This window comes from Musa acuminata, chromosome BXJ2-4, assembly GCF_036884655.1.
Source record: "Musa acuminata AAA Group cultivar baxijiao chromosome BXJ2-4, Cavendish_Baxijiao_AAA, whole genome shotgun sequence".
Lineage (NCBI taxonomy): Eukaryota > Viridiplantae > Streptophyta > Magnoliopsida > Zingiberales > Musaceae > Musa > Musa acuminata.
In genome coordinates, this window is record NC_088341.1 from 25,636,536 (window position 1) to 25,780,714 (window position 144,179).

A 144,179-nucleotide genomic window follows, 5' to 3' on the forward strand; every position below is an offset into this window, starting at 1 on the left:
ACATATTTTAAATTTCAAATTAATGAATATCATAAAAGATTTTAGATAATATATTTTAATCTAATAAGATTAAAGATAAACAGTAATATTAGGAAATATTAGATAAAACATATAATTTTTTAACATCTTTAAATCTACAATAAAAACTTAATCATGGGTCAACATTATACAAGTGATTACTTTAATGTAATAATAAAAAAATTAACATTTAAAGAATTGATAAACATTTTTCAAACAACAAGCTTTCAACATTCAAAGAATCAAAATAATAACTAAGACTTTTAAATTTAAGAAAGACAGGGAAACCTACTTCTTGCAACAGGGTGTAACTCCTCGTTCTCTTGTCAACAGGGTGTAACTCCTCGTTCCTCTCGCTGCCAGGCTCGACTAGGTGAGGAACGAAGGAGAGAGATCCCTCCCCTTTAAATAGGAGGAGGTGAGCCTCTATTAAGGGAAATAAATTTTAATTTTCGTATTTATTTAATATAAATTATTTCCATTTAATATACTACCAAATATGATATCATCATATTTGGAATACTTACTTGTTATTTCCTTAATTTATATCAACAAACAAGGAAGTAGATTAGGATTTCCTTAAATTATAATAACAAGTAAGGAAAGAAAATCAATTCCTAACTTAAATATTTGATGTGATTACAGACAACCTCACTAATCACTATGCTGCATCATGCTACTGTGCCCATGTGCAATTGTTCTCATTATGCATGGGTTCCTCACGGGTGGAACACCTCCACGGCCTTGCGCTACCAACCAAGCGCCACTGACTATCGTCCCATCATGTAGCTGTGCTCACACACCGACCACCATAGTCACCATAATATACAATTTTACCCATGCGTCCATATGATCATGGCTATTCTTGTCCACCATGTAGTTGTCAGGAATCATGGCCTTCGACTTCTAGTTGATATCTATTGTAGCTAGCAAACGTTGTCATAGTGGCATTACTGTAACTGTTGGTTAGAGGCAACACTATAGCTGCCATAAGTAGTGGCACTACTACAACCTCTTGCAACCAAGGCTGGTCAACCACCGCAAGGCTATTGCACACAAGTAGCTATGTATGCGATCGTCGCCGACTATCACACTCGACAAGGCTTCTGTTGCAAACAATAGCACCTATATGCAGTTGCTACCCACGACTATACTAGCAACCACCAGAGGCTATTGCTCTCAATAATATTATCACTGACAACAAGCTATTGGCAATGGTCTATCGATCAAACATAAGGAAACTTACATCGTAAGTAGACGATAAGACAAATTAGATAAAAAAAAGTAGATCGACAACACCGACAGATTATTTAAGCATTATAAATCAAAACTGAATAACACTTTTTCATAAGCGAAGAGGGCTAATAAGCAAATTTAAAGTATTTGATTTTAAAACATAGCTTTGGTACTAATTGTAAGCATAAAAACTATAATTATACTATTGTTATGCAAAAAGCTTTAATATCATATACTAGAAATCAAATAATGATAGATTAAATATACGATGTGTACCTTTTAATATTATTAAGAAAACTCTTATTTAATCTGCAAATGCACTATCACCCAATCTAAAGGTTACAACGATACCGATCTAGAAAGAGAACTAGACTCACTTTCATCTCTTCCTCTTCTTCATAGGGTCGCTATGAGCGATGAATTATCGATTAAGAGAAAATAAGAGAAGATTTATAATCTCTCAATAATGTCACATGACTAATGGAAGATGAGAGAAGATCTGTACTCTCTCAATAATATCACACTCACACCACGCATCATATTATATTGAGACCTTAAAAGTTCTTCTTTATTTATTGGTGAGAGTAAAGAGTCTAGGATAATTAATTAGGAGAGTCCCTCCAATCAAGGTCATATCTAAAACGTCTTATCATAATTAGATTTTCTTTCTATTGATCGATAACTATAATTAAAATCCAATCATATATATAATATATATTACCTAATTGATAGAACTACATAGTCTAATACATAAAATTTCTATTTCTAGTTTTTCATTTGAGCTAAAATCTTACCAACATCATGGATCATGGATCTAGTTTTTCATCCACAAGTCACCACTCTTTTCCTGAGATCATGGATCAAAATAATAATCTCCCAATAAGATTCTAATGCCATTAAGTAGAATCTTCCTCTCTTTTTCTATTTTTGTAAGGTTGATTTTTGCAACTTCCACCTCTTAAGCACCATGAAGAACCATCTCCTTGGCTTCTTCCTCAAGAAATTCATTATCATTAGATGGATAAGAAAGTCTACATTTATGGGCCTTGGCATGGAACAAGAGAATGATCAATAGTTTGTTATTAATCATCATCATTTTGAGTTATTGAATGAGACACCTTGATGCTAGAAGATAAAATAGTGAACAAGATTAAGATAGAAATTAATGACAACCAAGATTGTGACTATTGTAATAAGGCCATCCTCATATTGCTCGAGACAAATAATCTTTTGACAAAAAATTAGTTTGATCAATTTTTCACCAAAAGAAACCTTGTCCACTATATTTTAGTTGAATCATACTGATACTTAACACATGTTGCCCAATCCAAAGTGTCATGAACTACAACCAAAATCATGATTTATAATATTCTATCTAGCACAGAGCTTATGAGGAAATAGGTACAAAACAGAGCTTATGAGGAAATAGGTACGAGGGGCAAAGAAACTATATAGTTGTGTAATGGGTGTATGAGGCTGATAGTATAACACAGAGCAGTTTCTGTGACACAATTATTGCAATGCCACTGGATATCATTTGGAAGGGTTGGCAAGTTCATAGGTTAGTCTATTCTACATGATCTAGCATGCATGTGGATAACCACAAAGAAATTGTAATCAAACGTTGTTACATCCTTTTAGACAATATTAGGTTTTAATTTCATAGAAAATCATAAAAGAAGGAGAGTTCCAATTTGCCTCCAAAGTAATCTATATGAAGAGACCAAATCCATATATGCAAGTGGGTTCTCTTAGGTTTCTTGAGATAATCTGGTAACAAAATAATATAAAATTAACCTACCAAATGAGATTCATACGTCTGATGTGTCATTGTCTCAAAGGTTTATATTTATGTCCTTAACAAAAAAAAAAAAAAATCAACATACCTTAAACAAAGTAGGAACCATTTGCATAAAATTTCTATAGAATCACAGCTAGTGTTCAAGATCTAAGTAGATCATAAAATGACAACACTTGCAAGTCAAGTTAAATTGATGACTAACTTGCGCTATAATAAATGACTCTTGTCTTGCCTAATCTATCACAAAGGATAAATTATAAGTTAAAGCAAGCAACTAAAATTTTGTTCATCTTAAGTTTCTCGGAGGTTTGTAAAAGCAAGTGCAATCTTCCATATGTAAAATGTTGTGACTGCACTTTCATATACGAGGGCATGATGCATGATTTAAGCACATTAAAGTAAGAGATAACATCTCTATATGACCCCCCATCACCCTCTCTTCTCAGCTCTTGAGCAATTTGGACACAAAGTTCTGCACCATAACATCATCCTTCCTAGGAGTTCTAGTGATATACTTTGATACTGTCAAGTCCTACTAGAAAAACTGTATCCTTGACAGCTCTGAATCACTATGCTTAGAGAGGAGTCATAAAGAATTAGTAAGATCCATACAAGAGACACAAGCAAGTATATGAACTAACTCGATCCAAAATAATCGACTTCATAAACTAATAACAGAGAAAATATCAATGCTTAAAAGCATTGTGTGAATACAGTAACAATTCAAGTTTAAAACATTAACCACGGCAAAACGCATGATTCAAGTATCACAAAAATTACATAATATAGGGAAGGAACACAAATTGATATATATATATATATATATATATATATATATATATATATATATATATATATATATATATATATATGTATGTATGTATGTATGTATGTATCGTACATATTAAAATTCACAGTAATATATAATAAAAAATAGTTAATTACCGCTCTAACCGCCAAACTACATGCGGATCAACCAATTTCAGGTTTTCATATTGGATGCAGATGGCAACAGTACCCAAAATAAAAACATATGGGAAACCACACAAATCAAACAACTTCATATAAAAAAGCATACAAACAATGTATTTGTAAAAGTCTAACTTGTAAGTTAATTATACAGTGCATAACTGATAACAGAAGTAACTAGTTGCGGCAGAATACTGACATATACTATGAGATGTAATTTTAAAATGTGGCGAATGGGATCATGAGAGAGCCATTAGTCTCTAGTTGTAATAAGTTTGAAAGAGGACAAATAATTGATATAAAAAAAATCAGAAATTATTATGAGAATACTGATGTCAAATAGTGAAGCAAGAGAGGGTTTAAATCTCTTACCAGAGGCTGATGTATGATGGACAGACATGTATAACAAAGATAAGATTAATTCAATCACTCTTAGGCCAGCTCAAATCCTAAGATCAAGAAAAATAAGAGGCATCAATGCTAAACCTTTTCAACCCCCTCCCTCTCTCTTGATTAAAAACCTAATATATTTATAAAAATATCTTTTGCATGACCCACAACTAATTTCCATGGCCATGGTTGTGCTTTGCAGATAATCTAATCCTAAAAATTTTATGAATTCTCACCGACTTGGTGTGTGGACTCCACCATTAATTAGCTAAGTGTGCACACATGCACTAGTTTGGCACGTCTTGATTCATTCAGTCAAAAGTAGTCGATCATACAAATATTCCAAAAAAATTTAGGGGGGGGGGGGTAAATTAGTGCAACGAAAAACTTTCGATGATTAAAACTATGTTCGTACGATAAGAGCGATTTCGGTAGAAAATCCAATTCGTAAATCACTTTAACTTGTGATCAGACAAAATGCAGTTAAAGCAAGTCTATGAAGGCAGTTTGCAGTTGTGATGTAGATTAGAATGTAAGCGTAATCTGAAATATGATGTTCGTACGATAAAATTGATTTACGTCTAAACGCTGATTCGGAAAATACTGAACTTTGAAACACGATCGTAAAAGCGCAGAAGGCAGTAAACTATTGAGGAGGTTTGCAGTAAAGATAATATGCTCAAAGTAAATGCAAACCAAGATTTAGAGTGGTTCGGTCAATCTTGACCTACATCCACTTCTGGCTTCCTCCACCGATGAGGTCACCGACGTCCACTAGAGGCCTTCCTTCAATAGGCGAAGGCCAACCACCCTTTTACAGTTTCACTCCTTTTGACGGGCTTAGGAGACAACCCTTATAGAATTTTTCTTTCCTCTCTCGACAGATCAAAACTTGGAAGAAAAGAGGAAGGAGAACTTTTAACTCATACAACACTTTTTGAGCTCTAAAAAACACAGAGTAAGATCAGGATTTCAGTGGTTTTTGGTTACTCTATCATTGCTGAAAGGGTGGGGTATTTATAGGACCCAACCCAGTTTGAATTCCGAGCTCAAAACTGTCAATTCCTGGAATTCCGGGGTCTGACGGTTGCACCGCCTGACTGGGGCAGTTGCACTGCCTGGCAAAGCTCAAAGACTGAGCCTCTGGGCGGTGCCACCTCCTGTCAGGGGCTCGGAGACCGAGCTCAGGCGGTGCCACCGCCTGACTGGAGCGGTTGCACCGCCTAGCCAGAGCTTGGAGACTGAGCTCAGGCGGTTGCACCGTCCAGCCAGAGCTCGGAGACTGAGCCTTGGGCGGTGCCACCGTCGACCCAGGCAGTGCCACCTCTGGCCAAGTAATCTGGGTCCGAATGGGCTGATCCATTCGGCCCAATTTGGGTCTATCAATGGCCTAATTGCCCCAAGATTAAGTTAATGGGATCACCTCCCATTTCTAACTTAATCATCGTGCTAACTACGAATTTCTTAAGGCATTTACTACAACTTGCTCCGTTGCGTCAATCGCTTCTTCCGGTGAGCTTCCGGCGAACATCCGACGAACCTTCGACGATGCTCCGGCAAACTCCTGGACTTGCGACGATCTACTTGGCGAGTTCCGATGAGCTTCTTTGGCAAGCTCTTGGACTTCTTGAATTTGTTCTCGTAGAACCTCCGACGACCATCCGGACTTCCGTCGAACTCTCGAACCCCCAACGTGATCATAGTCTTGACTCCGGAGCAACTCCTGCTGCATGTCTTACTTTCATCGTAGTTAATCCTGCACACTTATCTCAACAGATGGATTAGATAACAAATGACAATTGACGTCATCATCAAAATTCGAGATTCAACACCTATTTGGCTGATCCGACCTCATTATGATCACAAATATAGTGACTATCCAGTTTTTGACTAAAAACAATAAACCTTTGTCTGGATTAATATTTTTTCACTAAATAAACATCAAATAATCTACATAAATCATCATCATAATATTTGTACAATTTTTGAGATATCATTCCTTGCCATTGATTGCCACTCAGCAAGCACAGCACTTGCTAGAGATAAGCCCAAGCTCCATTCTCAACGAAACTAGCTAATAAGCCTGGTTTTATTCCATGATGGACACTACAATAAACATGCTAGGGTATACAACCGGCATGCTAAGAGCAGCACGCAGATTCAAGCACTTGACAAAAAAATATCAGTTAATAAATATGATGGCTCAATGTACAAAGAATGTGATGTCCAATGTGAAGTAGAAGTAATAACATACTGCAAAAACCATAAGGATAAGAAAGAAAAAAAAGTAGTTATGAAACACCAGAAAATAAAGCCAGAAAAATCAAAGAAAGAACTACATCCATATTGTTGTCTGCACACTGCCAAATATTCATGAATAAATAAAAACACATCATCTAAGAAGGTTCACATTATAAAATATGAGTTATGAGTTCACATGAAAATTTATAATTTGTTTCAAGAATAAAAATACGGAATGAATAAAGTCTAGTAAAACAAGTTATGAATTAAAAGAATCCCTCATTGTTTTCATAAGTTATGAAAAATAATGATTATGAAAAATGATACAATATAATAAAAGAAGAATTAAAATCAATGAAATAAAATGGGTGTGTAAAAACTTATTTAATTACCTAATAACAATAAAAAAAAATCATTAAGATAAGGTGTGACTCAAAAGATAATATCAAATGATATAAAAGTAAGAATTACGACCAAAAGTTTTACTCATAATGAATGCATCGACCATAGTGAAATAATTTTTCTAGTTTATTAAATGAACTCATTAAGAATTATCATGATATTAATAGCTCACTATGATTTTAGATTATATTAGATGGAAGTGAACATAACCTTTTTGAATGAATTAACTTAAATGATTCATAGAGAAAAGAAAAGAAATATAAATTTTAGTATGAAAATTTAGGAAATCCATTTATAGCTTTAAACACACTTCTAGTTAATGGTATATAAAGTTTCATAATATCATTATATTTTTCAGATTTAAGAAAAATACTATTGATCAATATTTATATCTAAAGGTTAGTGGAAGCTAGTTTATTATATTGGTCTATATGTGAATAATATTTTGCTTGCTAATAGCGATATTGGTTTATTATACCTAGTTAAAAGATTTCTCAGTAAGAATTTTAAGATAGTTGATATGAATAAGGTAACTTATATTATTAGTATTAAGATATTCAGGGGCATATCTCAAAGATTGCTAAGACTATCTCAAAAAAGAAATATTAATTATGTGTCATAATTCATAACTATGAACTAAAATAAAAAAAATTAGAATCTTTTACTCTACTTAAGCTTTCGTGAGTGACTTCAAGTATATGTCATACATCATATGTTAAGTCAAAAGTAGAAACTCAATTAAACTCATTTTTATTTAAAGTACAAAACTAAACATTCATAGCTTTAGCATTGAAAGAAAATATATTTTTTTTTAATCATTCCATTCTTCTATTGGATTAGAAGATTTTTGAAAACCAAACTCAATAACATTCTATAAATCAAAATGCATAGAAAGCATGAAAATTCTCATTCATGTTTTCCAATAGATGTAATATGTTTCATTGAATACGAGAGGATATGTAATAGAGTGTCTCTCTTAATTACTTAAAAATATCATTTATTCTCTCTTGGGTGTTAATCCATAGGAGAGAATATCATTTTGATACTAATTGTTATGATCTTAATGACACTAAGAGGGAGGATTAATTAGTGTAATAATATTTTTAACTAATTTTAAAACTTGATCGATAAATCAACATGTTTTGAAAACTTGATTGAACAAGTTAAAGTTGCAAGCAAAGAGAATAAAACTAAGTCACAAGTAAAGGGCAAGTAAAAAGAGGCAAACCAATTTATAGTAGTTTGGAATTCCCGAACTATGTCCACTCCCGATTCCTCTTCCTTTGAGGCTATCAGCTTTCACTATCAATATTCTTTCTAATGGGTGAAGATCAACTATCCTTGTTATAATTTTCTCTTTTTTTAAACTGAGGAGATAACATTCACACTCTCTTTTTATACAAGATCTTCCACTTTTTATAACTTAGAATTATAACCAAAATCAAGAGGAGGGGACTTAAACTATGCTCAAAATGAGAGTTTACAATACTTTTTAGCTCAAGAATAAATACTTCGTCAACTAAATCTAAATGAGATATTTATAGGCCCCAAAAGATTTCAAGAATTTAAATCCTCAAAATTTCAATATATGGATAGTACTATTGCTGACACTAGGTTGTATTACTACCATAATGGGGCTGCAAATATTTGCTCAAGTAATAAGAGGTTTGATACTGATAACCCAATCTTTTTTTAGAAAATACATTGTATTACCTTCATTGATAATAACTAAAAATATTGGACATATGTTATTATTCCAATTTCCCAAGTGATATGAGGATTTGAAGGAATGAAATAGAGAAATACATATTAAATTGGTGTTCAAATAGAATTTCTCAAAGATTGGTTAACATATGGTATTCAAATAAAGATTCTATTTCCTTTTCATTTAAAACCTTGGTGAAGATCTAAAACATAATCTCATCATGGAGATTTAATTAAAATAAAAGGAAAAAAAGAAAGTTTTGTTTTTTAATAGTTTGTGGAATGGAAATGGAACTCCCTTTTGGTTCTCCCCGAAACCAACCTTCCTTTTTTGAACCCATATATAAGGAACCCAAACAAAAGAAAAATAAAAAAGAACTATTTTCTAGCTCTAAAAGTTTCAATAGGAAAAGCAAGATGGGTCATAAAAAATGCTCTAGTTCTAAAACAAATAATTCTAGTTCTAAAAGGTATAATGAAAAAACTTGAAAAAGTGAACCAAATTTCTTTATTTGAATCGAGGAAGGAAAAAGTACATGAACCAAATGAAAATGCAAAAGATTAAAAAAATCATTTTATTCACGAATCAAACAGTCAAATTTGATTTATGAATTGGATAAATTATTTACTCAATAGAAAAAAAAAGAATAATCATGTATATAAGACAATCACAATAAGGAATCAAATTTAAAGAATCACAAAAGATGAGAAGAAAATAGTTCTAGCTTATCATGATAAAAGACCAGAATTACAATTAATATGCAAATCACATTATTTTATGAAATCTTTTATTGAAAAAATATACATAGATATCTTGCTTTGTATGGTTACAATTTTTAAGGTTAATGCACAACTTAAAAAAAATAATTATCAATGAATCCATTTACAATGATGAAAGAAGGAATTGATGACATAGATCAAAATATAATGAACTTTATTTCGGCTATAAAAAAGTTTCATACTAATCCTAATATTGGAAATGATTTAAACACTTATCATGACTTATCTTCCTTATCCCAAGAATATGTATTTTATAAATTGTCACAAACCCAATTATTTAACAACCATCACTTAAGATCTATGCTTCAATATCATGATCATGGGATCTGTCCTTTTATTAAAGACAGAATAAAGTATTATCTTATAACACAAGAAATATTTAATTCCAAATCAAGGCATAAGAAAATTAATAAGTCATAAGTGAATGAATGAAAAAATTGGTTAAAGGGTCATTATCAATATAATTTATCTTAGAGCAAATGGTCTTGATTTGTACTAAAAAATGGTGAAATAGAGTAAAGACTGATTAATTCATTATATGAAAAAAATATTTATGCAATGGATTTATCGATGAGCCAAAATTAAAAAAAAAAAATACTACAGATATAATCATTTATCACATGAATATATAAATTATGGGGATAGCAAGGACTCATATATTTATGGACCAAAACTACCTAAACAGGAATAAAGAAATTTCATATAATTTCAACACATTGAAACCCTAATCGTTTCATGTATTGCATAGAAAAAGGATATTTTATTGATACCCATAAAAATCTAGATAGAAAATATTTTGATTATAAAATTCTTTATTTTTGTCTTAGAAATAATATTGATATTGAGAACAATAGTGATATTGAGGATTGGATCGATATACATATCGATATCAAAATTGATAAAACATACTAAGACTCATCAAAAATTTTGTTTTGATTGGATGGGAATAAATTGAAATTATTCTACATTTGAACCTTGGTTCTTCCTAGAATTTGTGTTACTTTTTGATGTATATAACATTAAACTATTGATTATATCAATCAAATTACTTCTTTCTAATATTTATTATGAAAAGTATTAGTCAAAATAAAAAAAAAAAATATTAGTCAAAATAAAAAAATCAAAGATTCCACTAAAATAAAATTTTAAATTTTCAACAAAAAAAAAAGATAGTCAATCAAATCTTGTATCAAATCTATGAAAACAAAACCATAAGAAATATCTTGAAGAGGATTATATGAAATAAAACATTAAAAAGGTAAAAAAAATAATCCAAGAAAAATAAGAAAAGAGAACTAGATTTTTCTTGAAACAAATTTTCTTTTTCAATTAAGATGGGTTGACCCCTTGAATAAAAAAATAATTAATAATATTATGATATATTGTTAGGATCTTAGGGAGGGGGAGTGAATTAGTGCAATAACATTTTTAATCAATTTTAAAACTCAATTGATAAATCAATATGTTTCAAAAATTTGATTGAGTAAGTTAAAGTTACAAATAAGGAGAATAAAATTAAGTTATAAATAAAAAATAGTTAAAAAAGGTAAATCAATTTATAGTAATTCAGTCTTCTCGACTTATGCCCACTCCCGATTCCTCATCCCTTAAGGTCATTAGCTTACGAAGATCAACTATCCTTATTATAATTTTCTTCTTTTTCAAGCTGAGGAGATAATCTTCATATGCTTTTTTTACATGGTCTCCCACCTTCTATAATTTAAAATTATAACTAAATTTAAGAAGAGGAGACTCAAACTATGTTCAAAATGAGAGTTTACAATACTTTTTAACTCAAGAATAGATGCTCCATCACCTAAGCCTAAATGGAATATTTATAATCCCCAAAAGGTCTTAGGAATAGAGACAAAAATTTAAATCCTTGAAATGTGATACTATCGTTGACACTAGGCAATACTATTACCTCAATGGGGCTGCAAATATTGCCTCTAGCAATATTATTGTTTGCCTAGGCGGTACCTACTACCGGCATAGGTGATACTATCATTATAAAGCCTAACAAACATAAAATAGTGCTTATCGATCGACTTAGGTGATACTATCACTTAGTCCTAGCAGTACCACCACCCAAGTTGTTTTAGGCCATATGTTTAACCTTATAACACGCCCAATTTAACCTAGTTTTAAGACCACTAGCTTTCTTGATAAGTTGGAATTGTTTCAACTTAATACCAACTCAAATTGATCCAAAATGACCTCAATCAAGACTTTAACAAATCAACCACATATTTGACATATTTACAAAGCTTTCAACACATTATACGCTCTTCTAATATGTTGTCTGATTTTCCGACACTATGTTTGAACCTCTGGTATATCATTTTTTCCTTCGGCATATCGTCAATTCTACTAGTATGTTGACTTTATAATCTTTTGATGTAATATCTAATCCTTTATACCTTAATATATAGTACGATGTCCGATCTTCGACACGTTAGCCAATTCTTTGGCACTACATCTATTTTTTGGCATAATAACTTTTTAATACAACGTTTGACCCTCTTGCTGGATGGTTGGCCCTTCAGTAATCTAAATCTATAATCAAAATATTTCTTACATTACTTATCTCAAAAATATATTTAATTTAATAAATTTATCAATTAATTTTATCATCGAAATATGAGACTTAATATTTCATCAGTTTAAGACGTAACTCCCTCTTGTAGTTTTTGAGTTCCTTCGATAGTTGCAATACGTAAGGAAGACAAAGCTAAAAAAAAAAAGAGCAAGGACGGACCCGCATTAATTATAATACGGTCACAATACCCTACAATCGATACTATATATAATCAACTAAACATTTAACATAATTCTTTTACTTTTATCTTTATTCATTAGCGTCAATCCAAGCAATTTACAGTTTAGTCACATAAATGTGATGAAAAAAATTGAGAAATAAGATATCTTTTTCACTTTTTTGTGTAGTTATTACAAAAAATGTTAATGTTTCATAATGAATATTTCATAGTTGTCTACACAAATACATCATAACAAAGACCTTGAAGCATTAATTTCTTGACTTATGTTATAGCTAAATTTTCAGTTGTGGATGATTGACATTTAATATTAAATTTACTTACGAACCAGACTTGCTACGAAAGTGCTTCAGCCCAAATATTTAAATACAGACTATAATATAAGTTCATTTAGAACAGGTTATTTAGTTGAATCTCAAAATATAAGCTCACGGAGAAGATCAAATTTTATAGTATATGAGGTCAATTACAAGACTTTTGAATGATCCTCACTCAAGTATAATTTGCCTTGTATACCACTCACATAAGCTTGAAATTACTATAGTGTTCAAGTTTGTCATATGTTATTAATTAATCACTGAAACTAAAGCATTGATAAGTTTGAAACCTTTTCTAGTATTATCATTATTGGGAGGGACAGAAGAAAGATCAAAAATAAAAAATCAAAAGAGAAATTTATTCGAGATAAATAAATAAAGGGAAACCAATATAAGATTAATGTGCTTTGATAAATCCCATCCTATGTTTACGAAGAAAATTAAAATTTTCACTATGTAAGATTATTTATAAGATGCTTGAGTTATCCCTGTTCAATTATGATTCCCTCTGTACACCTTTTACACTTTTCTCTCAACCCTAATATCACTCCTATGAGTATTGAAATTGTTAGTACTCTTTCTCACTCGAAGAATATTTATAGGAATAAATCTTGAATCACCAAAGGGGTTAAATTTAATTAAAATTTTCTCAACTAATTTAAATATAATCATGACTCCTAAGATACTTACTAGCCTTAACAATCATATCAATTTTATATATCATAAAAAAATAATTTTATTACCTCCTATCCTTAAAAAAAATAATAATATAATTAAATTTGAGGATAAACATATTTGGTTGCAAGTAATCAAACATTATGTTATGAGGCCTGCTTAGGACGATCACCTTCACTCATGAATTTCTTTCCACCAAAATCTGATCATAAAATTTTCAACTCTTGTCAAAATATCATATTGTTACACTACCTCAAATCATAAAATTATTTCAATTCTTTTGTTCTTGCTTATCTATTTCAAAATACGGTTCTTTGAAATAATTAACAAATAACGAACTAAATTATTCTGGATAGATATTTCTTCAATTAATAAATATAGCATACTCTAGATGAGAATTGTAGGGGTGCTAGTAATTTTTATCGATTTAATGGATATGCAACGAACACACCTTACATTTAAATAGTATTTGGCTCAACTACAATTTAAAGTTATTCAGGTAGATATCATGTGACCACTTTTTTTCCCATGTACCATTTTGCACGTAATTATGTCAACAAAAGTTGTCGTACTAATTTTGATACTTATTTTTATGTGCTTATTAAGGTCGATAAGATTTTGCCTCATGCAATGAGATTCCGATAATTTTAAGTAATTATGGTTCTCGAACTTTAGACGTACCATAATCCTTTACAAGAATTACTGGGGGGGGAACCAACAAGATATAGTCAATCACAAAATACATGTTTTCTCTATCACGGTATCATGTATCCATTATTCGATGCCACCATATGTGGTTCATTATGCAGCTACTCAAATAAAATAATTCAATTTTTTATATTCATTTATGCCATATATGTATTTTGATTATGTAGAATATTATTTCCTCATCTGAAATATTCATCGGATATATTAGTTACAATAAAATTCAGTTAGGAAAGTATTTTAGCTATAAACATATATCCTACATTAGATGGTATCTCAACGCATACTTGCAACTTCATCTTTTCCGTCCTACATTAGATGGTATCAAAGTAGGAGATTGCATAATCTGATGTTGGTATGGGTGCGACCCAACTCGGGTGGAAATATAATTGAGGTCTACCTTACGGAGTCAAAAGTGGATGATGAAGTCTATGTGAGATATACTTGCAATGTTTTCCTTAGAAGGGCATTCCCAGTATCTGTGGAAACTAAATAGAGAACATTTCAAGGTTATTCTCAGAATATGATAGATTTTTATGATTATATGAACATATGAAAGTGGATGTTTTACTTGGGACATTTTGCCAAAGCATAGAAGAAGAGAAGAGAAAGGTCATGTTAGGGGGATAAATTCTTCCATCTTAAATACGATCAACACAAACTAAAGGAGCATCCATTGAAATTGAAATTGAAATTTGTTGAATAATGATCATGGTGAGATTCAAGTTGAGGCCCTAACAAATTGAGGATCTTCATGAAAATTTAGGGTGTAATTGGAAGTAAAAAAAAAAAAGATTTTGTTGATACTGAAGATATCAGTAAATATTGTGGCAAGTTTAGATATTCAGAAAAAAAGTTCATGTTATAAAATTTGCGAAGAAGTGCTTTAAAAGACTTTTTTTTAGAATAATTATCTTATTTAAACTTTTTTATGGGGCAGCAAATTCCATAAACATTTGCTAAAAGAGGCATACTCGCAGCAATAGATCATTCTAATATTCAATTAGCCTTTGGAGTATACGAGAAAAATGTAATCTCAACCTCTTTTTCAGAAGCCTAAGAATATCACTATAAAAAGGGAGGACATTTAGATGTAATCAATCACCCAAGCAACCAATAAAAGATAAAAGGAGTTGTCCTCCATCTTTATAATGGATGGTTTGACCTTTGAGATTAAAATATGTATACTTATGATGGGAAGTAGTCTCTCTTACCAAGCTGATAAGATTTTGCTTTCCTATCATTTTTCTTTGAGGGAGAAAATATTCTCAAAAAGAGGATTAGAAGAAAAAGAAAAGAGAATAAAGAGAAAATAAGAGAAAACAAATAGACGGGAACAATAGAAGCCATAGTTACAATAGATCTTTATTTATATTTGCTATAAACCCCTTATTATTGTGTTTGAAATGGAGTAGACTTTAATTAGATCTTGAAATCTTATAAGTTGAGGTATGAAAGTGTTTGAATATCGGATTTTGACGACGAAATAATTGATAATGTTTATGATTTGATATGCGTTTTTAGTGATGTAGGATGCTTCGATCAGGGAGGGACAATTAAAGCAGGAAGAATCATGTTGGGCCGGAGCAAACATGTCAGAAGATTGGACGTTGGGTCGGAGGATCGATCGACGTATCGGTAGAAGGCTTCGAGCCGTGAATTCGGGTATCGGGCCAAGAAGAGCGGATATTACATCAAGGATATCAGAGTTGCGGAGGTCAACTGACCGATTGGGCAATAGGCTTCAAGAGACGATGATGCACAGAAGAATCGGACGAAGCATCGATGACCCAATGACATGCTGGACAACATGATTCAAAGCTTTATAATAATTGTCTAGATCGAAGTTGTTTTTATATGTGCAGGATTAACTATGATAGTAAGACATAAAGCAAAATGAAGTCTTAGAGTCAAGAATGCGATTTTGTTGGGAGTTCGAGAGTTCGTCGGAAGTCCGGATGTTCGTAGGCAATTATACCGAAACCAATCAAGAAGTCCAGGAGCTTGCCAAAGAAGCTCGTCGGAACTCACTAAGAAGATTGTCATGAAGTCTAGGAGCTTACCGGGAGTACGTCGGAACATTGTTAGGAGTTCATCGAAAGTTCGCCGGAAGCTCGTCGGAAGAGCAATTGACGTATCAGAACTAAAATGCCTTGTCAATTGTCTTAAATATTATAGTTAGTCTGTAAATTAAGTTAGGATTGGAAGATAATCTCACTAACTTAATTAGGGGCCAACTAGGCCCTTAACAAGGCTGAATTGGACCGTATTGAACAGCCTATTCAGCACCTAAAAGCCCAGCCGACGGTGACACCACCTGGGAGAACCAGTCGCCCAAGTGGTATGGGCGGTGGTACTGCTGGCAATAAATGCTGCCAGTGGTGGTACCACCCTTGTCAGGTGGTGGTACCATTAGAGCTCGGTCTCCGAGCTCTACCAGGCGATGGTACCGCCCGTACCCAGGAAACCCGAGATGAGACTTTTTTTGGCTCCAAGTTTAAATCAACTTGAAGCCTATAAATATCCCTCTCATCCCTAGTTAAGTTACACAAGTATTGAGAGTAAAAAGGAAAGAAACGCTGTTATAATCTTATGTGAAACTCCTCTCAAAGTTCTAAGTATTAGAATAGTTTGAGAGAGGAGTAAGTGGGGGTGTAAGGGTTATCTCCTAAACCTGGTAAAAGAAAAATCGAGTTATAAAAGATGGTTGGTCTTCGCCTATTGAGGGAAGACCGATAGTGGATGCTGGTGGCCTCGACGGAGGAGGAATCGGGAGTGGATGCAGGTCACGATGATCGAACCACTATAAACTCGGTTTGCATTTACTTTGAGCAATTTACTTTATAGCAAACTGCCTCTCTTCTTACTGTGTTTTTACTATGCCTACACTCGCATACACTTTCAAGTTAATCTAAGCATCTTCACGAATCGATTTTAATCATGCGAAACGAAGAGTTTTTCAGAACCGACATAGTTTTTACTGCTGCACTAATTCAGCCCCCCTCTTAGTGCCGCCTCGTTCCTAACAGTTAGTATCAGAGCCACGTTCATTTCTCATTTGGTTTAACACCCAAGAGAAATGACTCTTTTCAGCTTTCAAGAGGGTCACTCTCTCATTCGTCCTCCCTTGTTCAATGGGACAGACTATACATATTGGAAAACTCGAATGAGAGTTTTCTTACTTTCTTTGGAATTGAATTTATGGAATATTATCGAAAGTGGTTTTCAAAAGTCTTTTACTCCAATGAAAGAATGGAATGATTTGGATAAGAAAATTTTTTCCTTAAATGCTAGAGCTACGAACGCTCTATTTTATGCTTTGGATAAAACTGAGTTTAATTGGGGTTTCTACTTGCGAAATGGCTTTCGATATATGACACACTCTCAAAATCACACACGAAGGCACTAGTAGAGTAAAAGTTTCAAAGATTAATTTTTTTATGTATGATTTCGAGCTGTTTAAAATGAAGCCGAGCGAAACTATTGTTGATATGTACACCCGCTTTACGGATGTCATCAATAGTTTAAAAGCTCTTGACAAATGTTTTTCAAATCTTAAACTTGTGAATAAAGTCTTACGGTCACTTTCTAAAACTTGGGATTCAAAAGTAATGACTATTCAAGAATCAAAAAACTTGAACCAATTTCCAATTGAAGAACTTATAGGGTCTTTGATGACCTATGAAATAACGTGCAATGCACGTGAAGAACTTGAGAACCACCTTCCAAAGAATAGGAAAGATTTCGGACTTAGAACAATTGAAGACCACTCGAGTATAAGCTCAAGTGATGGTGAACTTGAACTTCTCACAAGAATCAAAAATTAAAAATGAACTTAAAAAGAAGAAGAAGGCGACTTGGGACAAATCGAGCTCCTCCGAAGACGAGGAGAAAAACAACAAAGGCGAGGTGGCAAACTACGCCTTAACGACTTTCGACGATGAGATAATCAAAATGCGCTTAGTTTACTTTGAAATTACATAATGCTTTTTATGAGTTATTTTTAATTTAGTTTAGAATAATTATTTTTTTAATTATATATTTAATAATGTAATGAAAATGTAAAAAAAATAGGAATCATGCTTATCATTCTAGTAATTTTAAAAATAATCATAAAAATTATATATGTTATGATAAAGGAATAAAATATTAGACTTAAATCATGCTAGATGTTTTAATGATAATATGTATCTTAATGATTTCTTGATTGAAAATACTTTATGAAATCATGTTTGATGAAATAATGTAATGATGCATAATGATCTTGCTTAATGAATTTATCTTTTGAAATTATGTATGATGATTTGAAGTAATGATGATTTTTGGGTGATTTATGTCTTATTAATCTTTGTCGTAATAAATCTTACACTTTCGGTTTTAAACATGATACATGTGATGAATGTTACTTGGATTTGGGATAATCCAAGTGTTCTATCAATGACATATTGATAGGGGGAGTTTGGTTAAACTCCGGGGAGTTAAGGTTAACTCTGTTAGTCATCAATTAGTTGTCATCACCAAAAAGGAGGAGATTGTTGAATCTCGGATTTTGATGATGAAACTAATTGATTGTGTTTATATGTTTAACTGCATTTTGAGTGATGCAGGTCTACTCGATCAGGATTAGACAGTTAACGTAGGAGGAATTAACGTTGCGTCGGAGGAGATCACGTTAGAATATTGGATGGCAGAAGGCTTCGGACGTCAGGCATCGGGCCAAGAGCGGAATTGCGCCAAGGATATCGAGGTTGCGGAGGTCAACCGCCGATTGGGCAACAAGCCGCAAGAGAGGACGATGCGCTGAAGAATCGGACGAAGTGCCAACCAATGATGTGCCGGGCAACAGAATGTCAATTCGCGTTGTAATAATTGTCTAGATCGGAGTAGAGTTTCGGCTTGTGTGTACAGGATTAACTACGATAACGACGAAGACATAAAGCGAAACAAAGTGTCGAAGTCAAGCACGAAGGATTTGTTGTGAGTTCGAGAGTTCAACGAAAGTCCGAAGGTTCGTCGGGAATGCTACCAGAACTAGCCGAGAATGAGTAGGGAGCTTGCCGAAGGGTTTTTCGGAAGCTCGCCGGAAGGTTCGTTGGAAGTTCACGGAGCTCGCCGAGAAAGATCGGAGCTTACCGAAGAAGCTCATTGGAACTCGCCAAGATCAAATCGTGAAGTCTAGGAGCTTGCCGGGAGTCCGTAGAATGGTTTCCGAGAGTTTGTCGGAAGACAGTCGGAAGTTCGCCGGAAGCTCGCCGGAAAAAGTCTTGACTTGTGGACTTTGTAATAGCTTAGAAAATGTCTTTAAATTCGTAGTTAGCATGTTGATTAGGATTAGGATTAGGTGTTAATCCTATAACTCAAGTAGGGGCCAATTGGGCCCGAGTTCAGACTGGTTTGGGCCAAGTTTGGAGCCCAACCAGTGAGCTGAAATAGTGTAGGCGGTGGCACCGCCTAGAACCCGAGAACCAAGCGGTGGCACCGCTTGGCTGAGCGGTGGCACCGCCCAGCACCTGAGAGCCAGGAGGTGGCACCGCTTGACTGGGCGGTGGCACCGCTAGTACACTATCAGTGTCAGACACTAACAGGCGGTGGCACCGCTAGCATCGGGAACCAAAGAGAATTCAAATTTTGGAGCCCAAATTTGAATCCTCTTGAGGCCTATAAATACCCCTCAATTCTCAGCTGAGATTAACAACTTTTTTAGAAGCAATTGATTGAGAGAAAGGTCTTAGAAAAGTCTTAGCAAGTCTTGTTTTCAATTTGCTAGAGTGTTCACCTCCTTCTTTCTTGCTGAAAATTTGTAAGTGTGAACCGCTTGTAAAAAGTTGTAAGAGGGGTATTTGCCCTTCCCCTTCAAGAGATTTGCTAGTGGAAGGTGGGAGCCTCATCGAAGAGGGCCTCGCAAGTGGATGTAGGTCATTTGACCGAACCACTTTAAAATCGGTGTGATCTCTGGTTTGCATTTCATTATTGCTATTTACATTACTACAAACCTTCTTATGTGCTTTATTTCCTCATTACCTTTGCTACACAACTTTACGAATACGCTTTCAAGTTAAGCACTTCCGAGTTCGATTTTTATCGTACGAAAGATTTGTCAAAACCGACGTTTTAATCCGTTGCACTAATTCACCTCCCCTTCTTAGTGCCGCTCTAATCCTAATAGTTGCAGCTCCTACTCTTCACCGGTGCTCCTCGTGCGAAAGAAGGATGGAACATGGCGATTGTATGTTGATTACCAATCTCTCAATGGCATAACCATCAAGGACAAATACCCTATTCCAATAGTAGATGAATTGCTAGATGAAAGGGAGCACAAATCTTCACAAAGCTAGACCTTTGATCTGGGTATCATCAAATACAAGTGTGCGAAGAAGATATACCGAAAACTACCTTTTGAACACACAACGACCACTACGAATTTTTGCTTTCTTCAACAAAAGGTGGAATATCTTGGGCATATCATATTAAAGGAAGGTATGGTGGTGGACCCCTCTAAAATTGGAGTAATACAGAACTGGCTGACATCGAGGAACATAAAATTGCTACATGGCTTTTCTCGGTTTAATAGGCTATTACCGCAAGTTCTTAAAAAATGATGGAAAGATCAGTGTACTACTTACTTCCTTGCTGAAAAAAGATGCTTTCCAATGGTTGGACAAAGCCACCACCGCCTTCGATAAACTTAAAGCCACAATGATGACAACGCCCGTACTAGCACTACTCGACTTCGATAAGACTTTTTTTATTAAAGCCGATGCCTCCGGAGTCGGAATTGGTGATGTACTAATGCAAGATGGCCGCCCCCTTACTTATACTAGTAAGGCATTATCTCCTTCCCATCTCAAAATGACTATTTATGACAAGGAGATGCTCGCGATTGTACATGCGGTGGCCAAATGGAGATCGTACTTAATCAGACGATGCTTTCAAATCAAGATCGACCATAAAAACCTAAAATATTTCTTGGAGCAGAAAATATCTTCCCCCGAGTAGTAAAAATGGGTAACACAACTTATTGGATATAATTATGGAATAATTTATAAAAAATGGAAAGAAAATATTATTGCAAATACTCTTTCACGGCTACCCAAGCAAGCTGAATTTTCAGCCATTTCACTTTCGAGTAGCAACATCCCTGAGGATATTAAGAGGGAATGGTAGGAAGATCCAGATATAAGTAAGATCATGGAGGAAGCACCAAGCTCCGAGGCTCATTACAATTGGGACTCAAAAGAATTACGCTATAAGGGCACTAAATGGAAAAGTAGTATGGTGTATCACCCGCAAATCGATGGCCAGACAGAAGTGGTGAATAGGTGCTTGGAGACAACCCAAAGCCATCCACCAAATATGACTACCCAAGGATAACTCCAAACATAGTCGAGTGCCATTATTGATCAACGGATCGTGACTCGACGACGACGACCCACTACTGAAGTGCTAATATAGTGCGTGAACTTACCAACAGAAGGTGCCACGTGGGAGAACTATGATGACTTGACGATCAAATTCCTAGAGTTCATGGAATCTCAGCCTCGAAGATAAGTCTAATTTGAAGAGGGCGGGTCTGTTAGGACTCTAGCTAGGAGAGTCCTAATAGAGAGGGACATTTATATAAAACCTACCTAAGTTGACCCTTGTTAAAGAGGAGAAGAGGCCGGCTAGGGTTAGGAGGTTGTTTCTTAGAGAAGAATTAGGAGTTGTAAAGGATTAGGAGTCTTGAATAGGAGTCCTATTAGGAGTTGGTTAGAAGTAGGAGTCTTGAGTAGAAGTCCTATTAGGAGTTAGGGTTTAGAAGCTCTATAAATAACCATATATTCCTCCTCTTTTGATAAGTGATAGATGAATATTTTCTGTAGCCTTTGAGCAGCAAATCCAAGGGAGGAACTCCTATAGAGTTCCAAGGAGGTCGATCCCCTAAAGAGATTAACCCCAAGATTAGAATCTGCAAGGGTTCTAACACAGACATAGATAGGATACCCTATGCCTCAGCGATAGGCCTTATCAAATATGCAATGCTATGTAATAGGCCTAATATAGCACATGATTTGAGTGTTACGAGCAGGTATAAAGCAGATCTAGGCTTGGAGCATTGGAAAGTAGTAAAGTATATCCTTAAGTACTTTGAGAAGGACTAAGGATCTTTTACTGGTATATGGAGGTAGACGCCTCAAGGTTGAGGGCTATAGGACTCGTGTTTCCAATCTGATGTTGATGATAGTAAGTCTAATTCAGGGTATGTGTTCACCCTAAATGGAGGAGCAATATGCTAAAAGAGTTCCAAGCAAGATACTACTACTGACTCGACCATAGAGGAAGAGTATATTGCTGTAGAAGATGCACCAAAGGAGGGAGTCTGAATGAAGAAGTTAATCACAGATCTAGGATTCATGTTGGGCAGTGAGGAGTCAATTCCCTTATATTGCGACAACAATAGGGCGATTGCTCAAGCTACAGGAGTCGTGTTTCCAATTTAATGTTGATGATAGTAAGTTTAATTCAGTGTATGTATTCACCCTAAATAGAGGAGAAGTATGCTAAAAGAGTTCCAAGCAAGACACTACTGCTGACTCGACCATAGAGGCAAAGTATATTGCTGCAGAAGATGCACCAAAGGAGAGAGTACGAATGAAGAAGTTCATCACAGATCTAGGAGTCATACCGGGTAGTGAGGAGTCAATTCCCTTATATTACGACAACAATAGGGTGATCACTCAAGCGAAAGACCCCAGGTCTTATCAGAAGTCTAAGAACATTCTAAGGAGGTTCCACTTGATCAAAGAGATCATGGCTCGAGAAGATGTAGTAGTAGAAAGAGTTTCGTCCAAAGATGATATCATAGATCCACTAACAAAGTCATTATCTCATATTATCTTTGAGTGTCATAAGGGTCTGATGGGGATCAGACACGTAGGTGATTGACTTTAGGTCAATTGGGAGATTGCTAGTCATAGGTACCCTATAAGCCAATCACGTGAGTGATGACACGTGTGACATGATACACACTCTTTTTGCTTATTATTTATTTGGTGTTTTCCTCACTTTATATTGCCTATTGTATATATTGTAATATTCATGGATCTGAGCAATGGGAATCAGATTATGATGAGACTACGATAATGAGATCGATTCACTTTTAAACACAAACCCTAAATAATCCCGGTCATAGGTCACTCGAAAGGGATATCGAGATGAGTATACTAGTGTGTTGTATACCTATCTATATAATAGAGGTGACTGATCTCATAGCTACTCATGTGGGGACACTAAAAATACCACACAAGTGCTCATTGGAGAATAAGTTCACTGATTGATCCGCTCACAGAATGCTAGATGGTTAATGATACCTCATAGTTAGACAACGATTTTGTCATCCTAGTGGTGCATCTGGTTCTTGGATATGAGACATCAAGGATGTCCTATATGAGTACTCCATTCCTTGATACCGGATTTATAAGCTTGGAAGTTCCAGATCTAGCATAGTTGATCATCGGGAGTAGCAACCAACCTTACGAGGGCTATTGAGTGTCGATAGAGAATCATTCACTCTCGGTGTCATGAGAGGAATATTCATGTGTTTTTGCTCAAGCAAATCTCTAACTAGGGTCATTCGGATTGAGGGAGAAAGAGTTCTCCGGAAGAATCCGATTAGGGCGAGACTTGAGTAGAAATCATATGGGCTTGACAGCACCATGCTCGGAATATAATATCTTGAATATTAAATAGATGAGAGACTATAGATATATGATAACTAAGGACAGACAGGTCCAATGGATTGGATTCCTCGGTATCATTTGGGAACTATGGCGTAGTAGCCTAGTACGCTTGCAATCAATGAATACAATCGATGAATCGAGTGAATTATTATGAAAATAATAATTCACTAAGCCAGAAGGAGTTCTGATAGGTATGACTTATGGCTAGCTTGCTATTCATAGGTGCCCAGCAAACCAGTCACGTGAGTGATGACATGTATGACTTGACACGAAGTCGTTTTGCTAATTATATTTTAGCGTTTTATCACTTTATATTGACTATTGCATACACACACACACACACACACACACACACACACACACACACACACACACACACACACACACACATATATATATATATATATATATATATATATATATATATATATATATATATATATATATATATATATATATATATATATATTGTGATATCCTTGGATCTGTGTAATGGGAATCAGATCGTGATGAGATCAAGAGAATGAGACTGATTCGCCTTTAAACATAGATCTTAAATAATTCTAGTCATAGGTTACTCGAGTGGGACATCGAGATAACCAAACGGACTGGTGTATTGTATACCCTTCTATATGATAGATGCAGCTGGTCTCATAACTGCTCATGTGAAGACAATAGAGGTACGATACAAGTGTTCATTAGGGAATGAGTTTACTGATTGATCTGTTTATTGAATATTGGATGGTTAATGATGTCTTATTGTCAGATAGTGATTCTGTAGTCCTAGTGGTGTATCTAGTCTTTAGACTTGAGACATCAAGAATGTCCTGTATGAGTGCTTCACTCTTTGATACCGGACTTATAGGTTTAGATGTCCAAGATCTAGCACAACCGATCTTCGGGAGTGGTAGTCAACTTTACGAGGGCTATTGAGTGTCGATAGAGGATCATCCACTCTCGATATCATGAGAGGAATGTCCTAAGTGTTTTTGCTAAGACAAATCCCTAGCCAAGGTTATTCGGATTGAGAGAGAAAGAGTTCTCTAGGAGAATCCGATTAGAATAAGACTCGAGTAGAAATTGTATGGGTCTGATAGCACCATGCCCGGTATATGGTCTTTAGGATATTAGATGGATGAGGGACTATAAGTACATGGTAACTGAGGACAGACAGGTCCAATGGATTTGATTCTCTTGTATCGTCTGGGGACTGTGGCATAGTGGCCTAGTATGTTTGTAGTCGATGAGTCAAGTGAATTATTATGGAGATAATAATTCACTGAGCCAGAAGGAGTTCTGACAAGTATGACTTACGGCCAGCTCGATATTGGGCCTAAAGCGTCACATACATATGATAGGCATTGCGATGAGTAGAGGTTCGGATATGAGATATCCGCCGAACCCCCTATCTTATTGGATATCCAATAAGCTTCTGAATGATTAGATCCCATGAACGGGATCCCATGAACGAGATTCAATAAGAGCCCATGAGAGATTATTGGATAGAGATCCACTAATCTAAGAGGCTTGGGTAGTTGGATGAAGATCCAATACAAAATAGGGAAGGATCCATTAGGGTTAAGTTGATAGAGGACCTCTACAAATAGGAGGGATCAGTGGTTCATGGGCTAGAGCCTTTGCTTGCCTCTCCTATTCTCCTCCCCTTCTCCACCTTAAAACCAGGTTGTTCGTGCGAAAGATTAGTTTTGAACTACGTGTGTTGTGTTTTGGAGAAGCTTTTAGCGTCAAATTCGTTGACGCAAAAGAGAGAAAGGGCAACAACTGTTGCTGCCCTCGTAGATGGCAGTGTTGCCATCTGCTTGCAGCAGGATTGCTGCTTGCAGCCGCTGGCACTGCCACTGACAGCCAGCATGCAGAGGCGCTGCGGGGCAGCGATGCTTGTGACCACTACGCCCGCATGCAGCGGTACCTACGGCCGCTGCGCAAAATGCCAGAGGCATCGTGGGGCAGCGACGCTTGTGGCCGCTACGCCGACGTGCAGCGATGCCATGGGGCAACAGTGCCTACCATCGTTGCGCCCGCAAGCAAAGGCGCTGTGGGGCAACGGCTCCTGCGGGTGTTGCGCCTACGGTGGCGCCCACCTATAGGGGCAGCGTCGCCCGCGGGTGAGCCGCCCCTCGACCCCTACAGTGGTCACCGCCGGTAGGGTGGTGACGACTGCAACACAGCAGGGGAGCTGGTTAGGGTTTTCGGGCAAAAGGATAGTTTTACCCCTTAGAATTTTAGAAATTTCAATTCTATCCTTTTGTCCAAATTATAAAATACCCCTCATAATTTAAAAAATTCTCTACATGTCCTTGATTTCAGAAAATATTAATTAATTAAAAAGTTTAATTGATTATTATTATTTATTATTATCTAGTAGTCTTAAATAATGATGATTTATACATGTGATGTATGATGAATGGACGGATGATCATAGACCGTATGATGTGTGTACTTATGATTATTATTATTGGGGCCTGCGAGCCTCTATTATATTTCTCGTTTATTCTCAGGCTTGTGTGCCTATGATTAAGTTGTAATCATACAAGGAGGCACAGCGGGAGCATGGAAGCGATAGCGGGACCCATGAGACGGACGATCGCGATGTATGGAGATACGTCGAGATGTCGACGGAATCGACGAGGACAAGATGGACGATCACTGGGCATGGAGATGTATCGCTGCACACATAGATCTTGATGTAAGTGATTAGGCCCACTAGCTCGGGCCTGATCACATTATGCTGTGGTCCATGATCATCTGGTGTGATTGCTTATACACCTACTAGATATGTATATATATTTGCATGCGATGTAGATATATATTAAATATGTATATGCGTGACATGTCATATTAGGAGACCAAATCATATAAACCCCTCTCTCGATAAATATTAAGTAGGTAAATATGAGGTAATTAGATTGACCCATGTGGCCTTCCATCGTTATAGGTAGGAACCGATTCCCGATGTAGGTTGAGTTGGTCGAGTCCCTCGAGGCTCACCTATATTGCAATTCGCTATCTTGCCTACGACATAGAGATGTCACCGGTGACCTGAGGACATAGTATGCTTGGTCGAGTCCCTCGAGGGTATATCATCGAATGAGACTCATCTTGTAACGATGGTGTTGACTTAACTGAATATCATAGTTGGTCGAGTCCTTCGAAACTATGGTAATTCGGAGGCTGAATAGGGTGGGAATCATAAGGAGTTGTGATCGGCAAGAGTTGTCTATCTTTTGGGCTTAGTGTGATTGGTCGAGTCCCTCGAGGTTACACTAAGACACTGATTGGATTCTAATCCCCACTAGAAGTCTGTCGGAGACTTTTGTTTCATGTGTTGAGGGTGTCGCGTGACTTGCTAATAAAATAGTGGGAGCATAATAAGATAAAAGTCCGTATCTTGATTATTTATTTTTACAAAATTTGCATGTTATTTATTTCTGCTGCATCTTTATTTTCATAAAATATCGCTTTCAAATCCCTTAGGTGGTATACTTGATGCCAATTGCCTCACTGGTCCAAATTATACGGATTGGCTTCACAACTTAAGAATTATTCTCATGGCAGAAAAAATCGCGTATGTCCTTGATATAGTGATGCCTACACCCGAGGAAAGGGTAAGCGAGGATGAGATCACTCGCTACGTGAAGTACATTGATGACTTCACTCTTGCTCAGTGTTACATGTTGGGCTCTATGACTCCTGAGTTACAAAGATAACATGAAAATATGGATGCCAGATCCATTCTCCTACATGTCCGCAAACTGTTTGAGGAATAGGGAAGGACTTAGCGATATGAGATATCCAAGAGCTTCTTCCGCACTAGGATGATTGAGGGGACATGTTAGGACTCAAGCTAGGAGAGTCCTAATTGAGAGGGGCATTCATATAAAATCTACCTAAGCCGACCCCTATTAAAGAGGTGAAGAGGTTGGCTAGGGTTTGGAGGATATTTCTTAGAGAAGAATTAGGAGTTGTAAAGGAATAGGAGCCTTGAGTAGGAGTCTTAATTGAGTACGAGTCCTATTAGGAGTTAGGGTTTAGAAACCCTATAAATAGCCATGTATTCATCCTCTTTTGATAAGCAATAGATGAATCTTTTCTACAATCGTTGAGCAGTAACTTGGAGGAAGGAACCCCTATATAGTTCCAAGGCGACCGATCCCCTAAAGAGATCAATCTCAAGCTTAGAATCTGCTAGGGTTCTATCACCTGGTATCAGAGCAGCATTCTTGGTGTCTCGCTGCCTTTCCACAGCCATCCATCAGGCCTCAACATCCGCCCAAAGTAATTCCCACAATTGCTTAAAATATTATCACCAAATTCCGTCGTCATCTCCATCACCGCGGATCATCCTTTGATCTCTCCATGAATTACAATAGGTTATGGTTTCCTACCTTACTGTTGTTGCAATTTAGTTATCTTTATTTGAAAATCTAAAAAAAAAATTGTTCTTATATTGCTGCATAATCTTTTCGTCGCAAAGTTTTCATCTCTACGACGAAAGATACATTGCAGAATTCCAGCCACATAGCACAGTCTGTTTGATCTTGCTACTACATCTTTTCTATCCAAATCTCTACAAAATTATTATGAAAGCTTTGACACTTCCTAATAGCAGATTTTCCTTTGGTTTCATTAAAAAATTCTTAATATAAACCACTGATCTTTTACGTCCAATCTGCTGCACTTGAAAACCTATGCTGTAGAAAATTACAGCTGCATATTGTTGCCTGAACTGATCTATTTGCAATCTTTTTTGAACAAAATTTCTTATACACTTCATAGAACATCTTGGCTTTCATCTAAAATTGATTTATTGAGGAATTCATTTCCAAAAATGATTTTGTGTTGCTGTAAATTTTTGTCGCAAACTGTTGAAATTTTTCAACGAGAATACTGCAATCACAACTTGCACCAATTTTCTTGTTATTATACTGCCAAAATTTTCTTAATTAAATTAGACATCCTTGCTTTCATATAAACTAAGATTTTTCTATCAATTCCCTCCTCAAATCTCTCAAGTTTTTGATGGAAATTTCATCGAGAAACCGTTGTTTCTTCAACGACAATTATGCTCTTACAAGACAACACATACCTGCAGCAACTTCCACTGATTTCTATCAAACCTTTGCTACCATCTACCACAGATCTAAAACTTTCATCCATAGCCCTAAAACTCTACTAAACCACACCCTCAAACTGCACCCAAAACAGCCACAAAACAAGCCTAAACCGCAGCCTACATCCACCAATCCACTAACCCTTTCGACCATCACTTCTCTCAACCTATACATGCCTTTAAACCGACAACAAAAGAGAGATCTTAACATCATAGATTTGAAGGCATATACTATGGCATCTAAGGAGGCAATCAATGTTAAATTCAAAGCCTTCGAGGCATGAATGGAGGATAAGATTGGGCTGACCCCCAAGCCCAAAGAAATCACATCAAGGAGAGATTTCTGCCCAATCGCACCAAGCCTAAAGAGATAACTTTCAAGAGAGGGGAGGCTCTATGATCGACCCCAACTATCCATGCATGAGGGTGGACTTCCCTAGATAGGAAGAAGGAGAACCGATTGGTTGGATCTCGTGCACAGAGCAATATTTTCGATATCACAAAACCACGGACGCATCTATGATAGAAATTACGGCTATACATCTTGAAGGGGATGCTATATAGTGGTTTGACTAATTTGACCACACTCATGGAGTCCTCTCATGGCAACATTTCAAGAAGGACCGCTGATCCGCTTTGAACCAACCAATTACGAGAACGTTGACGGACAACTAGCAAAGATCTAACAAACCTCTACCATTCAGGAGTACCAAACCATATTTGAAAGGTTATATAATCAAACTCATGATTGGTCTGAAAAATAGCTACTAGGGACCTTCATTGAGGGCTTGAGACCGGAGATCCGGGGAGAAGTTAAAGCACGACAATCATACACGCTTATGGCAGCCAACTCTTTCGCACGATTTCAAGAGGAGCGATTTAACCATGAAGCTTGGAGGACTATGGTCACTCCTCGACCAGCAATACTGAAGCCCTCAGCCCCCCCTACTATAAACCGAGTCCTTGCACCAAAAAGATTAACAAGAGAAGAGCTTCGGGAGCAATCTGCGAAGGGGTTATGTTTGCACTGCGATGGGGTTATGTTTGCACTGCGATGAGCCGTGGAGCCGCGAGCATCGCTGTAGAAAAGGGAGACTTCTTATGATTGAACCAGTAGAAGAAGAGGTCATTGAATATTCAGAAGAAAGCCTTAAACATAAAGAAGAAGATGCGAAAGAAGAGCCACAACTGACCGACGTTACAGTACATGCACTAGCCGGCTACTCAAACCCGCAAATGATGAAAGTTGGAGGCCTTCTCAAACAACAACCGATTATTGTTCTCATCGACACGGGCAGCACTAATGGCTTTCTAAACAGTAAGGTTGCTGTCCGGATGGCCTTATCTATCAAGAATTATAGCAGGTTTGGCTTTAAGGTCACCGACAGATGGAATTTGAAGTGTGATCGCAGGTGCCCGCAGGTGAAACTATTGCTGCAGGACCAAGAGATAATTGTATATTTCTTTCTTCTCCCTCTTGATGATCATGAGGCCATGCTTATAATTGAATGGTTGATGACATTAGGTGATATTTTCTAAAATTTTATGAAACTAATTATGAAATTTTACAGTAAGGGGAAATGGGTGATACTGCACGGGAAACGTGGAGGCGACATAATGATGATTTACGCACAACAAATAGAGAAGGTTTTGCATAAAGCATGCAGTGACTTTTTGGTATAACTTGAGCAGCAAACTAAGGGAGAGCTAACAGAATTTAAAGATCCAAACCTACTTTCTTTGCTTGCTAAATTTTCAGATATATTTGATGAACTGCACAACCTACCTCCTACCCGTCGGCATGATCATTGTATACCGATTCTTCTAGGCAAACCTCCTGCAAATACTCGGCCATATCAACATTCATATCTGCAGAAGGATGAAATAGAAAGGATTGTAAAAGAGATGCTTAAAATAGGAGTTATTCGGCCAAGTTGCAGCCCCTACTCTTCACCGGTGCTCTTCGTACGAAAGAAGGACGAAACATAGCGATTGTGCATTGATTACCGAGCTCTCAACGGCATAACCATCAAGGACAAATATCCTATTCCAAAAGTAGATGAATTGTTAGATGAAAAGGAGCATAAATCTTCACAAAGCTGGACTTTTGATCCAGGTATCATCAAATATGAGTATGCGAAGATGACATACCGAAAATCACCTTTTAAACACACAACGATCACTATGAATTTTTGCTTTCTTCAACAGAAAGTGGAATATCTTGGACATATCATATCAGAGGAAGGTGTGGTAGTGGACCCCTCCAAAATTGAAACAATACAGAACTAGCTGACCCCAAGGAACATAAAATTGCTACATGGCTTTCTCAGTTTAATAGGCTACTACCTTAAGTTCTTGAAAAACTATGGAAAGATCAATGCACCCTTTACTACCTTGCTGAGAAAAGATACTTTTCAATAGTCAGACAAAGCCACCACCACCTTCGACAAACTTAAGGCTGTAATGATGACAACGCCCGTACTAGCGCTACCCGATTTCGACAAGACTTTTGTTATTAAAGTTGATGCCTCCGGAGTTGGAATTGGTGTCGTACTAATGTAAGATGGCTGCCCCCTCACTTATATCAATAAGACATTATCTCCTTCCCATCTTAAGATGACTATTTACGACAAGGAGATGCTCGTGATTGTGTATGCGGTGGCCAAATGGAGATCGTACTTGATCGGGCGACGCTTTCAAATCAAGATCGACCATAAAAGCCTAAAATATTTCTTGGAGTAGAAGATATCTTCCCCCGAGCAGCAAAAATGGGTAACAAAGCTTCTTGGATATGATTATGAAATAACTTACAAAAAGGGGAAAGGGAATGTTGTTGCAGATGTGCTTTCACGGCTACCCAAGCAAGTTGAATTTTTGGCCATTTCACTTTCGACTAGCAACTTCCCTGAGGATATTAATAGGGAATGGCAGGAAGATCCGGAGACTAGTAAGATCATAAAAAAATGGAGGAAGCACCAAGCTCCGTGGCTCATTACAATTAGGACTCAAAAGAATTACACTATAAGGGCACTAAATTGAAAATGAGTATGGCGTATCGCCCGCAAGCCGACGGCCAAACGGAAGTGGTAAATAGGTGTTTGGAGATAGCCTAAAGCCATCTACCAAATATGACTGCCGAAGGAGAACTCCATACCCAATCGAGTGCTATTATTGATCGGTGGATCGTGACTCAACGACAATGACCTACTACTGAAGTGCTAATATAGTGGACGAACTTACTAGCAGAAGGTGCTACTTGCGAGAACTATGACGACTTGAAAATCAAATTCCCAGAATTCATGGATTGTCAACCTCGAGGACAAGGCTGATTTGAAGATGATGGGTCTGTTAGGAATCTAGCTAGGAGAGTCCTAATTGAGAGGGGCATTCATTTAAAACCTACCTAAGCCGACCCCTATTAAAGAGGTGAAGAGGTCGGCTAGGGTTTGGAGGTTATTTCGTAGAGAAGAATTAGAAGTTGTAAAGGAATAGAAGTCTTGAGTACGTGTTAGGACTCTAGCTAGGAGAGTCCTAATTGAGAGGGACATTCATGTAAAACCTACCTAAGCTGACTCTTATTAAAGAGGTGAAGAGGCCGGCTAGGGTTAGGAGGCTGTTTCTTAGAGAAGAATTAGGAGTTATAAGGGAATAGGAGTCTTAAGTAGGAGTTCTATTAGGAGTTGGTTAGAAGTAGGAGTCTTGAGTAGGAATCCTATTAGGAGTTAGGGTTTAGAAGCCCTATAAATAGCCATGTATTCCTCCTCTTTTCATAAGCAATAGATGAATCTTTTCTGCAGCCTTTGAGCAGCAACTTGGAGGGAGGAACCCCTATAGAGTTCCAAGGAGGTCGATCCCCTAAAGAGATCAACCCCAAGTTTAGAATCTGCAAGGGTTCTAACACCTGGTATCAGAGCAGTGTTCTTGGCATCTTGCTGCCCTTCCACAGCCATCTATCAACCCTCCACAGCCACCCAAAGCAATTCCCACAATTGCTTAAAAAATCATCGCCAAATTCCGCCATCATCTCCACCACCACGGATCATCCTTTGATCTCCCCGTGAATTGCAATAGGTTCTGGTTTCCTACCTTACTGCTACTGCAATCTAGTTATCCTTATTCAAAAGTTTCAAAAAAATTATTCCTATATTACTGCATAAACTTTTCATCACAAAGTTTTCATCTCTACGATGAAAGATACATTGCAGAATTCCAACCGCATAGCACTATCTATTTGATCTTGCTACTGTGTTTTTTCTATCCAAATTTCTACGAATTTTTTATGACATCTTTGACACTTCCTAACAGTGGATTTCCCTTTGGTTTCATCGAAAAATTCTTAATATAAACTACTGATCTTTTTTGTCCAATCTGCTACATTGGAAAATCTATGCTGCAGAAAATTTCAACCGCATATTGTTGCTTTAACCCATCTATTTGTAATCTTTTTTGAATGAAATTTCTTATATACTTCATAGATTATCTTGGCTTTGTTAGGACTCTAGCTTGGAGAGTCCTAATTGAGAGGGACATTCATGTAAAACTGTTAGGACTCTAGCTAGGAGAGTCCTAATTGAGAGAGACATTCTGTTAGGACTCTAGCTAGGAGAGTCCTAATTGTGAGGGGCATTCATGTAGGAGGTTTTTTCTTAGAGAAGAATTAGGAGTTGTAAGGGAATAGGAGTCTGGAGTAGGAGTCCTATTAGGAGTTGGTTAGAAGTAAGAGTCTTAAGTAGGAGTCCTATTAGGAGTTAGGGTTTAGAAGCCCTATAAATAGCCATGTATTCCTTCTCTTTTCTAAAACAATAGATGAATCTTTTCTGCAGCCTTTGAGCAGTAACTTGGAGGGAGGAACCCCTATAGAGTTCCAAGGAGGCCGATCCCCTAAAGAGATCAACCCCAAGTTTAGAATCTGTAAGGGTTCTAACACCTGGTATCAGAGCAGCGTTCTTGGCATCTCGCTGCCCTTCCACAGCCATCCATCAAGCCTCCACAACTGCCCAAAGCAATTCCCACAATTGCTTAAGAGATCGTTGCCAAATTCCGCCATCATCTCCACCACCACGGATCATCCTTTGATCTCCCCGTGAATTGCAACAGGTTCTGATTTTCTACCTTACTGCTGCTGCAATTTAGTTATCCTTATTTGAAAATCCTAAAAAAAAATTATTCCTATATTGCTGCATAAACTTTTCGTCATAAAGTTTTCATCTCTACGACGAAAGATACATTGTAGAATTCCAACAGTATAGCACCGTCTGTTTGATCTTGTTATTGTGTTTTTTCTATCCAAATCTCTACGAAATTTTTATGACATCTTTGACACTTCCTAACAGCAGATTTTCCTTTAGTTTTTTCAAAAAATTCTCAATATAAACCATTGATCTTTTACGTCTAATCTGCTATACTTGAAAATCTGCACTGTAAAATTTCAGCCGCATAGCACTGTTTGTTTGATCTTGATACTATATTGTTTCTATCCAAATCTCTACGAAATTTTTATGATAGCTTTGACACTTCCTAAAAGTAGATTTTCCTTTAGTTTCATAAAAAAATTCTCAATATAAACCACTGATCTTTTACGTCCAATATGCTATACTTAAAAATCTGTGCTGCAGAAAATTTCAGCGGCATATTGTTGCCTTAACCCATCTATTTGCAATCTTTTTTGAATGAAATTTCTTATACACTTCATAGATCATCTTGGCTTCCATCTACGATTGATATATTAAGGAATTCATCTCTAAAAATGATTTTGTGTTGCTGCAAATTTTCATCGTAACCCGCTGAAATTTTTCGATGAGAATTCTGCAATCGTAACTTGCACCAATTTCCTTGCTGTTATACTGCCGAAATTTTCTTGATTAAATTAGATATCCTTGCTGTCATATAAACTGTGATTTTGCTATCAATTCCCTCCTCAATTCTCTCAAGTTTTTGGTGGAAATTATGTCGAGAAACCATTGTTTCTTTGATGACAATTCTACTCTTACAAGACAGTACATACTTGCTGCAACTTCCACTGATTTCTATCAAACCTTTGCTACCATCTACCACAGATCCAAAATATTCATCCATAGCCCTAAAACTCCACTAAACCACACCCTCAAACTGCACCCAAAACAGCCACAAAACAAGCCTAAATCGTAGCCTACATCCATCGATCCACCAATCCTTTCGATCATCACTTCTCTCAACTATACATGCCTTTAACCTGACAACAAAAGAGAGATATTAATATCATAGATTTGGAGGCATATACTATGGCATCTAAGGAGGCAATCAATGCTAAATTCGAATCCTTGGAGGCACGAATGGAGGATAAGATTTGGACACTCTTTATCAAACTCAGATTGGGCCGACCACTAAGCCCGAAAAAATCATATCACGGAGAGAGCTTTGCCCAATCGCACCAGGCTCGAAGAGATGAGTTCCAAGGGAGGGGAGGCTCTATGACTGAACCCAACTATCCATGCATGAGAGTGGACTTCCCTAGATGGGAAGGAGACCCGATTGGTTGGATCTCGCGCGCGGAGCGATATTTTCAGTACCACAAAACCACGGATGCATCTATGGTGAAAATTGCAGCTATACATCTTGAAGGGGATGCTATACAGTGGTTTGACTGGTTTGAACATACTTATGGAGTCCTTTCATGGCAACAATTCAAAGAAGGACTACTGATCCGCTTCAGACCAACCGATTACGAGAATATTGATGGACAACTAGCAAAGATCCGACAAACTTCCACCATTCAGGAGTACCAAACCAGGTTTGAAAGGTTATTTAATCAAACTCATGATTGGTCTCAAAAACAGCTAATGAGGACCTTCATTGAGGGCTTGAAGCCGGAGATCCGAGGAGAAGTTAAAGCGCGACAACCGTATACGCTTATGGCAGCCATCTCTTTCGCATGACATCAAGAGGAGCAATTGAACCATGAAGCTCGGAGGACTAGGGTCGCTCCTCAACTAGTAATATTGAAGCTCTCAGCCTCCCCTACTATTGACCAAGTCCCTACACCAAAGAGGTTAACAAGAGAAGAGCTTCGGGAGCGATATGCGAAGGGGTTATGTTGGCATCGTGATGAGCCGTGGAGCCGTGAGCATCGCTGTAGTAAAGGAGGACTTCTTATGATTGAACCAATAGAAAAAAAGAGGTCATTGAACATTCAGAAGAGAGCCTTGAACATGAAGAAAAAGATGCAGAAGAAGAGCCACAACCGATTGAAGTTACGGTACATACACTAGCTGGCTACTCAAACCCGCAAACGATGAAAGTTGGAGGCCTTCTCAAACAACAACCGATCACTATTCTCATCGACACAGGCAGCACTAATAACTTTCTAAATAGTAAGGTTGCTGTCCATATGAACTTACCTATTGAGAATTGCAGCAGGTTTGTCGTTAAGGTCGCCAACGGACGGATTTTGAAGTGTGATCATAGGTGCCCGCAGGTGAAACTGTTGCTGTAGGACCAAGAGTTATATTGCAGATTTCTTCCTCCTCCCTCTTGATGATCATGAGGCCATACTCAGAATTAAATGGTTGATGACATTAGGTGATATTTCTTAGAATTTTATGCAACTATTTATAAAATTTTACAGTAAGGAGAAACAGGTGATACTACATGGGAAACGTGAGGGCGACGTAACGATGATTTGCACACAACAAATGGAGAAGGTTTTGCATAAAGTATGCAGTGGCTTTTTGGTACAACTTGAGCAACAAACTAAGGGAGAGCCAACAAAATTTGAAGATCCAAATCTACTTCCTTTGCTTGCTGAATTTTCAGATATATTTGACGAACCGCGCAACCTACCTCTTACCCGTCGGCATGATCATTGTATAATGATTCTTCCAGGCAAATCTCCAGCAAATGCTCAGCCATATCAATATCCACATCTCCATAAGGATGAAATAGAAAGGATTGTAAAAGAGATGCTCAAAATAGGAGTTATTCGGCCATGTTGCAGCCCCAACTCTTCACCGGTGCTCCTCATTCGAAAGAAGGATGGAATATAGCGATTATGTGTTGATTACCGAGCTCTCAATGGCATAACCATCAAGGATAAATACCCTATTCCAGTAGCAGATAAGTTGCTAAGGGAGCACAAATCTTCACAAAGCTGGACCTTCGATCCAGGTATCATCAAATACGAGTATGCGAAGAAGACATACCGAAAACCACCTTTTGAACACACAACAACCACTATGAATTTTTGCTTTCTTCATAAGAAGGTGGAATATCTTGGGCATATCATATTAGCGGAAGGTGTGGCAGTAGACCCCTTTAAAATTGGAGCAATGCAAAACTGGCTGACCCCGAGGAACATAAAATTGCTACATGGCTTTCTCGGTTTAACAGGCTACTACTGCAAGTTCGTGAAAAACTATGGAGAGATCAGTGCACCACTTACTTCCTTACTGAAAAAAGATGTCTTCCAATAGTTGGACAGAGCCTCCGCTGCCTTCGACAAACTTAAGGCAGCCATGACGACGACGCCGGTGCTAACACTACCAAATTTCAACCGACCCTTTATTATTGAGGCCGACACATCTGGAGTCGGAATTGGAGCCATTCTCATGCAAGATGGTCGACCACTCATATACACTAGCAAGGCATTATCTCCCTCCCATCAAAATAAGTCAACATATGATAAGGAGATGCTCGCCATTGTGCGCGCAGCAACGAGGTGAAGACCCTACTTGATTGGCCGACGATTTCAAATTAAAACCGACCATAAAAGCCTCAAGTACTTTTTGGAGCAAAAAATATCATCCCCTGAGCAGCAAAAAAGGGTAATAAAACTTCTTGGATTTGATTATGAAATAACTTACAAAAAGGGGAAAAAGAATGTTCTTGCAGATGCGCTTTCGCAGCTACCCGAGCAAGTTGAAGTTTCGGCCGTTTCACTTTCGACCAGCGACATTCTTAAGGATATTAAGATGGAATGACAGGAAGATTCGGAGACTAGTAAGATACAAAAAAAAATTAGAGGAAGCACCAAGCTCCGTGGCTCATTACAATCGGGACTCAAAAGAATTATGCTATAAGGGACGCATTGTGCTTGTGACAAATTCTACTTGCATCGTCAAGAGCAGATTTTGGACAAAGTTATTCCATATGCAGGGTATTAAATTGAAAAGGAGTACGACATATCACCCACAAACCAACAGCCAGACGAAAGTTTTAAATAGGTGCTTGGAGACAGCCCAAAGCCACCCACCAAATATGACTACCCAAAGAGAACTCCAGACCCATCCAAGTGCCATTATTGATCGATGGATCGTGACTCGACGATGACGACCCACTAATGAAGTACTAATACAGTAGGCGAACCTACTAATAGAAGATGCCACTTGGGAGAACTATGACGACTTGAAGATCAAATTCCCAGAATTCATGAATCATCAGCCTCGAGGACAAGGCTGATTTGAAGAGGGCGGGTCTGTTAGGACTCTAGCTTGGAGAGTCCTAATTGAGAGGGACATTCATGTAAAACTGTTAGGACTCTAGCTAGGAGAGTCCTAATTGAGAGGGACATTCTGTTAGGACTCTAGCTAGGAGAGTCCTAATTGTGAGGGGCATTCATGTAGGAGGTTTTTTCTTAGAGAAGAATTAGGAGTTGTAAGGGAATAGGAGTCTTGAGTAGGAGTCCTATTAGGAGTTGGTTAGAAGTAAGAGTCTTAAGTAGGAGTCCTATTAGGAGTTAGGGTTTAGAAGCCCTATAAATAGCCATGTATTCCTTCTCTTTTCTAAAGCAATAGATGAATCTTTTCTACAGCCTTTGAGCAGCAACTTGGAGGGAGGAACCCCTATAGAGTTCCAAGGAGGCTGATCCCCTAAAGAGATCAACCCCAAGTTTAGAATCTGCAAGAGTTCTAACAGGCTTCCATCTAAGATTGATCTATTGAAAAATTTATCTCTAAAAACGATTTTGTGTTGCTGCAAATTTTCATCGTAAACCGTTGAAATTTTTCGACGACAATTCTGCTATCGCAACTTGCACCAATTTTCTTGCTGTTATACTACCGAAATTCTCTTGAATAAATTAGACATCCTTGCTGTCATATAAACTATAATTTTGCTATCAATTCTCTCCTCAATTCTCTCAAGTTTTTGGTAGAAATTACATCGAGAAACCATTGTTTCTTCGACGACAATTCTACTCTTACAAGACAGCACATACTTGCTGCAACTTCTACTGACTTCTATCAAACCTTTGCTGCCATCTACCACAGATCCAAAAATTTCATCCACAGCCCTAAAACTCTACTAAATTGTAACCTCAAACTGCACCCAAAACAGCCACCAAACAAGCTGAAATCGTAGCCTATATCCACCTATCCACCAACCCTTTCGACCATCACTTCTCTCAACCTATACATGCCTTTAACCTAACAACAAAAGAAAGATCTGAATATTATAGATTTGGAGGCATATACTATGGCATCTAAGGAGGAAATCAATGCTAAATTCGAAGCCTTGGAGGCGCGAATGAAGGATAAGATTCGGATGCTCTTTATCGAACTCAGATTGGGCAGACCACTATGCCCAAAAAAATCATATCGAGGAGAAAGCTTTGCCCAATCGCATCAGGCCTGAAGAGATGAGTTCCAAGGGAGGGGAGGCTCTATGACTGACCCCAACTATCCATGGATGAGGATAAATTTTCCTAGAAGGGAAGAAGGAGACTCTATTGGTTGGATCTCGTGCGCGGAGCGATATTTTTGGTACCACAAAACCGCGGACGCATCTATGATGAAAATTACAGCTATACATCTTGAAGGGGATGCCATACAGTGGTTTGACTAGTTTGAACACACTTATGGAGTCCTTTTATGGAGACAATTTAAAGAAGGACTGCTGATCCGCTTCGGACCAACCGATTACGAGAACATTGACGGACAACTAGCAAAGATCCGACAAACCTCCACCATTCAGGAGTACCAAACCAGGTTTGAAAGGTTATCTAATCAAACTCGTGATTAGTCTGAAAAACAACTATTGGGGACCTTCATTGAGGGCTTGAAGCCGGAGATCCGGGGAGAAGTTAAAGCGCGACAACCATACACGCTTATGGCAGCCATCTCTTTCGTATGACTTCAAGATGAGCGATTGAACCATGAAGCCCAGAGGACTAGGATCACTCCTCGACCTATAATACTAAAGGCCTCAGCCCCCTCTACTATCAACCGAGTCCCTACACCAAAAAGGTTGACAAGAAAAGAACTTCGGGAACGATCTGCGAAGGGGTTATGTTGGCATTGCGATGAGCCGTGGAGCCGCGAGCATCGCTGTAAAAAAGATAGACTTCTTATGATTAAACCAGTAGAAGAAGAGGTCATTGAACATCTAGAAGAGAGCCTTGAACATGAAGAAAAAGATATGGAAGAAGAGCCACAGCCGACCGACATTATGGTACACGCACTAGCCGGCTACTCAAACCCGCAAACGATGAAAGTTGGAGGCCTTCTCAAACAATAGCCGATCACTGTTCTCATCGACACGGGTAGCACTAATAACTTCCTGAATAGTAAGGTTGCTGCTCGGTTGGCACTGCATATTGAAGGTTGCAGCAAGTTCGATGTAAAGGTTGCCGACGGCAGAATCCTAAAGTGCGACCAAAGATGCCCGCAGGTGAAACTATTATTGTAAGACCAAGAAATTATCACCGATTTCTTCCTCCTACCAATCGATGACTATGAGGCCATGCTTGGCATAGAATGACTGACTACACTAGGTGATTTCTCTTGGAACTTTTCCAAATTAATTATGAAATTCTACTATAAGGGCAAACAGATCATCCTACGCGGGAAGCGTAGAAGCAACGTAACCACCGTTTTGACCCAACGAATGGAGAAAGTTTTGCACAAGGTAAATGGTGGCTTTTTGATGCATCTCCAGCCACAACCAAAAGAGAAGAAAATAGAAATTGAAGATCAAAATCTTTCCCAATTGCTTACTGAATTTGCCGACATATTTGCTGAACCGCGCGGTCTTCCTCCTTCTCGGCAACATGACCATCGAATTTCAATCCTTCCGGGCAAGCCACTAGTGAATACTCGACCGTACCGATATCCTCACCTCCAGAAAGATGAAATTGAAAAGATCGTAAAGGAGATGCTTGAAACAGGGGTGATTCGGCCAAGTTGCAGCCCCTATTCCTCACCAGTGCTACTTGTACGCAAGAAGGACGGAACTTGGCGGATGTGCAACGACTACCGAGCTTTAAATGGCATCACCATCAAGGACAAGTACCCAATACCGGTGGTGGATGAACTTCTTGATGAATTGAAAGGAGCTCGAGTCTTCACGAAGTTGGACCTCCGATCCGGTTATCACCAAATTCGGGTATGCGACGATGACATTCCAAAAACTGCATTTCGCACACATGATAGCCATTATGAATTCTTGGTAATGCCTTTTGGACTCACTAATGCTCCTTCAACCTTTCAAAGTCTCATGAACGATATTTTTCGGAGCTTTTTTCGTAAATTTGTGATGGTATTTTTCGATGATATTCTCGTTTACAGCCCTTCTCTTGAGACTCACTTTCAGCATTTACGGATTGTTTTGACGATTGTTTGGGAGAATACTCTTTTTGTTAAGCAACCAAAGTATAGCTTTCTCCAGCAAAAAGTAGAGTACCTTGGGCATATAATATCAGAAGAAGGAGTGGCGGTAGACCCAACAAAAATTGAGGCAATGCAAGGCTGGCCGAAACCTACAAACGTGAAATTACTACAGGGGTTCCTTGGACTAACGGGCTACTACCAAAAATTTGTTAAGGACTATGGGAAGATCAGTGCACCACTCACTTCTTTACTGAAAAAAGATGCTTTCCAATGGTCGGACAAAGCCTCTGCTGCCTTCGACAAACTTAAAGCAGCCATGACAACGACGTCGGTGCTTGCGCTACCAGATTTCAATAGACCCTTCATCATTGAGGCCGACGCATCTGGAGTCGGAATTGGAGCCGTTCTCATGCAAAATGGTCGACCACTCGCATACACTAGCAAGGCATTATCTTCCTCCCATCAAAATATGTCAGTATATGATAAGGAGATGCTCGCCATTGTACACGCAGTAACGAGGTGGAGACCCTACCTGATCGGTTGGCGATTTCAAATTAAGACTGACCATAAAAGCCTCAAGTACTTTTTGGAGCAAAAGATATCATCTCCTGAGCAGCAAAAATGGGTAACTAAACTTCTTGGATTTGATTATGAAATTATTTACAAAAAGGGGAAAGAAAACGTTATTGCAGATGCACTCTCACGGCTACCTGAACAAGCTAAGGATTCAGCCATCTCCCTTCCTACCACCGGTCTCCTCGAGGACATTAGGGAAGAATGGAAGAAGGATTCAGAGATCAGCAATATTATAAAAAAATTGGAGGAGGATCCAAGTGCAATAGCCCACTACACCTGGGATTCGAGGGATCTACACTACAAAGGTCGCATTGTGTTTATACTTGACTCCCTTTGCATCACAATCATCTTGCATAAAATGCACTCTATACCTTCAGCAGGGCACTCTGGATTCCTAAGAATCTACAAAAGAGTGAAGCAAAATTTTTATTGGAGAGGGATGAAAAAAATTATTGCTAAATATGTGGCACAATGTGATGTATGTCAACAACACAAGGGTGAAACTGTGGCAAATCCAGGGAAGCTACAACCACTACCCATACCAGACTTAGTGTGGACTGACATCTCCATGGACTTCATTGAAGGGCTGCCATCTTCTAAAGGTAAAAGCACGATTCTCGTGGTGGTTGATCGACTTATGAAATATGCTCATTTTTGTGCTGTGAGAAATCCCTACACTACTGCTAGTATTGCCCAGATTTTCATAGAAAATATTGTTAAACTGCATGGGATGCCAAGGTCCATCGTAAGTGATCGTGATAGGATCTTCACTAGTAAATTTTGGACCGAGTTATTTCAGTTACAAGGCACCAAACTCAAGATGAGCAAAGTGTATTATCCACAAACTGATGACCAAACATATATGGTAAATAGGTGCTTAGAGACGTACCTCTAGTGTTTCGCTAGCGACCGACCAAAAGAGTGGGCGAAATGGCTTCCCTGGGCCGAATGGTGGTATAATACTGCATATCATTCATCTACAAAATGTGCCCCTTATGATGCATTGTATGGTCGACCGGCCCCTGTGATTCCAAAGTATGTAATTGGCTCGGCCAAGGTAGATCAGGTTGACCAAGAATTGATTGATAGGGACAAACTCTTACAACTGTTAAAAGATAATCTCTCTACCGCTCAAGCCAGAATGAAGCAACAAGCCGACACACGACGAAGTGAAAGAGAATTTTCAGTAGGAGATTGAGTTTATCTTCGCCTACAACCATATATGCAACTCTCTATCAACACTCGAGCCTCCATGAAGCTATCCCTACGTTTTTATGGGCCCTATCATATCACAGAGCATATTGGAGCCATGGCGTACAGACTTAAATTACCTGAGGATGCCAAAATTCACCCTGTCTTCCACGTATCATGCCTAAAGCCCAAGTTGGGAGAACACGAGTCATCCCAGATCCAACTGCCCAACACAACTGAGGATGGAGTTATTCAAGCCCAACCACAAGCCATCCTCGATCGCAGGATCGTGATGCGTCGCCGACATCCCTCTACTGAAGTACTAGTGCATTGGAATAATCTACCACTTGAAGATGCCACATGGGAACCATATGAGGAGCTGAAGACCCGATTCCCTGAGTTCATGGAATCTCAGCCTTGAGGACAAGGCTGATTTGAAGAGGGCGGGTCTATTAGGACTCTAGCTAGGAGAGTCCTAATTGAGAGGGACATTCATGTAAAACCTACCTAAGCTGACTCTTATTAAAGAGGTGAAGAGGCCGACTAGGGTTAGGAGGTTGTTTCTTATAGAAGAATTAGGAGTTGTAAGGGAATAGGAGTCTTAAGTATGAGTCCTATTAGGAGTTGGTTAGAAGTAGGAGTCTTGAGTAGGAATCCTATTAGGAGTTAGGGTTTATAAGCCCTATAAATAGCCATGTATTCCTCCTCTTTTCATAAGCAATAGATGAATCTTTTCTGTAGCCTTTGAGCAGCAACTTGGAGGGAGGAACCCCTATAGAGTTCCAAGGAGGTCGATCCCCTAAAGAGATCAACCCCAAGTTTAGAATCTGCAAGGGTTCTAACAGTACGAGTCCTATTAGGAGTCTTAAGTAGGAGTCTTAATTGAGTAGGAGTCCTATTAAGAGTTAGGGTTTAGAAACCCTATAAATAGCTATGTATTCATCATTTTTTGATAAGCAATAAATGAATCTTTTCTGCAGCCTTTGAGCAGCAACTTGGAGGAAGGAACCCCTATAGAGTTTCAAGGAGGTCGTTCCCCTAAAGAGATCAACCCCAAGCTTAGAATCTGCTAGGGTTCTAACAGGACACCGGTTCAGAACCATGTCCTAAAGATGATTGAGTGGATAGAGAAACTTATAGGTCTAGGAATGTCCTAGAGGATAACTTATATGTAGACATTGTGCTTCAGTCCCTACCAAATTCCTTTTCATAGTTCATAATGAATTTTAATATGAATAAGCTTAAGGTGACTCTCCCGGAGCTCCTCAATATGTTGAGGGAGGTAGAAAGCATTATCAAGAAAGAGATGCCAGTTCTCTACACTAGTGAGACCAGAAAGAAAAGGAAAGCAGAAAAGTCCCTTAAAAAGGGCAAGGGCAGACCAAGTAAAGCAAAGGTTGCTAAGAAAGACCCGACAAATAACAAAGGTCAATGCTTCCACTATGGCAAAGATAAGCATTAGAAGAGAAACTGCAAAGAGTATCTTGCAGAGAGTGCAAAACAGAAGCTTAGAGAAGCTTCAAGTATATTCATGATCAATCTCCATTTGTCAGACTCTTATGATAATATATAGGTATTGGATACCGGTAGTGCTTATCATATATGTAATTTGTTGCAGGTTCTGGAAAGGTCTAGAAGATTGGCAAGAGGTGAGATGGACCTCAAGATGGGCAATAGAGCAAAAGTTGCTACAGTAGCTATTGGCGAGGTTGCCCTACATCTGCCTGGTGGAGATATTATTATATTAAATGCATGTTATTTTGTTCATTCTATTATCAAAAATATTTTCTCCATTTCATATTTGACAGTTAGTAGATATAAATTAGTTTTTGAGAATAATAGTTGTTCAATATTATTATATGATGAAATTATCATGAAAGGAACATTACATAATGGTTTATTTATGCTAGACACTACTCTACATATCATGAATGTAAGTGTCTCTAAAAGGAAACGAGATAAGGGAAATAGTGCATACCTATGACATTGTAGACTAGGTCACATCCATGAGAGAAAGATTCAAAAATTGCTAAAGGATGGATATCTAGATCCATTCGACTATGAGTCATATGTAACTTGCGAGCCTTGTCTTCGTGGAAAACTAACCAACTCTTCATTTAGTGGAACTAGAGAGAGAGCCACTGAACTGTTGGAACTCATACATAGTGATGTATGTGGACCCACGTCAACTCATGTCATTGGTGGTTACTCCTACTTCATTACCTTTACCAATGATTTCTCAATGTATGGATATGTGTACTTAATGAAGTACAAGTCCGAGGCCTTTGAGAAATTCAGAGAGTATAAGAATGAAGTAAAGAACCAGACTGCAAAGAGTATCATGACTCTTTAATCAGATATTGGGTCTAGAGGGTCACACACATATGATAGGTGTTGCGACGAGCAAATATTCGGATATGAGATATCTGCTAAGGTTAGGGTTAGTTGGGAGGTTGCTTCTTAGAGTAGGAGTCTTATTAGAAGTTGGTTAGAAGTAGGAGTCTTGAGTAGAGCCCTATTAGGAGTTAGGGTTTAGAAGCCCTATAAATAGTCATGTATTCATCCTCTTTTGATAGGCAATAGATGAATCTTCTTAGCAGCCTTTGAGCAGTAACTTGGAGGAAGGAACCCCTATAGAGTTTCAAGGAGGCCGATCCCTTAAAGAGATCAATCCCAAGCTTAGAATCCGTTAGAGTTCTAACACTTAGTATCAGAGTAGCATTCTTGGCATCTTGCTGTCCTTCCACAGTCGCCCATCAGGCCTCCACAGTCGCCCAAAGCAATCCCCACAATTGCTTAAAAGATCATCGCCGAATTTTATCGTCATCTCCACCATTGATCCTTTGATCTTATCGTGAATTGTAATAGGTTCTAGTTTTCTACCTTACTATTGCTACAATTTAGTTATCCTTATTCAAAAATCTAGTTATCCATCAGCCCTCGACAGCCGCCCAAAGCAATTCCCACAAATTGCTTAAAAGATCATTATCGAATTTCGTCGTCATCTCCACCATCGCGGATCATCCTTTGATCTCCCCGCAAATTGCAATAGGTTCTAGTTTCATACCTTACTGCTACTATAATTTAGTTATCCTTATTTAAAATTCTAAAAAAATCATTCCTATATTGCTGCATAAACTTTTCGTCGTAAAATTTTTATCTCTACGATGAAAGATGCACTGTAGAATTCCAACCATATAGCACAGTTTGTTTGATCTTATTACTATATTTTTTCTATCTAAATCTCTATGAAATTTTTATGACAATTTTGACACTTCCTAACAGCAAATTTTCCTTTAGTTTCATTAAAAAATTCCCAATATAAACTACTGATCTTTTACATCCAAATTGCTAGATGCACTACCGAATTCCAACTGCATAGCATAGCTTTTTTGATCTTGCTACTGTATTTTTTTCTATCCAAAGCTCTATAACATTTTTATGACAGCTTTGACACTTTCTAACAACAGATTTCTCTTTGGTTTCATTAAAAAATTCCCAATATAAGCCATTGATCTTTTATGTCCAAGCTGCTAGATGCACTGTAGAATTCCAACCGCATAGCATAGTTTATTTGATCTTGCTACTGTATTTTTTTTGTTCAAATCTCTACGAAATTTTTATAATAGATTTGACACTTCCTAGTAGCAGATTTACCTATAGTTTTGTAAAAAAATTATTAATATAAACCACTTATCTTTTACGTCCAACCTGCTAGAAACACTGCAGAATTCCAGCCACATAGAACAATTTGTTTGATCTTGCTACTGCATTTTTTCTATCTAAATCTTTACAAAATTTTTACAATAGCTTTGACACTTCTTAATAGCATATTTTCCTTTAGTTTTATTAAAAATTTCTTAATATAAATTACTGATCTTTTACGTCCAAGTTGCTACACTTTAGATGTAAAAATCTGTAGCAATACCTTTTCATGATCCTCAATTTTTTCGAACCTTCCATCACCCCACGCCATTAACCCATCAATAGAAAAAATACAAAGATATCACTAATCTATAGGCATATGATATGGCTTCTCAAGATCTAATTGATGCCAAATTTGAAGCATGGGAATCTCGGATTGAATCACGGCTTGAATCGCGCTTGGAGGACAAATTACGCGCTTTGTTTTCAGAATTCAGAATTGGACAACCGCCAAGTCCAATCAAATTTCAGCAAGGAGAGAGTTCAAAGAGGCCTCCAGAGAAGGAGGGATAGCCCTCGGACATGGTTCAGCCATGCATGAGGGTGGACTTCCTGCGATGGGAAGAACGAGACCCGACGGGGTGGATTTCACGCGCTGAATGTTACTTTCGCTACTACCGAATGTCGGATGATGCTATGGTGAAAATTGCTATCATCCACCTTGAAGGAGATGTTATTCAATGGTACAATTTACTGAAATACAATCATGGGGCTCCGACGTGGAATCAATTTAAGAACACACTGTTGAATCATTTCGGACCTATAGAGTATGAAAATATCGATGGTCAACTCGCAAAGATTCGACAAACCTCTACGATTCAAGAGTACCAAACCAGGTTTGAGAAGCTATCCTACCTTGCTCATGATTGGACTACCCATTAATTGTTAGGAATATTCATTGAAGGACTCAAGACAGAGATAAAAGGGGATGTTAAGGAGTAAAAGCCTCGTACCGTGACAGTTACGATTTCTTTCGCCCAAATACAAGAAGAACAGCTCAACCAAGATGCTCGGAGGATGAGAACTTCTTCTAGACCTGTGGCATATAAACCTTCTTCTGCTCTCAGCCATCCTTCGCTATCAAAAAAATTGACAAGAGAAGAACTACGTGACCAATCAATCAGCAAAGGGTCTTTGTTGGCATTGCCGCGAACTGTGGAACCACGATCATTGCTGCAAAAGGGGCTGCCTCCTACTGATTGAACCTCTTGAAGACATGGAAGAGGAGGTCCAGGAGTATGAGGAAGAGGTTACAGATGAAGAACAGCAGCCAGTCGATATTACGATGCATGCCCTTGCCGGTTATGCGAACCCGCAAATGATGAAAGTGGGAGGACTTCTGAAGCAACAACCTATCACCATTCTTATTGACACCAAGAGCACTAATAATTTTATAAACAACAAGGTTGCTATCCAAATGACCTTACCTATCAAAAATTGCAGTATGTTTGATGTTAAGGTCACCGACGGATGAATTTTGAAGTATGATCATAGGTGCCAGCAGGTGAAACTATTGCTACAGAATCAAGAGATAATTGTAGATTTCTTCCTCCTCCCTCTTGATGATTATGAGGCCATGCTCGACATCAAATAATTGATGACATTAGATTATGTTTCCTAAAATTTTATGAAACTAATTATGAAATTTTATAATAAGGGGAAATATGTGATATTGCATGGGAAACGTGGGGGCGACATAACAACGATTTGCACACGATGAATAGAGAAAGTTTTGCACAAAGCATGCAGTGGATTTTTGGTATAACTTAGCAGCAAACTAAGGGAGAGCCAATAGAATTTGAAGATCCAAACCTACTTTCTTTGTTTGTTGAATTTTCAGATATATTTGACGAACCGAGCAACCTACCTCCTACCCGTCCGCATGATCATTGTATACCGATTCTTCCGGGCAAACCTCTAGTAAATACTCGTCCATATCAGTATCTACATCTCCAAAAGTATGAAATAGAAAGGATTATAAAAGATATGCTCGAAATAGGAGTTATTCAGCCAAGTTGCAACCCCTATTCTTCACTAGTGCTCCTCGTACGAAAGAAGGACGAAACATGGTGAATGTGCGTTGATTACCGAGCTCTCAATAGCATAACCGTCAAGGACAAATATTCAATTCCAGTAGTAGATGAATTGATTGATGAATTCAAGGGAGCATGAGCCTTCATAAAACTAGACCTTCAATCCGAGTATCATCAAATATAAGTGTACGAAGAAGACATACCGAAAACCTCCTTTCGAACACACAACAGCCACTACAAATTTTTGGTAATGCCCTTTGGTCTCACCAATGCTCCCTCCACCTTCCAGAGCCTTATGAATGATATTTTCTAGAATTATCTTCATAAGTTTGTGTTGGTTTTCTTCGATGATATCTTTATTTACAGCCATTCTCTTGAAAGTCATTTTCAGCACTTATGACTTGATTTGATGATTTTACAAGAACATTTTCTTTTGGTCAAAAAATTGAAGTACAACTTTCTTCAACAGAAGGTGGAATATCTTGGGCATATCATATCAGAGGAAGGTGTGGCGATGGACCCCTCCAAAATAGAAGTAATGCAGAACTAGCTAACCCCGAGGAACATAAAATCGCTACACGGCTTTCTCGGTTTAACAGGCTACTATCGTAAGTTCACAAAAAACTATGGAAATATCAGTATACCCTTTACTTCCTTGATAAAAAAAGATGCTTTCCAATGGTCGAACAAAGCTACCACCATCGTCGATGAACTTAAAGTCGCAATGACGATAATATTCGTACTAGTGCTACCCGACTTCGGCAAGAGTTTTGTTATTGAAGCCGATGCCTTCAGAGTCAGAATTGGTGCTATACTAATGCAAGATGGCCGCTCCCTTGCTTATACTAGTAAGACATTACCTCCTTCCCTTCTCAAGATGACTATTTACGACAATGAGATGCTCGCAATTGTGCATGCGATGACCAAATGGAGACCGTACATGATCGGGCGATGCTTTCAAATTAAGACTGGCCATAAAAGCCTAAAATATTTCTTGGAGCAGAAGATATCTTCCCCCGAGCATCAAAAATAGGTAACAAAGCTTCTTGGATATGATTATAAAATAATTAACAAAAAGGGGAAAGAGAATATTGTAAAATTACATGGGATGCCGAGATCTATTGTAAGTGATAATGATAGGGTCTTCACAAGCAGATTTTGGATAGAGTTATTTCAGATGCAAGGTACTAAATAAAAAATGAGTACGGTATATCACCCACAAACCGACGGCCAGACTGAAGTGGTGAACAAGCACTTGGAGGCAAACCTCAGATGCTTCACTAGTGACTGGCAAAAAGAGTGGACAAAATGGCTTCCCTGGACTAAGTGGTGGTATAATACAACTTATCATTCATCCACAAAATATACTCCCTCTAAGGCTATGTATGGTCGACCATCCCCTATGATCCTAAAATATGTTTTGGGCACCTCTAAAGTAGAACAAGTAGACAGGGAACTACAGGACAGAGACAAAATGCTAAAGTGACTAAAAGATAATCTCACTGTAGCCCAAGCAAGGATGAAACAATAATATGATCAACACAAAGGCAAAAGAGAATTTTCAGTAGGAGATTGGGTCTTCTTACGACTCCAACTATATAAGCAAACATCAATTCAGACCAGAGCATCTATGAAGCTTTCACCTCGATACTATAGACCTTACTAAAGTTTGAAGCACATCGGAGTGGTAGCATACAGATTAGACTTACCCGCTAGCTCCCGAATCTATCCAATCTTCTATGTGTCGTATTTAAAGCTCAAGCTAGGACAAAACGAGACAACCCAAAGCCATCTACCAAATATCGCTACCCAAGGAGAACTTTAGACCCAACCGAGTGTCATTATTGATCGACGGATCATGATTCGACGACAACGACCCACTACTAAAGTACTAATACAGTGGGCGAACCTACTAGTAGAAGATGCCACTTGGGAGAACTATGACGATTTGAAGATTAAATTTCCAGAATTAATGGATAGTTAGTATCGAGGACAAGGCTGATTTGAAGAGGGTGGGTCTGTTAGGACTCTAGCTATGAGAGTCCTAATTGAATTTTATTGAAAGAGGCATTCATGTAAAACTTACCTAGTCGACCCCTATTAAAGAGGTGAAGAGGCCTGCTAGAGTTAGGGTTAGTTGAGAGGTTACTTCTTATAATAGAAGTCTTATTAGGAGTTGGTTAGAAGTAGGAGTCTTGAGTAGAGTCCTATTAGGAGCTAGGGTTTAGAAGCCTTATAAATAGTCATGTATTCATTCTCTTTTGACAAGCAATAGATGAATCTTCTTAGCAGCCTTTGAGTAGCAACTTGGAGGATGGAACCCCTATAGAATTTCAAGGAGGTCGATCCCCAAAAAGATCAACTCCAAACTTAAAATCTACAAGGGTTCTAACATAAATATGATGTCACCCTGAATTTTTCATATCGCTAGATGGGGCAGATAGTAAAGGCATTAACCAAAGTTGGGTGTCCATTTCTGTGGTGGTTGTTGGTGATCATGACCCTTCCAATCTCATCCAGCTTGGGAGGACTCGAACTGTTAGGAGGAGGATGCTACGTCATCCCCTTTTTGGCATAAGCATGGCAACAGTCCCATTGGGCACTTGTCGAGTTGAGACTAGGCAAGAGATGATGGTGCCCGATTAGCTACTAGTGGCATTGGAATAATCTCTCGACCCTATAGGGGAGGTCGCTCTTGCTTCTACTCCCATGTGGTCACTTAATTTGAGTAGGATGAGGCAGGTTGATGATGAATGACTTGCTTCCTTCCCCTATGCTCCACCTCAATGGCTTTGAAGACATTTTCTCGAAGATAAATATCTATGTGACAAAAGGAACATACTATAATCAACTTATAAGAGCAAAATCACATGAAATTTAATCTCGAATACTAACCCCAAGGCATGGGTCGAAGCCCGGCTTCCACGAGCCACCATTTACTTATTTGTAGGATGATAGTGAACTCAGAGAGAGCGTTGGCTAGTTGATACTAATGCTCTGGATCTAACCTGCTCAATCTTGAGGTAGCATTATAAATCTTCCAGGTGGCCCAAGTCAAGTCAAAAAAATATCGCTTCTTTCACCCTTTATTGGAAAGAGCTTTGGGACCTTCGAGCAAAAAGAAAATAGGTCGAATCATGAGTTCTATAGGGTTAGCGATAAGGTACTAACTATTTGTACCCACTACTATTGTTTATATCTCATCAAGATACCAATTATTTGTACCCTCTCCTATTGACTGTCCTGTTAGTCTCCATGATGAAAAATAAATGTGACATTGTCGAGGTTCACTTTTTCAAGATGTACAAAAAAGACAAAAAAGAAATAGCGCTATTTTAGGTTTGATTTTCCATTTTAATATCGATCGGTTAAGTGATCCTTATGGTTTAGATTGCACACTTCTCCATGGTTCAGATCGTATCCCCCTCTAAATCTAAGATATTTTTTTTATTACGGTTCTTCAAAAAACATAGTCTTTGATTCATATATTATTATGATTTTTAAAAATTATAATTCAAAAGTATAACCTAAGACAATAGATATCGAAACCGTTAGTATTAGACATTTATAACTGCGGTTATAAAAAGCCTTGGAAGCCTTATCTGCAGCGTAGTCACTGTTGTAGTATAGGGTTCATTGTCATGGTCATTATTTTCTCTCAAGTACTTGACCCAGGTGGTCGGCTGTCTTCGTCTGCAACACGTAATTCTCGTCATTTTTACTTTTACGATCAATCATGGACTCTACAATAGAACTACACCACCACCACCTCTCCGTGCTCTTAAACATGGAGCCATCGGCTGCAACAAATGCCTGCGTAGTAGAAGTTCTCCACATGGCTTCGGGCGGTAATAACAACGATAACCAGGTATGTGCAGCATTCCACAGCTTCATTTCGATAAGTGCTGTGGGATTCATCTCAAAACTTGCAAGGAAAACCCACCGTGGATCTCTTTATTCACGGCACTAAATGGAACCCAACTGCATGCCCGTCTAGATACACACAAATGTTACAAATGCATGTATGAGTTGCATATCCTTCTTCGTATCTGAATTCACTTGCCCAAATATTTTTGTATACCTTTGACTTAGAATCTAAACATATGAACGTATTCCAAAATGCTAAACTATCTTGAACAATCTGAATTATATTATTTGATTTTTTTAATTATACTTTTAAGATGATAAGGGACGTCAAGAGTCTTGTGCGATCATCGGATATTTTTGATATTAAAAAAATTATATATAAAGTAGCTGTGAGATTAATAATACTTTATGGATATGAGTATTGGACTATTAAGAAATAACATATATAAAATGTTTATATGGTCGAGATGAGAATATTGAGATGGGTGTATAGAATTATAAGAAAAGATAAAAAAATTTATTTAATCGTGAACAACTAGACATCGTTTCGACAGAGGATAACGTGAGATAAACTCGTTTAAGATAATACAAGTATATAGTTAGGAGACCTCCAAATGTGATAGTAAAAAAAAATGAAATGATTAATATTAGTGACGCACGAAGAGTTAGAGGATGACCTAAAAAGATTTTAATAAAAATTATAAATAAAAAATTAATTATTCTAAAATTTATTAAATATATAATTTTTTACATATCTTGATGGGGTAAAAGATCCATCTAGGCGATCTTAAATAGTTAGGATTTATGATTTTATTGTTGTTATTGATCTTTCTAACTGTACTATATATTCTATCCATAGTTCTTTTGACAGTTCTTTAAAGAATTAACATGATCTGCATGTTTTAGTTCTTTAATTATAGGTACAGTTTAAAAACCTTCTCAATAACAATAAAACCTATATCGACCTTACAAATTAAGTTTGTTATCACCTTTGGAAAATTTGAATACCGGTCCTTCTCACCCTGCAATTTTAACCCCACCTTTGCTAAACTATGAGAAGAGAATTAAAGCTTTGATAACTTCCAAGTAACTAGACTTAGCAAATGAAATAAATATATGGGGTAGGGAACAGCTAAAACCTACACAAGAATGCACATAAAGTATTAGCTAATCAGGAAATCTTACATAGTTTTATTTACTTCAGTAATTGGCAAGAGATAGGTGTCTATTTCAAAGAGTATTATATCTAAGAAAAGGGATATTTGTCAATAGTAAAACCTGATTGGGCATCCGAACAATTTTCCTCTCAGAGCTAATGTAACGAAGTAAAAAATATAACCTCATTGCTACCCTAACACTTCTCTCTTTAGCAAATGTAAACTTTCTCATAAACAACATCATCCCATAACAGATAAAAATTTGTCAAAAAACAACATCCGTTGCATATATGATTCATTTAATGTTTGACTTGCATTGTCTAGTGACTTGACCATAGAAGTCTTATTGCACCATGATGCTCCCAAAACTAGGCACTCTATTAATATGTGGATTGACCAACCATTGATCAAATGTCTATATTGGATATAAGCTGGTCATTATGAAGACTCCTAATATAACATTTTAATGGTAATATTTTATTCATGTCATGCTCACTCATCGACTATTTTCAGCAATTGTAATGTCAAAAACAATAAGAAATACAGATAAGAAGAAGAATACGAATATCACTTTTTTAGATAATTTCTTTTATTATGGTTAGTATTTGGCTAAATTTTCTTATTTAAAATGTTTCAAGTAGACTAACATGGTCGTTTCACATGGCATGATTAGGTTTTGGTGGAAGGGAACTCACGCGTGAAGGTGGTCGTACTAAACAGACCTCAAAAATATAATGCTCTTTCGTATCAAATGGTATGTGCATTCCTTACTATAAATCTAAATGAGCAAGGCTAGTAAAAGGTTTTCCATATGAAGATTTTTAGTAAGAGATATTTAAGAAGGTTTGAAACTTGTTAACACTATAGGTGTAGCATTCGCATTCAATAAGATATGACAAACTTAAATTACCATACAAGTTTATTTCAAAATCACACATCTAGATATGAAGATACTAATACAAAAACACTAATGATGTTGAGTATGCAATTTTGAATATTTTGGATAAAATACTTTCACAAAAGCGCAGGTATTATTAAGCATAATAACTTGCAATCTATTGGACCCAAGATCTAGAATCCTTTTTTGGCTCTATATCATCTCTCCTCGTATTATATCTAAAGTATTGCATTAGCTCTCTATTTATAGAGGGCTAAACCCAAAATTTTATATTAACTATGATAAAGATTTATATTTTAGATAAAACTCTTAAACTGAAATCTTATCTACTTATAAAGTTCATGTTAATATTTCAACGTTATCTCATAAATTAAACTTTGTAAAAAAAAAAAAAAGGTTATTGCAATCTCCTTCCATGTTGTCATGTTGTGCAACATCTTTTGAATTATCTGAATTTTGAGATACAATCCATAATAGTTATTCATATACTGGATTAGTCATATCTATCTTGATCAATTAAATAATTTTATTATGTCAAACCAATCTTATTAAATTTATTGAACTAATCTTTTAGGTTTTTTAAGTCAATATTTAAATATAAAGTCAATTTGATCTACATAATCATCGGCACAAATATTTAGCTCATTCATGATGAAAATTTTATCTCACTTTATAACATTTGAATCTTGAATATTAATACTCTTAATGTCAATAGTTTTATCGTCTTTTGAATCTCTAATGATGGACTATGTAAAATTTCTTTTTGTATAGGCAGGTAAACATACTTTTATACTTCCAATTAAAAATAAAATCAATGTCATCAACTATAATTTCTCTGTCAATGATATTACAACCTAAATCTTGTTTTTGCATGATATAATTTCTTCAATCTTAATATAATTGGAGGAATCTATCATACCTAATCAGGCCTCTTCTTTAACTTCATCTGATTAAAAAGCTTGACTTTTTTTTTCTATTGATACTTTGATTTACATTCAGATAGTATAGTAGAATATATATATGTTTTATAATTTTTTCTAAGAATGATTAGGCTACTTATCATATCTTAGCTAGAGATCCATGAAATAATAATTTTATCTAATATTACTTAAGAGATATAATTTATGATCTTTTATCTTCATTTTATTAAAAATTAACTCTTCCTTTTATTCTTTGGGGAATAATTTAATCTTTATCATCATTCATATCCTTACAACCATTGAAAATAATTTCTTTTAAACATTCCACTTTGAGATAAGTTCACATAATATTTTTTTTTATCTCTAGCAATCTTTTTTAATCAAATCAAGTAATAATGAGATCTAAAATAACTTATAGAAATCATTATCCGTACCTTCAATCTTTCTCTTTTGTACTGATAGATTAAAAAGTTTGTTAATCTTCCTATAATAATGAGAAAGTTTGTTAATCTTTCTACTGTTATAATATAATCTATTGATTATATTCTTATTCTTGTTATCTCCTTCTTTGATTGTCATCAAAATCAAATCTCCTCTTCGTCAATGTCATCATCAATTCTTCATGATCTTTTTTTTTTTCTCTTTCTAATAGTATCTCTCTCGTTTGTTTTCTCTTACCTTGATTTTCTCTCTCCATAATTTTCTATCCCGAGGTTTTTTTCTCTATTTAGTTTTCTCTCTAGTAGGTTCTCTCTTTTAGGTTTTCTTTCTATAATTTCCCCCACTATTAATCCTTTTTATTTCTCCTATTTCTCTCTCCAATAGGATCTCTCTAACAGTATCTTTAGGATTAAATGGTAGAATTAAACCATACTATGTTAGATTTCAAACTCACAAAATAGAAGACGAGAAAATAAAAATGGAAGACCTTTATAACTTGAATTGAGGTGCTCCCTAGCATCCCTTTCTTCCTTGGTGCACACATCTCTCTTGGGGATTGCTCCTTCTTTCTATTTGATTTTCTCTCTATAGTTTCTCTCTTTAATAGGACATTTAACAATGCTCTAATGTCATATTGAAAGATTTTTTGGAGTGGTGGTAGACATCAAAAAATTATAGAGAAGACCTAGAAAGGAGAAAAATAAAGAAACTTGAAAAATAAAAACTTTTGTTAAGTATAATAACTTACAATCTATCGAACCCCGATTTTGAATCTCTTTTATCTCATCTTTCCTCATATTGTATGTTAGTGCACTATTTGTAAAGGGGTAAACCCAATATCTTGATTTATCTTATAATATTCAAACACCATATACATGTTAAGATGAATTGTGACTGAGCAAAGAATATATATTCATTATTATACTATTTTTTTAGAGAGAACAGATAAACTTAAACTAAATAAAATGCAATTAATTTGTTAGTTTTACTTCACTGATTTACTTAACTAGCAAGCTTGAATTGGCACCTATGAATTAAAATCATTCAAATATAAATTACATGCCATCTATTTATTTTATGATATCTTGATCTCATTTTATTGATCTGAGGTCCTTGTCCTTTCTTTTCTCTTCCTTTTTATAGGTTTTGCAGTTAACAAAGGAACTTAAAGACTTTGAGACGAATCCTGAGGTTAATTTTGTGATTGTAAAGGTGAAATCACATTCACATGTCCTAAATATTTATATGATTATATTAGGAATTAAAAGTTTTAGGATTCATAGTAGGTAAAGCATATTATTTATTAAAATTTTTATTTACATGTCTACGTGATGTTTTGAGTGCAACCAATGATCCTTTATGGAAATTAAATATAGACTTGATAATTCTTTTGTATTAAATGTTGTACATATTTTCATTTGAAGTTATCCCATCTAGAGTTGCCCAGTTTGTGGGAGTTCTACTATTTAGACATCAAACACTGGTCATCGTTAAGATTAGATGTGGCTACGTGTATTCATGATTCATGCTTTGATAAACTCTCCGGAGCAATTAATAAAATTACAATAAACTTGTTAGATGAATATTAAATAAGATTTGAAATTAAACATTGCATCACCATATCTTACATCTTTATCTTTTAGATGCCTTGGGAGAAGGTCAAGACAGTTTGTGCAATCATATAGCTAAGGATTTGATGGGTGTCTTAACTATATTTTGAATGAGTAATTTAGACTTAACAAAATTAACAAGTCAATTTTATCTCTTTCGATCAAATCATGATAATTAGTATCGATGCTAACATAATAGTGAGAAATTCAAGTAGAAAAAGACTAGTTATAGATAGGGTCAGAGGATGCAGCACCATGTTATGATCTAATTCTAAACTATGTTAGATCTTGATGAGGACAAATCATTAAGTTAGAGAGAACGCTTATGTGAACAAAAATTATAACACTCAATTTGGTCCCACATGAGAAGTAATTAACTTGTAAAAGTTTGATGAGCAAATTTAAATATTTTGGACCAATAATTCAGACTTAACAAAATTAATGAATCAATTGTTCCATCAAACTAAATTATGACTATATCCTTGTGAGAGTGTGAGAGGAAGTTAAGGCTATAATATGACTTTACAAAAAGATAAAACGTTCGTACAGAGTCATCAATGAGGATCCTTCATATAAAATCATAATAAAAATTAAAATAATTCAAAGACCACAAAATTTGAGACCATATTTTTCCAAACCCTAGCGATGGCAAAGGATCCTCCAATTATTGGGCATGGTGAGTGACCGACCGTAGGATGAGGATTGAATTTTAGTTATACGCTGTTAGGATCAAGAGCACTAAGAGGGGGGGTGAATTAGTGCAGTGGAAAAAATTACGTCTTCAAAAATCTTCGTTGTGCTAAAACCGTTTACGTTGAAAACCAATCTCGGAAATATAACTTGAAATCATTCGTTTATGAATTGAAGGCAGTAAGCATTTAAAGAGGTTTGCAGTAAGGTAGTAGCAATAATAAAAAAGCAAACCAGATTTTTAGAGTGGTTCGGTCAATCTTGATCTACATCCACTTTTGGCTTCCTCCTTTGACGAGGTCATCGGCGTCCACTAGAGGCCTTCCTTCAATAGGCGAAGGCCAATCACCTTTTACACCCCTCTTCTCCTTTTACCGGGTTTAGGAGATAACCCTTACAAGCACTTCTCCTCTCTAAACAGAAATCTAACATTTAGATTTAGAGGAGGGAATTCACTTATAATCGCAATAGCGTTTTCTCTCTTTTAATCTCTCTATGCTTGTGTGCTTTAACTAGAGATTAGAGGGGTATTTATAGGCTTCAAGTTGATTCAAACTTGGAGCCTAAAACTTTCCCATCTCGGGTTCCCTAGGCACGGGCAGTACTACCGCCTGCGTTGGGCGGTACCACCGCCTAGTGTCAGTTTGACGCTGACACTGCCCTGGGCAGTACCACCACCCAGGCTTGGTGGTACCACTGCCTGGGGGATAGTGTTGGGCAGTACCATCGCCCATACTGGCGGTACCACCACTTGGCACCCTGCCAGGGGCGGTACAACTGCTCAGACTAGCGGTACCATCGCCTGACACAGTCTCGAAGATTATATCACAATGGTGAGACTTCTTGGGGCATTGTTTGGGCCTCTTATTAGGCCTAACATAGTTCTTACATAGGCCTAGCTGGCTCCTAATTGGGTTGGCTCAAATCCAAGCCCAATTACGTGCTAACTACGAAATCTTAAGATATTTGCTAAGCTAAACAAGTCCCTATGTCTATTCTTCTAGCGAGCTTCCGACGATCTTCCGGCGAACTTTTGACGATCTCTCGGTAATGTTCCGGTGGAATCCCAGCAAGCTCTTAGACTTCACAATGCTCTTCTTGGCGAGTTTCGATGAGCTTCTCTAGCAAGCTCCGAGACTTCTCGGTCGGTTCCTCCAGAACTTCCGACGAACGTCCGGACTTCCGACGAACTCTTGAACTCCCAACATAATCGCGTCCTTGACTTTGGGACTTCATTTTGTTTCATGTCTTGCTATCGTAGTTAATCTGGCACATGTAAAACATACTTTGATCTAGACAATTAATACTAAGCATTAATCAAGTTGTCCGGCATGTCATTGGTCCCTCAACGCTTCATCAGATTCTTCTTCGGTGCATTGTCCTCTCTTATGGCCTATTGCCCAATCGGCCAGTTGACTCCACAACTCCAATATCCTTGGCATAATATCTGCTTTTCTTGGCCCAATGTCTGAATCCACGGCCCGAAGCCTTCTATCGATACGTCGACCATTCCTCCGGCCCGACGTCCAATCTTCTAATATGTGTTCCTCAAGCACAACATGATTTTTCCTGCTTTAATTGTCTCATCCTGATCGAATCATCCTGCAGCACTCAAAATGTAGATTAAAACATAAACACATATCGATTGGTTTATCATCAAAATATGAGATTCAACAATCTTCCCCTTTTTGATGATGACAACCAATCGATGACGGAGTTAATCTTAACTCCCGGAGTTTAAACAAACACCCCCTATCACTATGTCATATTGATAGAAACTCTTAGATTCAAAAATCCAAGCAACATGTCATGATCAAATCATACATGACATCAATATACTTCTCCCCCTTTATCCTCAACAAAAAGGAGATGTCCAACTATTCATGTGTTTGGAATATAAGTTCAGCTCATTGCATGAAAAACATAATATCAAGTTTTATCATCATGCAATTTGAAGCTAGAAAATTTAGCAATTGTTACATCATACTTCGAACATTCAAGCTCTCAAGTTGTAGATATGCAATGTAGTACAATATACAAGCTAGCAAATTTAAAGATGTGCAAGTTGGCATATTTGCTTTTCTTTCCGATGTGCAAGATAACATTTCTTTATAATATTCAAGATAGCAAGTTCTACATCATGTAGGCTAGCAAAAAAAAATTTTCATCATGCAAGATAGCTTTCTTATTGAAGTGTGCAAGCTAGTCATTCTTGCTTCCTTTAGCAATGTGCAAGTTGCGAGTTTTGCTTCTTGAGATAGGCAAGCTAGTGATGTTCAAGACAACAAGCTCTTTCTTCTCTTTTGAGAAGTGTCATTTTTGCTTCTTTTGCAAAGTGCAAGCTAGTAAAATTTTACATTACTTTACAGCATGCAAGCTAGCAAGATACAATGTTTTACATGAAGCAAGCAAACAATTTGGCAAGTGTTACGTTTGCATCTTCTTTTTAGATGTGCAAGAAAGTAAGCAATTTTTTGCATTTTCTTAACTTGTGCAAGCTAGCTAATTTGCTTTCTAGCATGTTTTGCTCCTCCTTTGTCATTGTCAAAAAGAAAGGAAGACCCTTTACATCAATTTTCAAATTATGAAAAAGGAAAATAGCATAGATGAAAATTCAAGTCATTAATGCCAAAACAATTATTTTATCTTGAATATTTCATCATTGCATGCATCATTATCATAAGTTAAAGTATTGCATGTATAATACCAAATCATCATATATATTAAATATAAAATCATCATTACATGCATGATTCCAAATCATCATTCTAGAGTATTATTTCAGAAAATGATAATTATTGATTTTCACATTATTTCAAGAAATCATAGTGTTCCATGCATTTTTATCTAAGGGAAAAATTATAGTGTTGCATGCATCATTCTAAAACATTTCAAGCCATACAAGCCATACATATAAAGAAATCATGTCATGAAGGATAAGACCAATTAAATACCAAAAGATATAATTCATAAATAATTTCTTAAAATGTAAGAAGTCATGATGAACAATCTTGATTTACATAAAGTTTCAAAACATAATTATCAAGATCATGGTTAGTTTTATAGATATCCTCTTTAGTAAATGGTAAAAGGGAACATAGGACTACAAAGAAGAGATCTTGATTCAAAAAAAATCTCAAATAATTTCAAGAGATCAAGATCATGATTTGAATAAAACTCGCTCAAATTCAAATCGTCAAATCAAAATCATTTTCAAGAGATTCATAAAAATCAATAAGATAAAGAAAAATAATTTTCAAGAACAATGCTTTTCTCTTTTTCGTTTGTTTCATACAAGTATACCTTTGTCTTTTTTATGCCAAAAAATATATATATATATATCATTAATCGTTTAGGTTCGAAAAATAAATTTTGTCATAAAAACCATCAAGATCAATAAACCATAAATTACTTGAAAATCATCATGCATAATTTTGAAATTTATTAAGCATGATCATTATGAATCATTACATTATTTCATCAAACTTAAAGCATTTTCAATCAAAATCATTTTGTTTGTTTATCATAAAATATGTATTTTTCATGATTATTTTTAAAATCATTAGAAAGGTAAGCATGATCCAATTTTATTTTTGCATATTCATTAAACATGCAATTCAAAAAAATTTTAATTTTCTTAAACTAAATTAAAAATAAGTCATGAAAAGCATTATGTAATTTCAAAATAAACTAAAGCCATTTTGATTACTTCAACGTCAAAATCCGTTAAGGCATAGTTTACCATCTCGCCTTTGTTGATTTTCTCCTCATCTTCGGAGGAGCTCGATTCATCCCACATTGTGTTCTTCTTGCATTCAAAGCAAGTAGATGAATTATTTTTATTCTTTTTAAGTTTATTTTTAATTTTTGATTCTTGTTTTAAAATTTTCATTGAAAGTTCAAGTTCACCATTGTTAGGATCAAGAGCACTAAGAGGGGGGGGGGGTAAATTAGTGTAGCAGAAAACTTTCGATGATTTAAAACGACGTTCGTATGAAAAAAACGATTTCGATAAGAAAGTCGATTCGGAAATCACTTTAACTTGTGATCAAGCGAGATGTAGTTAAAGTAAAGATATAGAGGCAGTTTGTAGTTAAGATAGAGAACAGAATGTAATTGCAAACCGAAATACGATGTTTGTATGATAAAAGCGATTTCGGTATGAAAGTTGATTTGGAAGTTGCTTTAACTTAGATTAGGTGAAGTGCAGTTAAAGTAACGCTATGGAGACAGTTTGTAGTTAAGATAGAGAATAGAAAGTAAATGCAAACCGAGATTTAGAGTGGTTCGGTCAATCTTGACCTACATCCACTTTTGGCTTTCTCCTCCGATGAGGTCACCGACGTCCACTAGAGGCCTTCCTTCAATAGGTGAATGCCAACCACCCTTTTACAGTTTCAATCCTTTTGACGGGCTTAGGAGACAACCCTTACAAACTTTTCTCTTCTTGAAAGATCAAAACTTAGAAGAAAAGAGGGAGGAGAACTTCTAGCCTTTACAATACTTTTGAGCTCTAAAAATCACAGAGTAAGATTGGATTTTCGGTGCCCTTTCATGCAGGAAAGGGTGGGGTATATATAGGCCCCAAACAAGTTTGAATTTGGAGCTCAAAAATATCTTTTCCCAGATTTTTGGGGTCCTGACGGTACTACCTCCTAACTAGGGTGGTACAACCGCCTGACTAGGGCGGTTGCACTACCCAGTCTCACTCGGAGACTGAGCCCAAGAGATGCCACCGCCTGACCTGGGCGGTTGCACCGCCCAGCTTTCCTGGGAGACCATCTCCTAGGCGGTGCCACCGCCGACCCTGGCGGTGCCACCGCATAGCAAGAATTTTGGTCTGAATGGGTTGATCCATTCGGCCCAATTTGGGTCTATCAAGGGCCCAATTGCCCCTAGATTAAGTTAATGAGATCACCTCCCATTCGTAACTTAATCTACATGCTAACTACGATATTTTATAAGACATTTACTATAACTTGCTCTAGTGCATCAATTGCTTCTTCCGGTGAGCTTCCGGTGAACTTCCAGTGAACATCCGATGAACCTTCGGCGATGCTCCGGTGGACTTCTAGCAAACTCCTGGACTTGAGGCAATTCACTTGGCGAGTTCCGATGAGCTTCTTTGGCAAGCTCCTGGACTTCTTGGATTTGTTCCCACAGAACCTCCGACGACCGTCCGGACTTCCATCGAACTCTCGAACCCCCAACGTGATCATGGTCTTGACTCCGGTGCAACTTCTACTACATGTCTTACTTACATCATAGTTAATCCTGCATATGTAAAATAAAACTTTGATCAAGATAATTAATCCTAAGCAATTAACCAAGTTGTCCGGCATGTCATTGGTCCCTCGACGCTTCGTCCGATTCTTCGGCGCATCATCCTCTCCTGTGGCCTATTGCCCATTCGACTAGTTAACTCCGCAACTCCGATATCTTTGGCATAATACCCACTCTTCTTGGCCTGATGCCTAAGTTCACAACCCGAAGCCTTCTATCAATACGTCGACCGATCCACCGGTCCGACGTCCGATCTTCTGACATGTTCCTCCGGCCTAACATGATTTTTTCTACTTTAATTGTCTCATCCTGATCAAAGCATCCTGCGTCACTCAAAACACATATTAAAATATAAACACATATCAAGTAGTTTCATCATCAAAATACGAGATTCAATAATCTCCCCCTTTTTGATGATGATAACCACTTGATGACGGAGTTAAACTTAACTCCCGGAGTTTAAACAAACTCCCCCTATCAATATGCCATAGAACCTTGAATTCAAACTGAATTCAAGTCATTGCAATAATCATCATGAATACTTACAACACATCATGAACTTATGCATAAACTTATGCATAACATCATACTTCTCCCCCTTTGTTATCAACAAAAAGGATAAGTCCAACTATTCTTGTGTTTGGAATATAAGTTTAACTCATTGCATGAAAAACATAATATCAAGTTTTATCATCATGCAGTTTTGAAGCTAGAAAATTTAGCAAGTGTTATATTATGCTTAGAACATTCAAGCTATCAAGTTTTAGATATGCAAGTTTTACAACATACAAGATAGCACTTTTGGTAATGTTCAAGATAGCAAGTTCTACATCATGCAAGCTAGCAATGTTACAACATTTTAGAACATGCAAGCTAGCAATTTAGAGATATTCAAGAAAGCAACTCTTGCTTCTTGAAATATGCAAGTTTTACAATATACGAGCTAGCAAATTCAAAGATCTGCAAGTTGGCATATTTGCTTTTCTTGAGATAGGCACGATAGCATATTTTTACATTTTCTTGAGATTTCAAGCTAGCAATTCTCGGTGATGTTCAAGATAGCAATTTATTCTCTTTTGAGAAGTACAATTTTTGCTTTCTTCTTGAATTGTGCAAGCTAGCTATCTCCCCCTTAGTCATTGTCAAAAAGAAGGGAAGACCCTTTATGTTAATTTCTAAATCATGACAAAGTTGATGTTGAATCTCGGATTTTGATGATGAAGTCAATTGTCATTTGTTGTCTAATCTATGTGTTGAGATAAGTGTGCAGGATTAACTACGATGAGAGTTAGACAAGCAGCAGGAGTTGCGCCGGAGTCAAGTTCATGATCACGTTGGGAGTTCGAGAGTTCGACGGAAGTTCGGACGGTCGTCGGAGGTTCTGCGAGAACAGATCCGAGAAGTCCAGAAGCTTGCCAAGCGAAGCTCGTCGGAACTTGCCAAGTGGATCATCGCAAAGTCCAGGAGTTTGCCCGAAGTCCGCAGGAGCATCACCGAGGGTTCATCGGATGATCGACGGAAGTTCGCCGGAAACTCGCCGGAAGGAGCGATTGACGCACCGAAGCAAAGCTGCAGAAATTGTCTTAGATTTAATCGTAGTTAGCACGCTGATTAAGTTGGAAAATGGGAGGTGATCCCATTGGCTTAATCTTGGGGCAATTGGGCCCCTGAAGGACTGAAATTGGGCCGAATGGAATGAACCATTCGGACCCTGATTGCACAAGGAGGTGCAACCGCCCAGGCCAGGAGGTGGCACCGCCTGGGCTGTGTCTTCCAGCGAGACTGGGCGGTGCAACCTCCCCAGCCGGGAGGTGGCACCGCCTGAGCTCAGTCTTCGAGCTAGACTGGGCGGTGCAACCTCCCTGGCAGAGAGGTGGCACCGCCTGAGCTCAGTCTTCGAGCAAGACTGGGCGGTGCAACCTCCCTGGCAGAGAGGTGGCACCGCCTGAGCTCGGTCTTCGAGCTCTGCCAGGCGGTGCAACCTCTCCAGTCAAGAGGTGCAACCGCCTGATCCCAGAATTCCGGGATTTGATTGTTTTGAGCTCCAAATTTGAATTGGGTTGGGGCCTATAAATTTCCCACCCATTCAGCACTGAAAAGATACAGACCTACACCGAAATCTTGATCTTTTCTGTGATTCTGGGAGCTCAAAAGTGTTGTAAAGCCTTTAAGTCTCCTCCTTCTGTTCTTCAAGTTTTCAGCTGTAAAGTGAGGAGAGAAAGGTCTGTAAAGGTTGTCTCCTAAGCCTGTCAAAAGGAGAGAAACTGTAAAAGGGAAGTTTGGCCTTCGCCTATTGAAGGAAGGCCCCTAGTTGACGTCGGCAACCTCGTCGGTGGAGGAAGCCAAAAGTGGAGTAGGTCAAGGCTGACCGAACCACTCTAAATCTCTGGTTTGCGTTTATTTTTGAGCACTTTATCATTACTGCAAACCTCCTCCATTACTACTGCTCTCTGCGCTTTCACGAACAAGTTCTAAGTGCTGTTCTTCCGAATCTGCATTCAGACGTAAATTCGTGTTTTCGTACATTACAGTTTACGTTTACGTTTGATTCTGCAGAACCGTCTTCCGTGCTTTTACGAATGAGTTTCTTTGCAGTTTACACTTACATTTTGATTCTATTGATAACTGCAAACTGTCCTCAGCAATTTTACGAACGAGTTTCAACATTTAGACGTAAAACTGCATTTAGACGTAAATCGGCTTTCCTCGCACAATCATCAGATCTCAGTTCACGTTTACGTCTTGATTTCAACTGCATACTGCCTTCTATGAGTATACAAACGAGTTTCAAAGTTTAGACGTAAATCTGCGTTTAAGACGTAAATCTGCGTTTAGACGTAAATCTGCGTCTAGACGTAAATCTGCGTTTAGACGTAAATCTGTTTTTTTGCAGATTACTTTTTGAGCTGTACAACAGCAGCACATTGTCTTTATACTTCTGCTCAATCTGCGCTTAGACGCAATCTGCGTTTAGACGCAATCTGCGCTTAGACGCAATCTGCGCTTAAACGCAATCTGCGCTAAGACGCAAACTGCGCTTAGACGCAATCTGAGTTTAGACGCTAACTGCGTTTAGACGATAACTGCGCTTAAACGTAAACTGCACTTAATCATAAGTAATCCTAGAATCGGCTTTTGCATCAAAATAGTCTTTGTCGAATGAACGCAGCCTTCGCTTTTTAATCGCTGAAAAATATCCGCTGCACTAATTCACCCCCCCCCCTCTTAGTGCTCTCGATCCTAACAATTGGTATCAGAGCCCGGTTAACTCTCAAAAGGATTAAAACCCAAGAGAGATGGCTTACGCCGGAAACCAAGAGGGCCATTCTATTACACGTCCACCCATGTTTAATGGGACGGACTACACCTACTGGAAGACCCGAATGAGGATCTTTCTTATTTCTATGGATTTTGAACTGTGGAATCTTGTTGAAAACGGTTTTTCAAAGTCTTCTCTTCCAATGATCGATTGGAATGATTTGGAGAAGAAGGCTTTCGCTCTAAATGCAAAGGCTATGAATGCCTTATTTTGTGCACTTGATAAAAACGAGTTTAACCGTGTTTCAACTTGTGAAACTGCATTCGATATTTGGCACACACTCGAAGTGACCCATGAGGGCACAAGTAGAGTAAAAGAGTCAAAAATCAATTTGCTGTTACACTCCTTCGAACTTTTTCGGATGAAACCGAGTGAAACCATTGGCGACATGTTTACCCGTTTCACGGATGTCGTCAACGGTCTAAAAGGACTCGGAAAGAGCTTTTCGGATTTTGAGCTTGTTAATAAGATACTAAGATCCCTTCCTAAGAGTTGGGATCCTAAAGTCACCGCTATTAAAGAGGCAAAAGATCTGCGAAATTTCCCTCTTGAAGAACTAATCGGGTCATTAATGACCTACGAAATGACTTGTAAAGCTCATGAAGAGCAAGAAGACATCCTTCCAAAGAACAGGAAGGATATGGCACTCAAAACTTCAGAATGCCACTTGAGAGAAAACTCAAGTGATGAGGACTGTGATGATGACTTGGCACTTCTAACAAGAAAGTTTAAAAAGTTCTTTAAAAGAAACAAGTTTAAGAATGATGCAAAAAATAAACTTGAACCCAAAAAGGACCAAGTAATCTGCTATGAATGCAAAAAGCCGGGACACTACAAGAGTGACTGTCCCCAAGTCAAGAAAAGAACAACAAAGAAGAAGGCGCTCCAAGCAACATGGGATGATTCAAGCGCATCTGAGGAAGAGGAGTCCAACACCGAGCAAGTTGCTCATTACGCCTTAATGGCTATCGGAGAGGAGGTAACGGATTCATTAAATGCTGATTTATCTTTCGATGAATTATTAAATGCTTTCAATGACTTATTTGACGAATGCAAGAGTATAAGTAGAAAATATAAATTGCTGAAAAAGGTGCATGATAGTCTTACTTGTGAGTTTGATAAGTTAAAAGTCGAACATCATGATAGTTTAAATTCATGTATCAAATGTCATGATTTAGAAACTTTACAAAAAGAAAACCTGCTACTCAAGGATACCTTGAAGAAATTCGAGGTTGGTAGCAAGTCGTTGAACATGATCCTTGCAAACAAGGGTCACGTTCCAAAAAGGAGCGGAATTGGATTTGTGAGAAGTCCTCACCAAAATCCAACGACTTTTATAAAAGGCTCCATCTTACATGTTCAATACCAAACCAAGTGCAACTTTTGTTGCAAATCTGGACATAGGACACATTGTTGTCCATTCAAGAAAATAAGTCCAAACAAACTGATTTGGGTTCCTAAAGGAACCATGATAAACTCGATGCAACATGATAGAAAATGTAGATCTATTTATGAGGCACCCAAAAGCAAATGGGTACCTAAACATCATCCTTTCTTGTAGAAAACTAAACCATCGCAAGCTAGGAGCAAGAGATGGTACCTTGATAGTGGATGCTCAAGGCATATGACCGGAGATCCATCTCAATTCTCTAAGCTCACTAGCATAGACGAAGGATATGTCACCTTCGGAGACAACAACAAGGGTAAAATCATTGGCAAAGGAACCATAGGTAACAAATCCAACTTCTCTATTGAAGATGTTTTGCTAGTTGATGGTTTAAAACATAACCTCTTGAGCATTAGTCAATTATGTGATAAAGGATATATTATAAGATTTGAATCTAATGCTTGCATCATTGAAAAACCACACAAAAATATATCTATGATTGCATTGAAACAAAATAACGTATACACTATTGACATCAATGATTTGTGTAATGAAATGTGTTTTTCTGCCTTAAATGAGGATGCTTGGATATGGCATAGAAGATTAGGTCATGCTAGCATGAAACTGATCACTCAAATATCATCCAAAGAACTTGTAAGAGGAATTCCTCATATCAAGTTCATCAAGGATAATGTATGTGATGCTTGCCAATTAGGTAAACAAATTAAGAGCAGCTTCAAATCTAAAAATCAAATAAGCACCTCTAGGCCCTTACAATTAATCCATATGGACTTGTTCGGACCAATCTCCACATCGAGTCTAGGAGGTAGCAAATACGCCTTTGTCATTGTTGATGACTATAGCAGATATACATGGACCTACTTCTTAAGACAGAAAAATGAATGCTTTAAATGCTTTACCAAGTTTTGTAAACTTGTTCAAAATGAGAAGGGTTCTATGATTTCGTCAATTAGAAGTGATCATGGTGGAGAATTTCAAAACCATGACTTCCAAGAATTCTGTGAACTCAATGGATACAACCATAACTTCTCTACTCCAAGAAATCCTCAACAAAATGGGGTTGTGGAAAGAAAAAATCGAAATTTACAAGAAATGGCAAGAACCATGTTGAATGAACATAGCCTACCCAAATATTTTTGGGCCGAAGCCGTAAACACTGCATGTTATATTTTAAATAGAGTACTAGTAAGACCCTTACTCACCAAAACTCCTTATGAGTTATGGAATAACAAAAAACCCAATGTTTCATATTTTAAAGTCTTTGGGTGTAAGTGTTTTATCTTAAATGAAAAGGATAACTTAGGAAAATTTGATGCTAAATCCGATGAAGGAATCTTTCTTGGTTATTCTTCGGTTTCTAAAGCTTTTCGTATCTTCAATAAAAGAACTTTAATTATTGAAGAATCCATTCATGTTGTTTTTAATGAGATTTCCGAAACGAAGAAAAATGATCTTGATGATGATGTTAATTTTGATTCCTTAAATTTAAATGAAACCCCTTCTCCAACTAGCAACTTGGATGCATCCACTTCCGAAACATCCTTACCCAAGGATTGGAAGTATGTAGATGCTCATCCTAAGGAGCTAATATTAGGAGACACATCAAAGGGGGTTCAAACACGATCTTCTTTTAAAAATTTTTGTGCCAACGCCACCTTTCTCTCCCAAATTGAACCCAAATGTGTTGATGAAGCCATGAAAGATGATTCATGGATTATCGCAATGCAAGATGAATTGAATCAATTTGAGAGAAATGAGGTGTGGACGCTTGTTCCTAGGCCAAATGACCATTTAGTTATTGGTACTAAATGGGTCTTTAGAAACAAGCAAGATGAAAATGGTATCGTGGTTAGAAACAAGGCTAGATTAGTGGCCAAAGGTTTCAACCAAGAAGAAGGTATCGATTACGAAGAAACCTTCGCACCTGTGGCTCGATTGGAAGCCATAAGGATGCTCCTTGCCTACGCTAGTTGTAATAATTTTAAGTTATTTCAAATGGATGTTAAAAGCGCTTTTCTAAATGGTTTTATTTCTGAAGAAGTTTATGTTGAACAACCTCCTGGATTTGAAAATAATAGCCTCCCTAATCATGTGTTTAGATTAACTAAAGCTCTTTATGATTTAAAACAAGCCCCAAGGGCTTGGTATGAGAGACTTAGTTCTTTTCTCATTGAAAATAATTTCATAAAAGGCAAGGTTGATACTACATTGTTTATCAAGAATTTTGAAAATAATTTTCTCATTGTTCAGATTTATGTTGATGATATCATCTTTGGCTCTACAAATGAATCTCTGTGTGAATCTTTTGCTAAAACTATGAGTCTTGAATTCGAAATGAGCTTAATGGGAGAATTAACATTCTTCTTAGGTTTACAAATCAAACAACTAAGCAATGGCATCTTTATTAGTCAAACTAAATATGCCATGAATTTATTAAAAAGGTTTAATATGAACAACTCAAAGGCTAGTAACACTCCTATGAGCACCTCCACTAAGTTAGAAACTGATGAAAGTGGAGAAAGCTTTGATCAAAAAACTTACAGGGGTATGATAGGAAGTTTACTTTACCTCACTGCAACCAGACCAGACATCATGTTCAGTGTAGGACTTTGTGCTAGATTTCAATCAAACCCTAAGATATCTCATCTCAAAGCAGTTAAAAGAATATTTAGATATCTTAATGGTACCACAAATCTAGGATTATGGTACCCAAAATCAGAGAATTTTGAGTTAATTGCTTATGCTGATGCTGACTTTGCTGGCTGTAGATTAGATAGAAAAAGCACATCAGGATCATGTCAATTTTTAGGACATGCCCTTGTTTCCTGGTCATCAAAGAAACAAAACTCGGTTGCACTATCAACAACCGAAGCTGAATATATTGCAGCAAGTGCATGCTGTGCACAAGTTGTATGGATGAAAAATACCTTAGAAGATTATAAAGTTCATCTAAAAAATATTCCAATTAAATGTGATAACACAAGTGCAATATGCTTAACCAAGAATCCTATACAACACTCAAGAACAAAACATATTGATATCAGACATCACTTTATACGAGATCATGTCACCAATCATGACGTAACCATAGAGTTCATTGATACTAAACATCAACTAGCTGACATCTTTACAAAACCTCTAAGTGAAGAACAATTTGACTTCATTAGAAGAGAATTAGGAATGTTGATGTGTCCGAACAGATAAAGTTGTTAAAATCATTTTTCGGACTATATTGTATGATCAAATCACTTGATTTCCATGATTATATGTGATTATATGATCTTCTCCGAATGCATCTTATTTTTCGAATGCTATGAACCAGATTTTCTCGTACACTTTCATGAAAAATAAGTATCTGAAATAGATTTGATGAAGTGATTCATGTGTATGTATTCCATCCTGCAAAATCTTTACATGGACAATGGATTATAACACAAAGGGGAAGAAGTATTTAGAGCAATCTATGTGAAATTCCTCTATAAGCTTGCTTTGATTAATTTCCTGGTATCATGATTATTATGCTTTTTGTTGATGACAAAGGGGGAGATATATATATGAATTGATAAACACTGCCATACTATAAGTGATGCTATAAACACTGCTATGATTATGCCATCCTTGCATCACCAAGAGATACAAAAACATGTGCTAAAGTTTGCATTATGCCCTGAGTTGATATGTTATCATGTGAAGAAAATGCAAAAACTTGCTAGTATATTTCAAATGTATGCATCATGTAATAGTGCTTAACAGCTTTATATGATAATGTTCATACTACATGATGAATGGTTACAAACACAATCATACAAACTTGATGATGTATGTCAAGCCCTGACATCATCTTTGAAGAGATACATCATGATGAGTATCATGATGGGAGCATTGATAAGTTTAACTGATCTAACTTATCAATACGTCACTTGAATTCTTAGGTCTTGAATTCAAGGTTGACTTATCTCAACTATGGCATATAGACAGGGGGAGTTAAGGATAACTCCATTATCAATTGATTGTCATCATCAAAAAGGGGGAGATTGTTGAATCTCGGATTTTGATGATGAAGTCAATTGTCATTTGTTGTCTAATCTATGTGTTGAGATAAGTGTGCAGGATTAACTACGATGAGAGTTAGACAAGCAGCAGGAGTTGCGCCGGAGTCAAGTTCATGATCACGTTGGGAGTTCGAGAGTTCGACGGAAGTTCGGACGGTCGTCGGAGGTTCTGCGAGAACAGATCCGAGAAGTCCAGAAGCTTGCCAAGCGAAGCTCGTCGGAACTTGCCAAGTGGATCGTCGCAAAGTCCAGGAGTTTGCCGGAAGTCCGCAGGAGCATCACCGAGGGTTCATCGGATGATCGACGGAAGTTCACCGGAAACTCGCCGGAAGGAGCGATTGACGCACCGAAGCAAAGCTGCAGAAATTGTCTTAGATTTAATCGTAGTTAGCACGCTGATTAAGTTGGAAAATGGGAGGTGATCCCATTGGCTTAATCTTGGGGCAATTGGGCCCCTGAAGGACTGAAATTGGGCCGAATGGAATGAACCATTTGGACCCTGATTGCACCAGGAGGTGCAACCGCCCAGGCCAGGAGGTGGCACCGCCTGGGCTGTGTCTTCCAGCGAGACTGGGCGGTGCAACCTCCCCAGCCGGGAGGTGGCACCGCCTGAGCTCAGTCTTCGAGCTAGACTGGGTGGTGCAACCTCCCTGGCAGAGAGGTGGCACCGCCTGAGCTCAGTCTTCGAGCAAGACTGGGCGGTGCAACCTCCCTGGCAGAGAGGTGGCACTGCCTGAGCTCGGTCTTCGAGCTCTGCCAGGCGGTGCAACCTCTCCAGTCAAGAGGTGCAACCGCCTGATCCCAGAATTCCGGGATTTGATTGTTTTGAGCTCCAAATTTGAATTGGGTTGGGGCCTATAAATTCCCCACCCATTCAGCACTGAAAAGATACAGACCTACACCGAAATCTTGATCTTTTCTGTGATTCTAGGAGCTCAAAAGTGTTGTAAAGCCTTTAAGTCTCCTCCTTCTGTTCTTCAAGTTTTCAGCTGTAAAGTGAGGAGAGAAAGGTCTGTAAAGGTTGTCTCCTAAGCCTGTCAAAAGGAGAGAAACTGTAAAAGGGAAGTTTGGCCTTCGCCTATTGAAGGAAGGCCCCTAGTTGACGTCGGCAACCTCGTCGGTGGAGGAAGCCAAAAGTGGAGTAGGTCAAGGCTGACCGAACCACTCTAAATCTCTGGTTTGCGTTTATTTTTGAGCACTTTATCATTACTGCAAACCTCCTCCATTACTACTGCTCTCTGCGCTTTCACGAACAAGTTCTAAGTGCTGTTCTTCCGAATCTGCATTCAGACGTAAATTCGTGTTTTCGTACATTACAGTTTACGTTTACGTTTGATTCTGCAGAACCGTCTTCCGTGCTTTTACGAACGAGTTTCTTTGCAGTTTACACTTACATTTTGATTCTATTGATAACTGCAAACTGTCCTCAGCAATTTTACGAACGAGTTTCAACATTTAGACGTAAAACTGCATTTAGACGTAAAACTGCATTTAGACGTAAATCGGCTTTCCTCGCACAATCATCAGATCTCAGTTCACGTTTACGTCTTGATTTCAACTGCATACTGCCTTCTGCGAGTATACAAACGAGTTTCAAAGTTTAGACGTAAATCTGCGTTTAAGACGTAAATCTGCGTTTAGACGTAAATCTGCGTCTAGACGTAAATTTGCGTTTAGACGTAAATCTGTTTTTTTGCAGATTACTTTTTGAGCTGTACAACAGCAGCACATTGTCTTTATACTTCTGCTCAATCTGCGCTTAGACGCAATCTGCGTTTAGACGCAATCTGCGCTTAGACGCAATCTGCGCTTAAACGCAATCTGCGCTAAGACGCAAACTACGCTTAGACGCAATCTGAGTTTAGACGCTAACTGCGTTTAGACGATAACTGCGCTTAAACGTAAACTGCACTTAATCATAAGTAATCCTAGAATCGGCTTTTGCATCAAAATAGTCTTTGTCGAATGAACGCAGCCTTCGCTTTTTAATCGCTGAAAAATATCCGCTGCACTAATTCACCCCCCCCCTCTTAGTGCTCTCGATCCTAACAGTTGAGTGATCATTCTTATTTCAAAATTTCATAATTGAGATAAACCTTGAATTCAAATTAAGGCAATTTTAATCATGATTCACATCATATGCAATACATCACATACATCATAATAAAAAGCATAAGTATTGCATGCATCATTTTAGCAATAAATCGTAGCATTTCATCACATGGCAAGATATCTACAAGTAAAATTACGATGCAAGTTCTTGATATCTTAACATAATTCAAATTCAAATATGGTACTTATAGCATCAATTCATATATTTCTCATTCAAATATGGCACTCATAGTATCAATTCATATATTTCTCCCCCTTTGTCATCAACAAAAGGAGAAGTAGCTCTAGCTATTTTAAAATATATGTAAGTTTTTGTAACATGAAGCTAGATTTTCATCACAACATATAAGCACAAAAGCATAGCAAGATTCTTAAGTTCAATCATGGCAATTCAACACTTGCTTCTTGTGCAAGATAGCACTTTGCTTTTCTTTGCATGTTCTAAATAGCAAAAGCTTTCTCCCCTTTGTTTTTGTCGAAAAGAAGGGAAGAGTACAAGCTAGCCAGCATTTGCCTTGAGCTAGCAATCTTTCTCCCCCTATGTCATTGCTGAAAAGAAGGAGAGGAACCAATGATTTAGACTTTCACATAAACTATGAATTTGCATCAATCAATATTTCAATCATCACATGATACATACAAGACAACAATGCAAAGAAATTATGTCATGAAAGATATCAATTGTTAAACATGATATGATAATAGTCTCAAAAATTTTAATTTGCGATACATGTGATACATTGCGATACACTAAAAAATTTAATGCGATGTTTTTAAGGACATCAACCTATTTTTGATACAAAGCATGGCAAGAGCAATTATATTGCAAGTTTTCTAAGTTTTGCATTTTTTGCTTCTTTCGAGATAGCAATTCTTTGCTTCTCTTTAGATTGCAAGATTTGCAATTCATTGGTAGTGTTCATGATAGCAAGTTCTTTCAATGAAATGATCGAGCTAGCAAATTTTTCTTCCTTTGAAATATGCAGGCTAGTAAACTAACTCCCCCTTTATTATTATCGAAAAGAAGGGAGAAATCAATGGCTAAAAAATTTAATCATTATACAAGCCATATTACAAAATCATGTCATGATATCAAGAAAATTCAAGAAGGACATGATTCATTCGACAAATCTTTTTAATAGAGCAAAAGAATTATACAACCAAGGATCATAATTAAAATATATCAATATCATAGATCAAGTCATGATTCGTGATTCATCATAAAGGAAATTAATTTTCAATCATCACATAAGGTATTTAAAGAATTTTTGAAACATAGGAGAATGATTAATTTAAGCATGCAATATTTCAATCAAATTCAAGTCATGAATACCAATACTTTCATATTGTGAGTATCAATTCATGAATACCAAAAGATATTATTTATGATTCCAATTTTGCAAGATCAAGATTATGATTTAGATAAAACTCATTCAAATCAAATTGTTAACTTGAAACTCATAATCAAGTCATCAAAATCAATTTCGAGATTCACAAAATATCATGAAATCATTAATCTCGATCCGATAGGAAAAGCATTTTTTAAGTGATTCTTTTTCATGTAAGCATGCCTTAGTCTTTATATGCCAAATCAAGATAAATATGAAAGTTCAAGACGTAAAGGCAAAATCTTATAAAATAACTCATCAAGCAAGATTTTAAATTATCAACATCACATTAAAAAGTTCAAGTTAAGGATTCAATTATCTCATGCCATGAATTCCAACAGACATCTCAAATTATCAACATCACATTAAAAAGATATTTCAAAAAGATATATCGATAAGTGATTCATTTGTATCATTTCATTCATTCGGAAGATTCTCCTCTTTGGTAAATAAATCTAGGAGAACAAAATGAATTAAGGGAGATATAACATGATTGAAGTATTGAACATGATTCATATTTAAAATGTGTCTCATGTCATAAGTATGAATCAAGCATTTGTGAAAACCGAAATCATCCTCAAAGTCACATTCAATAAATTCATACATGACAAGTATAGATTTATTAAAAAGATGATAAGATAGAGGATTGCATTTTGTTTTTATAAATTTCTATTCATATGATTTGCTTCTTATAAGTATGCCTTTACCTTTAATAAAACAAGTGTCAACATTTAAGACGGAAAGGTAAAAAACAAATCATCAAGCATGATTCCATGATAACTTCCTTTTAATATCTTGATATTCATCATCAAGTATGATTTCAAAAAGTATGTTAAAGAGAAATCATTAAGACCAAATGCATGATACACTCATTTATTTTCAAAATATTCATCATGTTTATTTTCATGAGATTCACAAGATTGGTAAAATAAATTCATTAATCTAAAGAGGATAGAAAATTCATTTCCATTTCATACAATTGATTTCATATGAGGGTATTCAAGTCTTTTGTGAAAACATGTATCATCATTTAAAATCGAAACATAAGTTTTGTCATGAAGCCGGCAAGACCAAACACATCATGATATCACATCTATCATCAAAAGACCATCAAGAAATTCATACATGGATGTACATGCACTATGTCATCAATATGTCATGAGAATGTCAACTTAATTCGTCATAAAAATGATTAGACCAAAAACATGTTAATCTAAAATGAGAGTTTCAAATCAACATTTACTTCAAAAACTCATGCATGACATAAAATCATCAAGATACACATGCATGGATTAATCATAAGCATTATCACATATCATATAATTATCATCCCTGATGTTACATACATTATTCAACATTTTAAAACATAACATGCATGAAACCTTAGCAATATACTTTTCATGATCAAATTTTTAATTTTTCAATGATGCTAAAAAGAAAAACATGATATAATTTTTAAAAAATAATTTTTTATTTCCTATTCCTACTATATAAATTAAGCACTCATGAAAAACTTCCAAGTGATTTCAAAATAATTCAAGAGAGTTGAGTTACTTACCTTGTAGTCGAAGCCCGTCAAAGCCCAATTTGCCATTTCACCTTTGGAAGTTCTTGATTCCTCCTTGGTTGCCTTCCTCTACTTTGGCCTCTTCCTCCGTTCAAGTTCATTGTTTATTTTAAAATTTTATTTAATAAACTTATTAAGATTTAGTGTTCGAAGTTCAAGTTCATCATTGTCCTCATCACTTGAGTCATCGCTCAAGTGGTATTCATTTGTCCAGAGTTTCAAATCCTTCCTACTCTTTGGAAAGTGGTTCAAGTGCTCATAGGGTTCAAAATGTTCCAAAAGTATCATTTCATAGGTCATTAATGATCCGATTAATTCTTCTAATGGAAAATCATTTAAATTTTTTATCTCTTGTATTGCGGTTATTTTAGGATCCCACCTTTTTGGAAGGGATCTTAAGATCTTGCTTACGATATCAAAATTCGAAAAAGATTTACTAAGAATTCTTAGATTATTGACGACATCCGTGAAACGGGTGTACATGTCGCCTATAGTCTCGCTTGGTTGCATTCGAAAAAGCTCAAAATCATACAATAAAATGTTAACTTTCGAGTCTTTGACTCTACTAGTTCCCTCGTGTGTGATTTCAAGTATTTGCCAAATATCAAAAGCCGTTTTGCACGTAGAAATCCGATCGAACTCATTTTTGTCCAAAGCACAAAATAAGGCATTCATAGCCTTTGTGTTTAAAGAAAAATACTTCTTCTTTAAATCCAACCATTCATTCATCGGTTTAGAAGGAAGTTGAAATCTGTTTTCAACAATATTCCATAAATCCAAATTCATAGAAATCAAGAAAACTCTCATTCGAGTTTTCCAATAAGTGTAGTCCAATCTGTTAAACAACGGTGGACAAACAATTGAAAAGCCATCTTGAAAGCCATGAGGAGCCATTTCTCTCGGGTGTAAATCCGAAATGAGAAATACCAGGCTCTGATACCAATTGTTAGGATCAAGAGCATTAAGAGGGGGGGTTGAATTAGTGCAGCGGAAAACTTTCGACGATTTAAAATGACGTTCGTACGATAAAAATGATTTCGGTAAGAAAGCCGATTCGAAAATCACTTTAACTTGTGATCAAGTGAGATGCAATTAACGTAAAGATATAGAGGTAGTTTGAAGTTAAGATAGAGAACAGAATGTAATTGCAAACCGAAATACGACGTTCGTACGATAAAAGCGATTTCGGTATGAAAGCTGATTCGGAAGTTGCTTTAACTTAGATTAGGTGCAGTGCAGGTAATGTAACGCTATGGAGGCAGTTTGTAGTTAAGAGAGAGAACATAAAGTAAATGCAAACCGAGATTTAGAGTGGTTCGGTCAATCTTGACCTACATCCACTTTTGACTTCCTCCTCCAATGAGGTCACCGACGTCCACTAGAGGCCTTCCTTCAATAGGCGAAGTCCAACCACCCTTTTACAGTTTCACTCCTTTTGAAGGGCTTAGGAGACAACCCTTACAAACTTTTCTCTCCTCTCTTGAAAGATCAAAACATGGAAAAAAAGAGGGAGGAGAACTTCTAGCCTTTACAACACTTTTGAGCTCTAAAAATCACATAGTAAGATTGGATTTTCGGCGCCCTTTCATGCAAGAAAGGGTGGGGTATATATAGGCTCCAAATTGGTTTGAATTTGGAGCTCAAAAATATCTTTTCCCGAATTTTCGGGGTCTTGGTGGTACTACCTCCTAACTGGGGCAGTATAACCGCTTGACAGAGCTCGGAGACCGAGCTCTAGCAGTGCCACCACTTGACAGGGGCGGTTGCACCGCCCAGTCTCGCTCGGAGACTGAGCCCAAGCGGTGCCACCGCTTGACCTAGGCGGTTGCACTGCCCCGCTTTCATGGGAGACCAACTCCTAGGCGATGCCACCGCCGACCCTAGCGGTGCCACCGCTTAGCAAGAATTCTGGTCCAAATGGGTTGATCCATTCGGCCCAATTTAGGTCTATCAAGGGCCCAATTGCCCCTAGATTAAGTTAATGGGATCACCTCTCATTCCTAACTTAATCTACATGCTAACTACGATATTTTTTTAAGACATTTACTACAACTTGCTCCGGTGCGTCAATCGCTTCTTCCGGTGAGCTTCCGGCGAACTTCCGGCGAACATTCGACAAACCTTCGATGATGCTCCGTGGACTTCCGGCAAACTCCTGGACTTGCGATGATTCACTTGGCGAGTTTCGATGAGCTTCTTTGGCAAGCTCCTGGACTTCTCGAATTTGTTCTCGCAGAATCTCCAACGACCGTCTGGACTTCCGTCGAACTCTCGAACCCCTAACGTGATCATGGTCTTAACTCCGGCGCAACTTCTGCTGCATGTCTTACTTCCATCATAGTTAATCCTGCACATGTAAAACAAAACTTCGATCGAGACAATTAATCCTAAGCAATTAACCAAGTTGTCCGGCATGTCATTGGTCCCTCGACACTTCATCCGATTCTTTGGCGCACCGTCCTCTCCTACGGCCTATTGCCCAATCGACCAGTTGACTCTGCAACTCTGATATCCTTGGCATAATACCCGCTCTTCTTGGCCCGATGCTCGAGTCCATGGCCCGAAGCCTTCTATCGATATGTCGACCGATCCACCGGCCCGACGTCCAATCTTCTGACATGTTCCTCCGGCCTAACATGAATTTTCCTACTTTAATTATCTCATCCTGATCGAAGCATCCTACATCACTCAAAACGCATATTAAAACATAAACACATATCAAGTGGTTTCATCATCAAAATATGAGAATTAACAACCATCACTTGAGCTTATGCTCGAGTGATCTTCGATTGTTCTTAGTCCGAAATCTTTCATGTCCTTTGGAAGGTGGTTCTCAAGTTCTTTACATGCATTGCACGTCATTTCATAGGTCATCAATGACCTGATAAGTTCTTTGAGGGGGAAATGGTTCAAATCTTTTGATTCTTGTAAAGCCGTTACTTTTGAATCCCAAATCTTTTTAAGAGAATGCAAAAACTTGTTTACAAGTTCAAAATCCGAAAAACATTTGCCAAGAGCTTTTAAACCATTGACGATATCCGTAAAATAGGTATACATGTCAATAATGGTTTCGCTCGGCTTCATTCGAAAAAGCTCGAAATCATGTATTAAAAAATTAATTTTTGAATCTTTAACTTTGCTAGTTCCTTCATATGTGATTTCAAGAGTGTGTCAAATATCGAAAGCCGTTTCGCAAATAGAAACATGATTAAACTCATTTCTATCTAAGGCGCAAAATAAGGCATTCATTGTTGAATCTTGGATTTTGATGATGAAACTAATTGATTGTGTTTATATATTTAACTGCATTTTGAGTGATGTAGGTCTACTCGATCAGGATTAGACAGTTAACGCAGGAGGAATTGACGTTGCGCCGGAGGAGATCACGTTAGGATATTGGATGGCAGAAGACTTCGGACGTCGGGCATCGGGCCAAGAGCGGATTTGCGCCAAGGATATCGGGGTTACGGAGGTCAACCTCCGATTGGGCAATAAGCCGCAAGAGAGGACGATGCGCTGAAGAATCGAACGAAGCGCTAACCAATGACGTGTCGGGCAACATAATGTCAAAGCAAAACAAAGTGTCGGAGTCAAGTACGAAGGATTTGTTGCGAGTTCGAGAGTTCGATGGAAGTCCGAAGGTTCGTCGGGAATGCTGTCGGAACTAGCCGAGAATGAGTAGGGAGCTTGCCGAAGGGTTTTTCGGAAGCTCGCCGGAAGGTTCGTTGGAATTTCGTTGGTTCGTTGATGACATATGAAATGGTGCACAATGCACATGATGAACATGATGAACAAAATCACCTTCCAAAGTACAGGAAGAATTTGGAACTTCGGACAAATGAATACCACTTGAGCAATGACTCAAGTGATGAGGACAATGATGAACTTGAACTTCGAACACTAAATCTTAATAAGTTTATTAAATAAAAATCTAAAATAAACAATGAACTTGAATGGAGGAAGAGGCCAAAGAAGAGAAAGGCAACCAAGGATGAATCAAAAACTTCCAAAGGTGAAACGGCGAATTGGGCTTTGACGAGCTTTGACTACAACGTAAGTAACTTAACTCTCTTGAATTATTTTGAAATTACATAATACTTTTCATGAGTTATTTTTAATTTAGTTTAGGATTAATTACATGAAAATAAAAAAAAATTAGAAATCATGCTTATCATTCTAGTAATTTTGAAAATAATCATGAAATTTGTATGTTTATGATAAACAAAATGATTTTGATTAAAAATGCCTTATGAAATATGATATCATGCCTAATAAATTTATTTTTTGAAGTAATGCATAATGATCATGCTTAATGATGCATTTTTTGATTTGACATAAAAGTGACTTTAAAAAATGATGTATATTTTGATTTGACATAAATGAAATAGGCATACTTATATGAAATAGTGAAGTGTCATGCTTGACAATTGTATACTTAATGATGCATAAAGTTGTAATGAAAATATTAATATTTTAATACTATGATTTGATGATTTTATGCATGACATTGAAAAATTATATATAATGATTCTTAATGATGAAATTGTGTAATAAAAATATTAACATTTTGAAACCATGTTTTAGTGTCATGCATATTGATCATGCTTGATAAATCTTGAAATTATGCATGATGAATCTTACGATTTATGGATTATTGATTTTTACCATAATGAAAGTACCTTATTGATCTTTGTTATAATAAATCTTACTCTTTCGGTTTTAAACATGATACATGTTTTTATTTGGCATAAATGAAACAAAATCATATGTTTTGAAACAATCGAAAAGAGGGAAACATTCTTGAAAATTATTTTGCTCAATCTTATTGATTTTGATGAATCCATTTGTATCATCTTTGTGAATCTCTTGGATTTTGATAATGATTTTGATGATTTAAAGTTGAATAAATTTTTATCGAAATCACGATCTTGATCTCTTGAAATTTATAACATGAAATCCTTTATGAATCAAGATTGTTTTCTATTTAAAAGGAGATTTGTCGAAATGTTTCCTAGTTTTTTAGTATTCATGATCTTGATAATTATGTTTTGAAACTTTATGTAAACCAAGAATGTTCATCATGATTCTCTCTTTGAATATTTAAAGAGGAGAATTTTCTAGATGAATCATGATTTTGATGATTGAATATTTGATGTGCATGAATTGAGATCTTGCTCTCCTACTATTCTTTTTGCTATTCACCAAAAGGAAGACTAATTCTAATAAACCATGATATGCTATATGAATTTTATTATATTCATGAAGTAATATCTCATCACTAATTTTTGTTTGTATTCCTTCATGTGATGATATGAATGTATGAAACACTTATGATATGATTTTTTATACAATTCCATGTATTCGTGAAATATTTATCTTATCACCCAATTAATTCCTCTTGATACTCCTAATGTGATGAAGTGAAATTATGCATGAAATACAAATGGGGAGAAGTTTTGATCATGCATGGTAGGATATAATTTGACAAATTGATACCATCATGATATGAAACATTTATGATTTGCAATGATGTATGCAATACTTGTGCTTTCTAATTATGTTGTGATGTATTATATATGATGTAAATCATGATTTAAAATACTATGAGTTGTTGCTAAAATGATGTATTATAAATATTGATTTAATGTTTTATATCATGAATACTCTAAATGATGAATGTTTGGTATCATGATCAAAATGTTGACAAATAGTTAAAAATTTTAGTATCATGTATGATATCCTCATAATGTTGATCGATTTATTCAATATCGTGCATGAATGAATATAAGGTTTTAGAAAATATGCATATTCTAATTTGAAAATATGATGATGCACAAATAAGATTGATACTTACCTTTGTCATAATTGATGTAAAGGGTCTTTCCTTCTTTTTGACAATGACAAAGGGGGAGATAGCTAGCTTGCACAAGTCAAGAAGATGCAAAAACTTGATTGCTAGCTTGCCTATCTTAAGTAACAAAGATTACTAACTTGCTTATTTCAAGAAGCAAAAGTTGTCTTCTTGAACATCACTATCTTGCCTATCTCAAAATACAAAATATGCTAACTTGTTACGGAAGCAAAATTGCTAGCTCAAACATTGCAAAGGAAGCAAAAATTTGCTAGCTTGAAACTTGCATATCATGAAAATTTGCTAGCTTGAAACTTGCATATCATGAAAATTGCTAGCATGTAGTCTAAAGAGAAGCAATTAGTTGTTATCTCAAGAAAAGCAAACATGCTAAACTTACACATCTTTAATTGCTAGATTGCATGATGATAGAATTTGATACTATATTTTTTCATGTAATGTATGGATCTTTTTATCTCTAAACACATAAGAGCAGGAACTTCTCCTTTTTGTTGATGACAAAGGGGGAGAAGTATGATGACATGACATGTTATGCATAAGTTTATGATGACATGTTACTTGGATTCTTGAATCCAAGTGTTCTATCAATGGCATATTGATAGGGGGAGTTTGGTTAAACTCCGGTGAGTTAATGTTAACTCCGTTAGTCATCAATTAGTTGTTATCATCAAAAAGGGGGAGATTATTGAATCTTGGATTTTGATGATGAAACTAATTGATTGTGTTTATATGTTTAACTGCATTTTGAGTGATGCAGGTCTACTCGATCAGGATTAGACAATTAACGCAGGAGGAATTGACGTTGCGTCGGAGGAGATCACGTTAGGATATTGGATGGCAAAAGACTTCGGACGTCGGGCATCGGGCCAAGAGCGGATTTGCGCCAAGGATATCGGGGTTGCGGAGGTCAACCGCCGATTGGGCAACAAGCCGCAAGAGAGGACGATGCGTTGAAGAATCGGACGAAGCACTAACCAATGATGTGCCGGGCAACAGAATGTCAATTTACGTTGTAATAATTATCTAGATCGGAATAGAGTTTTGGCTTGTGTGTGCAGGATTAACTACGATAATGATGAAGACATAAAGCAAAACAAAGTATCGGAGTCAAGCGCGAAGGATTTGTTGCGAGTTCGAGAGTTCGACGGAAGTCCGAAGGTTCGTCGGGAATGCTGCCGGAACTAGCCGAGAATGAGTAGGGAGCTTGCCGAAGGGTTTTTCGGAAGCTCGCCAGAAGGTTCGTTGGAAGTTCGCGGAGCTCACCGAGAAAGATCGGAGCTTGCCGAAGAAGCTCGTTGGAACTTGTCAAGATCAAATCGTGAAGTCTAGGAGCTTGCCGGGAGTCCGCAGAATGGTTTCCGAGAGTTCGTCGAAAGACCGTCGGAAGTTCGCCGGAAGCTCGCCGGAAAAAGTCTTGACTTACGGACTTTGTAATAGCTTAGAAAATATCTTTAAATTCATAGTTAGCACGTTAATTAGGGTTAGGATTAAGTATTAATCCTATAACCCAAGTACGGGCCAATTGGGCCCGAGTTCGGACTAGTTTGGGCCAAGTTTGAAGCCCAACTAGTGAGCTGAAATAGTGTAGGCGGTGGCACTGCCAGATTAGGCAGTGGCACCACCCAGAACCCGAGAACTGAGCGGTGGCACCGCTGGACTGAGCGGTGGCACCGCTGGACTGAGCGGTGGCACCGCCCAGAACCCGAGAGGTTGGGCGGTGATAGGCGGTGGCACCGCCACCGACAGGCGATGGCACCGCCAGCCTCAGGAACCCAAGAGAATTCAAAATTTGGAGCCCAAATTTGAATCCTCTTGGGGCCTATAAATACCCCTCAATTCTCAGCTGAGATTACAACCTTTGAGAAGCAAGAGATTGAGATAAAAGTCTTAGCAAAGCCTTTAGCAAGTTTTTATTTTCAATAGCTTGCGTGTTCACCTCCCTCTTTCTCTTTGAAAATTTGTAAGAGTGTGAACCACTTGTAAAAGGTTGTAAGAGGGGTATTTGTCCTTCCCCTTCAAAGTGATTTGCTAGTGGAAGTTGGGAGCCTCTTCGAAGAAGGCTTCGCAAGTGGATGTAGGTCATTTTGACCGAAGCACTTTAAATTGGTATGTTCTCTGGTTTGCATTTACTTATTGCTATTTACCTTACTGCAAACCTTCATACGTGCTTTACCTCCTCATTACTTTTGCTGCACACCTTTACGAACATGCTTTCAAGTTAAGCACTTTCGAGTTTGTTTTTTATCGTACGAAAGACTTTTCCAAAACCGAAGTTTTAATCCGCTGCACTAATTCACCCCCCCTCTTAGTGCTGCTCCGATCCTAACATTCATAGCCTTTGCATTTAGAGAAAACGTCTTCTTCTTCGAATCATTCCAATTGTTCATTGGAAGAGAAGACATTTCAAATCCGTTTTCGACTATGTGTCATAAATCAAAATTTAATGAAAGCAAGAAAACTCTCATTCGAGTTTTCCAACAAGTGTAGTCCGTCCCATTGAAAAAGAGATGACGAATGAGAGAGTGACCCACTTGAAAGCCGAAAAGAGCCATTTCTATTTGGGTGTTAAACCAAATTAGAAAACCACGGCTCAGATACCAATTATTAGGATCAAAAGCACTAAAAGGGGAGGGGTGAATTAGTGCAGTGATAAAAATTACGTCTTCAAAAATCTTCATTGTGATAAAACTGTTTACATTGAAAACCGATCTCAAAAATATAACTTAAAAGCATTCGTTTATGAATTGAAGGCAGTAAGCACTTAAAGAGGTTTATAGTAAGGTAGTAGCAACGATAGAAAAGCAAACCAAATTTTTAGAGTAGTTCGGTCAATCTTGACCTACATCCACTTTTGGCTTCCTCCTTTGACGAGGTCACCGACGTCCACTAGAAGCCTTCCTTCAATAGGCGAAGGCCAATCACCTTTTATACCCCTCTTCTCCTTTTACCGGATTTAGGAGATAACCCTTACGAGCACTTCTCCTCTCTAAACAGAAATCTAACACTTAGACCTAGGGGAGGGAATTCACTTATGATCACAATAGCGTTTTCTCTCTTTTAATCTCTTTGTCTTGTGTGCTTTAACTAGGGATGAGAGGGGTATTTATAGGCTTCAAATTGATTCAAACTTGGAGCCTAAAACTTTCCCATCCTGGGTTCCCCGGGCACGGGCGGTACTACTGCCTACGCTGGGCGTTACCACCGCCCAATGTCAGTCTGACACTAACACTGCCCTGGGTGGTACCACCGCCCAGATCTGGCAGTACCACTGCTTGGGGGGTAGTGCTAGGTGGTACCATCACCCAGACTAGCGGTACCACTGCCTGGCATCTTGCTAGGGGCGGTACAACCGCCTAGACTAGCGATACCACCGCTTGACACAATCTCGAAGATTGTGCCACGACGATGAGACTTCTTGGGGCACTGTTTGGGCCTCTTATTGGGCCCAACACAGTTCTTACATGGGCCTAGCTGGCCCCTAATTGGGTTGGCCCAAATCCAATCCCAATTACGTGCTAACTATGAAATCCTAAGATATTTGTTAAGCTGAACAAGTCCTTGTGTCTATTCTTCCGACTAGCTTCCGGCGATCTTCCAACGAACTTTCGACGTGTCACGCCCCTCAAAAATATCAATAATATTAAAATTTTCATCACATATAAATCCAGGATCCAAACTAACATTTGAGGATACTAAAAACATTCAAACATCTAATGATCCAATAAAAAACCTATGCAGTTTATAATCATACAACATATCGCTCGATGATTTATAAAATCGGAACCCAACTCACCAAAATAATAACCACAACATAAATTCACAAGTGTGAGAGTCTATACAATCACCAAAACCAACGTTTACCATAAGTTCATATCATTACACGAATTAAACTTAACATACCAGAACCCTAAACATGAGAGGTCCTTTAAAAACTTATACAAAACCTACAAGTTTAGATTCACCGTCAACATTTCATTAGATGCAGAGTATGCTTATACAACAAAAACATATATACTAATAAAGATCTGCTCAAAATCTTCTAGCTTTCTACTACCTCAGCCCAATTTTAACATTTAAGCAAATGATAAGTTATCCTAAAAAATTTATACTGCAAAGAGTGAGTATATAAAGCTGAGCAAGTGACTAACATTTCCATGGCAAAAGAGAATAGTTTCCAAATAAATAAGGTTTCAAAATGCAAAGCAGAATATAAGAATTCACAGATGTAATCTCATTAGGTGCAGAATTACTAATGTCATTTCAATCAAACATATTTGGTTCATAACAGATGAAGTATAGAGTAATTGGAGCATATCAATAGCATGTGAAATATTTTAAAGCATATCAATGGCGTATGAACATTTCGAAACATATCAAAGAACGATACAAACCAGAAGCTGAAATGTCGTATTTGACGTTGCATTCATATCTTTCTTATCCAAAGCACAGACAGAAATATATAACCAAAGCTCTGGATATCATATCAAATATATCGAAGATGTAATGGGACCACAGACAGAATGTGATTCATCCATTTCTGAATGACCACCAGATAGAAGTCTCCCATGTTTGGGAGCTCTATCCACCCATGTCTAGGTGAAGTCAGAGAGGGCCAGCAGAGCATCGTAGGCTCTATGCATAACTCCCTTTACCATTTTTAGCAAAGATTCACATTATCCCATAAACACCAGAGTATAAAAGGACAGTATAAATAATAAAATTTGCACATATCGGAAGTATATGTGGAACAAAAAAACGTACATATACCTTTACGAGACAATACGATACAAGCATAATCTTTCATAAATGTATTCAGATTTGAAAGGAAATGAAAGCAAGAGCATACAAGGATTCCAAGCAATCACATATAGCTCAATTCAAATAAGAAGATTAGATGAATTCAATGTCTAAAGGAATGAAACTAGAATAGGCACATATCAAATGCAAATGTGGAACAATGAGATATACATGTGCCTATATGAGTCAATATGATATAGCAAAAACTTTACACAATAGGTTTCAAGAATATAAATAATTTAAGGATGAGTGCAAAACAAGAATTCAAAGTAGTAATATAAAGCTCAATTGAATGAAGGAAGCTAAATGAAATCTATTTCCAAACGAATGAAAACAAAATATACGAAATCGACCAAAGCTCGATTTCTGACAGAATTTGAGAGGCACATTGAACAAATACTTGAGACTATCAATTATATTCCAATACACTTAAGAAAGGTATTATAGAAATATATTTCAATCTATTTACAGATGAAATAATTTTGTATGAATCAAAGTTTCCAACAAAAAGTTACAATTGATTTAGTAACCAAAGGTCAAAAAATAAAGTCACTATTTTGCATAATTCATAGGGTCAGATTCAATAGATAATTGGATAGGCATTTGGATTCTAAATTTTTCAATCTATATATTAAAAGAATGATCTATAAGTCTAGTTTCAAATGAAGTAAGTTTTGCATAAATCAGAATTTCCAACAGGGACTTATGGGTATTTTAGTATCGAAAGTTCAGAAATTACAATTCTTATTTTGCATCATCCATTGGCTTATTTGAAACAGAAATTTGGGTAAGTATTCAGTGTCCAAAATTTTTAACATCAGTGTCAAAGAAAGATATAAGAGTCTAATTTCAAATGAATTAGGTCTTGCCTAAATCCACATTTGGTGCTAAAAGTTATGGCTGAAACAATATATAGGGGTCAGTTTACTAAAAAATTCTAGAACCATGATTTTGTATCTAACAAGAGAAATATTAGGTTCTAAGCAGAAATCTTTTAGATTATTTAGAATTAATTTGAGAACAGAGACTAATATTTTTGTAGGATGGGGTTAGAACATTTGCTTTTGAGAATTTTGACCCCAAATGAGAAGATTTGAGCAAAAAAAAAACCCAAAGCCCCAAATTTCTCCTTTCTTCTTCTTTCTCTCTTCTTATCTTCTCCACGCAAGCTGCCTTCTCAGTTTCCTTAAGAACGAAGGCAGAGAGGCTTAGGCGGTGGGATTTGTTATTTTATATATTTTATAATTTAGTCCTTGTATTATTATATTTATGATTAGGTCCTCAGGGTTTACAAATAGGTCCTCAGAATTTTTTTTTTCTGTTTCAAACAGGTCCCCAGAATTATATTTAGGATCGTCTATAAAATTTAAAATGGATACTTATATTACAATTAGAAACTTATACGAAAATTTAGAAACGAGAGATGTTACACTCTCTCCCCCTAAAAGAAAATTTTAGTTCTCTAAATTTATCATACCTCCATTGATGAAAAGGTGAGGATAAACTTTCTTAATTTCCTCCTCTAGCTCCCAGGTTGTTTTCTCTTCAGAATGATATCTCCATATTACTTTAACTAGAGGGATAACTCGATTCCTTAGGATTTTTTCCTTCTTATCAACAATCTGAGTGGGCTCTTCCACATAAGATAAGTCTTGTTGATCTCCATGGGCTCATACTTAATGATATGAGAGGGATTAGGTATATACTTTCAGATCATTGAAACATGAAATATATTATGGATATGGCACAACGATGGTGGCAAGGCAATCCTATAAGCAACAGAACCAACCCTCTCAAAGACCTCAAAAGGTCCAATAAATCTTGGGCTTAACTTTCCTTCCTTCCCAAATCTTACAATGCCTTTGGAAGGGGAGACCTTTAGGAACACAAAATCCCTGACTTGAAACTTAAGATCTTGTCTTCTGTTGTCAACATAACTTTTTTGACGACTCTGAGTAGTCTTTAACCTTTTCCTTCTAACTCGAATTTTCTCGGTAGTCTCTTGTACTTTGTTTGAGACTAACAACTTTCTATCACTAATTTCTTCCCAACATATAGGTGTTTTGCACCTTCGCCCATATGAAGCTTCATAAGGAGCCATTTGAATACTTGAATGATAACTATTATTATAAGTGAACTCAATAAGTGAAATATCTTTATCCCATTCACCTTTCCAATCCATAACATAGGCTCTAAGCAAATCTTTAAGTGTTTGAATTGTCCTTTCTGATTGACCATCGGTCTGAGGGTGATATGCAATGCTAAACTAAACTTTAATGCCCATAGATTCTTGTAATCTTCTCAAAAATCTAGAGAAAAATTTGGAGTCCCTGTCAGAGATGATCTCCTTTGGAATACCATGGAGTCTTACTATTTATTAACATATGAATCTGCAAGTATATCAAGAGAATAAGTTATATTGATCGGTTGAAAATGTGCAGATTTGGTTAACCTATCAATGATAACCTAAATAGCATCATTCTTTCTAGAGGTTCTGGGAAGTCTTGAAACAAAGTCCATGGTAACACATTCCCATTTCCATTCAGGAATAGCTAAAGATTGCAACAAACCTCCAGGTCTCTGGTGTTCTGTTTTGATTTGCTAACAAGTCAAACATTTTGAAACATATAGTGCAATCTCCCTCTTCATGCCTTTCCACCAATAATAATTTTAGAGATCTCTATACATCTTAGTGCTACCAGGATGCATGGCGTACTTTGAATTGTGACCTTCATTCAGGATTTGGTCCTTAGTATTTGGGTCATTTAGAACACACACCCTATCCCCAAATCGCCATCTTCTAAAACTTGAAAATTCAGCTTCAATCCATTTTTTACTTCATTCCACAAGTAGATTAGACATGGATCTTGTAGTTGTCCTTCTTTGATTTGTTGTATAAGGTCAGATTGCACTTGGATGGAGGCCATTAATATCATTGAGTTTTGCTCTTTCCTCATAACATTCAAATCATAATTTTCTTCTAATAACTTCCATTACTTCGCAATCAGGCTAGCCATAAAACTTGTAGATTTTTTACTGAGTGCATTAGCTACAACATTGGCTTTTCCTGGGTGATAACGGATGGTACAATCATAATCTTTTAGAAGTTCTATCCATCTTCACTACCTCATGTTTACTCTTTTTGCGTAAAAATATACTTTAAACTCTTATGATCAGTAAAGATTTCAAATGTTCACCCATATAAGTAATGCCTCCAAATCTTTAGAGCAAAAATAATTACTACCAATTCCAAATCATGAGTTGGATAATTTTGTTCATAACTTTTTAATTGTTTAGAAGCATAAGCAATCACTTTCCCTTTATGCATTAAAACACTTCCAAGGCCCTTTCTTGAAGCATCAGTATAAACTATAAATCCCTCGTTACTACTTGAAATAGTGAGAATCGGGGCACTAGTCAATCTTCTTTTTAACTCTTGAAAACTTTGCTCACAATCATCACCCCATTCAAATTTCACGTTTTTTTTAGTTAGTTGGGTGAGAGGTTGAGCAATTTGAGAGAATCCTTCCACAAATCTCCTGTAATATCTTGTCATGCCCAAAAAGCTTCTAACTTCTATCACATTTGTTGGTACTTCCTATTTAACTACAGCTTCCACTTTTCTTGGATCAACATATATGCCCTTTCCTGAAATCACATGGCCTAAGAAAGCAACTTCATTCAACCAAAATTCACATTTGCTAAACTTTGCATACAACTTCTTTTCTCTTAGTATGGATAATACATTTCTCAAGTGTTCATCATGCTCTTGATTACTCCTTGAATACACTAATATGTCATCAATGAATATAATTACATAGTTATCCAAGAGCGGTTGAAATATCCTATTCATTAGTTCCATAAAAGCTGCAGGTGCATTAGTCAAACCAAAAGACATTACCAAGAATTCATAGTGACCATATCGAGTTCTAAAAGCTATTTTTGGAATATCCTCCTTGATCTTCAATTGATAGTAACCTGACCGTCAATCTTGGAGAATACTTGTGCACCCTGCAATTGATCAAACAAATCATTAATTCTGGGTAGGGGATACTTGTTTTTGATGGTCACCTGATTCAATTGTCTATAGTGAATACAAAGTCTCAATGTCCCATCCTTCTTTTTAACTAATAGCACCGGAGCACCCCATGGTGAAACGCTAGGTCGAATGAAACCTTTATCTAATAGTTCTTATAGTTTCTTCTTCAATTCCTCTAGCTCAAGTGGTGTCATCCTGTAGGGAAACTTAGATATTGGGGTTGTCCTAGAGACCAAATCAATAGAAAATTCACCCTCTATCTGGAGGTAAACTGATAAGACCCTAAAGTCTTATCGTAAAAAAAAGAAGAGAAGGGGATGATCACTTCGAGGGGATCGGCCTCCTTGATCGCTTCGAGGGGATCGGCCCTCCTTGATCGCTTCGAGGGGATCGGCCTCCAAAGGTTTGTCAAAAGACAAAATAGTATTTTTCATAGATTACCGAAAAGAATTATCGTAGGTTAGGGTTGCCTTACAGCGGCTGCGATCTGATACCAAATGATAAGACCCTAAAGTCTTATCGTAGGCTTTGATACCAAATGATAAGACCCTAAAGTCTTATCGTGGATGAAAGGGGAGAAATGAGGATGATAATGATCGCTTCGAGGGGATCGGCCTCCTTGATCGCTTCGAGGGGATCGGCCTCCTTGATCGCTTCGAGGGGATCGGCCCTCCTTGATCGCTTCGAGGGGATCGGCCTCCTAGGGTTTGTCCAAAGACAGAATAGTATTTTTCATTGATTTCCGAAAAGAAGCAGTTACATCCCTATTTATAGAGTTCCACCCAAAGTCCATCAGGACTTGAACTCTAATAATAAATAAATATTAAATAAACCTCTACTTGACTCTAACTGAACCAAACCGACTCAATAAACAACTGGACTAAACAGACTCAATAAACATTATTCAAAAGCTCAGAAAAAGGGTCCTAACAGTTCCTCCCTCTTCAAATCAGCCTTGTCCTCAAGGCTGAGCAGCATCAATCTCAGGGAGCTTCTCTTTCAGCACTTTAGCCATAGACTATCTGCAACGCATCACAACCTGTTGATCAAGTAAGTATGGTCTCCACTTTTCGAGAGTGTAAGCAACAGGTCGATCTTTCAGTGTAGTAATTGTTGCATAAAACTTCTGGCCCTGTATAATCAATTTTATCTTTGAACCTTTGCTATCACAAGTGAAAATCCATCCATTAATGATTTTTACTTCGAATCTGTCATAGTCTTCAATGTGATGGGCCAATCGGTCAACAGTCTCACTGTCCATAGAATTGTTAGTGCTACCATTATCAATCAAAACTATAACAGGCTGATGTTCTAGAGTTTCGCCAACTTCCATAGTTTGCAGGTTAGAGTAGTCGGCTAATATATGCATTGTATGTACGGTAGGTTCAACATCTTCATTAGAATTTATACCTTCATGATCGGAGTCCAACTCTTCTGCTTTCGGTTCCTCTCTAATTGGCTCAATCATCAGATGTTGCCCTTGTTTACATTGGTGCTCCATACTCCATTTTTCATCATAGTACAAACCCCTTGCTGATCTTTCCTTGCTAATTTTTTTCTCATGTAGATGTGCAAATGAGATCGCAGCTATCATAGTGTGGGGTTGACGAGTCTTAACTTCACACCGGATCTCTGGAATAAGCCCTTCAATAAATGTATCCAGAAGTTGTCGGTTTGACCAATCTCTAGCTTGATTTGACAATCTTTCAAACCTACTCTGATATTCTAACACTGTAGAAGTCTGACGAATTTTGGCGAGCTGGCAATCAACATTCTCATATTCGGATGGGCCAAAGCGAACAAGAAGTCCTCTTTTGAACTGCTCCCACAAAGGAACTCCGTGAAAAGTTTCATACCAATCGTACCACTGGAGTGCATCTCCCTCGAGTTGGATTGAGGCCACTTCTACCTTGGATTCTTCTGGGGTTCTGTAAAGATGGAAAAAATTTTCTGCCTTAGAGATCCAATTGGTCGGATCTCCATCTTTCCATCTCGGAAATTCCATCTTCATGTGTGAGTAATTTGTGTCATAATCTTGGGGCCCTTTTCCTGTATTTTTAGATCTGTGCAACGTAGAACTTGAGCTCCCACCTTGTTGAAATTTACTAAGGCTCCCTAGTAAGTCCTTTTTGAAATCATTAAGTACTTCTTGTAACCGGTTCTCAATTCTAATTTCCAATGCTTCCATTTGTGCTTTCACTGAGTTATCGGTGGCCATTGCGTAAGACTATAAATCTGTAATCTCAACTCCTGTTTTTGGTGTCGAACAAGGGCATCAACACTGTAGATGCGAAGTTACCGAGGAGGTGGACACCAAGGGCAGTGTTGCGGTCACTGCGTTGGAGGAAGAGTAGCTGCCCTGTTTTTATCGAGGCGTGGGGTGAGAGCGCCGAGGTTGGAAGGCGACTGCGTTGATGTGGCTGCAGTTGGGGGCAGCGTCGCCAAGGGCCTGTCGCTGCGGTGGTTGCGACAGTGTGGATGGAAGGCAGCGTTGCTCTGTCTCTACTGCACTATGGAAGGAGGCGTTGGTGATGCCGAGGAATCACGTGCGGTTGAGGATGCGATGGTGCCGTTGAAGCAGTCGAGGTTAAGAAGAGGAGTCGGTACGTCACCGAGGTTGAGGCTGCAGTGGAAAATAGGAATCGACGGTGGCAGGCTGGGCGGCAAGCGGCGTCGTCGCTGGCTGGGCAGCAGCGGCGACGGTGGTGGCAACCGGCGTTCGCAGCAGCAAGAGGACCGGCGACTGCTTTGCAGCAGCAAGGGGATTGCTCTGTTTCGATCACCAAGGGGCAGAGCAAGGGGGAGTGGCAGCGGTCGTTCTCGCCCGAGCCAAGGGGGAGCGGCGGCTGGGAGGCGAGCGGCGGTCCTCTCACGGTGGCTGGCAGCGGTGGTGGGTCGGCTGGAAGGCGACGGCGCTCGAGGCGCGGCTACGATCGACGAGGGGCTGCGGCAACAGAGGAAGCTCTGTTTCTACAACCGCTGCAACGAGGGGCTGCGGCAACTGGCGGCTGCGGCTGCGACCCGGGGTCACGGTGGCAGAGAAGTTAGGGCAGCGTCGCCGAGAGTCTCAACGACGAAGGGGTGGTCCGTTGGCAGGGAGACGGCGCCAGCGATCCTTCTCGCTCGAGCGAGACGGGAAAGCGAGGATGAGAGGTCGCCGGCTGGGGGGCAGCGGCGGCGTTGGTCGATCGGCTGGGACACAGCGCCGGCGGTGGAAAGGAGGCAGCAAGGGAGGCGCGGCCTGCCGGGGAGCAGGGGCGGCGGTGGGCTGGCCGCAAGCAGAGGAAGCAGGGATGCGTGGCTGCGGCTGCTTTCTCTCTTCCTTCTAATTTTTTTTTTTTTTTTTTAGTTACGTTGCAGCGGGAACGTGCCGAGGATCGCTGCTCTGATACCAAATGATAAGACCCTAAAGTCTTATCGTAGGCTCTGATACCAATTGATAAGACCCTAAAGTCTTATCGTAAAAAAAAGAAGAGAAGGGGATGATCACTTCGAGGGGATCGGCCTCCTTGATCGCTTCGAGGGGATCGGCCCTCCTTGATCGCTTCGAGGGGATCGACCTCCAAAGGTTTGTCAAAAGACAAAATAGTATTTTTCATAGATTACCGAAAAGAAGCAGTTACATCTCTATTTATAGAGTTCCGACTTTAGCTAAACTAAACAGACTTAATAAATATGCAGAAAATAAAAGGAAAGCACAGAAAATAAAAGGAAAAATAAAAGGATCCTAACATAAACCAAGCAAGTCATCTGGGAATACATCAGGAAACTCTTTGACCACCAAAATTTCATCTATGTGAGTTTCTTGATCTAAATGCTCCTTTACACATATAATATAACAAAAACAATCCTTCTGCATAAGATGATGAGCTTGAAATGTTGATATCAAGCAAGGAGGCAAATCATGCCTAATACCCTCAAAGTAAAATGTAGGCTGATCTAGTATGCAAAAAGTAATTATTTTTATGTAGAAATCAATACTAGCGCGATACGAAGATAACCAATCCATGCCAAGTATAATATCAAAACTCTAGATCTCTAGGAGAATTAAATCAACAAAGAGTTCGTGTTCTCCAATAGAAATCAAACAAGATGGGTAAACCAAGTTTGTTGCCAAAGAATCCCCAACAACAATTGTTACATATAACATGTAATCCAGAGGTCTAGGTAGAAAATCTAAGTGACAAGCGAAGTATTGTGAAACAAAAGATAAGTTGGAATCGGGATCAAACAAAACTTTTGCATTTCTTTTATAAACATGAAGAATACCTTCAACCACTGATTTAGAAGCTCTAGAATCTTGTTCAGCGATAGCATACACTCTAGCATGGGCTGATAGTCTAAGAGGCAGTGGCTCTTTCTTCTTCCTCAAAGGGCAATCTTTTATTTGATAATCCAACTTTCCACAAGCAAAATATGCTCCAATCACCTGAAAACACTGACTTGTTTCATGATTTAATCCATATTTTGCACATGACTGAGTCCTCCGCAGTAGTTTCCCTTTCTCAAATCTAAATGTCTTTATCCTCTTATTACTAGCTTCATATTCATTTTCTCTCTTACTTTTGCTAGTAAATTTGTCCTTTTTGTTCTTGCCCATGATTTCTTGAATTTCCTCCAAGTCTCTTTCGATTATCAAAGCTCTTTCTACCGCATCAGCATATGTTAGGAGTTTTAAGGCTGATATTCGACTTCTTATTGCTGGTCGTAATCCCCTTTCAAACCTTTTTGCTTTTCTAGATTCATCATCAGTCATATGTGTGGCAAACCTAGAGAGCTCAGTGAATTTAGATTCATATATTGCTACCGTCATGTTTCCTTGGATAAGATTTAAGAACTCCAATTCTTTCTGCTCTCTAATACAATCTGGGAAGTATTTATCATTAAACTTTTCTGCAAATATCTACCAAGTAATTGGCTCGTGTTTTACTTCAGAAATTCTCTTTATGGTTCTCCACTAGTGTTCAGCCTCTCCTTCCAACATAAAGGTGGCCAAAGAAATCTTCTGATCATCAGGACAATTTAAGACATCAAATATCTTATCTATTCGCATCATCCACTATTCTACTACCATTAGATAGAGCTCACCACTAAAGCTGGGAGGACTGAGCTTCTTAAACTGTTCAATTCCCACCCCAGTCTGGTTTGATGTCCTTGCTCTATCATTTCTTCCTTGTTGGACTTGTTGTTGCATCACATGAGTCATAGTCTCAAGAGTTCGCATAATCCCACTTAACTGATCAGTAGTAGATGCAATGGGAGAACTTAATGACCTCGTCATCCTTGTTTCCTAAAAATATCAAAAGAGAAAATTTATTTATTAATAACATTACGTAAGTTACAAAACCTCAAGATATATTTTGCACATAAAAAATATTACATATTTCAATAATCCTCAAACCATGCTCTGAAACCACCTCTGTCACACCCCTCAAATATATCGATAATATTAAAATTTTCATCATAAACAAATCCAAGATCCAAACTAATATTTGAAGATACTAAAAGCATTCAAACATCTAACGATCCAATAAAAAACCTATGCAGTTTATAATCATACAACACATCACTCGATGATTTATAAAATCTGAACCCAACTCACCAAAATAATAACCACAACATAAATTCACAAGTGTGAGAGTCTATACAATCATCAAAACCAATATTTACTACAAGTTCATATCATTACACGAATTAAACTTAACATACCATAATCTTAACATGAGCGGTCCTTTAAAAACTTATACAAAACCCATAAGTTTAGATTCACCGTCAACATTTCATTAGATGCAGAGTGGGCTTATACAACAAAAACATATATATACTAATAAAGATCTACCGAAAATCTTCTAGCTTTCCACTGCCTCAGCCCAATTTTAACATTTAAGCAAGCGACAAGCTATCTTGAAAAATTTATACAACAACGGAGTGAGCATATAAAGCTCGGCAAGTGACTAACATATCCATGGCAAAAGAGGATAGTTTTCAAATAAATAAGGTTTTAAAATGCAAGGTAGAATATAAGAATTCATAGATGTAATCTCATTAGGTGCATAATCACTAATGTCATTTCAATCAAACATATTTGGTTCATAATAGATGAAGCATAGAGTAATTGGAGCATATCAATAGCATGTGAAATATTTCAAAGCATATTTGGCATATGAACATTTCGGAGCATATCAAAGAATAATACAAACCAAAAGCTGAAATGTCATATTTAACGTTGCATTCATATCTTTCTTATCCAAAGCGCATACAGAAATATATAACCAAAGCTCTGAATATCATATCAAACATACAGAAGGTATAGTGGGACTATAGACAGAATATGATTCATCCATTTCTGAATGACCACCAAATAGAAGTCTCCCACGTTTGGGAGCTCCATCCACCCATGTCTAGGTGAAGTCAGAGGGGGCCGGCAGAGCATCGCAGGCTCTATGTATAACTCCTTTTACCATTTCTGGCAAAGGTTCACATTATCTCACAAATATCAGAGTACAAAAGGACAATATGAACAATAAAATTTGTACATATCGGAAGCACATGCGGAACAACAAAACGTACATGTGCCTTTATAAGACAATACGATACAAGCATAATCTTTCACAAATGTATTCAGATTTGAATGGAAACGAAAGCAAGATCATACAAGGATTCTAAGCAATCACATATAGCTCAATTCAAATAAGAAGATTAGATGAATTCAATGTCTAAAGGAATGAAACTGGAATAGGCATATATCGAAAGCAAATGTGGAACAATGGGATATACATGTGCCTATATGAGTCAATACGATATAGCAAAAACTTTACACAATAGGTTTCAAGAATACAAATAATTTAAGGATAAGTAAAAAATAAGAATTCAAAGCAGTAATATAAAGCTCAATTGAATGAAGAAAGCTGAATGAAATCTATTTCCAAATGAATGAAAATAAAATATGTGAAATCGACCAAAGCTTGATTTCTGACAGAATTCGAGAGGCACATTGAACAAATATTTTAGACTATCAATTATACTCCAATACACTCAAAAAAGCTATTGTGGAAAGATATTTCAATCTATTTTCAAATGAAATAAGTTTCTTATGAATCAAAGTTTCCAACAAAGAGTTACAATTGTTTTAGTAACCAAAGGTCAAAAAACAAAGTCACTGTTTTGTAGAATTCATAGGGTCGGATTCAAATAGATAACTGGATAGGCATTTGGATTCTAAATTTTTTAATCTATATATAAGAAGACTACAAGTCTAATTTCAAATGAAGTAAGTTTTGTATAAATCAGAATTTCCAACAGGGACTTATATGCATTTTAGTATCAAAAGATCAGAAATTACGATCCCTATTTTGCAGCATCCATATGCTCATTTGAAATAGAAATTTGGGTAAGTATTCAGTGTCCAAAATTTTCAACATTAGTGTTAAAAGAAAGGTATACGAGTTTAATTTCAAATGAACTAGGTCCTGCCTAAATCGACGTTTGGTGCTAAAAGTTATGGCTAAAACAATATATAGGGGTCAGTTTACCGAAAAATTCTAGATCCATGATTTTGTATCTAACAAGAGAAATATCAGGTTCTAAGCAGAAATCTTTCAGATTATTCAAAATTAATATGAGAATAGAGATTAATATTTTTGTAGGATGGGGTTAGAACACTTGTCTTTGAGAATTTTGACCCCAAATGAGAAGATTTGAGCAAAAAAAAAACCCAAAGCCCCAAATTTCTCCTTTTTTTCTTCTTTCTCTCTTCCTAACTTCTCCACTCAAGCTGCCTTCTCAGTTTCCTTAAGAACGAAGGTAGAGAGCCTTAGGTGGTAGGATTTGTTATTTTATACATTTTACAATTTAGTTATTGTATTATTATATTTACGATTAGGTCCTCAAGGTTTACAAATAGGTCCTTAGAAATTTTTTTTCTGTTTCAAACAGGTCCCCAGAATTATATTTAGGCTCATCTATAAAATTTGAAATGGATACTTACATTACAATTAGAAACTTATACAAAAATTTAGAAACGAGGGATATAACACGACGATCTCTCGGTAATGTTCCGACAGACTCCCGCCAAGCTCTTGGACTTCATAACTATCTTCTTGGCTGAGCTTCTCTAGCAAGCTCTGAGACTTCTCAGCTGGTTCCTCCAGAACTTTCGACGAACGTCCAGACTTCCGACGAACTCTCTAACTCCCAACATAATCGCGTCCTTGACTCTAGGACTTCATTTTGATTAATACCTTGCTATTGTAGTTAATCCTGCACATGTAAAATATAATTCGATCTAGACAATTAATACTAAGCATTAATCAAGTTGTCTAACATATCATTTGTCCCTTGACGCTTCGTCCGATTCTTCAGCGCATCGTCCTCTCTTACGACCTATTGCCCAATCGACCAGTTGACTCCGCAGCTTCGATATCCTTGGCGCAATATCCACTCTTCTTGGCCCGATGCTTGAATCCACGGCCCGAAGCCTTCTGTCAATACGTCAACCATTCCTCCGGCTCGACGTCCAATCTTCTAACATGTGTTCCTCGGGCACAACATGATTTTTCATGCTTTAATTGTCTCATCCTGATCAAAGCATCCTACATCACTCAAAATACAGATTAAAACATAAACACATATCGATTAGTTTTATCATCAAAATCTAAGATTCAACAATCTCCCCTTTTTTTATGATGACAACCAATCGATAACGGAGTTAATCTTAACTCTCGGAGTTTAAACAAACTCCCTCTATCAAAATGTCATATTGATAGAAACTCTTGGATTCAAAAATCCAAGCAACATGTCATGATCAAATCATACATGACATCAACATACTTCTCCCCCTTTATCATCAACAAAAAGGAGAAGTCCAACTATTCATGTGTTTGGAATATAAGTTCAACTCATTGCATGAAAAATATAATATCAAGTTTTATCATCATGCAATTTGAAGCTAGAAAATTTAGTAATTGTTACATCATACTTAGAACATTCAAGCTATAAGTTGTAGATATGCAAGGTAGTACAACATACAATCTAGCAAATTTAAATATGTGTAAGTTGGCATATTTGCTTTTTTTTTGCGATGTGCAAGATAGCATTTCTTTATAATGTTCAAGATAACATGTTCTGCATCATGCAGGCTAGCAAAAAACAAATTCCATCATGCAACATAGCTTTCTTATTGAAGTGTGTAAGCTAGCCATTCTTGCTTCCTTTAGTAATGTGCAAGTTACGAGTTTTGCTTCTTGAGATAGGCAAGCTAGTGATGTTCAAGACAGTAAGCTCTTTCTTCTCTTTTGAGAAGTGTTATTTTTGCTTCTTTTGCAAAGTGCAAGCTAGCAAAATTTTACAATACTTTATAGCATGCAAGCTAGCAAGATACAATATTTTATATGAAGCAAGCAAACAATTTGGCAAGTGTTACGTTTGCATCTTCTCTTTATATGTGCAAGAAAGTAAGCAAGTTTTTACATTTTCTTGACTTGTACAAGCTAGCTAATTTGCTTTCTAGCATGTTTTGCTCCTCCTTTGTCATTGTCAAAAAGAAGGGAAGACCCTTTACATCAATTTTCAAATCATGAAAAAGAAAAATAGCATAGATGAAAATTCAAGTCATGAATGTCAAAACAATTATTTTATCATGAATATTTCATTATTGCATGCATCATTATCATAAGTTAAAGTATTGCATGCATAATACCAAATCATCATGTATATAAAATATAAAATCATCATTACATGCATGATTCCAAATCATCATTCTAGAGTATTATTTCATAACATGATAATTATTGATTTTCACATTATTTCAAGAAATCATAGTGTTGCATGCATTTTTATCTAAGGGAAAAATTATAGTGTTGCATGCATCATTCTAAAACATTTCAAGCCATACAAGCTATAAATATAAAAAAATTATCTCATGAAGGATAAGACCAATTAAATACCAAAAGACATGATTCATAAATAATTTCTTAAAATGTAAGAAGTCATGGTGAACGATCTTGATTTATATAAAGTTTCAAAACATAATTATCAAGATCATGGTTAGTTTTATAGATCTCCTCATTAGTAAATGATAAAAGGGAACATAGGGTACAAAAAAGAGATCTTGATTCAAAAAAATCTCATATAATTTCATGATATCAAGATCATAATTTGAATAAAACTCACTCAAATTCAAATCATCAAATCAAAATCATTTTCAAGAGATTCATAAAAATCAATAAGATAGAGAAAAAGAATTTTAAAAAACAATGCCTTTCTCTTTTTAGTTTGTTTCATACAAGCATGTCTTTATCCTTTTATGCCAAAAAAAATATATATCATTAATCGTTTAGGATCAAAAAATAAATTTCATCATAAAAACCATCAAGATCAATAAACCATAAATTACTTGAAAATCATCATGCATAATTTTGAAATTTATTAAGCATGATCATTATGCATCATTACATTAGTTCATCAAACTTAAAGTATTTTCAATCAAAATCATTTTATTTGTTTATCATATAATATATATTTTTCATGATTATTTTTAAAATCATTAGAAAGGTAAGCATGATCCAATTTTATTTTTGCATATTCATTAAACATACAATTCAAAAAAAAAATTAATTTTCTTAAACTAAATTAAACTAAATTAAAAATAAGTCATAAAATGCATTATGTAATTTCAAAATAAACTAAAGGCGTTTTGATTACTTCAACATCCAAAGCCGTTAAGGCATAGTTTACCACCTCGCCTTTGTTGATTTTCATCTCGTCTTCGGAGGAGTTTGATTCATCCCACTTTGTGTTCTTCTTCTTGCGTTTAAAGTAAGTAGATGCATTTTTTTATTCTTTTTAAGTTCATTTTTAATTTTTGATTCTTGTTTTAAAATTTTTATTGAAAGTTCAAGTTCACCATCACTTGAGCTTATGCTCGAGTGGTTTTCGATTGTTCTTAGTCCGAAATTCTTCTTGTCCTTTGGAAGGTGGTTCTCAAGTTCTTTACATGCATTGCACGTCATTTTATAGTCATCAATGACCTGATAAGTTCTTTGAGAGGGAAATGGTTCAAATCTTTTGATTCTTGTAAAGCCATTACTTTTGAATCCCAACTCTTATTAAGAGAACGCAAAATCTTATTTACAAGTTCAAAATTCGAAAAACATTTGCTAAAAGCTTTTAAACTATTGATGATATCCGTAAAACGAGTGTACATGTCAACAATGGTTTCGCTCGGCTTCATTCGAAAAAGCTCAAAATCATGCATTAAAAAATTAATTTTTGAATCTTTAACTTTGCTAGTTCCTTCATGTGTGATTTCAAGAGTGCGCCAAATATCAAAAGCCATTTCGCAAATAGAAACATGATTAAACTCATTTCTATCTAAGGCGCAAAACAAGGCATTCATAGCCTTTGCATTTAGAGAAAATGTCTTCTTCTCCAAATCATTCCAATTGTTCATCGGAAGAGAAGACATTTCAAATCCGTTTTTGACTATGTGCCATAAATCAAAATTTAATAAAAACAAGAAAACTTTCATTCAAGTTTTCCAATAAAGTCTGTCCCATTGAAAAAGAGAGGACGAATGAGAGAGTGACCCTCTTGAAAGCCGAAAAGTGCCATTTCTATTTAGGTGTCAAACCAAATTAGAAAACCATGTCTCTGATACCAATTGTTAGGATCAAGAGCACTAAAAGGGGAGGGGTGAATTAGTGCAGCGGAAAAATTACATCTTCAAAAATCTTCATTATGATAAAACCATTTACGTTGAAAACCGATGTCAGAAATATAACTTGAAAGCATTCATTTATGAATTGAAGGTAGTAAGCACTTAAATAGGTTTGCAGTAAGGTAGTAGCAACAATAGAAAAGCAAATCAGATTTTTAGAGTGGTTTGGTCAATCTTGACCTACATCCACTTTTGGCTTCCTCCTCCGATGAGGTCACCGACGTCCACTAGAGGCCTTCCTTCAATAGGCGAAGACCAATCACCTTTTATACTCCTCTTCTCCTTTTACCGGGTTTAGGAGATAACCCTTACAAGCACTTCTCCTCTCTAAACAGAAATCTAAAACTTAGACTTAGAGGAGGGAATTCACTTATGATCGCAATAGCGTTTTCTCTCTTTTAATCTCTCTATGCTTATGTGCTTTAATCAGGGATGATAGGGGTATTTATAGGTTTCAAATTGATTCAAACTTAGAGCCTAAAACTTTCCCATCCTGGGTTCCCCGGGCACGGGCGGTACTACTGCCTGCGTTGGGCAGTACCACCGCCTAGTGTCAGTCTGACGCTGACATTGCCCTAGGTGGTACCACCGCCCAGGTCTGGCAGTACCACCACCTGGGGGGCAATGTTGGGCGGTACCATCGCTCAGACTGGTGGTACCACCACTTGGCACCTTGCTAGGGGCGGTACAACCGCCCAGACTAGCGATACCACCGCCTGACATAGTCTCGAAGACTGTGCCATGTTAGTGAGACTTCTTGGGGCACTGTTTGGGCCTCTTATTAGGCCCAACATAGTTTTTACATGGGCCTAGCTGGCCCCTAATTGGGTTGGCCCAAATCCAAGCCCAATTACGTGCTAACTACGAAATCCTAAGACATTTGCTAAGCTAAACAAGTCCCTATGTCTATTCTTCCAACGATCTTTCGGTGAACTTTCGATGATCTCTTGGTAATGTTTCGACGGACTCCCGGCAAGCCCCTGGACTTCACAACGATCTTCTTGGTGAGTTCCGATGAGCTTCTCTGGCAAGCTCCGAGACTTCTCGATTGGTTCCTCTAGAACTTCCGACGAATGTCCGGACTTCCGACGAACTCTAGAACTCTCAACATAATTGCGTCTTTGACTCCGGGATTTTATTTTGCTTCATGCCATGCTATTGTAGTTAATCCTGCATATATAAAATATACTTCGATTTAGACAATTAATACTAAGCATTAATCAAGTTGTCCGGCATGTCACTGGTCCCTCGATGCTTTGTCCGATTCTTCGGCGTATCATCCTCTCTTGCGGCCTATTGCCCAATCGGCCAGTTGACTCCGCAACTCCGATATCCTTGGTGCAATATCCGCTCTTCTTGGCCTGATGCCCGAATCCACGGCCCGAAATCTTTTGTCGATACATCGACCGTTTCTCTGGCCCGACGTCCAATCTTTTGACATGTGTTCCTCCAGCACAATATGATTTTTTCTACTTTAATTGTCTCATCCTGATCGAAGCATCCTGTGTCACTCAAAACGTAGATTAAAACATAAACATATATCGATTAGTTTCATCATCAAAATATGAGATTCAACATATACTACATAGCAAAGGTGTTAGGTTCCAACCCATATATATATATATATATATATATATATATATATATATATATATATATATATATATATATATATATATATATATATATATATATATATACTATCATCACTTACCGATGATGAAACTTTCCTTTAATTTCTTGAGATTCGTGTATATGAAAGGAGATAAAACGATTATCGGCAGAGAGATGCAACAGCAGGCCCCGTGGTTGGTCAGCTCATACATAACCAGTGTAAAATTTTGTATATTTTATATTGAAGTGTGTGTGAGTCACTATTGTCTTTATGTTCACCCAATTTCCCTAAATTCATGTTGTGTGAGCCTAGCAAGACTAGGAAGGCTTTTAATTTGTGATCATATCTTTGAGTGTGCAGGCAATTGGGAAAACATTTTGTGTTGGTGGTGACGTTGTTGCTTATTTCCGTTACTTAACAATAGGTACTTGAGCTTCTACTTTGATAAGAAACATATGATGTATGATCGCCGCAACATGTAGTAGTCTAAGACAGAATACTTAAGGCCCATCAAAATGTTAACAAGTGATATTATAAATAACAGGTCACTGGACTTTTGGAGCTCAGGTTTACAAAAGGCAGCTCATGTTGAATTATCTCATAGCAAAATACAATAAACCTCAGGTCAGTAGTATTGAATTCTATCATGCTACTTGAAGGATTATCATATATTTTTCTGAAAAAGATTCACCCAAAAAGTACTTCCTATAGTCCATGTCACAACCTATTTTGGATCATAACAAAATTTATTTTATTGTATATCTTTTTTGTTGATTCCATTATCATATTTGGTTAAGGTGTTTCTAATTAATGGGGCTACCATGGGAGGTGGGGCTGGACTTTCCATGAATGCAAGATACAAAATTGTTACAGAAAATACGGTATTACTTTATATCTACATCACATCAACTGAATATATAGCAGACATATGTTATCATTGGAAATTAATTATTGTCTCAGTTATTACTATCAGGAAATTTATGGATTTTGTAGGTATTTGCTATGCCAGAAGCAGCATTAGGTCTTTTTCCAGATGTTGGCGCATCTTACTTTCTGTCCAGGCTTCCTGGATATTTCGGTAAGGCTTATGACTTGAATAATTCATGTGAAGATTAAAATATGAATAAATTAAATCTTCGGTTACCTCATATAAATAGCAGAACTCAATTGGAATAAATGAAACTTTCCGTATATCAGTAACATTTGAAATCAAAGTTACAAAGTTTCACTTTGTAACTTCCCTACCTAAAATTATATTCTCGTTCAAGCCGCCTTATAATTGTCAATATATAGAAAAAGTTAAATGGGTTTAATTATGTGACATTGAAATTTTCAATTAAGTAATAATGATAATAATTGTGTACATTTTGATATTAAAATAATTTTATAATGCTTGGAAACTTCTTAGAATTGTGTAGTTTTGGCGGCCTTTTGGGAATAGCTTTGATATGGCTGAACTGAATTAAATGAGTGACATGTGAACCTCCAAATCGTTAACCACTAAGATATAACCTTAAACAGTAGGGACTAAATGAGCATATGAACACCTTTTCTTGGTAGACTTCGTATATACAAGTTGTTGTTGGCAGACATGCCAATAACAAGTGGGATCTTAGTATTAGGAACGTACAAGAATTTAATACTTTTATTTAAAAGTTCATGATTTCATCTATAGGAGGTCATATGGAATTCTATTCCATATGATTGTTACGAGTAAGAAACAAATGCAATATTCTAAATCCCGTGAAAGAAAACAAAATGTCAAAGAAACTAAAGGTGATTCACAGCAGCTAGCATTGATTGATTGGTTAGTGATATATATTCTTGAATAGTTGAGAGGCTCAAACATAATAGTAACAACTAAAGACGAAGAGGGGAGATTAAAACAAGATAATTTGGACAAAGAAAAGAAAGAGGTGTTTCTCTCAAAATTTATTTACTAAAAATCTAATACAACTCACTTATTTTCAACACACACAGAGAAGGGTATAAAGCATGATTTTATACCGTCCAGGGGAAGATTCTCAAAATAATGTATCACAATTAATCTCATAGGCACTGAATTATTTCCATCTATTGAATATCAAATTCTAATTTAACTTACTATTATGAATGCAAGCAAATTTAATACTCTAATATTCTTCCCCGCTTAAACTTCTCTTTTATATACCAAATTTCATCCAGAGATAGATATATATATATATATATATATATATATATATATATATATATATATATATATATATATATATATATATATATATATATATATATATATATATATATAGACTTCAACTTTTAGGAGCTTCATAAGAATATCCATCACTTCTTCATTTGTTTTTAATATGAAGTAGCTCTATGTTATTGTCCTTGGCATGCTTTTTTATCATATGAAATCTTGTTTTGATGTGCTTGGACCTCTTATGGTATATTAGATTTTTAGCTAAGATAATAATTAATTTATTATCAACATAAATCTTGATTGAGTTCTCCCATGACATATTAAGTTTTTGGAATAATCTTCTTAGTCATACTATATGACAAATACAAGAAGATACATATTTCACTTCAAACTTGATAGAACAACAATAGATGTTTTTTTGAAGACCTTGTGAATGCAGCTCCAACAAAAAATATAAATCCGATTATACTTTTTTGATTGTCTTAACTTTTGACCCAATTATTGTCATTATATCCAAGAAACTCCAATGATGATGAATAAAATATACTATAGTCAATTTTTTCTTTAATATATCATAAAATTAATTTGGTGGCCTTTAAATGAGATGTCTTAAGCCAACTCTAAACAATATAGCGTGTTGAGTGCATATCAAATATCTTAAGCATCCAATAAAACTTTTGTAATAAATTAGATTAAGTTGTTTGCCTTTCCCTTTCTTAGTTAGGTTGGTGTCACATTCACTAAGTGTATCAACTGGTTGACAATCCTGTATAGAAAACTATCGTCAATATTTCTTTAGAATAGTTACTTATGAAATAAATGTCTCTTTATTTTTTTGTTTGACCTTGATGCCCAAGAAGTCATGAGGCCTAAGTCCATCATCTTGAACTTATGAATGCTTAAATTCTTTGATCATAGAAATTGTTGCCTATAAATATTAGAGCATCTACATATAGATATGTAAATAAGAAATTTTCATGACTATTACTTTTCATGTATATAACATGTTTATAAGGACACTTACAAAAACTACTTTGGGTAAAATATGTGTCAATTCAAGAATTTCATATTCTTGATACTTGTTTAAGTTAATAAGGAGCTATAATTCTCCCTGAATTATAAGATCAAGGGGTTATTACATATAATCCTCTTCTTGAAGATGTCCTTTGAAAAATATTGACTTGACATCCATGACTTCACATTTTATTTAAGTTGTTAAGGAGATGAACAATCTTGCTATCTCCATCCGAGTTACTAATATAAATATTTTTTCATAGTTAATATCATATTATTACTTGTATCCTTTTATCACTAGTTGAGCTTTATGCTTCTTCACTTCTTCTTTTGCATTGTCTTCATTTTGAATATTCATTTGACTTTAATTGTTTTATACTTTTTGGAAATTGTAGAAAGTTATCATGTATTATTTTTTGTTAATAGCATGTATCTCTTCATTTATAGTATTTCTCTAATTTTTTATTTTATATTCCTCTTCAAAGGATAATGGATCATAACCTCTAAAAAGATAAAATAAAAAACCTCATCATTATTAGTATCAATTTTTCATGTCACATCATATATCTCTTGGATCGCTTTGGTCCTTATAATTCATATGTTATGATTTATATTCTAACTTGTTTTCATGACACCTCCCAAGAAAGGACTTCTTCATTTACTTGTATTATTTTAATTTTCTTTTGAAACAATATTTTATTTTGGTGGTTCTTCATTATTCTAATTCCATATTTGTTTTTCATCAAAATCAACATTTTTTAACATCACAATTTTCTTAGTGATAGGATTATATAATTTTTAGTCAATAGAACTCTCATCATAACCCAAGAAAATACATTTCCAACCTTTATCTTCAAATTCATCCTTCTTTCTTATGATATTTTGTAATAAGCAACACATCCAAAAATTTTTAGATGATGCTTATGCAAACTTTGTGCCTCTTCTGGTGTAACATTGTTAATTATTTTTGTTGAAAACTTACTTAGTAGATAAACCACACAAACAACATCTCCTCAAAATTCTTTAGGAGTCATTTTTTTTAAGCATATTTCAAACCATATAAAAAATAATCCTATTTTTTTCTTTTAGAAACCCCATTATGTTGAGGTATATAAGGCATAGTGCATTGAGATATAATATTATTTTCTTTATAATAACTTCTAAATTTATTTGATATGTAGTTACCTCTTTTGTTCTTAAACATTTTAGCTTATAGTCATTTCATGTCTCAACCAAGTTCTTAAACTCTTTAAATTTACTAAATACTTTTTCTAGTAAATAAAATCAAGGTTTGCCATTATAATCATCTATGAAGGTAAGAAAATATATATTTCCATCACTTGATATAGGACTAATAGAATCATATATATTCGAGTGTAGCAAATCAAGCCATTGCCTTGCTCTTCTTATTTGTATAATCTTGAATACTCGCCTCTATTACTTGCTTATGATGTATATCACAAAGCTTTAGTAGATGCTCAATCTTTGGCAAACTTGTCACCATGTTATTCTTCTCCAAAAGTTTCAAAGCCTCAAAATTTAAGTACTCATATTTAAGATATAGTATAGAATCATCTACAATATTAATATTTAAATAATTTATTTTGTTAGTATCCAATTATAATAGAAACATTATGTTCTTAGTCATTTTCATATAAGAGACTAAAGTCTTATCCTTGTCATGAATAGAAAGAGATAAATCTTTTATTACAATATCATATTCTTTTTCAAGCAACTGATCCAAGCTTTAAAAATTATTCTTCATATCAAGAATATAGTAAACATCTGAAATGCATACTTTGCTTCCAATCAATTAGCTGCCTCTTATTAGTTAATGTGTCAAATCACTAAAAGTAATATTGTCAGAATAATTTATATCAATTTTGGCAAAGAGTTCTTATGTGATTGTAAGTACTTTTGTTTAGATATCATATGAGAGATCGACTATCTTTCAATTCATCATTAGCTATTGGTAGAATAGGGTTATCATTGTTTTCTTTTGTATTTGTAAAATTTATATTTTGACCACATTATTGGTATTATAAAAGAATTCTACAGAACAATGGCCAAATTTCTTGCAAACATAGCATGAATTTGAGTTTTGCCATACCTCCCAATTTGGTTTGGATCTCAATCTCAACCACAGCCTCAGCCTCTTTGGCTTGTGTTGTCTCTTTCATTTTGATTGTTTTGTGCTTCTTTAGTAGGTTGACCTCTTGCTCTTCCTAATTGCCATGGCCCTCTACCTCTTTGAGACCTTGGTTCTACTTTATTTTCAAGTGCAAGTTTGGTTTGTTGAGCTTGCTCCAATGACTTATTTTCTACTCTACTTATAAGCCTTGGTTTATATGATTGAAGAGAACCTACTAGTTGTTATAAAGATATTTTCTCCTCTACTTGTAAGTTTTTGGATTCTTTAATTGCTATGACAATAAAATCAAACTTTGACCCTACAGATCTTAGAATTTTCTTCATTACTTTTTCATCATTTATTCTTATTTGGTGAATAATAGAAATAACTTTATAGAAATAATTAGAGATAGATTTAGAGGTACCTTATTGTAATTTTTCAAATTCATCTCTTAAAGCTTGTAGACGAATCTTTTTCCTCTTGTCTACACCACCAAATGTTCTTTGTAAAGTGTCCCATGCCTCTTTAGATGTCTTCAATGGAGTAATAATCTTAAACATCGCTTTATCAAGGCTTTGATATATTGTGAATAAGACCTCCTTCTGTCATTGATCTTTGAGTCATTTTATTACCTTTTTATCCAAGCACCTAGAAGTGTCTTTATTTATATGCACCATAAATCATAGTTTTTCTTTGTCAATCAAAAGATTTGTATTGGGAATACACTCAAAGACATGAGTTGACTTGGCTCTAATGCCAAATAAAGGAGGAAGAAAAAAGATTAGAATAAGACAATTTGGATAAGAAAAGAGAGGTTTTCCTCAAAATGATTTATTAAAAACTTGAGACAACTCACTTGTATTCAGCATACAAATAGAGGTGTACTTTATATTGTCCAAGCAAAGTCTTTCAACACAATGATTTATTCTCATAGGAGGAAAATCCAAATGAATTCTTCTCATATTTTGAGTATCGAATTATAATTTAACTTGTTTACTACCATGCAATGAGCTTGTTTTGTAGATGTGAACAAGTTTAATACTCTAAAAATATAAATCTTCTTTTCTTATTTTACTATTTACTTGGTTTTATCATATACCTAACCGTCAACTTCTTTCAGGGGAATATCTTGGCCTTACCGGTGCGAGATTGGATGGGGCTGACATGTTAGCTTGTGGTCTTGCAACTCACTTTGTTTTGTCAAAGGTAGTGTGCTCTATTTTTGTCTCAAAGATTACTTCAGCTTTCAACTAAAATCATTTTAATTCGAACTTAATCAACTTACAAGAAATTAATTAATCATATAGATTATATGCATTTGTCACCACATGGAAAAATCAATGCTCTACTTTAATTTAAAAATTCTATAATTAAAAAAAAGAACATGTATCTCCATTTTGAGCGAAAGAAAACTTTGTCTAATTGCTTGCCAAAAAAGTCATTGTTTCATCATAAATATATATGGGTATCTAGACACCATACAATGAACTTTCATACTTTAATGATCCTATTATACATATATGTTAGTGAAGTAATTCACCCCGTGAAATTGTTTAGGGGTGATGTGATCTCATGACATCAGCAGGCTGCATAAGGACCCCACATATTAGGTTTTTGAGAGGTAACACCCTCGAAAAATTTTAGAGCTGATTCACTCCACCTTATTGTTAGAACTACAAAGTAAAAGACTATCTTTCCGACTAGAAATTAAGAAGAACATGTAAATGATTTTGTTCAACATCTAAATGATTTCAATCAAAAGTGTTGCAAAAAATTCTCACTAAAATTAACAAACTGCATGAAAAATTCAGAATTATAGCAAAATCTCATGTTGATGTTTTTTTCTAATAAGGTATTGCACTATAAAGTATTCATTATTCAAAAACCTGTTTCGATAGGCTATCTACCCTTGCAAGGCAAGAAGTAATTATATCATGTCATAAAAAGGTTGATAAACATGAGCACAATATTCAAAATTCCATCTTGACTCAAAAGATATCCAGGTTGAGTGAAACCGAAAACCTAATTAAATTCGAGACTCTATATATGTTCTTATATAATTTTGTATATATTATTATAATCATTTGGTTGATAACTTTTATGTACACATACACACCTAAAAGGTTTAACAATCATGATGTTCAAGAGATTATAATATATAAAAATATTATAACTTGAAGCCTCGATCATGCATGCATTCCTCCATAAAAAAAAAAAAAAAAGATCCTGACTCGAACGTTGATGAGTTGATTTAATTTGTAGAGTTTTGAGTTGACTCAATCAGCTCTTCGCTATCCATGGATTGAAAAACATAATAGAGATATGATAGTTTTGACAGTGGTAGTAGTTTGGTCAGACGGTATAACTATGTAAACCAATAATAACTCAACAAATAAGTATGATTGATGAGCAGGACCTGCCTTTGCTGGAAAAATCATTATATGAAGTGGATACGGCTGATCCAATTATAATCCAAGGAATCATCGCCAAGTATGTGCAACAAACACCTCTCAAGGAAGAGAGTGCTTTTCGAAGGTGACTCATCATTTATCAATCTGCCTCCATGAAAATATAAAATTATTATATTCTTGAATGGCATGTGTTGATTAAAAAAATATCATTAATTTAATTTGTATGAGTCTGATTGTTTATGCCCATATCATTTTATCTGTTTTTTTGGTAAAAGTAAGACGTCTATTAGAAAGTCCTAAACAAAAATGTCTTTTACAAACGTAAAACAAATGTCCAAAGAAGAGACTCAACTGACACAAATATCAACAATGTATCACAAATTCTGTGATTATCTTCGGCCTAATGCACTGCTTATCTTTAACAGTCCCTCCTCCTCAGAAGTAAAGAAAGTGTAAACAAATATCAACAATATATATAGGAAAATGGAACTTTCCTATATGTATATTTTTTTAATAGATAAATTGTTCTTGGATTCTTTGTTATCAAACATCAAGATGACTAGTGTGGGAATATTTGTAGGCTAGATGTCATCAACAAGTGTTTCTCAAAGCAATCGGTGGAAGAAATCCTATCTTGCTTGGTAAGCAGTTAACTTGATCGTTTAATTTTCCTCCAAAATTGTTGTCATACATAACTGTGCATCACATGACATATCATTCATAGTTTATCTAGAGACTGTTTGTTAGCTGGCTAGTGCAACATGATGTAGGAACAACAAGTCATAAGTCGAAATGAAAAGTGGATTACTACAGCAATCAAGTCAATAAATACGGCATCACCGATAAGTCTTAAGCTCTTCCTTTTATCGGTATAAAGCTTTTCTTTCTTCTCCATTGGTTTGAAGAAGTTTTAGAATCACAAGACATTATTGTTATATTATTAACTTGTCAATCTTATAAAACTATGTTTCATCATGAGAAGATCAGGAAAGGACGGTCGGAAGATCTTGAACAATGCCTGATTCGAGAATACAGGATGCTTTCTCATGTCTTTCGACGAACAGTGAGCAACGACTACTTCGAGGTTTCTTGAAGAAATTGTCAACGCTGACCATGAAATTTTCTTTCTTTTTTTGTGAATAGCAAAATACTAATGTTACATGTTCGAATGCAGGGAGTCAGGGCAAAATTTCTGGATAAAGATAACAATCCAAAGGTAACAATATCATTTTTCTTTTTCTAAATTTCATCAGCATCCAATCGGAAGGCACTATAGAAGATATTCACCCTATTATTTTTGAATCATGACAGTGGGAACCTTCAAAGTTGGAATTGGTTAGCAATGAGATGCTGAAGAAATTTTTGACCAAGTTAGATGAAGATGAAGCGTGGGAAGACCTCCAACTTCCTTCCGAACATAGACACACCAACCCACGCATAGCTAAACTGTAGGGAGCCTCGAGTCCTTATGATGGAAATTGGCTTGTTGCAAGATGCACTTCTGTTTAGATGATAATGAACCAATGAAGGATCAAGTTTATGCTCATGTACTATTTATTTTTCAAGCAAAACAAATTTTCTACTAGCTCAAAATTCTATTACAACCAGCAGCTGCTGATTAAAAGAGAGTAGAGATCATAGCCCATCTAACCAATGATGCTTTCAAAAACCTGTAACTCTATTACATTTGGCAAAATTAACAACTAGTTGGCACACTTGTTTCCTTCTCTAAATACATGTACAATAGAATACTTCAATAAATTTTGCATTAAGTACAAAACATCTATATGATGTTGATCAACTTTCATGTAGATTTGTTCTCCAGAATCTTAACCATCGAGGTTCTTGATCACCAGTTTAGTGATCGCTTCCCTTAAGATACACTGAAGGCTCCTTTCGATAGCCTTAAGTTAAATATAATAGTATCCTCCATCCTCTACAAAGTAGTGACTCGTAAGCAAACAAGTAACCTCACTATTCTCAAGAAGAAACCCACCTTCCCCTTCTTTAGATTCATGTACAATGAGTCATTAATATTAAATATAATTAAGCCATCATTAGGAGGAAACCATCTAACTAGGATATGACAAATCCCCAAAGTAATTCCCTCAAACTCTAAATAGGTATCATTACCAAAAAAAATTAAGTAATGCCCTTATATACCATACTAATAGAAACAGATTTTTCTTTCTTAAAAACCATCATATTATGGGTATTCTAGATCAACCAATACGAGTACAGACTAAGGCTCTAAGGATCATAGCATCTTACTTGGTTATATTATCTACCTTACTGTGCCATTATCCAATATGTCATTGGTCTTTATATTTTTATTATAAGTACAGTTTAGTTCAATAATAGTGTATACATTATTAGCAAATACATAGTTATTGAATAGAAAATCTTATGAATCCCATCAAAGTCCACACAAAAAATATTAATGCAACTATTGATATATGTAAGTTTTCTTACTTCCTATCCTTTGATTCTGTTTCATTTATTTATTTATTTATTTTCTGTTGGCACTGCATGTTACCGGCGAGCAAACTGAAGTAAACGCTGGTGATTGATGCTATTGATATATGTCCTGTTAATTCTGTCAGATTTAAAATTTTGCAGAATTTTTTCAGACCTTCTGCATTTTATGTTGTCCAAAAGATGAGCAATCTAATTTTTATGGATTAGAGGAACTGTTTGATCATTCTCACTAATGCATTTAGGCATAGCATCAGATGGCTCATTGGAGGGAGTTCAGGTCTCATTGTGCTATAAGCATTCCATTGCTTGGGAAGTACAACAATATCACAAATCACTCTTCTTTTTTGTGTCATTTGAATAATACATGTGCCTAAATTGATCAAGTATGTGTTTTTTTTTCCTCCATAAATGAACTCTCCGAAACCGAATGAGGAAATAACAATCAAGCCTTTATTTATTAAGTATAAACCCATCTCTAGGATATACCTTGATGTTTATGCACTACTATTGCCTCATAGGCTATCAATTTCCAGATGATTCATTGTCTCTTATATTTTTACCTTAGTAACTATGAATCCTAAGCCTCCACCTTAGAGGTATGTTTGATTTGGATAACTTGTGGATTGTATTGTAACAACATAATCTTTGTAAGGTTCCGAAGAGGTCATTACGTGTTTTCTCGAACTATAAGATTTTTTGTTTTTTAATGGTCCTTTCTCATGTTGTAGGGATCTAATATAGAAGTGACTAGATATCAATAAATTTATTATTTTTATTAATTATTTTTTTCTTTACAATTGTGCTTTTACTAGTTAGTTAATATAAATATATGATGGCAAAATAGAATTAGGTTGGTTGATCCAATTTTTTATTATACAACAAGGCTAAGCTCTAGGCTTATGATGCTATATTTGAATTTGGTTGTTGCGATGCTATCAGACTCTCTCGAAGCCCGAACTTGGAGTGAATTGAAGAACACATGCACCGAAACGCCAACTATAGGACTGTTGTAGGGTCTTGACAGGTCCTACGTAAGGGCCTCTTTCTATACTTAAAATGATTCCTAAGTTAATTGAAGAACACATGCAGCGAAAGCTGGACTGAAAAGTGAAATGCTTATCTCAGATTGAAAAACTAGGTCACTATCTATCTCACTTTGTTTTATCACTGAGTATATATTATATTTCCATCAGTAAAGTTAACAACATGAGGAGAAACGATGTTAAATATTTTATTTTTATATGTAAGGGATCCTAATATAATTTTTGAAAGTATAGGGATTAAGATGCTAAAAATAACTAATTATATAAAATAATATATAATTAGCCCTTATTTTGGCCTATGCTAATATTGGTTGGGGTATGATATATCATTTGCATCCTAACTGCTCAATGGTGGGGGGTTCTTGCATGAACTACTCTACGTGGTTTATATGATTTTGATATTGTTTCCTTTCACTATTTATTAATGCTATTTTAGAAGGACTAAACTTGTAGATTGGGTAGCAAATTTTGGCTAGAGTTAATAGTTTGTGATAATTTTTAGATGGAAGGGTTATAGGAGAAGAGATTATTGAACTCTATTGAATTAGCAATAGTCTCGTAGAATGGGTAATTTTATGTTCTGCTCATCTAATTCTATGTTATATATCATTGGATGCTAGTGTAGATACGAACTTGTGAAAGTGACCTCTTATATCATTTTTAAATTTATGATATAAGAATTAATTAACATATATGGACTCATGTTTAGTGTATAAAATGTATGGGGTGGTTGCATGCATGCCACATGTGTATCGTCTGGTTAAATATTTATAATACTATTTTAATATAGATTTTAAAGATCAATCGGATGTTGTCGAAAGTACAATCTTCTGGTTTTCATTCTTTAATCTTATCTTCTCATATTTTTGTATATATTTCTGAAAGGAACAGACCAATTTCCATAAATAACATGAGAAAATATTAGTCTCCCATATGCTTGTTGCTTGCCAAATGAGATACTTTTGATAAGTGCCCATAATTATTTCCGTTTCCAGATTTTACTCCTTAAATTAGGTGAGGCATCAAAAGTTAAAGCTTCCATCTAAATTAAATTTGACACATTGGGGCAGAAATTGTTTTTCTAACATGAAATTGAATTGAAGAAGGAAAAAAATTAAAGAAAAGAAATTTAAGTGACTCATGTGAGCCTGTCATAAGATGAGTACAAAAACATTAAAACATTGCCACCTCCAACACACAAACTTGAGCTTTGAAAGCATGAATATATCTCTTCGTGGAAGCACTCCACTCAAGGTAGCAGCTTCAGCCACCTTAGGCCCCTTGCCTACAGTTGCTAAACCATCGTGATTCAGGATTTGTGATACAAGGATCTACAGACTTTGGCAGACTGATACGTGCATATGGAGGGCACACATCGGTTTGCCTTTAGAACAGAACACTGGAGGTCAAATCCATGTTTTTTAATAATCTATACCTCACGCTTCTCACCAGCATGCATTAAAGCCTGTCCACTCGCCACCTGTCTTTCTTATCCTGCTCGTTCGCTTTTTTCATCTCCTCCTCCTCCTCCTCTCTCTCTCTCTCTCTCTCTCTCTCTTTTCTTATCCTGCTCGTTCGCTTGTTACTCATGTTCTCCTACTCTTTCCTTCTCCTCCTTTTCACTATAAAAATAATAATTAAATATTTATAAAAATTCTCACTAAAATTTTAAAATTATCACTAAAACATTAATGACAAAGTGGACTACCATCGGCCTAAAATTGTGTGATTAAAAATTTTAGTAAAAAAAAATACATCCTTGTCACTAAATTATAACTTTTTGTGGCCAATACGTTCAAGTTTTGTTACTAAAAATATAAATTGACAAAATAATATTTTTTGTGACAACATTTAATGATGAATGATTCCGGCACTAAAATTCCTGACTAAAATTTTTTGTGACAACAAGTTAAATCTGTCACTAATTAAACAAAAAGAATAACCATAATTAGTGACAAGCTGACCTATCATTAAAAGGTTTAGTGACGAACTAATTAGGTGTCAATAGTAATTTTCTTGAAAACCTATTAATTTTTAATAATTTTAAAATCACACCAAAATATTCAACAACTTCAAAATAAAATAGAAAGTTGTCTAATACAAGCACACTAACACAGAAAAAGTTGTAAAAGTTGCATAACATCACTTTTGGATGTGATGATAGTGTGTTTATAGAATAGATAAAATTTTTTTTAGATAATATTGAAAGGTACGATAGATCTATCAATATTTGATTTTGGTTTCTAACATTAATTTTTTTTGTATAATAATAGCATAATCTTAGTTTTTATGCTTCAATTGATATCAGATTTAAATTTTTTGAAATCGAATATCTTATATCTATTTATTAGCAACATTCACTTACGGAAAGGTGTTATTTGATTTTAATTTATAATGCTTGAACAATCCGTGTGTATTGACAGTATGCTTTTCTATATAGTCTATCTTATTATCTACTTATGTGCGATATGAGGTTTTGTGTATTTGATTGATAGACCACTTTTGACAGTTTATTGTCCACGATAATATTGTTGAGGGTGATGGTCTTCGATGGTTACTAGTCCAATCGCAGACAATAATTATATACACAGCATAAGCATCATGAGTTCGACAACTCTATGCCAACCACACAATATCGTTGTATGCGACAACTATAATAGCACTGCTGCTTGTGGCGACTAGGGCAACTGCAAAAGCATTACTGCATGCGACAACTACAGTCACTACTACCTGTATAGCAAAGCTGATACGACAGCATCTGTTGGCTGCGGCCAGCATCAATTTGGATGCGTAAGGCTAATGGTTGTATTGGGTAGAAGATGTGCACAGCCACGCCATGATGACCATGGGGTTCACCGGGTGACGGATGCGCACAATTGTGGATGGGCATGATAGCACAAGACAGCACGTGTGCACAAAGTCATTGGTTGGTAATACAAGTATTGCCACCATTATGGCAACCGCATGCCTCGGGCAATAGCCACCGAAGGGGAATTAGAGCTTTAGTTTTAAAATTATAATTTTACCCCCTAAGGACCTATTTAATTATATTATATATCCTATCAAAATTATAGTTTTACCTCTTAAAAATTAAAATTTTCTAACTTGTGACCTCAATTATAAAATTGATTGATTAAGTTTTGATCGAATCTAGGAAAAGTCCTAATTGGACTAACTTTTGATTAAATTGTAGGTATGTCCAGTCCAACTAAATAGGGTTGACAAATCTAAGTTAAGATTCTATGTGAAATTAAAAAAAATATAAATTATGATCTTCTTTTATAGTTTTATCGTATGACATATTTTTTACATATGATAATTAAATTATAATTATTATTTTTGCGTATATATTTAGTTATTCATATGTGTACCTTTAAGATTGTAAAATACTATTTACTTGTCACATAAAGTTATGATTTATATTGTATAATGATTATAGTTATCATATGAGTTTTTTTATTTATAATAATTAATATTTAATAATTATTATGATTATTATGTTATTATTATTAAACTATTTCGATATAAATTAAATTAAAGGATACTTAGTGAATATTGTTTGTAATTTATATCCTTAAGTTTTATTTGACTAGTAGCTACCAAAGTAGTCTTGGATAATAGGTTTATAGGATATAAATTATAATAAATATTTTATCATTTGTATGATATTAATATTTTATATTACTGAATTAGTCTAGTAGTTGGCCTAAACTAATAACTTATAAAATAATATTAAAGAATTAATCTGAAATAATATTAAGAAAATAATATTTACAATGACACATATAATTAAGATATTTAGATAATCTCAAAGGAGAATCTACTTCGAATAATCATGTGATGGGGTAGGATGATACTATTTTGGATATCCTTATAGTTTAGAGTTATAAACCCAAAAGTAGCAATAATATTCTGCAAGGATAGTATTAATCTTCCATAAATAATTTTGAGTGAACACTAGATATGTCAATATTTCACCCAAAGGTGAAATATGAATTATATCAATAGTTCATAATATCTTGAAAATTTAAATCATTAATGTTGTTTTATATTTTGTAATGGTATTTTTTCTAAACACTCATATGCATATAGTGTTTCTATAATCTGATTCAAATTATTCATAATGGTTAGAGCATGTGCAGTTTATATTAGGCATATTAGATCTTGACCTAGCATTATTTATTAAAAGACTCGTAGACTCAACCTCTAAGCTCAAGAATGGACTCAACTTTCTCACAAAGTTGATACACTCTACATCCCAAGTTTTCATTCTCTTTTCTTGCCTTTACAAGTAGGAAAGAGTGGGGTATTTATAGGTCTAAAATGGATTCAAATTTAAAGCCAAAATAGTCTTATCTTGGGTTTTCGAGATATTGATAATACCACCACTTGTATTGGGCGGTACCATTGTTAGTACTAGGCAGTACCACCACCTGCCAGACTAACAACTAGCGGTTTCATCGCCTGTCAGTCTGACACTAAGTAGTACTGCAGCCAAATCTAGTGGTACCACTACTTGACATAATTTGGGAGACTGTATCTGGGTAGTACCACCACCCACTCTGGGCGGTACCACCGCTAGACCTTGCTACAGGTCATTGAATGGGTGAAACAACATGCCTAATTCAGCCATAATTCAAGCTCAATTGGCCCATAATCCAGTTAGCATTGTTATACCCAAAACCAACTCAATTAGACATAACTAACTCGATCTAGACACACAATTACAAGCATGAATCCTATGTTGTCTGGCATGTCATTGGTTTATCTAGCGCTTCGTCCGATTTTTCGGTGCATTGTCCTCTCTTTCAGCATATTGCCCAATCAGCATATTGACTCTCGTAACTTATGATCTTCTTGGCACTATTGAATCTTAGATTTTGATGATAAAATCAATTGATAAAATTATGATATAAATATATGTTTGAATGACGTAGGACTAACCTTGATCAAGGAAGCGCAATTCTATTAAAGTAGGAAGAATCCGACGTTGGGCCGAAGTGGAATATGTTAGAAGATTGGATGTCGGGCCGAAAGGACTTTATGCCATGAGTTCGAGTATCGAGCCGAAGGATCGGATATTGTGCCAAGGAGATCGAAAGTTGCGAGAGTCAAAAGAGAGGATGATTAGGTAATACGTCGAAAGAGAGGACGATAAGCCGAAGGATTGGATGAAGTGTTAGATGAACCAATGATATGCTGAACAATATAAGATTCATGCTTGTAATCGTGTGTGTCTAGATCGAGTTAGTTAGGTCTAATTGAGTTGGTTTTGGGTGTAACCATGTCAACTTGATTAGGGGCCAATTGGGCCTAAATCAGAGCTAAATTAGACCTATTGTTTGACTCATTCAATGGCCTATAGTAGGGTTTGGCGATGGTACCACCCAAACATAATCTCCCAGACTATGTTAAGTAGTAGTACTGCTAGATTAGGCTATGGTACCATCCAATGTCAGTGTGTCAAGAGGTGGTACCACCCAATGTCAGATTGGCAAGCAATGGTACTGCCTAGTACTAGCGGTGGTACCACCCAATACTAGCGGTGGTATTGCCAATACCCTGAAAACCTAGGGATTTCAATTTTGGCTCTAATTTTTGAAGTCATTTGGGGTTTATAAATACCTCATAAATTCTTGGTAAAGTTTAGAGACGATTCTAAGGGAGACTGTGAGGGAAACTTTGTAAAAAGAGGGTATAAAAGTTTTCTCCTAAGCCTATCAAAAGGAGAAAAAGTTGTAAGAAGGTAGTTAGTCTTTGCCCATTGAAGGAAGACCGTTAGTGGACTCTGGTAGCCTCAATAGAGGAGGAATCAAGAGTGGACATAGGTCACGATGATGAACCACTATAAAATTGGTGTGCCTTCTCTTCTTTGCAATTTACTTACTTTGAACTAATTTACATCTTCATCACTCTCCTACGAACATCTTTAAGCTTGAACGTCTTTCCGATACGATTTTATCATATAAATTTTCACGATCGACATAGTTCTCTAAAAGTACTAATTCATCCCCCTTCCTCTTAGTGCCAATTTCGGTACTAACAGTTGGTATCAAGGCCACGTTCTTCTCGTTTGATTTAACACCCAAGAGAAATGACTTTTACTGATAATCAAGAGATTTTTTCTATCACTCGTCCTCCTATGTTCAATGGGACAGACTACACATATTGGAAAACTAGAATAAGAATTTTCTTACTTTATATAGATTTTGATTTATGGAATATTATTGAAAATGATTTTGAAAAGTCTTCTAAACCAATGAACGAATGGAATGATTTGGAGAAGAAGACTTTTTCTTTGAATGCTAAAGCGATGAACTTTTTGTTTTGTGCTCTAAATAAAAATAAATTTAATCGGGTTTCTATATGTGAAACTGTGCATGATATTTGGTATACACTCAAAATCACACATGAAGACACAAGTAGAGTTAAAGAGTCTAAAGTCAATCTTTTGATGTATAGTTGTGAATTATTTCGAATGAAACCAAGTAAAACTAGTGTTGACATAGACACCTGTTTTAGGATGTTATCAATAGTTTGAAAGCTCTTGACAAATATTTTTATAATCTTAAACTTGTAAACAAGATTATAATATCTCTTCCAAAAAGTTGGGATCCAAAAGTAATGGTAATACAAGAAGCAAAGGACCTAAACAATTTTCTACTTGAAGAACTTATCGGGTCTTTAATGATATGATGAATATGATGAATATGAGAACTACCTTCCAAAGAACAAGAAGGATTTGACACTTCGAACAATAGAAGATCACTCGAGTGAAAGCTCAAGTGATGATGACATAGAACTTTTGACAAAAAATATAAAAAGTTCATGAAAAAGACTAATTCTAAAAACGAACTTAAAAATGACACAACAACTTACTATAAATTAAAGAAGCTGCCAAAGAAGAAGAAAGCATTCAAGACATCACGAGACGAATCAAGTACATCCGAAGATGAGAAGCAAACCAACAAAGGCGAGGTAGCGAATTACGCCTTAATGACTCTCAACGACGAGGTAAGTGACTCAAACGAATCTTATTTACCTTAGATGAATTACTTAATGTCTTTCATGATTTGTTTGATGAATATAATTTAGTTAGTAAAAATATAAATTATTAAAAAAGGGTCATACTTCTCTTTCTAATGAATTTAAAATTTTAAAAAATGAGTTTGATAAATGATTGTTAACAACTTGCATTAAATATGAAGAATTAGATTCACTTAAAAAAGAAAATATAGTATTACAATAAATATTAAAAAAATTTAAAATTGGTAGAAAATATTTAAACTTGATTCTTGCCAATAAGAGTCATGTTCATAGAAAAGAAGGAATCAGTTTTATGGGTAATTACACTCAACAAATGCCAACTACTTTTATTAAAGGACACACATTGCATGTTACACCGAAGGTTAAGTATAATTTTTGTGATAGATATTGTTATTTTGCTTTTAAATATTCTTTTAAAAAGTATGACTCATATAAATTGGTTTGAGTTTCTAAAGGAACTATGATTGTCTTAATGCTGAAAATTAAAATAGGTAGATCCAACCATGAGGGACACAAAGCTAAATGAGTACCTGGAACAAACCTACCCTTCTTGTATACACCTCTATAATCGAAAGCTATAAGCAAAAATAAAATTTTGATTGTGGATGCTCATGACCAGATATCCAAAATACTTCACAAAGCTCACTAGCCGAAATAATAAAGGAAAAAGCATTAGAATCAGAATTATTGATAACAAATCCTTGGATTAAAGATGCTTTATCGTTTAATGTGTTATACAAGGGCATGCTTGTATTTGTAATGATTTTTGTGATGATTTTTTATTTTTTTTATTTTAAACGATGATGCATATTTTGATTTGGCGTACAAAACTTAGGTATGCTTATATGAAATCAAATCGCTTATTGAAACAAAAAGGGGAGAATGCATTTTTCTTGAAAATATATCTAAAGCTTTTCAATTTTTCAACAAGTTATTCTAAGTGATGAATTTATTTTATATTATCTCTTGAATTAAGAAAGTAATTTTGATGATTTGACGATTTGAATTTGAATGAGTTTTTATCCTAATCATGATCTTGATTTCTCGATATTTGATACTTGATATCTTTTTGAATCAAGATTTCTTATTTGATCTCCTATGTTTCTTTACTAAAGAGAAGTTTTATTTATATCATAATCTTGAATTCTTGAAATTCTAACTTGAGATTTTTTTTAAATCACGATCTTGACAACTTGAGATTTCTTAAGCATAAATCGAGATATTTTATTTGTTCTCCTATGATTCTTTTTGGTTTTTACAAAAGAAGAGTTTTATCCAAATCATGATCTTGATTCCTTGATAATTATAACTTGAGATTTTTATGAATCAAGATTGTTTAATATGATTCTTCTTTTCGCTATTTGATTTATCCAAATGAATTATAATTTTTTCTCTTGATTTTTCGATATTTGATTCACAACTTGAAAGTTGTCTTATTACTCCTTTGTATTCATGAAGTGTATATTTCATCACTAAATTAATTTTTCTTGTTATCCTTTATATGATAATTTAAAAATTAATGTAAAGGGAAATGAATTGTACCATTGTATTATTCCCCTCTTTTTGATAGTGACAAAGGGGGAGAAAAAATTGCTAGGTTAAGAAAAGCAAAACTTGTTAGCTTGCTCATCTCAAAAGAGAAGTAAAGATTTTTAGTTTGCATATTGTAAAAGGAAGCAAGAATTGCTAGTTTGCACACTTCAATAAGAAGCAAAGAATTGCTGGCTTGCAATCTCAAGTAAAAGTGTTATTTTGCCCATCTCAATAAGTAAAACTTATAAACTTGCACATTACAAAAGGAAGCAAGAATTGCTAGCTTGCACACTTTAATAAGAAGCAAAAATTACTTTCTTGCACATCTCAAAAGAGAAGCAAAGCTTGCACATATCTAAAACTTGCTAAGTTTGCATGTTCTATAGTGAAGTAGAACTTGCATATTTCAAAAATATGCTAGTTGCACTTTTTTCTTTTTGTTGATGACAAATGGGGAGAAGGTATGATGATTTGAATCATGCATGGTACTTTGATGTTTTGAAATTATGATTATGCATGAAATACTCATGATTATGCATGATACATGCAATGATAAAATACTCATGAATTTAAAAATGCTTTCAATATGACATATTGATAGAGAGAGTTTAGTTTAAACTCCATCATCAATTGGTTGTTATTATCAAAAAGGGGGAGATTGTTGAATCTTGAATTTTGATGATGAAATTAATTAATGAAATTATGATCTAATATGCATTTGAGTGATGTAGGACTAACCTCAATTAAGGAAGCGTAGTTCGATTAAAGTAGAAAGAATTAGATGTTGGGCCAAAGTAGAACTTGTCAGAAGATTAGACGTCGAGCTGGAAGGACATCATGCCATGAGTTTGGGCATCGGGTCGAAGGATCAAACATTGCACTAAAGAGATCGAAAGTTACGGGAGTCAACATGACGATTGGGCAATACGTCGAAAGAGAGGACAATGCATCGAAGGATCGGACGAAGCGCTAGACAAACCAATGACATGCCGAATAACATAAGATTCATGCTTGTAATTATGTGTCTAGATCGAGATAGTTAGGTCTAATTGAGTTAGTTTTGGGTGTAACTATGCCAACTTGATTAGAGGCCAATTGAGCTTGAATCAGGGTTGAATTGAGCTCGTTGTTTGGCCCATCCAGTGACCTGTAGTAGGGTCTGGCGGTGGTACTACCTAGACACAGTCTCTTAGACTATGTCAGGCAATGGTACCACCTAGTGTCAGTATGTCAGGTGGTGGTACCGCCTAATGTCAGACTGGCAGGTGGTGGTACCGCTAGTACCCCGAAAATCTAGGGATTTGAATTTTGGCTCTAATTTTTGAATTCATTTGGAGTCTATAAATACCCCATAAATTCTTGGTTAGGCATAGTAAGAAAGTAGAACAAAACTCTTTAATTCTAAAATTGTAAACCCTTGTAAGGTGTAGAGTCTCTCTTCCTAAAGTTTAGAGACTATTCTAATGGAGAGTGTAAGGGAAACTTTGTAAAAAGGGGGTGTAAAGGTTTAATTCTAAGCTTGTCAAAAGGAGAAAAGAGTTGTAAAAGGGTAGTTGTGTTGAATCTCGTATTTTGATGATGAAACTACTTGATATATGTTTATGATTTAATCTGCGTTTTGAGTGACGCAGGGTGCTTCGATTAGGATGAGACAATTAAAGCAGGAACATCATGTTGTGCCGGAGGAACATGTCAGAAGATTGGACGTAGGGCCGGTGGATCGGTTGACGTATCGACAGAAGGCTTCGGGTCATGGACTCGGGCATCGGGCCAAGAAGAGCGGGTATTGTGCCAAGGATATCGGAGTTGCAGAGTCAACTAGCCGATTGGACAATAGGCTGCAGGAAAGGACGATACGCCGAAGAATCGGACGAAGCATCGAGGGACCAATGACATGCCGGACAACTTGGTTAATTGCTTAGGATTAATTGTCTCGATCGAAGTTTTTGTTTTGAGTGTGCAGGATTAACTACGATGGAAGAAAGACATGCAGCAGGAGTTGCGCCGGAGTCATGACAATGATCACGTTGGGAGTTCGAGAGCTCGACGGAAGTTCGGACAGTCGTCGGAGGTTCTGCGGGAACAAATCCGAGAAGTCCAGAAGCTTGCCAAAGGAGCTCGTCGGAACTTGACAAGTGGATCGTCGCAGTCCAGGAGTTTGCCGGAAGTCCGCAGGAGCATCACCGAGGGTTCATCGGATGATCGACGGAAGTTCGCCGGAAACTCGCCGGAAGAAGCGAGTGACGCACCGAAGCAAGCTGCAGAATATGTCTTAGGAAATAATCGTAGTTAGCACTTTGATTAAGTTAGAAATGGGAGGTGATCCCATTAGCTTAATCCTGGGGCAATTGGGCCCCTGAAGAACTCAAATTGGGTCGAATGGTTCAACCCATTTGGACCCAGGTTGCTGTGGGAGGTGCAACCGCCCAGGCAGGGAGGTAGCACCGCCCAGGCTATGTCTCCCAGCGAGACTGGGCGGTGCAACCGCCCCAGCCAAGAGGTGCAACCGCCCAGGGCTCAGTCTCCGAGCGAGACTGGGCGGTGCAACCTCCTCTGTCAGGAGGTAGCACCGCCAGAGCTCAAGTTTCGAGCTCTGCCAGGCGGTGCAACCTCTCCAGTCAAGTGGTGCAACCGCCTGAGCTCGGTCTTCGAGCTCTGGCAGAGAGGTGCAACCGCCCTTGACAGAGGTGGCACCGCCCAGAGGCTCAGTCTTCGAGCTCTGCCAGGCGGTGCAACCTCTCCAGTCAGGAGGTGCAACCGCCTGATCCCGGAATTCCGGGATTTGATCGTTTTGAGCTCCAAATTTGAACTGGGTTGGGGTCTATAAATACCCCACCCATTCAGCACTGAAAAGATATAGAACTACATCGAATTCTTGATCTTTTCTGTGAATCTAAGAGCTCAAATTTGTGTAAAGTCCAAAAGTTCTCCTCTTTCTGTTCTTCAAGTCTTGAGTTGTAAAGAGAGTAGAGAAAGGTTCTGTAAGGGTTGTCTCCTGAGCCCGTCAAAAGGAGTGAAACTGTAAAAGGGCAGTTGGCCTTCGCCTATTGAAGGAAGGCCTCTAGTTGACGTCGGTGACCTCGTCGGTGGAGGAAGCCAAAAGTGGAGTAGGTCAAGACTGACCGAACCACTCTAAATCTCTGGTTTGCTTTTTATTTTTAGCACTTTATCATTACTGCAAACCTCCTACATAGCTACTGCTCTCTACGCTTTTACGAACAAGTTTCTAAGTTCTGATCTTTCCGAATCTGCATTCAGACGTAAATCGATGTTTTTGTACGATCTTTACATTGCAGTTTACATTTACGTTTTGATTCTATTTATAACTGCAAACTGTCTTCTGCGCTTTTACGAACGAGTTTCTTTGCAGTTTACGTTTACGTTTTGATTCCATTTATAACCGCAAACTGCGCTTAGACGCAATTTGCGCCTAGACGCAAACTGCGCTTAGACGCAAACTGCGCTTAGACGCAATCTGAGCTTAGACGCAAACTGCGCTTAGATGCAAACTGCGCTTAGGCGCAATCTGCATTTAGACGCAAACTGCATTTAGACGCAAACTGCGTAAACTGCGCTTAGACGCAAACTGTGTTTAGACGTAAACTGCACTTAATCATAAGTAATCTTAGAATCGGCTTTTGCATCAAAATAGTTTTTATCGAACGAACGCAGCTTTCGATTTTAATCGCTGAAAGATTTCCGCTGCACTAATTCACCCCCCCTCCCTCTTAGTGCTCTCGATCCTAACAATTGGTATCAAAGCGGGGTATTTCTCATTTCGGATTTACACCCGAGAGAAAATGGCTCTTCAAGAGGGCTTTTCGGTCTTTCGTCCATCATTCTTTAACGGATTGGACTACACTTATTGGAAAACTCGAATGAGAGTTTTCTTGATTTCTCTAAATCTGGATTTATGGAATATCGTTGAAAACGGTTTTCAACTTCCCTCTAAACCGATGAACGAATGGTCGGATTTAGAGAAGAAGTATTTTTCTTTAAACGCAAAGGCTATGAATGCCTTATTTTGCGCTTTGGACAAAAATGAGTTCAATCGGGTTTCTTTGTGCGAAACGGCTTTCGATATTTGGCGCACTCTTGAAATCACGCACGAGGGAACTAGTAGAGTCAAAGACTCGAAAGTTAATATTTTACTGCATGATTTCAAGCTTTTTCATATGAAACCAAGCGAAACCGTTGTTGACATGTACACCCGTTTTACGGATGTCGTTGATGGTTTAAAATCACTTGGTAAAAGTTTTTCGGACTTTGAACTCGTTAACAAAGTTTTGCGCTCACTTTCTAAAACTTGGGATTCAAAAGTAACTGCTATTCAAGAATCGAAAAACTTGAACCAATTTCCACTTGAAGAACTAATTGGTTCATTGATCACATATGAAATGACGTGCAATACACGTGAAGAACTTGAGAACCACCTTCCAAAGAACAGGAAGGATTTAGGACATAGAACATTTGAAGACCACTCCAGCATAAGCTCAAGTGATGGTGAACTTAAACTACAAATGAAACAAAAATTAAAAAGTAAAAAGAACGGAACTACTTGCTTTGAACGCAAGAAGAAGAACAAAAATTGGGATGAATCGAGCTCCTCCGAAGATGAGGAGAAAATCAACAAAGGCGAGGTGGCAAACTACGCCTTTACGCCTTTCGACGCTGAGGTAATCAAAATGCCTTTAATTTACTTTGAAATTACATAATGCTTTTCATAATGCATTTTTCTTTTTTATTTTCTTGAAAATTGCATGTTTAATAATTTTATAATGAAAATACAAAAAATTAGGAATCATGCTTATCATTCTAGTAATTTTGAAAATAATCATGAAAATTGCTTGTTTATGATAAACAAAATGATTTTGATTAAAAATACATTATGAAATCATGCTATATGTGGTTGAGAAGTAATAATGTGTATCATGTTGATTTCCATTGTTATTTCTCGATTTTGAGTATATGAAATCATGTTCAATTTGAAGCTATGATTAATGAGTATATATTTTTTTTGAAATTATGGTGATTCTTGATTATCGATTTTCATGATAATAACAGTGGCTTTAAAAAAAAATAAAAATAAAAATTGATGCATGTTTTCATAAATGAAAAGGCATGCTAACATGAAATTTATCACTTAAAATGAAACACTTAAAAAGGGGGAGAATATATTATCAATGAAATCATGAATCTATTTATGTTTTGTGATCCATAGAAATGATTTTGATGACTTAAAATTGAAATGAGTTTTATCAAAATCATGATCTTGATTTATCAAATTGAATGAATTGAAAATGAATAATGATTTTTCTCTTGAATGATTGTGACTTGTATTCCTTGTATTCATGATATGATTTTTATGCAATTCCTTGTATTCATGAAACATTTATCTCATCACTCAATTATTTCTTTTCAATATTCCTCAAGTGATGATATGAATGCATGAGATATTCATGAATTTATTTTTTCGATCATGCATGGTAGGATGCAACGTGACAAATTAATACCATGATGATTTGAAATATTTATGATTTGAAATGATGCATATGCTTTTTATTATGATAATGTATGATGTGTATCATGAATGCTTAAAAAAAAAAAATTAATTAAATAAATAAATATTTATATCATGTTAGATGGTTTTACATATTATGCATGATAAGCTATAGTGATGAGTGAAACAATGATTGAAATAATATGAATGATGATTTGGAATCATACATATAATAATGAGTTTATATGTTTTGAAAATGTGCATGTTTTAATTTGAAAATATAATGATGCACAAATGAGATTGATACTAACCTTTATCATGATTTAAAAATTGATGTAAAGGGTTTTTCCCTTCTTTTTGACAATGACAAAAGGGGAGATAGGTAGCTTGCACAATTCAAGAAGAAAGCAAAAATTACACTTCTCAAAAGAGAAGAAATTGCTATCTTGAACATCACCAAGAAGTGCTATCTTGCAAATCTCAAGACACACAAATGCAATCATGAAAAATTTGTAATTTTGCACATCATTAAAATTTATGATGCTTTGGTGATTATGCATGTTCTAAAATGTTATAAAATTCACTAGCTTGCATGATGTAGAACTTAGCTATATTGAACATCACCGAGGAATGCTATCTTACCTATCTCAAGAAGCAAAAAAGTTAACTTACACATCTAGCAAAACTTATATTTCAAGAAGCAAGAGTTGCTTTCTTGAACATCTCAAAATTGCTAGCTTGCGGGCCCCTTAAAATGTAGAAATTTTTTGCTAGCTTGTATATGGTAAACTTGCTATCATACTACCATGATGATGAGCATGCCTTATCTTCATGATTATATTTGAAAAACTATGGCAAAAATATGTCCGAATGATTAAACGTGTTAAAATTATTTTTCGGACTTTTTTGATTGAATAATCAAATCACTTGATTGCCATAATGATTTTACACAATTACTTGCCATGATTACATGTTGGAAATTATGTGCTTAAATACAAAAATTTCTATGATAATAAGCATGTTTTACCTTCATGATTGTAATTGAATATCTCTAGTAAAACCCTGTCCGAATGTATGAAAGTGTCAAATTTCATTTTCGGATTTTCTTGATACATTATCCTCTTCCAAACTTATCAAGCATATGTCATATCTAGTTTAATTCACATCATTGATTTTTGACATATGGAATCATCTAGCAAATGCACTTATCATGTGAAAAATATTTTTTGAGAAACATATTTGATGATTCCCTCTTATAAAAGGATGATATTTTTATATACAAGGATTTGACTCACTTACATATCTTAATCCTTGCAAAAATGAAGTGTGCTTTAATATCTTATCGATTTGAACTTCACATATGGCTTTCCTCCTTCATGTAAAAAGATAACAAATAAAAAGGAAGAAGCAATAAAAGCTATCTCCATGTCATGTTTTCCTCGAGATGTTTGCATTACTGGTATCCTATCACTCACTGTTGGAAAATGACATGAACCAACTTATGGCATCGCACTTATATTTAAAATTTGCTTATATCGTTCTCCTTGTTGTTGATGACAAAGGGGGAGAAATATATGAATTGATATGTTTGCTATCACTAATGGTTGCTATCACTGATGCTGATATGTTTGCTATCACTAATAATGATATGGTTGCTATTACTGATGTTGATATGTTTGCTATCACTGATGTTGAAATGATTGCTATCATTGCTATGATTAGGCCACACTTGCATCACCAAGTAATATATGATTGCTATCATTGCTATATGCCCTGTATCAAGATATCAAACAAAAATTTGCATCGTACGAGTTGATATCTTACCATGTGATGCAATGCTACACTTGCTAAAATATTCGAAATGTGTACATCATGAAATGATATCAAAATCTTGCTTCACAGCTTTACATGTCGATACCATGCAATATGATGAAATGCTACAATTGATAAACACTTGAAATAGTTGCGTTACGATATCAAAAGCTAACACTGCAAAGGAAGCAAAAATTTGCTAACTTGCAACTTGCATATTTCAAGAAGCAAGAGTTGCCTTCTTGAATATCTCTAAACTGCTAGCTTGCAAGTTCTAAAATGTTGTAACATTGCTAGCTTGCATGTGCTATCTTGTATGCCGTAAAACTTGCATATCTAAAACTTGATAGCTTGAATGTTCTAAGCATGATGTAACATTTGCTAAATTTTCTAGCTTCAAACCTGCATGATGATAAAACTTGATATTAAGTTTTTCATGCAATGAGTTGAACCAATATCATAAACACTTGATTATGGTACTTCTCCTTTTTGTTGATGACAAAGGGGGAGAAGTATGTTGATGACATCACATGTTATGCATAAGTTTATGATGACATGTTGCTTGGATTTTTGAATCCAAGAGTTTCTATCAATATGGCATATTGATAGAGGGAGTTTGTTTAAACTCTGGGAGTTAAGGTTAACTCCGTTTATGATGACATGTTGCTTAGATTTTTGAATCTAAGAGTTTCTATCAATAAGGCATATTGATAGGGGGAGTTTGTTTAAACTCTGGGAGTTAAGTTTAACTCCGTCATCAAATAGTTATCATCATCAAAAAGGGGGAGATTGTTGAATCTCGTATTTTGATGATGAAACTACTTGATATATGTTTATGATTTAATCTGCGTTTTGAGTGACGCAGGGTGCTTCGATTAGGATGAGACAATTAAAGCAGGAACATCATGTTGTGCCGGAGGAACATGTCAGAAGATTGGACGTCGGGCCGGTGGATCGGTTGACGTATCGACAGAAGGCTTCGGGTCGTGGACTCGGGCATCGGGCCAAGAAGAGCGGGTATTGTGCCAAGGATATCGGAGTTGCGGAGTCAACTGGCCGATTGGACAATAGGCTGCAGGAAAGGACGATGCGCCGAAGAATCGGACGAAGCGTCGAGGGACCAATGACATGCCGGACAACTTGGTTAATTGCTTAGGATTAATTGTCTCGATCGAAGTTTTTGTTTTGAGTGTGCAGGATTAACTACGATGGAAGAAAGACATGCAGCAGGAGTTGCGCCGGAGTCATGACAATGATCACGTTGGGAGTTCGAGAGCTCGACGGAAGTTCGGACAGTCGTCGTAGGTTCTGCGGGAACAAATCCGAGAAGTCCAGAAGCTTGCCAAAGGAGCCCGTCGGAACTTGCCAAGTGGATCGTCGCAGTCCAGGAGTTTGCCGAAAGTCCGCAGGAGCATCACCGAGGGTTCATCGGATGATCGACGGAAGTTCGCCGGAAACTCGCCGAAAGAAGCGAGTGACGCACCGAAGCAAGCTGCAGAATATGTCTTAGGAAATAATCGTAGTTAGCACTTTGATTAAGTTAGAAATGGGAGGTGATCCCATTAGCTTAATCCTGGGGCAATTGGGCCCCTGAAGAACTCAAATTTGGTCGAATGGTTCAACCCATTCGGACCCAGGTTGCTGTGGGAGGTGCAACCGCCCAGGCAGGGAGGTAGCACCGCCCAGGCTATGTCTCCCAGCGAGACTAGGCGGTGCAACCGCCCAGGGCTCAGTCTCCGAGTGAGACTGGGCGGTGCAACCTCCTCTGTCAGGAGGTAGCACCGCTAGAGCTCAAGTTTCGAGCTCTGCCAGGTGGTGCAACCTCTCCAGTCTGGCGGTGCAACCGCCTGAGCTCGGTCTTCGAGCTCTGGCAGAGAGGTGCAACCGCCCCTGACAGAGGTGGCACCGCCCAGAGGCTCAGTCTTCGAGCTCTGCTAGGCGGTGCAACCTCTCCAGTCAGGAGGTGCAATCGCCTGATCCCGGAATTCCGGGATTTGATCATTTTGAGCTCCAAATTTGAACTGGGTTGGGGTCTATAAATACCCCACCCATTCAGCACTGAAAAGATATAGAACTACATCGAATTCTTGATCTTTTCTGTGAATCTAAGAGCTCAAATTTGTGTAAAGTCCAAAAGTTCTCCTCTTTCTGTTCTTCAAGTCTTGAGTTGTAAAGAGAGGAGAGAAAGGTTCTGTAAGGGTTGTCTCCTGAGCCCGTCAAAAGGAGTGAAACTATAAAAGGGCAGTTGGCCTTCGCCTATTGAAGGAAGGCCTCTAGTTGACGTCGGTGACCTCGTCGGTGGAGGAAGCCAAAAGTGGAGTAGGTCAAGACTGACCGAACCACTCTAAATCTCTAGTTTGCTTTTATTTTGAGCACTTTATCATTACTGCAAACCTCCTACATAGCTACTGCTCTCTGCGCTTTTACGAACAAGTTTCTAAGTTCTGATCTTTTCGAATCTGCATTCAGACGTAAATCGGTGTTTTTGTACGATCTTTACATTGCAGTTTACATTTACGTTTTGATTATATTTATAACTGCAAACTGTCTTCTGCGCTTTTACGAACGAGTTTCTTTGTAGTTTACGTTTACGTTTTGATTCCATTTATAACCACAAACTGCGCTTAGACGCAATCTGCGCCTAGACGCAAACTGCGCTTAGATGCAAACTGCGCTTATACGCAATCTGAGCTTAGACGCAAACTGCGCTTAGATGCAAACTGCGCTTAGGCGCAATCTGCATTTAGACGCAAACTGCGTAAACTACGCTTAGACGCAAACTGTGTTTAGACGTAAACTGCACTTAATCATAAGTAATCTTAGAATCGGCTTTTGCATCAAAATAGTTTTTATCGAACGAACGCAGCTTTCGATTTTAATCGCTGAAAGATTTCCGCTGCACTAATTTACCCCCCCTCCCTCTTAGTGCTCTCGATCCTAACAAGTTGGTCTTCACCCATCGAAGAAAGATTATTAGTGGACACTGGTTGCCTCAACAAAGGAGGAATCGGGAGTGGACGTAGGTCACGATGATTAAACCACTATAAAATTGGTGTGCCTTCTCTTCTTTACTATTTATTACTTACTTTGTAACTACTTTACATCTTCATTACTCTCCTACGAACACCTTTAAGCTTGAATGTCTTTTCGATATAGTTTTATGTATGAATTTTCACAATCGACATAGTTATCCAAAAGCACTAATTCACTCTCCACATCCCCCCCCCCCCACTCTCTTAGTGCCAATTTCAGTCCTAACAAGCACAATGTCCGAACCTTCGACCCGATACACAACCTCATGGTATGAAGTCCTTCCAGCCTGACATCCAATCTTCTGATATGTTCCAGTCCGATCCAATGTCTGATTCTTCCTACTATAATCGAATTGCCTTTTCTTGATCGAGGTTAGTCCTACGTCACTCAAACACATATTAGATCTTAACTTCATAAATTGATTTCATCATTAAAATTCAAGATTCAACAACCTCCCCCTTTTTGATGATGGCAACCAATTGATGATGAAGTTTAAATTAAACTCCACTTATCAATATTCCATATTGAAATAAGGTATCATTTCAGAAAATGATAACTGTTGACTTTCACATCATTGCATGCATCATAAAATCATGAGTATTGCATACATCATTCCAAATCATAAATATTTCAAATCACCATGGTATCAAAATATCAAAGTATATTACATCCTACCATGCATGATCATAACTTTTCATTGTATGCATCTATTAGGAAATCTAGGGGCAACATCACATGTGCAGCGGAAGAATATTAAAAAATAAAATCTCTAATTTCCGTTTGTCATCATGCGAAGATTGGTGCGCAAAAACTATGAAACTTAAAACTGTATATATGAAAGATTATATTACCTAGGGAGATCATATATCACTGAATCCCTACAGATCTTTAGGAGAGGGTGAAAGAGATTAAGTGTCCTCCTCTCTAGTAGTGATCCACATAGTAGGGCTGCGACAATGTTTCTCAAAACTCCAAACCTACTATTTGAGGAGGAGAAGGGGAGGAGAATAGGAAAGGTAACCCAAAAAGGCTCTAGCCTATGAACCATTGGTTCCCTCCTATTTATAGAGGTCCCTTGTCAACTTAACCCTAATGGATTTTTCCCTATTGGGTATTGGATCTCTATCCAACTACTCAAGCCTCTTAGATTAGTGGTCTTTATCCAATAATCTCTTATTGGCTCTTATTGGATCTCATCCATATGATCCAAGAATTCAAGGGCTTATTGGATATCCAATAAAATAGGAGCTCCGGCGAATATCTCATATTCGAACCTCTACTCATTGTAACGCATACCATATGTGTGTGACTCTTTAGGCCCAATATCGAGCTGGCCATGAGTTATACCTGTCAGAACTCCTTCTGGCTCAGTGAATTATTATCTTCATAATAATTCACTTCACTCATCGACTGCGGACATATTAGGCCACTATGCCATAGTTCTAAGGCGATACATGGAAATCCAATCCATCCGACCTATTTGTCCTCAGTTACCATATACCTATAGTCTCTCATCTATCTAATATTCCAGAGATTGTATATCGAGCATGGTATTGTCAGACCTATATGATTTCTACTCAAATCTCGCACTAATCGGATTCTCTTGGAGAACTCTTCTCTCTCAATCCGAATGACCCTGGCCAGGGATTTGTTTGAGCAAGAACATATAGAATGACATCGAGAGTGAATGATCCTCTATCAACACTTAATAGTCCTCCTAAAGTTGGCTATCACTCCCGATGACCGGTTGTGTTAGATTTGAAACCTCCAGACGTATAAGTCTAGTATCAAAGAATGGAGTACTAATATAGGACATCATTGGTGTTTTAAGTCTAAGGACCAAATATACCACTAGGACTACGAAATCACTGTTTGATAATAAGACATCATCAACCATCTAGCATTCCGTAAGCGGATCAATCATTGAACTTATTCTCCAATGAGCACTTGTATTATAACTCTAGTGTCCCCACACGAGTAGCTATGAGACCAGTTGCATCTATCATATAGACGAGTATACAACACACTAGTCTGTCCAGTTATCTCGATGTCCTTCTCGAGTAACTTATGACCAGGATTATTTAGGATTTGTGTTTAAAGGTGAATTAATCTCATTATTGTGATCTTATCACAATCCGATTTCCATTGCATAGATCCATTGACATCACAATATATTCAAGAAATAGGTAATATAAAGTGATAAAATTTTAAATAATAATAACAAGCAAAAATACTACGTGTCAATTCATACATACCATCACTTAAGTGATTGACTTGTAGGATACCTATGACTAGTAGCATCATCATAATATCATGAGCTTTGCATGTATCATAAAATCATGAGTATTTCATATATCATTCTAGATTATAAATATTTCAAATCATCATGGTATCAAAATAATAAAATATATTATATCCTATCATTCATGATTCAAATCTCAAATCATCATGACTTCTCTCCCTTTGTTATCAACAAAAAGGAGAAAAGTGTAACTAGAAAGTTTTTGAAAAAGAATGCAAGATAGTAAATTAGCAAGTTTTGTTGAATCTCAGATTTTGATGATGAAGTCAATTGTCATTTGTTATCTAATCTATATGTTGAGATAAGTGTGCAAGATTAACTACGATGAAAGTAAGACATGCAGCAGGAGTTGCGCCGGAGTCAAGACAATAATCACGTTGGGAGTTCGAGAGTTCGACGGAAGTTCGGACAGTCATCAGAGATTCTACGGGAACAAATCCGAGAAGTCCATAAGCTTGCCAAAGAAGCTCGTCGGAACTCGCCAAGTGAATCGTCGCAAGTCCAGGAGTTTGCCGGAAGTCCGCAGGAGCATCACCGAGGGTTCATCGGATGATCGACGGAAGTTCGCCGGAAGCTCGCCGGAAGAAGCGATTGACACACCGGAGTAAGTTGCAGTAAATGTCTTAGGGAATATCGTAGTTAGCACAATGATTAAGTTGGAAATGGGAGGTGATCCCATTAACTTAATCTTGGGGCAATTGGGCCCCTGAAAAACCCAAATTGGGCCGAATGGATCAACCCATTCGGACCCTGATTTCTGCCAAGCGGTTGAAACGCCCAAGGCAGGAGGTTGCACCGCCTGGGCTCAGTCTCTGAGCGAGACTAGGAGGTGCAACCGCTCCAGCCAGGCAGTGGCACCGCTTGGGCTCAGCCTCCGAGCGAGACTGGGCGGTGCAACCTGCCCTAACAAGAGGTGGCACCGCCTGAGCTCAGTCTTCGAGCTCTGCCAGGCGGTGCAACCGCCTCAATCAGGAGGTGCAACCACCTGAGCTCGGTCTTCGAGCTCTGGTAGGAGGTGCAACCGCCCCTGACAGGAGGTAGCACCGCCTAGAGGCTCAGTCTTCGAGCTTTGCCATGCGGTGCAACCGCTGCACCGCCTCAATCAGGAGGTGCAACCGCCTGAGCTCGGTCTTCGAGCTCTGGTAGGAGGTGCAACCGCCCCTGACAAGAGGTAGCACCGCCTAGAGGCTCAGTCTTCGAGCTTTGCCATGCGGTGCAACCGCTCCAGTCAGGAGGTGCAACCGCCTGATCCCGGAATTCCGAGAATTGATAGTTTTGAGCTCCAAATTTGAACTGGGTTGGGGTCTATAAATACCCCACCCATTCAGCACTGAAAGAGTCTGAACTTACACCGAAATCTTGATCTTTTTCTGTGATTGTTAGAGCTCAAAATTGTTGTAAAGGCCAAAAGTTCTTCTCCCTTTTTTCTTCCAAGTTCTGAGTTGTAAAGAGAGGAGAGAAAATTCTGTAAGGGTTGTCTCCTAAGCCCGACAAAAGGAGTGAAACTGTAAAAGGGTGGTTGGCCTTCGCCTATTGAAGGAAGGCCTCTAGTTGACGTCGGTGACCTCGTCGATGGAGGAAGCCAAAAGTGGAGTAGGTCAAGATTGACCGAACCACTCTAAATCTCGGTTTGCATTTACTTTGAGCATCTTATCTTTACTGCAAACCTCCCCAATAGCTTACTGCCTTCTGTGTTTTTACGAACGTGTTTCAAAGTTCAGTGCTTTCTGAATCGGGGTTTAAGACGCAAATCAGTTTTATCGTACGAACATCGTATTTCAGTTTGCGCTTATATTCTGATTTCCATCATAACTGCAAACTGTGTTCATATCTTTGTTGCATCTCTCCTAGTCAAAAGTTGAAGTGATTTACGAATCGGCTTTCTTACCAAAATCACTTCTATCGAACAAACGCAGTTTTCCATTTTAATCGCAGAAGGTTTTTCCACTGCACTAATTCACCCCCCCCCTCTTAGTGCTCTTGATCCTAACAATTGGTATCAGAGCGGGGTTAACTCTCTAACGGATTAAAACCCAAGAGAGATGGCATACGTCAGAAACCAAGAGGACCATTCTATTACACGTCCACCCATGTTCAATGGGACGGACTACACCTATTGGAAGACCTGAATGAGGATCTTTCTTATTTCTATGGATTTTGAAATTTGGAATCTTGTCGAAAATGGATTTTCGAAGTCTTCTCTTCCAATGATCGATTGGAATGAATTGGAGAAGAAGGCTTTCGCTCTTAATGCAAAGGCTATGAATGCCTTATTTTGTGCACTTGATAAAAACGAGTTTAACCGTGTTTCGACTTGTGAAACCGCATTTGATATTTGGCACACACTTGAAGTGACTCACGAAGGCACAAGTAGAGTGAAAGAGTCAAAAATCAATCTGCTGTTACATTCTTTCGAACTTTTTCGGATGAAACCGAGTGAAACCATTGGCGACATGTTTACCCATTTCACGGATGTCGTCAACGGTCTAAAAGGACTCGGAAAAAGTTTTTCGGATTTTGAGCTCATAAATAAGATTCTAAGATCCCTTCCTAAGAGTTGGGATCCTAAAGTCACTGCTATTCAAGAGGCGAAAGATCTAAGCAACTTCCCTCTTGAAGAACTAATCGGGTCATTAATGACCTACGAGATGACCTGCAAAGCTCATGAAGAGCAAGAAGACATCCTTCCAAAGAACAGGAATGATGTGGCACTTAGAACTTCAGAAGACCACTTGAGAGAAAACTCAAGTGATGAGGACTGTGACGATGACTTGGCACTTCTAACAAGAAAATTTAAAAAATTCATTAAAAGAAACAAGTTTAAGAATGACGCAAAAAATAAACTTGAACCCAAAAAGGACCAAGTTATTTGCTATGAGTGCAAAAAACTGGGACACTACAAGAGTGATTGTCCCCAAGCCAAAAAGAGAACATCAAAGAAGAAGGCACTCAAAGCAACGTGGGATGACTCGAGCGCGTCCGAAGAAGAGGAGTCCAACACCGAGCAAGTTGCTCACTACGCCTTAATGGCCATCGGAGAGGAGGTAACGAATTTAATAGATGCAGATTTATCATTTGATGAATTATTAAATGCCTTCTATGACTTATTTGATGAATGCAAGATTATTAGTAGAAAATACAAATTGCTAAAAAAGGAGCATGACAGTCTTACTTGTAATTTTGATAAGTTAAAAGCTGAATATCATGATAGTTTAGGCTCATGCATAAAATGCCATGATCTAGAAACTTTCCAAAAGGAAAACTTGCTACTTAAGGACACCTTGAAGAAATTTGAGGTTGGTAGCAAGTCATTGAACATGATCCTTGCAAACAAGGGTCACATTCACAAAAGAAGTGGAATTGGATTTGTGAGAAGTCCTCACCAAAATCCAACCACCTTCATAAAAGGCCCCATCTTACATATTCGGCACCAAAGCAAATGCAACTTTTGTTGCAAACTTGGACACAAAACGCATTATTGTCCATTCAAGAAAATTAGTCCGAATAAATTAATTTGGGTTCCTAAAGGAACCATGACAAATTCTATGCAATATGATAAACAATATAGATCTATTTTTGAGGCACCCAAAAGCAAATGGGTACCTAAAAATCATCCTTTCCTGTAAAGACATAAAAAAATTATTATAAGCTGGAGCAAGAAATAATATCCTGCTCCTTGGATTCTCGATATTCATGACCCGAAGTCCAAAATGGAACTTGCGATGCTCTCTACCCCAAATAACAGAAGAGGATTTGAAAATTAAAATCACAAATACGATTTAAATACAATCCTATTTGATTTCTCAGAATTGGAAACTCATGATTCCCAATTCACATATCCTCTGGATTTTCGAACCTATCAATTTCATCCGTTCGTAACTTTGGAATCTGATTCTATATCATGAACTGACTAAGTTTGTCATGAACTTGCAAGGCTTACCAACTTGAACAATCTATCACAAACATGTGTACGGCATTGAGAGTATGCATCTTGATCGTACAAAAATTCTTATTCTTATGTAATTACGTAAGTGAAGTTGATTGTTCCACAAATAAAAAGTCAAAAACATTCAAGACTATGCTCACTGCCTACAGCGGTTGAACCGCCCCAGCTGGAGGTAGCACCTCCAGCTGTCACGTGTTGCAAGCGGTTGCACCGCCCCAGCCAGAGGTGCAACCGCCCGCAACTCTACCCTTTTAACCCAAGCTAGGGCCGGCGATGAAACCGACCCCAACTCACTCCCTTCCCCTCTTTACTCTTCCAAAGCTCCTCCATCCCCATTTCTCCCCTCATAGCATCCTAAATACTCCTCATTTCGGAGCAAAACATCAACAATCCTTCCCTCTCTTGAAGATCTCACTAAGGTATTCTCTAAGAAGCCCTTAAATTCTATTTTTGATTCATTTACTCTTGCTCATCACTATTCTTCTAAACAGTAGTAGTTATGGGATCTAGAAGATCCTCAAGGGACAAAGGAAAGAGGAGATTAGTGGAAGATTTTGATCTCACCCTTTTCGATTCAAAATACCATGCTGAAAAGTTTTCCTCTTTCGAACTTAGGAGTGTCAATAAGGGAAAACATGTAGATTTAAATGAACTAAGAGACTTAGAGACAATCCAATGGTTTGCAAACTTAGATCTACTCCCTATTTTGTAAATTAATGAACCCATCTATCCAAGACTTGTTAGATTGTTTTACAACAACATACAAATAGATAAAGAAGAAAGAATGTCTACCTATCTTTTAGGACAACACATCTCCATTACAGATAAATTCATTCACGACATGATAGGCATTCCCATAAAAAGTAGAGGACTTTATTTTAGAGGATCATGGGATGATGAAACTGTTGAAACAACATATGTTGAAGCCTTAGGAACAATTTTCTCTAATCCCAACTTAGTATTTGTTCCTAAAAGTTGTGAACATCTACTGCCTCTAAACACTAAGGTACTTCATCATATCATAACAAGCATCATTCTCCCTAAACAATACCATCATGATGAAGTAAGCCAATTAGAATTAGGAACTATGTATTTGATCATGAAAGGACATGACATCTGTCTTGGTTATCTTATCCAACAAAACATGTTAGAACTATCTAAGAAAGACATGATGCTCCCATATGGTGGTATAATCACTAGAATAATGAAAGCCTACGATATTCTAATACCACCGGAAGAAGAAGTAATAAAAGTAGATAGGTTTAGCATAATAAATAAAAATCTACTTCACCGATTAAGATGTTTTTATAGAAACGGTAACTGGGTTAGAATGCCTAGAAGAACCGATCCCCCTCAACCAGAACCAGAACCGGAAACACCAGTCTTTAGGGGTACCCAATCTCCTCCGATCTGTCCCTTTGAGGAAACACATCCATTTGAGCAAACTCATACATCATCTGTCGAAGATATTGGGATTCGGATGGACCGATTCGAACAAAGACAAGAACAGCTTGAACATCGACAAGATCAAATCCTATCTGAGCTGTAGCAAATTCATCGACAATTTGACTCTTTATTTAGGCACTTTAATTTTCCACCTCATGAATGAGCTTGTATGAACACAATCACCTGTTGTTATTGTAAACTCCCTATGTTACTCACCATGATGGGCTTTGCCTTGATCCTTGATATGGTTACCTGATATATTTTTTTTGTGAGCATATGCAGAGTTACAAACATCTCTCATTGTTTATCTCGGATTTTACATTGAAACTAAATGTTTTGAAAACCTTGTGCCTTGATTTCCATGATAAATATAATTTGAGAAAATGATAATGCAGTTGATAAGTCATGATATTAACACTAAACATCAACTAGCTGATATTTTTACAAAACCTCTAAGTGAAGAACAATTTGATTCCATAAGAAGAGAATTAGGAATGTTGATGTGTCCGGATACATAAACCAGTTAAAATTATTTTTCGGACTTTCTTGAATGATCAAATCACTTGATTGCCATTACATACCAAAATAACATGTTGGAAATT

General features: G+C 36.6%; 1 protein-coding gene across 1 annotated transcript; it reads left to right on the top strand.

The window, feature by feature from the left end:
- Window positions 1–48,131: 48,131 nt before the first annotated feature.
- Window positions 48,132–114,889, top strand: LOC135608724 (3-hydroxyisobutyryl-CoA hydrolase 1-like). The gene is made up of 12 exons (XM_065101759.1): window positions 48,132–48,320; window positions 106,060–106,123; window positions 106,244–106,323; window positions 106,497–106,580; window positions 106,693–106,777; window positions 112,147–112,232; window positions 113,440–113,561; window positions 114,018–114,078; window positions 114,208–114,306; window positions 114,420–114,521; window positions 114,612–114,653; window positions 114,749–114,889. Exons 1-12 carry the CDS (start codon window positions 48,132–48,134, stop codon window positions 114,887–114,889), a joined length of 1,155 nt encoding a protein of 384 aa, XP_064957831.1.
- Window positions 114,890–144,179: the final 29,290 nt, after the last annotated feature.

What these genes read in the sequence shown, in the direction of transcription:
- LOC135608724 (XM_065101759.1), top strand. Translation starts at nt 48,132, where the DNA reads ATGGAAGAGGAGGTCCAGGAGTATGAGGAAGAGGTTACAGATGAAGAA. An exon ending in AAATTGTTACAGAAAATACG is followed by an intron (nt 106,581 to 106,692) that starts GTATTACTTTAT and finishes TGGATTTTGTAG; the next exon opens with GTATTTGCTATGCCAGAAGC. An exon ending in CAGGCTTCCTGGATATTTCG is followed by an intron (nt 106,778 to 112,146) that starts GTAAGGCTTATG and finishes AACTTCTTTCAG; the next exon opens with GGGAATATCTTGGCCTTACC.